We start from the raw sequence: 128,289 nt of genomic DNA on the forward strand, positions 1-128,289 counted from the left end.
GAATGATTTAATATGTGGGAAACCTAACAGCCACTGGACCCTGCTCTAGTTGATGATTCAGAGCCATCTTGTGTTACAGTAGAGTAGAAATTATTACAGGTAATACAGACTACATGAAAAAGGCTTGGGTCTTGGCCCAAGCCTAGTGAGCAAAGAACTCCACTGTATGCAAGCCATGATTAACCTTAGCTTGCACATTTCAGTGGGAAGGCATGGTTAAATGCAAACCTAAAAGTACAAACTCCTGTCTCTTCTCTCTGTGTGGCTGCTGGATGTCACAACCATGAAATATAATTCACAGTGTGTATTAAGAGTCCTCCTCTCTGCCTGGTCCACAGGTAATGTATGTCTCTCTTTGATTTCTGCCACAGAACTCAGCTCAGGCTGCAGACACTGGTGCTTTTCTCTTGGGACCCCCCAATGCATTCACCAGCAAGGCGGCTTTGCCACCGGTGTTGAGTCTGGGCTTGGCTTCCTGACTGTCACCCTGCATCTTGTATCAGCACTGAGAAGCTCTGTGTTATTTTTATTTGACACTTTTTTTTTTTTTTTTTTTTTTTTTAATTGCCACAAAGCAGAATTTCATTAATATGGGGAGCAGTGGATAGCAGGGTATTAGGAAGGAATGGAGACAGCTCCAGTTGCAAGTAGAGCGTGGCTTCAGTGGCTCTACCAGTATTCCAACCCCTTTCCCTGTCCCTCTTTCTCACACACACAGAGGCAGTTGAGCAGTGGCAGATGGGGAAAGAAAATAGATAAATAAAAGTGTCAGCAGGATGGATTGATTAGCACTTGGTCTCCTCTCATCTCTCTGCATATGTCTGCTGGTATGTAAAGATCACACAAGCAAGGGACTTAGCACTGACCTGGAAAATTTATATCACTGAACATAAAAATGAATCAAGAAGAAAAATGTAGGAAGAAGGTGGTCAGGGAAGAGAAAAAAAAAGGAGATTAATTGTTTTTCCCTTGTACATCAGGATTTCATTGGGACAGTGATTTTACAGGATCACATGGTGACAGTGCTACTGCAGGTGCAGCTCTGCTTCAGATAAAAGAGACCTCGTGGGCAGTATCCTGTGCTGAGATCCCTTGAGGTTTTGATCCTTTGCTGCCTAAATGAGCAAATTTTGGGTTCCCCAAATGGCATCAGAGCCAGTCAGGGGTAGGCTCAGCAGCAGAGTCCCAACACATGATGGCTTTAGATAAAAAAGACTCCATCTCTGTCAGCACGTTCTCCTAATACCCAGGAGGCTCTAACAGTATCTCCACATACCCAAACAACTTCAGGGAGAGCAGGAGAATACATCTCAGTGTACTCTTGGCCAATCCTCCTGCGATTTACCAGTTTTTCATTAAGTCTTGATGCTTAGCATGGAAGTCATACCCAGGATCACAGGCAGGCCCAACAGTGGAATGAGGTTCAAATTTGGCCCGTGTTTTATGCACAAAAACCTTCATTTTTAGAAAATGCTGGAAATGTTTTTCCTAAGGCACCATTCTCCAGGGCATCCTTGCCTCCTTTTCATTGCTAGTTTCTACACAAATGCAGGATCTCTGGTGCTTAGTCACTCTACTGTTCCTGCTGTTTACTGCCTCCAAAGGGCATAATTCTCTGCTTAGGAGACCTTTGCAAGTTGCTGCGGAGGAGCCATGAGCTGTTGTCATCCTGTTTCCAGGGGGCAATAAACAGCAGCATTCAAGCTTCCATGGAAGAAAAATTGTGTGATTACTCAGTCATAAAAAGAAGGAAGAAAAACAGAGATATATTGCATGAGTTCTTGCTTGCACATCACACAAGGATGTACAAATTGCTCTTGAAGAGAGCCATGCTATGAGGTAAAATAGTTCCCTACACAGCACTTTGCTGCTGACTCCAAGGGGGAATTCTTTTGCCTGTGCCTCAGTTTCCCAATATAAATCAAAGGGGTTGTAGCTCTTCCCATCTAGCTTAAGTGCTTTCAGGACTGGAATCAATTTATGTCCTTACAGGGCAGGTCAGGAAGGCAGGGCTGTGAGTCTGGGGATGATGCAGGGAGAGAAGTGTTTCCTGGGGTTGACAGCTTGTGTTTCCCTCCTCTTCTTGAATGAGAGCACATTTGTCTGGGAGGAAGATCCAGAGAGACCACGCTAGTCTTAAGATGGAAAGGGCTGATATTAGAACCCATCAACACAGTAATCTGCATTATGACCTGAGGGTTAAAAAACATCACCAGAGAGAGCCCAAGCCTGTTAGGAAGAAAAAGACCCTTTAGCAGCATGGAAGTGCTGCCCAGGCAGACACTAGCTCAGAAGCCAGTGCTTTTGAGGGGTTTTTTTTCAGGGTCTGTGAGACTGAATATTTCAGTCTACTGGGGCCAAGTCATTAGGAGCTGCATGACCCCACAGACTAGAGATTTCCAGCTCATCAGCACTGAGGGTTCATCCCACAGGGAAACTCACCTCCTTTATGGAGATGTTCAGCTTGTGGCAGCATCCATCCCTAAAACGCTCCCCCACAATAAAATGTAATTACAAAACTCTTTAACTACATAAGCTTCTAAATTAATTATCTTGGCAAGAAATTGTGTATGGTTTTGAAATCTCACTTTAATTAACATAAAGTGCATTAGGAAGCAGTAGATCTGGGCCATCACTTGGATGTAACAGTCTCTCATTTTATGTGCTCCTGAGGCCCTGGGAGAGTGTCAATGTGATGTTTAAGCTCCCTTTCAAATACTGTGTCTGGGCCACATGCAAGGCCAAGACCTCCTTTTCAGAACAAAGTTTCCATTCTGAGGTGCTATTGGGGGATGCTCCTTTGAAATGCAATGGTCAAAATTCAATTCCTGTTTCCATGAGAGTAAATCCACTACCTTTTTCCACTCACCACTCTTCTATTTCCCTCTGCTTTCATTGTCTGCACCACGCCACCTCCAACAGCCCTGCCTTTAAATCCACACTCCTCTCTTCCTGATGGAGCCTTCAGTTCATTCATTGACAGACACTGCACTTGTCCCTTGTGCAAAGGTGCAGGGAGAGGTCACCAAGGAGAGTGATACCTGCCAGTGGAACCTTTGTGCCCTTATTAGTGACAGTTGTGAGCTTTCCTGTGTTTCTGAAGTGCGTTGGAGCATATTCAGGGCAAGAGAGAGAGACAACACAGTATCTTAACAGGCTGTGGGTCAGCCCAGTGTTTTATGCCTGACATTTCCAGGCAGATGGGGAAGCCTACTGCTGCCTTCTGTGAAAATGATGTGGAGCTGGTGCATGTCTTCAGCGCAGGGGGACACTAGGATGTCCTCCTGCAATGTACTTCAGTGTAACTTTCTCTGATCTCCAGTGTCCCTGCTCTTCTCAAGACCCACTTTATGCAATGAAGATTGCTTAGGAGACACCTAAAAAGGTCTTCTTCTCATTGTCTGGGTCTTGGCCTCTGCCAACATGGAAACTCACCTACAGCTGATGAAACTGAGCAGATTATCTGGCTTGTAAGCACCTGCACTGTACTTATACAGCATGTGTATATCTGCCTGCTGATCCAGAAACAAGCTGCTGTAGATGGGGAAGTTATCTGGGCAGCCTAAGATGTTAAATCCTAAGATAGAAATTGGTAAGAATTTGGGGAAACAGTTTTAAATATCCAAATGTTCATTATACTGAAGGAGAACTGTAGCTCAAGAAAGATCTTAGCACACGATTCACTGGATTCATAGGATTTATCTCCTGGATGTCCTGGTGTGGTGTCTCCATGCACTACCCTTAACGTCAGGTATGGATCCTCCTGAGGACAGACATTCAATCTTCCCATACAAAACTGTTGCCTTTTTCTTGAGTATGGCAGTGATGTGCCAGATGATGGTCCTAGGGGGAATATCCTCAGTGCTACTGCATCTGCTGATGAATCCTGGTAACTAAACAAATGCTGGGTGACATGCTAGATCCTTTCTGTTCACCTGGATTTGGAGAGCATGGAATGTCTCTCAGGATCAGCCCCTAATGGGCTTGTTTAACAACACTGTTTTTTCTCTAAATCCCGTCAGAAAAGTGTAAGCTAGGACTGTTGTGTGTCACTAAAATAACATACATCTGAGCATGCAATTAGACACTTGAAACAAATTTGACTTCACTTAGGAGAATAGTGGAAATATCCAAGGGACCTTTGATTATATACTTTCTTTCTTTTTTTTAATGTCTGTTTTTCAGGTCCTTTTAGGCTTGGGATTTCATGACAATTACTACATTCCTGGATAGTTAAATCCACTCAGCATTTGGCTGAATGCCTTCTGAAGATATCCGGAAACACACCATCTATTGCAGCTGCTCTATTCCAGTCACAGTTCTGACTAGTCATCCAAGGGGACAAGGAATTCCTTTTGTAGGAGGTAGTGTAGGACTTGTTACCAGGAAAGCACCATGTTTGAAGTTGTCTAGTCCTGAAGAGAAGTGCTGTGGCATTGCAAGTTTGAATTTTAAATCCAGAGCCTAAAGGAGGAAAGGTGGGGGCTGTCCTCATCAGCAATAGTATCTTCTCACCCACATTCTCCTGCACATTGACTGGCCTCAAGCCTGCTTGTAGAGAAAGCTCAATAAAACAAAGACATGGATTTTTTCCTGAACCCAGGGAAAAAGATATGCAGTTGTACTTTGCTTTGCTTGGGGTCCTGTTGCTGGACATGCCTGATTTTTCAAAAAGGAACCAATCCTTTTCTCTCCCCTTTGTAGAGAGCAAGGTGCCATGGAAATAGAAAAATTTGCTCTGTATGAACTCAGAGACACACCATGATTTTTGCAGGAAGAGAGCAAGTGGGAGTTCAGTCTCTGCCTGGGGAGAAAGGAATAAATAGCACAGGAACTCCCCGTGTGCAGAGTGCGATGACTTTTGCTCCAGTCCAAGACAGCAGATACACCAAGGCACAAACTCCAGAAATTATTTGTGATCTCCTCTGAGAAGATTATTCCAATCAATACATGGATTATTTCTGAATGTTTAGATGATGTATAACTCCTACCTGCTCAGCCCAGCTTTCCAACAGCAACATCCTTTGCATCAGCACATTTGCAACTGCCCAGAAAGAAGGAAAGACAAAAAAAAAAAAAAAAGTGACGGAGCTCCGTCTGGCCCCTGGCTGCATCTGCCCACAAGCTTCCCCAACTGAGTTATGGTAATTACATCACTTGAGATTTATTTAATATCTCCGTCTGGGAAAAGGAACTAGGAAGTCTGGCTGTGACAAGCAATCAGAGGGTACTCAGCTGATGAGCAGCTCCCCATCACTGAGAGAGCAGTAGGACACTTCAGTGTATTGGATTTAAGTAATGGTTTGCCAGAGGGATGGGGCCCACGCCACGGCAATCAAAGCTCCTCTGCACCATTAAGGAGCTGTAAGTGGAGCAGGAGGCGCAGTGCAGCTATTGACCGAGTAGGTGGGCATGAAAATGGGTTTAGGTAACTGTTTACTTCCTGAGAGATGGAAAACACAAAGGAATGTTTCCCTGGCAGCTTTCTGGCTCCCTGATCCTCTCTGTCCACATCAGCATTTATATTGTCTGTCTCTCACATGCTTGTGCACAATGACCAGTGTGCTGAGTTCAAGCCGTTGAGCTGCAGTCCACATAATGTTTCCTGCTTGCATTTGCCCTCTCACTATCTCTGCCATTTTTTAAAAATCCCTGAACTAACAACATAAAAAAAAAATTAAAATTTTGCTGATATGATTTTCTATCAGGCTGCCACACAGGCAGATCAAGTATTGATGCAGCTCTAGCCACTCTTTTTCTTCCTTCCTCCACCCCCTCTGCACTGAGCGGTGGCTTGCACAGAGAGGTGAAGAGGAGGCACATGAATAGCTATACTTTTTTTGTCCTTGTTGAGGGAGTAGCTAAGGGCAAATGGGCCCACACTATGCTTTAGATAACCAGTGTTAGAGTGTCTGCTGTGAGACCAACCTGCAGCCTGACACCTGAATCCTTCTATCACAAACAGGTCTGCAGGTCTGCATCAAGATGCCTGGACAGCTCCCCAGTCTAATTTCCCAGTCAGTAGCTTGGATGTAAGCAACCAAGAGGAACCAGTTCTCCACTCTTAGCTGATTGAGTCATGTGTTTTCTTCCTCTTTCTGTACCTGAGGAGGGCAGAGAAAGAGTCTGCCAGAGCTGATGCCTCCCATACTTATCCTCCCTATATTAACCCCTTGCCTGTTAGTGGACTCAAGAGACAGTGGATCAAAAGTCCTAGAAACAGGCCCTTCTGCAAAAGAAGGTGTTCCCCATCCTTTGCTGCATGTTGCTTCCTAAGCAAAATTAGGAAGGCTGAACTGGCCTCCTGACAGCTCCTGACTCTCACTGGGATCTCACCACAGTGTCTTGAGCCAGCTCTTTCCAGTGCAAGCATTTTAAACAAGGCATTTTGATCCATACCAAGGGGCCTGAGTGCAGCATCCAAGTGTGAAAACATTGGCAGCTGTCCCATTTACCAAAACAGGAATAATAGTACCCACTCACCTCTGGGAAGCATATGGAGCACCTCTGATTTATTATTTGTTTTATTTATTTTGTCACATTTATCAGCCATTCAGCTCTCTGGGCACACAGCCCATACATTAAAACCCAGAGTATAACACAAAGATCTCCTCTACCATGAGAATATCCTTTCTGTAAAACCAGGCATGGGCAGGAGGAAAGGATGAAAGATGCTTTACACAAGCAAAGGATGATGACGATATATTTTTCTCCAATTCTGTTATTGATGGAGCCATTCTGAAAATGTTGGTGACATCAAGACAAGAAGATGGGAGCAATAAAAATCATGGGAGGTGGTGGTAGAAAGCCATCCTAGAGCATGCATACAGAGACTCAACCTCTAGCCAGCCTGTCTCACACACAGGAAGTCTCTAAAATGCTCTTTCCATTATTATTTCTCTAATGACCCCATTAGACATGTATGAAATTCTGAGAAGCCTTAAATGTGTTGTAGACAGCCACACTGGCAAATCTGCCCAGCTTTTCTGAGGAATGACAGGTTGCATTGATGAATGTTTTAAAGCATCCCAATGTGTAATTTATTTCCTGGAAATTAATTGCATGTGCTGGTTTCATTTTCCTGTAGCAAATAATCAGCTCCTTTTTAATTAGGTAACAACATAGATTCCTCTTCTAATCATGACATGGTGGTTTATGTGCATAATGTCTTTTTCTCTGTGAAACAATTTCAAATAATTGTCTAGGGTTCAGTACAACTTTTAAGAGACATGAGATTATTTATCAGTGGTATTGCTTAGGTCACTGCCAATGAAGACCTTGTACACCAGACCAGCTAGAGAACCCACACTGGGCATTGGTGCGTGCAATGGCCTCCTGAAGGAAAAATTAAGGTGCCTGAAATTTCAATGGCATTGACATGATGTCACACCAAGGTGCCAAGAGGTGTGTCCCATCTTGCAGGTATGCACCGGTCCCTGAGCTGAGACATTGCACTGACATTAGTCGTTATTGCATATACTGTATCAGTAATACTTTTGGTCCACATAAAACTCAGCACCTTTGTCAGCTGTTCCAGCTGGAATGGCAAATACCAAGTCCCAGTGGAGACCTGAGTTTCCCTTTGCATTCAGAGGCTGCATGGGTCTGCATGGACACACAGAGCAGGACTGGGTGGGGAAAGCCACTTCTGCTGACGATTGCAGAGAAAAGCTAATGGCCTCCAGCAGCTGCTACTTAAAATTTTCAAACAGGCTGAGAGAGTAAAAACTATTGGCCTTGGCATCCATTCATTATTTGCAGCAAAACTCTAATTAAGCAATAGTGTTCAGTCATATTTACTGTCCACTGGGCTACAAGGAACCCATATTTCTACTGAAATACATGCTACTGAAACAAAACAAATCTATCAGCAAAAAACGCTGCTGGAGTAAAATGTAATAATAATATCATAGCTATCAGACCGTGAAATTCTCTGCAACAAATTAATCTGCTAGGGAAAAGTTTGTTGGTGGGATTTCAGCTTCCTGCTGGGAATCTGTAAAAGCCGCACCACTGCCCGAGACATCGCCGCACTCGCGGCCTCTGCCTCCTGCCCCTGGAAGTTCCCGTGTCTCACAGGTCCCCGAGCGGCCGGTGGGAGGCGGAAACCCGCCTGGACCTCTCCGGGGCGCACAGGCATCCTCCGTTCCGGGTGCCCTGGGCAGGGCCGGGCTGGGCAGGGCCGGGCAGGGCAGGGCCGGGCAGGGCAGGGCAGGGCAGGGCAGGGCAGGGCTGGGCAGGGCCGGGCTGGGCAGGGCCGGGCAGGGCAGGGCAGGGCAGGGCAGGGCAGGGCAGGGCAGGGCAGGGCTGGGCAGGGCAGGGCTGGGCAGGGCTGGGCAGGGCCGGGCTGGGCAGGGCCGGGCAGGGCCGGGGGCGCAGCGCGGGCGGAGCCTCCGCGCCCCGCCCCGCCCCGCCCCGCCGGCGGAGCTGTCCGCGCCCCGTGGTGCTGAAGCCGCAGCGCCCGCCCAGCCCCGTCCCCGCCCCTCCTCCCTTCCTCCCCGGCGTGGGCTCTCGCAGGCAGCCGCCAGCCCGGGGCATCAAAGGTTGGGAAGGGCTCCATTCCTCACTTTGATTCTCCCCCTCGCACCGCGCCTTTTTGCTGCTTCTTTATCTCTTTCTTTTTTTTTTTTTTTCCTTTTTTTTTTTTTCTCCCCAAGCCGGGGGAGGGAGAAGAGCGCGGCCACGTCCCACCCCTCCCTTCCTGCAAATCCCCGCTCGCACTGCAAACAATCTGCCTTCCCCATTGCATCCAAGGGAGATAGCAACAGCAACATCATCGCGGCAAGCAGGATGGAGGAGCGGAGAGGAGGCTGCTGCTGAAGGAGGAAGGCACACAGCACACACCAGCTCGATGTTGCCAAAGCGGTAGGAACCGCACGAAAAATAAGCCATGCTGCCCCGTGTGTCTGGCGCATTGTGCTCCATCCGAGCCTTTTAGGAGGAAGAAGAGAATTATCTGCTCCGATTTTTTTCCCTGCCAGCTAGAGTGCGACAGACTTGCGATGGTTGAATGTCAATGCCTGTGAGAGAGAGCAACAGTCAGAGCAGGAGGAGGACAGAAGGGGAGGAAAATGAAGGTGGAGACGGTGGTGGAGAGAAAGAAGGAGCCTCGTCCAATGCATCAAAAGGAGGTCCCTGCAATTGCTGATAGAGCCCTGACCGCCTCGCCATCCACAATGGTCTGTACAAGCTGCCAATGCGTTTGATGACGTTCCTGTTTTGTGAAAGGAGAAAAGGAAACGTGACCATGTAAGATCCACGTTTCCCCGGTCAATTACATGCGAAGAATAGATCCGATTTCGACGTGGGTTTTTGGTCCAGGATGGTAACAGCTTAGGGAATAATACAGCCGCCTTCCCTCATCAATTTCGCTCTGATTTTTTTCTGGTGTGGTCCAGACAGCTGCTGGAATAGAGAAGGTCAGAATATATAAATATATATAAAATATATATGATATATATATTATATATATAAAAATATATTTGTCTCAGTACATCTGGGATTAAGCTAATTGCTAATTATTTCTTTCTGGACTTTTAATATTTACAATGAAATCTTTTAAAGGCAACGGTAAAATCTGAAGCCACCTGGGAGTACAGTGTTGAAAACGTAGGGTGTTTTCCCACAAACAATGTGAAGGTCTTTTTTGTCAAAGAGGCAATTTTGATAATAACAACAGCTACCAATTTTGCATTTTGATAGCCAGACCAGCTGCTATTTTGTCTGGATGCACACCGGGATTCGTGTGATCGGGGTTTATTTTTTAATTGAAAAAAATTATTATAGAAGAAAAAGGAAAATTACTTGAGATGCCAAATACTGTCGAGAGAACCATATTCTCCCTCCTCCCCACACCCACCGGAGACGTGGACCCTTCTTTTTTACAGGCTTAGGAGTTGCGAGAGCTGATCGGGGGCTTTCTCCCGAGACCGCCGCCTGCGCCCCTGGACCCTCGGGCGTGGGAGATTTATTTCCTCCTCCCGCTGATTTCTAAGCAAACTTGTGGAGGGGGGGAAAGGATTCCTCGGCAGCACAGAGTCGGGGTTTTTTTTCTGGTGTGGATTTTTTTTTTTTTTTTCCAATTGCCGTCCCCGCCGGGTTGCAGCGGGCTGCCGGGGACTTCGCCCCCTCCTCGCCCTCCGGCTCTGCTTCTGTGCGTTCCCCGGCGGCCAGCGCAGCCCCCCCGGCACTGCGGCCGCCGCGGAGCCCCCCCCGGCCGCGGGGCGCCCGGCTGCTGCCCTTTTCTTTCCCCCGTGCCCGCCTGCCAAGGAAAGGCACATGTTAATACCACCCGGCGCGGGCATTTTCTGCTACTGCTGCTGCGGGCTCCTCCGTCCGAGACAGATGTTGCGAAACCAAGGCCTCCTCAAGTGCCGCTGCCGCATGCTCTTCAATGACCTGAAGGTCTTCCTGCTGCGGAGACCCCCCGCGCCGCCGCCGCCCTCCCCGCCGCCGCCGCTCCCCATGCCCGGCGGCGCAGAGGCGGCGGCGGGGGCCGCACCGCCCGGGGGGCGCGGGCCCGGCTGGCGGGCGGCGGGCGGCGGCGGCGGCGGCGGCGGGGGCAGCCCGGCCGCCGAGGAGTGGGGCAGCCCCGCCGGGGAGCCGCCCGCCTCCCTGCCCAGCAGCACCTCCTCGGATGACTTCGGCAAGGGCAAGGCCGAGGACCGCTACTCGCTGGGCAGCAGCGTCGACAGCGGCATCCGCACCCCGCTCTGCAGGATCTGCTTCCAGGGGCCCGAGCAGGTGAGCGGCCGCGGGCGGTGGGCGCTGCGGTGGGGACTGCTCCAGCCTGAGGGACCGGGGCCTGCTACTTGAGGGGTGTCCCTGTGGCCCGGAACAGGACCCCAGACCCAGAGGGGTTCTGCCTTCTGCCCAGGCCCCGGGCTCCAGATTTTGCATCTCGGTAGCGTTTCGCAGGGAAGTGTGGGGTGGGGGCGTGCTCCATCATTTTCGGCTTCCCGGCAGCGTTGCCCCGGGCACTCTTGCCCAGCCTCAGAGCCGTGCAGCTGTGGCAGGGGAGGAGGGACGTGCTGACACCTTCATGGAGCGGAGCACATCTCAGCAAGGGAGGCTGTTCGGTGCTTTGTGGGTAACCAGTTGAGATGGTTCCAAAAGTGATGCAAAGGAGGAGTTTAATGTGCTCCTTGCTTTTAAAAATACAACTTCAGTCTGCACAAAACACGTGGTAGGAGACAACCCCACTTCAGTGTTTCCCAGGGGATGGTTAGTGGGAACTGTGCAGGTGCTCCACTGCTCCCATGCTCCCAGTTGCACTCTCTGCAGGAGAAACACGGCTGGCTACAATTGTACCTGCTGAAGCTGCAGCCTTGAGATGCTCTGTGGTACAGGCTGAGGCTAGGCCAGTGAAGTTTCCCTCCACCTCAAAGGAGAATGAAACAAATGCAACCATGCTAGAATATAAGATGCGACCCTGGAGCATTATTCTCCATATTTAATGACAATTAAAAGCATCTCATGTATTTTCAGGCTGACAACTTCCTTGCAGCAACATTTGTACCTAACATGACAACAGCTTGCAGGTGCAAGGAAGGCTGCAGACCTCTGCTTGTGGGATCAAGCTCATATGTGCAGATAACCATTATTACTCAGGATAATTCCATTACCTGTCATAATAGGGGTTCCTTGTATGAGAAAGGGTTGCAAAGTTCAACTTGACTATTTCTGTTTTGGGCACAGATTCTGGCATGTAAGCTGGTATGTTGAAATCTCATGCAAAATGGGTTTTACCCCAGGTGTTCTTTCCCCTTCATGGACCTGTGTGTTCTGCTAAGGAGAAAACCAGTCCTCATTTGAACGTGGCCATGCTCTGGCACACGTCCTGCCTTTCCCAAAGTTGCCCACATCTGTAATGCAGTGATTGTGCCTTCCCTTACACTGGTTTGGGGATGGTGATGATGGGTGCTGGAAAGTGGAGAACAGGCTTCCATTCTTCCTTGGGAGAGGTGGGGTCTGCCACCAACTGATCCCAACATCCACAGCCCTGCTGGATGTGTCATACCAAGGGTTCCATAGGTCACAGCTCAGTGCTCAATGGACTGTAGCCTTCTCTAATGGTTTATGCAGCTGGCAGATAGCTGTGAAACAGTTTTCACCATAGGCTTTCAGATGTGGAGGGAATAATTCTTTTTTGCAGATCCTGTATACCTTCTTCTCTTTGATTGTCTTGTTTCTGTCTCTTCTAAAAGTTAGAAGCCATGCAATTCACTTCCTGGGAATTTGCATTATTCCACATTTCTAGTACTCCTCCCTGGCTTGCCATTCTGCCTGTGTACACAAGACGTAGCACCTGCGAGATTGGCTTACGTGTCAGAGCAAATAGAGCCTAAGCAGAATTAAAATAGAGGTAGCTTGCTTCCTTGGAGAACATAAATGCTTGAAAATAATTGGATGTTAATTTTCACACTGCAAACCAGTGTAGGTTGCATTGTAAAAGTGAGACTATTTGCTGACCATCTGCCAGCCTACCTGAGCAAGGAGCTGAGCAAACATGACTGGCATCTCATAAGACTTTCAGCAGGATTTCTCTTTTTTGATTCTCACAGTTTCTGACCAATACAATAAGATATTTTCAGCTGGATTCCGCTACTTGTCCTTGAGCAGTACCTTATTCCACAAAAAATTTTTTGTTCACTGGCATGGCTTGAGGAGTATTTGAAACCTTTTGCCCCGGCAGCAGCTGGGAAGCACAAGTCATTATGGGGGCCCAAACTGTGGGGTTTTAAAGCACAGCCAGATCCTGACACAGCTTCCTGGAAATACAGTTCAGAATAACTGAGCACTGAATTTGGTGCAGCTGATGCCAAGACCTGCAGTTTGGTTTATTTGGCGTTTATGTCAATAAAACTCCAATAGACCTAAATCCCATATTCCTTGTTCCTTTTTGTTAAGGTGTTTATTACTGGTTTAGTCTTTATTTCCCATTTGTTTTACAACTCAACAGATGACCAAAGAATCTTCATGTTTTGGACCTTCACAGCTGTAAAAGCCAAAGATGCACATTATTCTATACCACTCCTGCCAAGATTAGAATAAAAAAATTTCTGCTTGGCAACAAAGTATAATTGCTAGTTCTTTACTCTGCAGATTAATAACAATGACAGATTTAAACAGTATTTTATTTACCTGTCAAAACCATCTGAATTTGCTGCAGCTGTGGGCAAATCTGCAGGGCTGCATCACAGTAACAAGAACAAAAACCTTCATTATAAATTGACTGTTAGGCGCTCTAAGCTTATTTACTCAGATAAAATGACAGTGAGTCTCCAAAAGATGTTTTAATCCTGTTTTGATGTAAAAAACATCCCAACCAAAACAACAGCCAGAAAGGTTTCTTAGTAATCTGGCTTTGCAAGTAGGTTTTATTTAATATCCAATGCAAAATAAAATTGGTAGGGATTTTTGCTTTAAATTTATGATTACCCAAGATGCACACTACTTTAGGGTACTGAATTGCATATATCTTAAGCTCCTCATATTGCTTTGTGGCTCTTATGGGTAAGCTCATTCTTTCATTTAAAAATGTGCTGAGGACCATAGGAAGGAGGAAAGCTCATTATTGTGAAACTGTTCTGATCCTTGAGTGTTAGTCAAGAAAACTGGGGATCCGGGCAAGAAAAGAGTGGATCTGATGACCAGGGGATCACAACATCTGGGCTCGTGTTTTGAGGGCATGAAAAGCAAACTCTGCTCAGGCCTGACAGTTGAAAAAGGCAGCTGCTTTCATTGAAAATGAGAGCTAAACATCGTTGAAGCTGAGGGACTGAACTCAGCTCTTGGCAATGGCATTTCCTTTCAGGGACTTGCTAGGCATTTTCAAAGGTTTCAATGACTGAACATCCTGCACCATTGTGTCAGCAAATTCTGAGACCCTGGATTGAGCAGCAAAGCTCTGGGGAGAATGTGAGGAAGAAAAATGCTGGAGTATTTTCTTCTGTTTTGGTTAATGCTTAGTGTTTGCAGAATTTTGTCTGCTTTCCTGGATCCCTGACAATGTTCTGCAAGAGCAAGAAACTAAGATGAGCTCCTCTCTCACAAATGTTTTACAGTATTTGGTATGGTTCCAAGCTGAAAGCAAGTCATGGGGTTTAGCAGAAAAAGACATGGGTGAAAAGTCCCTTTGCATCGGGATAAACTGTTTGCCCACGTCACAGGGAGTTAGCAGTACTGTGGAGGCTCTCAGAAGTGGTGCTAGCTGTGCTGAAAATAAATAGAAAAACATTCTTAAATGAAACTGAGATAATTTGGAAAGCCATATGTTTCAAGGTTTGCTTGTTATATTGTCAGTTAGAGTATGTGTGCATCTTTTCTTACCTATCATTTTCAGTCTGCGTCTCTTTCTCTTTTTTGGGGAAAGATGGTGGAAAGATGAGGATTTGAAAAGTCAGTAGTTGTAGATTTGGTTGGCTATGGAGGATCATAGAGAGAGAACAGATTGTGGACTTTTACCTCCAGGCTGATAGCTTGGCCACAGGTTCTCCTGTGGCCTCTGTACCATCAATAAAAATGCTTGGATGAAGACTATTCTTCCCACCAAATTTCCTGCTAGACTTTTGAGACACCAGCTCCTTAATAGACCTTCAAGAAAATTGTTTTCAAACATGTTGAATCACATGACAGTGCAGGCTTCCCATCCATGTCCTTTTCATAGGTGTCTTCCCACAGGATTCATTTACTTGGTGTTAGAAGGAGAATCATTCATTAGAAAACATCCAGTCCTGATAAAACTGAATAATAAGAGATGCTGGAATGCAGCTGTTTAGATTTCAATCTGTATATTGTAATTTATACAGGAATAGAAGATGCTTCTTGTGATATTCAGTCCATCTCTCTGCCTTCCCATCTTTGAATCTTAACACCTCTATAGCTACGTCTCCTGTTTCACCTCTCCTAGGATGAAATCTCTGTCTCTCCTGTTTCATCCACCTAGGATGAAATCTGTACTGTGCGGGCAGAGCATTCTTGGCTTTGGCAAAAGCTTTGCTTGAGCCATCAACCGAATGGAGCCCAGGATGTCATCTATTTTAGATTTAGTTGCTGTTGCCACAGAGTTGATTGGCAAAGCTCCCATTAACTTCAACAGCAAAAGTGTAGGCATCCAGTAGCAGGGACCTGACCCCTGTATTTCAATAATGTTGTGCACACAGCGGGGTTTCTATAAATAATAGTGAAAGCCACTAATCCCATTGACTTTTAATTGCTCCAGAAGACAAGGTTTTCACCTTTTGTGCCTGATGAAACTCTGATGCCTGACCCATTTATTTCAGTGCCACTAGCTAGCCTGAGCAGCAGTTTTTCTTTTCTTTCACTTTTCCTTATAAAAGGCTTCATGAAGGAACCTGTCTACGTTTGTGTCACTGTTTCTTAAATATACATTTCAGGCCATGATTAACAGTGGCTGATGTCAGTTAGTGACAGAACAAGCAATGCAAAAGCATGTAGCTCCATTGTTTGCATCTGTAGAGTCACTGTTATTTCCACAAAGGCAACACTTGCCTCTGGAAGGGCGGCTCTGTTCATACAAAACTGAATTGCATTCAGGTTGTCTTTCAAACAAAAATTCATTCCCAGCAAGGGCCTCCTCTGTGGCAGCCTTTTGCTCATGTTGGTGTTTTTTCATTCAAGGCTGGCCCAGTCCAGAAGTCAGAAATGCTTGTACCAAAAATCTGTGATACTGTGTGTCCTATGTGCCTGCTGCACATCTCCATTCCTCCTAGGCCTGTAGTAAGATGTACTGTAGTTGTTAGTGGTCCATATCTGTGATCATCCCATCCTTCTATTGTCTGGTTGCTAAAGGAATAAAGCCATGTGAAGGTGTTCGCTGTTACAGGTTATGCTCATCAGCCCTCCTCTAAACCTGCTGGGTAATGTCAGCCACATCTGGCAGAGAGTGGAGATCTGAAAGGCATTAAATTCCTGTACGCTTCATGAAAACTAGCTGGATGAAGAAGAGCAAAGCTAGAAATGTCCTGCTGAGGGAGAGATTATAGCACTGTCTGTGCTAGACACTGTACAGTCCATGGAGGACAGAGCTTCAGATGGAACAGCAGCTGTAATAGGAATGTGTATCCCATTAGACAAAAAAAGAATAACCCTATTATGGTATGGTTTCCATGGGAAACCAGACTTACAGAATAGCTTGTTAACTTTTTATCTTTCTCCTTTTCCTTTGTTAATCAGAATTGCTTACCTAAATTGAATTGCTTGATGCTGAAGACTTTCTTATCTTCCCCCATCTTTTCACAACCTACCTTTTATCCTCTTCTGATTTATCATTGGTTACAGTAGAACAGATTACACTGTTGGCAGTGGAGAGTGATGAGTGATGACTTTCTTCTGGTGAAGAAAGTAACAGCAGGACCTGGAAACCTATGTAGATAATAAATGGACTGTCCCCTCTGTGAAAAGTGATGAAATAAGGCAAAATCATGGTGGGCAGACTGGTTCCAATGACAAGGCCCCTATACTGAAATTCTCACACATCTTCTGTCATGTCATTCCTTGTTCTTTACACTCTTGGGTGGTTTTCTCTCACCTCCTCTACCTCCTTTTCTTCTTGGCCAAAGCCAATTGACACATCATAGCTTGGTCCCATCCATCCTATCTGGCTCTATCTGCACAGGTTCTCCTGTGGCCTATGTACCATCACATCCAAGCCTCCTCTCTATGCAGTTTGGAACACTGGTGACATCACTTCCAACAGTCACACAAGCTTAACTGGCTTTCCTGGATGGGGAGTGAGGGATGGGATGGTACAGAATGGGACAGACAATGATTTTTTAAAAAAAGGGGTTTACATGTTTCCTACATCTAATACCTTGTGTTTGTTGTAGGAACCAGGCTGTGCTTGGGGAAAACTGTGTAAACCCCATGGAGGATGGGGTAGTTCTGTCTTGAAGGGAACCCTGAGAAAGTTTTGTCTCCTCTGTAGAATAACTTTGTAGGGAACATCCATTTTGGTTGGAGAACTGTATGTACTTTTTTTTACACACATGGAGTCACAGACATATGCAAAACAACTTTGCAGAAAATAAACTTGGTGTTCAACCAGTTTAGAGGTCAAGGACTGCTGTGGTCTTTGTGATCCCTTTGCCATGTTGCTCTTAGCAGAAGGTTACCAAGGACTGCTTGATTGACAATGTGTTCATGTTTAAGATAAGGCCATGAGGTCACCTTCCCATGCAAAAAGTATGTGCCATTAGCCAAGAGGTCAGTCCTAGGGGCACCTCTAAGGTCTGTACTGCACTAAGCATTTGGAGGTGTTTGCCCTCACCATTTGCAGACAGTCCTGTGGCTGCAGCCTCTGTCAAGTCATTGTCCGGGACTGCCATTGTAACATCTGGTACTGTGCAGGCTTGCGTTTATTGATGTGTGCATTGATCATGCCCAAGCATGGGGCAGTGCCCAGTCCTCAAGAGATCTATCTGTCCAAAATCCTGACAGAGGCTGATCTAACCAGTTCTTAAGGATGGGCATAGTTGGAGAACCCATCTTTCCTGCTGACACTCATTTATTTCTTCTTGCTCTTTCATTTTTCCCCAAGAAGTAAGTAAATGAAGGTATTTTCCAGTAGTTGCATGTAAATATAGTGAAAATTCATCCTTTCAGGATTTTACAAGTTTAAGTGACAACTGAAGCCATAACACTCCTTCTTCTTCTTCTCTATGCTGAACAATCCCAATTCTGCCTTTGCTTTATGATGTGTTTTCTAGACTACTAATCATCCTTGGTGTTAGTGGTCCTTGGACTTCGGACCTTGCCAAATGGTCCATATTTTGCTATAAATGCACTGGAAACAATTATCCAGCTGAATCCTTGTCAGTGCCAAGCAGGCAGAAAGGTTTTGAATCCTATTTAACAGGTAGCAGAAGTCATTCATTCCAGCTAATATTCACCCTCTTTATTTATTCATTTATTTAGGGAACAGCAGATGATTATTGATTGTTACTCAACTCATGATCTCCATGTCCTTCAGAGCTGTTTCTTGGCCAGTCCTCCACCCTGGCTTTGTGCAGTTGGTGTTACTGCACTAGAGGAGGAGCTGCATTTGGCCTTACTGAATTGCATCCATTTTTCCCCAGTAGCAGCCCCTTACAGGAGGGCCTGCAGATGCAGTAAGCATTAACTCTGTTAAATCTTCAGATCATTAATGGCTTGACCTCTTCTGCCTTGCCTCCTGAGGAGAGCTGGAAGGAAAAGAATGGAGGAGCAGTTGTGCTTTTCTTTAAAGATCTTTTAAAGGATCTGACTGCCATAGGTAAGACTTATGGCTGGGGTTGGTCCTGTCACTGCCCACTTATAACCATGTGGAGGAAGAGCAAGTGGATCCTTATTACTTCAGTTCAGGTGTCTGCTCTGCCCCAATTAAAGCCACTCTCAACAAGGCTGAATATGATTTTCCTGACAGATTCAGGCCTCTAGCCAGTCCTACTTGAAATGTTGCCCACACCACCCACTTCTCTCCTGCTTCTTCAATCGCTTTATGGATGCGGTGGCTCACATTTCCTCCTAGCACCTTCTTGTGCTAGCGCTGTCACTTGGGGCATTAACCCTGTGCTCAGCTTGAGCTTATTTTCTCCCATATCCCAGCTGAGTACTCATGTTGTGTTCATTTCCTTTCTCTAGGGTTGCATAGACTTGCTCAGATCCTCATTTCTTGCTTTCATTACTGTGATCCCTTCCTCTCCAATTTCCCAGCACAGCAATTGTCCTGCTTCAGTGCAGTCAAAACCAAGAAGCTCACTTCTTTGACTGGTATCTTGATGAAAGAAGTGGTTTTCCAACAACTTCCATGTGCCTCTCCACATGCTTCAGTGTTCCCTGTCCTTACTCAGATAGATCCTGTGTAGTTTTTTACTCCAATTCTCAGTGTTTGGGAGAGCTAAAAAAAGCCATGTGGAAGGATCTGTTGAAGACATAACACACAGCATCAGCGTGCAGGAATCCTGCTGGCACTTCACCCACATCACATCAGCACCTACCCTGGCAATTTCCTCCAAGTGCTGTACTAAAGCTCAATGGATGGTTTGCACTTCCTGCAAGTACAGGGCCATGGGCTAAACCTGCCCCTCCAAACATCCCAGTGCTTTTAGTTTTATCAGAAGAAGGTGGTCTTCTCTGTCTGATGTCTTGCATGACCTTGCACTGTGTGATGAATTAAGCACTTCCCTTTTCTTTTTCTCCTTGTTAAGCACACTAGGACCTTTCAGGGCTTAAGGTACCAGAGAAGTACAAGAATATTATTACCCCATTCCAAGTGATATTAAAAGAACATTAAGACGGATCAGTTGAACATTCAAGAAAAGCAGGTAATAATAAAATACTCTATCAGGGAGAAATAGCAGTTAAGTAATTAAAGAGAGGGTTTCCACAAGAGGAGAAGGAGTTATGGGTGCTTCTGGTCTCCCGACCATTCTTTATTTTAATACTATGGTAACCTTTACAGGATGTCAATATGTCAAGTATCACACCAAGAAGTGAAGCCAAGGCTTTTCTTGCCCTACAGAGTTCACATTTTAGGACATAAAACCCCAGCATTTTCTTAACATTGAAAAGGCAGGCATTCTTACAAGATTTAAGGCCAGAGGGAGTTATTGGGTTAGTCTAGTCTGAACCTCTCTGTAATAGCAGTGAAATAAGTTCCCTCAATGAAATTCCTGCTTGAAGCTTAATAGCTGTGCAAGGACTGGAGAAGAAATATCCTTTCTTGATTTTCAGATTTACAACAATGGGAAATTGTTGCAGTGCCCAAGGAGAAAATCTGGGGGAAACAGAGAACTGAAACTGTCTTTGCATATCAACTTTTGTCTTGTCTGTCACAGAAAGAGCTGTGTACTGTGCACATCTTTAGAAACCAGCTTCAAAAAACCCTTGGGTTAGCTGGCAGAGAAGATTTTCCTCATGGAAAAAGTTCTGTGTTTGAAGGCAGTTTTATTCCACATCAGATTAAAAGCAAGAAACTTTCAGCCTGGAAAAACACTCATGGGATTCAGCTAGTTAGGAAAAAACCAGTTCATAGCCTTCTCTGACATATGAGAGCAGAAGTGCTGTCACCTACATTTAACCCACATCTAGAAAATTTTCTTCATAGAGAGGATGCCTACATAATTTCCAAGAAAAACATTTTTAGAGCCCCTATAGCCCGAAGTGAGGACTCCTTCATAAAGTCCAGCTTGCTAAACTGTCATGACCTGGCCCAGCTGCCATTGTTATTCCCTTTCCCACTCCTTATGATTTATTTCTTGCCCTTATCGCAGACATGTGAAACCTGCAGGAGAGTTCTTGGCCTTCCCATCCTGCAGCTATTAATGAGATTTCCTCTCTCATCTTTTTCTTGGTGATGGCAGGCAGGAGCTTCATCTCTTTGAAGGTGTGCTTAGCCATTCAGTGCAAATGTCAGGTGATGGTGACAAATCTGAGTTATAAGTCAGGTCAAACAAAATCACACAACCTCAGAATATTTTAGGATTTTTGGGAACCTCAGGAGATCATCTTGTTCAGCTTCTACTCAAGCAGGTCTGACCAAATCAGATTTACAGATATCCAGACCTGGATAGCTCCAAGGACAGTTATTCCATTCATGTCTCTGGACACCAGATTTAATATGTTATCTCCCTTATGGTAAAAATGTTGGAGGGTTATTTTTGATTTATAATCATAATTTCTTGTGTTTCAAATGGTATCTGTTTCCTCTTGTAACCATACACCTTTGAGAAGAGTCTGGCTTTCTTGCTGTACCATGAGGTGACTGAAGACAGCAGTAAGATCTCCCCTTAGCTTTTATAGTGATTTTAGGAGGAGCTGTGCAAAAGAAAGGATTAAATGTCTGCTCTAACTCCCCAGTGTGGATTTGGAAAAGGGCTGAGATTTGTGTAATGGTAGTCAGATAAATACCAAGGGAAAATACCTGCCTGTCTGTAGCTTGAAGAATGAGAACAAGCATTGCTAATAATAGCAAAAAACTCAGTTATGTCTCTTTTTCATAGCCAGGAAACTTCTTGATCCAATAATCACTAAACCTCAAGGAGGTGATTCTATTTCAAATCTGAGTCTTATAGAAAATACTGGTTGTAGAAAGCCTTGATTGAGCAAGAACCATTTTTGTTTAAAGTGAACAAAAAGATGAGCAAAAAGAGACCTGTAACTAAGGTTTTCAACTTTACAGAAGTGGATTTTGAAAAAATTAGGAATCTCAAAGAATACACAATATAGCAGAAATTTATTAGACGTTGTCTTATTACTACCAAAACAGCCATTAGTCTCTTTATAACAAACAAAAGCATTCTGTTACAATTGCTGCTTTCTGGAATCTTATAGTAATTCTCCCTTCTCTAGGCCGTTTTTGCTTTCTGCCTTCAATTTGTTTGCCTGGAAAGCTGTTCAAAACCTGTCTCAATATATGTTTTAATACAAATGAAAAATATTCTCTCTTTCTTACTTGCTTCCCTAAGCATCAGTACTTATCTAAGTTGGTTCTGTTTATAAGTTCATGAGACACATTCAGTGACATTTAAACTTCTCTGCCAAACCCAGCCAGCTTTAATAAATAAAAGCTGCAGAACCCTTAAGCTCTTATGAGTTGCCTGAAAATGTGCGGCCAAGTGGGGCATACTCTCCACACTGGGTTTGTGATGCCATGGAGGGGAACTGTCATAAGAGGCCCACCCCTACTAGGCATCAAAAAAGCCACCTTACTACCAGGTACAATTCAGGGGGAACATATACACTGGCTCCATTGCTCTGAGATCATCTGGTTCTGCTGTTGTCTTTGCTTTTAAGTCTCTTTACAAAAAGGCAAGAAAAAGATTCATCTGCCAGCAGAAGTGGAACTAGCAAGTTTGAAGTCAATACTGGAGTATTTCAGAAAACTGTACATTTAGGAAACCTAGGGAACTGTATAGTAAAAGTTATAGAGGCTTCTCCACTGACCCCAGTCCAGGATCTGTTATTTCAGTTGGCTTCTTCCAAGGGCACTTCACAACAGGGTGGTCACACCAAATGGTGGGACTTGCCCTTCAGACAGCACAAAAAGGGAGGATGTTGATGCAGGGACTGATTGAACCCAGGGCTGATTGAAAACTTGAAGAAACACCTTTGGTAGATGGCTGATGGCAGCAGCTCTTCCTCAAGCCTCCAGAACTCTGTGTCACTGTAGAAAACTCAGCTGAAGTGGAGAGCCAGGTGATCAGGTAACTACAATCAGCCAGGTGATTGTAGTTAAGTGATCGTGAATGGCAGGGAGAATATCAGAAATAATTTTGTGCAACTTAAGAAGAGGAAGAGCTTTGATCAGAGGCATCCAAAGTGCATCTGTCAGTAGGAAAGCAAACTAAGCTGCAGGGACTCTTCAGAAGTTCTTACTGCTACAGTAAGCCAAAGGGGATACAGAAGCTGCTACAGGCTTATGGATTTCCACGAAGCACTCCAAGAAGCTCCACATCAGAGATTACTTGCAAATGCAAGGCATACAAACGCGTGTGTGTGTGTGTGTGTGTGTGTGTGTGTGTGTGTGTGTGTGTGTAACTGAGCTGCTTTGCTTGTGTTTAGGAGGATCAGAACCATAGGGGTTAAATGTTGTGATCCCTGAAGTGGCGGGAGGTTTTCTACCATAGCATGGCTCTGCTTTCTGTTTGTGTTGGATCTAGTTATTTTTCCCTATAATGGATATGAGAAGGCCTCTGAGATTGGGTTTCTGTGATGAAACAGAAGATGGAGGGGGGTGATCTTAGGACAGATGAAAGCTGGAAAACGTGCTCTGCTTCTCTGATCAGCACAAGGTTCTGTTGCACCTGATGGAGCCTCATTCATTCATTCATCCATTCATTCTTGCAATCCCACTGCCACCAAGAAAGCCTAATGGCATTCATCAGCTCCTTGCTGCTTTGCACCCCAGTTCTGCATTGCCCCATTTGTGTGTTTCCTTCCATAGGATTTATAACTTCATCCCTCTCCAGGTGGTGTCTCTCCAACAGGGCAATGTACCACTATCTTTTCTTACCAGATAATCTTTTGCCCTTAAGCACTGAGACTAGAGCAGCAGTACCAGCCCTCCTAGGCTACAGGGGAGATTTTCACCTTTTCTGACTACATCCTGAATGTTCCCAGTTTTCAGCATGCTCTGCATTTTGGCCTGATTAGGCTATTTGTTCTGTTGTATTGCAGGGACGAGGAGTGGTGCTTAGGCACAAGAGAGTATGTTCTCTCCGTATCCTGTAAAATAAGAGAAAATTTGCTCATCTGGAAATGAAACAACTTTGAGTTCAAAACTCACTTTGACTGACAATTGTTTTGCATTTTTGTGCAACCATCAGTACAGGCAAGGTCTTTACCCCTACGTAGATGCTCCCAAGGCTGTTAGCTATTTGTATCCCAGAGATACTGATGAGTGAAAAAGAGGCTGTACAAATCCATGGAGATAGGGAAAACCATCAAGATTTCCCCCATTTGGGATGCCCTATACATGTTTGGAACAAATATTCAGCCCGAGTCCCCTTTCTCAGACTGCCCTGTCCACCTGGTCAGTACTGTTTGGTACCCTCTGACACAGCTTTACCTGTCATGGGTGGGTTGCAGCATGAATAACAGCCCTTCCTGTGATTTATAATCTCTCAAGGGAGAGAGAGGGAGTTTTGCCAGATATCCATCTACCTATAAATGCATATGGCATAACTGTTGGAACACAGCTGCACTCACGTGACTGTCTTTAATCTGTTTCCCTTTAAATCACCGTGTCTACATTGCCTTGAGCTGTTTTTCTTCCCTCCTGAACTGTGCACAGCAGCATGGGCATTGGTATCTCCAGTGCACTGCTCTGCTTCTGGACTGCACAGCCTCTGGGGCTCTCCTGAGATGGTCAGAGGGCCATGGGGGTCAGGGACCTGGGTCCCCACTAGCACACTCCATGACCTCTCTGTCCTCAGAGGTTGTGTGTGGTTCCCAGGCAGCAGCCAGCCCGCCAGCCCTGCTGCAGCGTGTGCTGCTCCCAGTGCTCACCACTGAGCAGGGACTGGCTGTACGTGTGTGTTTGTGGCCGTGTGGGAGAAGGCAGATGCCACGTGGCTGAGCCTAATTGGATTGAGAAGGAGATTAAATGGTCATTTGTGGGTCACGTTTCCTGCAGAGGGCAGATTGATGCTATGATGCACATCTGGGCTGTGGAGCAGATGCAGCAGTTTCAGCTGCTATGGGGCACGTTCCTGGAGGACTCTGCTGAATGTGCTACAGGGCTGGGAACACAACACACCAGCCAAGAGCACTCCCAGCTGGGGAGAGCTGCTCTCTGCTGTTCCTGGTACATTTGTAGTGAGAGATCTGCCCTTTGCCTGTTTTTCCAGCAGTGTGTGCTTTGCATGGCCCATGCAGTGTGGTGATTTGAAGTGTATCACAACTGTGCTAAGTCACAATGGCTCACTGATCAGGCCTCTGTGTCTTGTGTTTTTTCAATCCACTTACCAGTGTTCTATGTCCATCCACTGAAAAAGATCTTTCCATCTGACTGGTCAGCTCTAAGTTCACCAGGTCATGAAAGCAGGCTGACCTAGAAAGATCCAAGATATGAAGATGGTTCATAACTTGATTTAGGCTTGAGTACTTTCTGACACTGGGGTGTCAGGGCTGTGACTGTGAAACAGTAGTGAGCCCTTGCTGGATAATACAAGTGGTAAAGAAAACTTCGTGGCCATGTCAGAAGATCTCTAAGCAAATGGCACACTGTGATATGGAGGAAAACCACATGGCCTGCCTGCCTCCATGGGTGCTTGGAGAGGGCACTTCTGCTTTCTGCAGAGCTAGAGTTTGCCTTTCTGCTAAAGAAAAAGAAGTAGACTAAAAGGTGTGAGGAACTGAACAGCTAACACAGTCCTCTCAGATGAGAGTTACCCTAGGAAATCAGAATTAGCAAACCCCAGATGTTAGAGTCAGGGTGGCAGCTGGGTCACTGGATAACAGGTCTCAGCCCAGGTAGAGGGTTGGTTTCTGGCTCTGAGAGGACACATTTAGAATATTTCCACCATTGGGATGGCTTGACTAGAGGAAGTTCCTCTTCCAGTTCAAGTGAATGAAAGTGGATGAGCAGCAACCATGGATCTCAGCTTCTCCTCTGAGCTTTGTAAACAAGCTGTGATTCTGGGCACATCACCAAGGTGGGACACAGCTCTGAATTGCAGACACCTCAATATGAGTGTCACAATGTAGGTGTCTGGATGTGGACGGGGTGTCTAGGCAGTGAAAAATCAAGAGCTCAAGTCGTGCCCACGCAATGATTTCTTAGTGGAAAACATCTTGAGATAGGTAATTGTGCCCCTAGTGAATGCAGGCAGTGGAGCTGGAGAGCCAGACACCTACATTTGCTCAGCTGACTCACTCCCAGGGCTCTGCTGTCAACACTGACAAGACCTCTATAGATTATACAGGAACAAGGGCATCCAGTGCACACAGAGCTGCTACATCTGCATAGAGTACATAGGACCCTTTCATGCCTCCATAAAGCAGACTGGAAACCTTCACTTCTAGGAATGCTTTAAGGGATCCTTGCTCATCTACAAAACACTGAAACCTCTTCAACCTAGGTGCTCTGCAAATGCTGAGTGTTCACGTTATTATAAGTAAACAGCAATTCAGAAATGCATGCACAATATTGAAGAGAAGTAAACAGATGGGAGAAGTTGCCAAGTAAGGCCATGCTGAAGTGATGAGCAAAAATAAGTGTTAGAGACAGTCTGACATTTTTATAGCAAGACAGACGCAGCCAGGATTTGAGGCATATAGCGATGAAATGGGGTCAGGAAGGTGAGCTGCCTTTCCTTGGCCAAACTCTTCTTTTGTTGGGCAGTCCCTCTTGTGCTCAAGCAGCAAGTGCTCCTCATTGTTGGCCTGGCTAATCAGGATAATCATGGTGCTAAATGGCTCCAGTGGACAAGGCAGGAAAAGTGATATTGTTTGTGGTGAGCTGTTGTGTGGGAGAAAAGAGATTTTAAATGCAGCCTTGAAATCACTGAGTGACACCAGCACTGGGCTGACTTGAACTGACAACTGCTAATTACTGAGAGAAAAATGACTCACTAAAAAACAATAATTGTCTTATATCTAATGGATGACTTACAGTGAAATAGAAAGCTACAGTCTTGGCATGGGGGACATGCATAATGTGACAAACAGCCTGCAGCCTCACATATCTTTTACAGAAACAGAGTTCAAAAGTTGTGCAAGACGTGCTGTATTTTAATTAACCAAAGCCCAAAAAAGCTGCTCTGCAAACCCAGGCAGAAATTGCATGAGGACACCCTTCTCTTGGCAAAACACTGAAAATCCAGTCTGATGTTGCTAACAGCAAAAATCCTCTGGCTCCTGAAAAGTCACTATTTTCTCTTTTATGGTATCCAACTGGAATTGCTGCTGGAAACTCTCCTATGAGGAGGGAAGAGCATCAGCAGGAGTGTCCACAGAGAAACAGTGAAAGGGAGCAGTTCTTGGGGAATGATGCAGTAAACGCGTGACAGGCACTTCTGAAAATTCATGTGTCTGTCAGAATTGATGAAAATATTCCTGTTGGTGTGATAAGAATGTATTAAATATTTGTCTGGGTTTACACAAGCATGGATTATAAGGAAAGCTCTTGTATATTAAGGGATTACATACTTTATTACAGTATATGCTACCTAAGTAGTACTGGGAACAGTTCTCACATGCCTGTGATACAGGGGAACAGTAAGCAAAAGGCAAATGGTTTATGGTGGTCTTAGGAGTAATTTGGATGAACCAACATGGTTTTCCTATTTTTGGAATCCAAAATTATCTTTTTACCTTCATAAAGGGGCCTAAGTCAGTCTGAAATCTGATGGTGCTGAGGCTCTCATCATTTGGGAGTAAGTGGCTCTGCCACTTCTTGGGCATGGGGGCACAGGGGATCTGTCTCTGGTCCTCAGATCACTTTTTATCCTTCAGCAGGTCATTTCCCCTCTCTGTTTTGGGAGGGACAGTTCAGCACACCTTGGCCCTGAATTTCAGGCTGCTGGGCCTATTCAGCAGATAAAGATGTCTGATGGGAAGCAAGGCACTCAGTATCTCTGCAAACAGCACCATCACTGCAATGTCATCTTTATTTTTTAAAGAAAAAACTTGGCTTGGTTGGCCCTTGAGTTACTGTTCATTATTTTCCCATGTGCATGTTGATAATTCCTTGTTATTGGGTCATTTTTCTTTGTAAAGCACTTTAAGTACAGTTCAACACCAGTGTGGGACATCCAATTCCCTAAGAGGGTGGTGGCCTCCTGTTCACTTCTGCTCTTTTTGTCACTCTCCTGCAATCACTTGAAAGTTCCCTTGAGCCCTTGCTTAGCTGGCTCACCCTTGACTCTAAATAGTAACAGCTTAATCCAGGGGACTTCTCTAATCCTGGGGTCAGAATGGGAAGCATGAGTGATTGCTCTGAGCTGCAAACCCATTTATGTAAAGTGTTTCACTCTCTGAGCAGCATGGTTGAGGAAGGATGAGATTAGAAGGATATCACTGGCAAAGTGACTAAGAGATTTATCTTATTCATAGGCTTGGCTTGTACTTAAGGAATTTACATTATTGGGATTTTTTAAAATCTGAGCTGGCTGAATCTATCAGTCTTCCAGCTGTGTCATAGATATCAAAGGCTTGTTGTTTCCTTCCTGGTTCCTACCTTGCAGCACCTACACATTGCTCCCACTGCTTTCTCTTATTGCTTTTCTACACCTGTTTCCATATGCCAGGAGTACCACAGCCTCCCCCAAGTCCCTAAGACATTATCATAAGACAACTCAGTGTCAAGACACTTTCCCAGGTATTCAGTCTGTTTTTTCTTTTGCTTAATTAATTTCTTAATTATTTGTCTAGTTAATAGTGTTGGGAATGATTAAGAGAGATGCGTCTCCCTGTGACACTGATATGTCTGAATATTTATAATAAAGAAGAGCTAATGTCCTTGAAGCTTCTAAATCAGTGATCCCGCTCCAGAGCAGGAGCTGGGACAGACTGTAGTATGTACATCGGTATTTCTGTGCATCTATCCTGAAAGAAAATTCTCAGGAGCTCAGACCTCAGGGAACAACCCCTACCCCAGCTTAGATTGGCAATGCCAGCACAAGTGCTCCAGCTCACAACAGTGAGCAAAGGCCTGGAGTACCTTTGCTCCACTACAGCTGTGTATTTAGACAGACTATTTGGGAAACTATATCAGCAAAACCCCACACTCCTTTGCTAATGAAGACTGACACCTTGCTGAGGGATGGATGAGGAGGGGGATGGTTGGCACAAGGGAGTTGTGCTGGGTAAAAAGACATGCAAGGCTGGAAGGCAGAACATCCACAGCGAGCACAGTCAGGCTAAAGTCAGTTTAGAACCTGTATCTTCCCAACATGGTGTCTCCCTGCACAGCAGTTCAGACAGGAGCAGCAGGGACATTCCCAAGGGAAAGAAAGAGGTGTCACTGAAGTTGAAAGAGAAGTCAGTGTCAATGAAAGAAGGTAAAGTCTTATCTACAGGTCTTTCTTCAGGGTAAGGGTGACTGTCCAGTGTCTTGGTGATGTGTGTTCATGAACAGCTGAGCCAATCCAAACCCTTGCAGCTATAATGAGCAGCAACCTCAGCTTTCCATTTCCACCTTTTCCAAGCTCTAGCACCAGTGACCATGCAGCCAGGGACTTGATCCCAAATAAATATTTAAATTCTGATTAGTTTTTTGTTGAATCAGTTCCCCTATCTGACCACCTGGTCACCAGCACAGCACTGGGGCAGGACAGTACACTTGTGAGGGGAGTGGGAAGGGGGAGGTGGCAGCACAGACTTAGGCATAAACTCTGCCTAGAATTGCATCTCAATACCAAGAACTTAGCAGCTCCCTTCTAGCAACAATGAAGTATAAGGCATTTGAAGATACTCTGCAGCAGTTTCAAGGGGATTATTCTATATTCAGCCCAGAGATAAAGCAAAATTCAAGCTCATCTTTTCAAAAAAACAAGCTCCTTGCCTGGCCTGACATCTGAATATCTGTCCCAGGAGGGAGTCCCTTTTGCCTCTGTAAAAGGAAAAAGAAAGCCAATGACACTTTTAGGCGTGGAGCCTTGCCATTTTTGTTCTTACACACTTTGCAGTTTTTCCCAAGTGACACTGAAGTTGTTCCCAGCTCAGGGAGGCAATGTCTTCTGGCCATCCTTGGAAGAAGAGCTGTATGAGGTGGTTGCAAGCCACAGTTTCAGGGATATCTTTCTTAGTGCCCAAATACTCCCCCAGCACAAAAGAGAGATTGACAATCTGGGCTAGTCCAGTGAGGGATGCTAAATGCTAAAGGGAAAGAAGCACATTATGTGTGAGGAGAGGTAGAGGGATTTGGACTTGTTCAGTCTGGAAGCAAGAAGATGAAAGGGGAGATCTGCTGCTTTCTTCTACTTGAACTCAGAGGAGCATAAAGACCACAGAGCCAGAGGGGCAAAGCAAAGGTCTAGAGGCAATGGCAGCAAGGGAGGTGCTCATTGGATATATGGAGACAGACTTTCACAGTGAGAGCAGAGCAGGGCTGAGACAAGAACCTAGACACGTGGTAGGATCTCAGTCCTCTGACATCTTGACAATTCAGCAAAATGAAGCCTTGAGCAATCTTGAAGCTAGCCCAGGTTTGAGCAGAAGATTGTACAAAAGAATTCCAGGGGCCTCCCAACCTAAATTCTGTGACCTTAAAGAAAACACGGGCTGAGGGGACTGAGAAGTGGCTGCAATGTCACTAGTCATAGGTTTTTGCCTTCTTGTTCTGGAGAACGGTGTTAAGGGGAGAAGATTCTTAAGCATGCAGAGATGTGAGCCCACCCACTTCCCTGCCTTCAGACATGACTGTGCCTGCAGCCATCTCAGTGTGTCCCAGCTTCTGTCTAAATGACCTTTGAACAAATGAGCTGGCCCAGCACGAGAGCCTTTCCTAATGAGCACAACAAACCTATGGCCTCTGCTGGCAGCAGTCAGTCCATGACTGATGTCTAGGAGGTGCCTGTGCTCCCCACTCATGTTGTGGGGGCTGCTACTGCCATCCTTTGATGCACTTTCAGTTCAAATGAATGCGTAACTAGTGAAAATTTGGTGCTGGAAAAGACTGGATAGATGTGCTGTCTATGCCCACCACCTGCATAACCTCCAACCTCCCATATCATCAACACAGTTCACTGTAGATTGTGTCAGGCCCTCCAGTGTAACATCAGACTCCTGCTCCCCAGATATCAACCTCTTTGCTTTAAATATTATTCTCCACCCATCTTGCTGAGCCATCCCAGTAACATATTCCCAGTGACTATCACCTCATAGCAGCACCTCTCTTATGCCTCCACTTCCCCAGAACCTTCCCAAGCTCAGTACTGCAAAGTCATCACACTTGTGACCATCTTCACACAAGGCTCTTTCTCCTATGGCACATCCCCACTTCCCTCTGTCCCAGCCCAGCTCCCAGAAATGGTCCTTCCAGGTGCCCTCCTTTCCTCTTCACCTTCCTCCCTGGCAGGAGTTGTGGGAGGAGAAGGCAGGCAAAACCTCTCCCTTGGAGTGGGCGTGCTTAATTTGGTGTTTGTTTTCAGTGCCGTCTGCTCATTCCTCCTTAATGGATTTCATTTATGACGTTCAAAGAAAGAAAAAAAAAAAAAAAAAAGAAAAATATCTCTGCCTCACTACAGCACCTTCTTTCAAGGGAAAATACCTTCTCTGTTTGCCTCTGGATGCTTGTTTCTGTCTGTGGGATTCAGCTATCAAAAGGCACAGTCACCTTTTCATAGTGTGGTCACCTGACATGTGCATTGAAATGCTGCTCATTTTCTCCCTCAAGTAAGTAGATGAACTGTTTAAATCTGGTGCTGTCCTGCCAAGGGAGAAACTGATGACAAAATGCAGCCTGCCCCATTGGAGGAGCTGGGCAAAGAGGGAGCTCTGGACAGGTAGATGGCTTCAGCTGGCCAGGTGTGGCTGCCCTGTGTCCCTGAGCATACCCAGCACCAGCAGGAAGGGACTTTCTTCTCTACCTGCTTTTGCTGGGGACTGACTCAGAGAGTCCCTGCATGGGGATGGCCAGGAAATCTTGGCCAATTTCTAGCCTTCCCACAAGTCCAGGCTATTTGAGACCTGTTTGGTTTTGTGTCCACAAAGTTCTTTATTTAACCAAAATCAGGCCTCCAAAAATGTGAAATAATTGATTAATATTCCTTTAAATAGTTAATAATTTCCTCTTTTAAAAATTACTCTCCTGTTATCCTACAATGAGTTAGGATTAGGTGCCACAACTGGGCAGGGTAGGCTTTCCCTGGGCAAAGGGCTGGGTGCCACATTGGTGGTTTGCAGAGGAGCCATTTTCCTGATTGTGGCACTGGCTCTGACTCTTATTTAAGCTGCTGTGAAAGGAGAGGCATTAGGGAACAGCTATCAGGTCTCCAGAGAGCCAGACCCCAGCAGAAGTGTGAAACGACACTGTGCCTTGGGTGAGAAGGAAGAAAGTGTGTTAATGCTTTCGAGAAGCACCATCAGGCCACAGACTTTATTTCTCAGCCATCCACCTCACAGTCCTCTTAGCAAACCGCAAATAGTAACACCTCCCTCCATCCATCCCTCCCTCCCTCCCTCCTGGGAGCTCGGGAGGCAGAATTAACTATTGCAAAGCCTTCTGGGCGCATGAAGCAGAGTCCAAAAGGTCTATGAAAAAGCCTTTCCACAATGCAGATTCTCACTTGTGACGTACTTTAGGTTTTTCATGGGATTAAAAATAAAGCAAGACGAGCCTCCTCCCAGCGCTCAGAGCTGGGGATGTGTGCAGGGAGGATTTGGGCTCAATGCAGACGCTGCTTTCCCCAGCAGGAGTGACTTGAAGGAGCGAGCCCAGCCTCGCATTGTGCTTTTAGCACAAAAGGATGGATTTTGAGGCTCAGTGCAAAGAAGTAGCGCTGCCTTTCCCTGCCACCCTGCTCCCACCTTCATTATGGCAGAGTGCGCTGCCAGGAGCAATTAAGCAGAACGAGTTTTGTTCTCCCAAAGAGCAGGAGCTCTCTCATAGAGCAGTCGCTTCTCACTGCTCTAACGTGGCTTCGCTCAGGAATGTGCCGTGGCTTTTGAAGGGGTGTTGCCAGGCAGGGTAGGACCAGCTGGTTTCGTTAGAAAGGGGCTGAATGAAAATCCAGGGAGGGGCATACAGGCTGGTTTAAGGAAGGATGGTGCCAATAAGAAACCTCACCTGGCATTTGGAAGCCTGTGGCATGGATCTCTGCTCTGCCAGTGTGTCCCCCACACACCAGCTCCTGCCTGGGCACAGGGGACACTGAGCTGTCCCTTTTCCCCAGGGAGACCATCAGGGGAAAGGCATCAACAATTATACACCCTCAGACAGTATGAAAGAAGGAGACACAGGCTCACATGCCCAAGATAACCACTATTAACCTTGCCTCATTTTATATATTTTTACAGCTGCCGCAGATGTCTCGGTGTCTCCCTGGAGGGATGTTAGGTACTTACAGCCCTTTCAGCTCAGACAGAGCTGCCTAGAGGAGCTGATGGCTTTGGCCTTGGATCCATGAGGCTCCCTCCTTGCAAGGAGGCTGGTTGAAATCAGTGAAATTGTCCCTGCTCTGAAAGGGACTTCACAAGAAGTGCCACCCCCTTGGCAGCTGTGTCAGTGCTGGCAGCCACTCACCCAGATCTGATTGTAAGCTCAGGATGGAAATAAGACAGGATAAATAAGCAAGGATGTACTGGGAAGCCCTACAGGAGGAAATAAGGACATTATTATTGATTAATAAAGATAATAACAGTAGTAGTTAGCCACTAAATCTTGCAGCATCAACCAGCCATGTTGTGCTATTGCAGAGAAGAGAGAGGTGCAGAACCCCTGCATGCCAGTCACACAGCTCATTTGCTCTCACCCAGCAGAGCCAGAGAGAACACGTTTGTAAAATGTAGCCTGAATATCATAAGCTAAAGTGACCTGTAGGATTTTCACACTACAGTCAACTGGGGAGCTGTTGGCAGCAGTAAGCCAGAAGTATTTTTCCATGGCATCAGCCCAGAGGGTGGTGGCATTGCTGGGAAATGTGCTAAATTTTGGGAGCTTTGGAGCCGCTTGGAAATACATTGCAGGAGATGGTGAGGAATTGGTGTTTGGACTTAGGTAGTGCTGGCTCCCAGTCCCAGGCTCTGTAGCAAAATGGTCTCCCCTGTTAAGCTATCCCTGGACTCACTGTAGCTCACCGGGCTCAGGACTGGCACAGCCATCTATGGAAATGGTGCACAATGGAATGTATCCATCCTGGACCAGCTCAGCTCAGCCTTACTGCCAAGGCAGGGGATGCTCTACATGGAGCTAAACACTAAACATATTTGCTGTCCTCCAGTTACCTCTCCGCCTGGCCCCTTTGCAAGGCAGGTAGCTTTTAACTGGGGAAGGAACTACCAGGACACTGCTGCATTCCAAGTGGGACGATGCAGAGCTCAGGTGACCATAACCCACTGTGCTGCGGGATGGATACAACCCTGACTCAGGTAAGAGACTTATGTTATGGAGGGCATGTGCCACTCTCCCCAAGAATATTTGCTTTGTCCTCTCACCCCCTAAATCTGATTTAGGGTGGCCTTGTCTCTGAGGCCTCCAATTCCTTTAGTCTGTTTCCAGTCACCCTCCTGGCCACCCTGCTAGTGTGCAGATGTATGTGTGTGTAGTGGGGTGTTAAGCGCTTTAGAGCATGAAATGTGATAGCTGTCCCTGCACGCAGTGAACTGGGGCTGCAAAGGGAGATGGAATTAATTGCACCAGCAGTAGCAGTTGATTGGCAGTCAGCATCGTGGCAGCGGGGAAGTGAGTGTGCAAAGGGGGAGCTTTATCAAAAAGCTGGGAATCAGCTTAATCAGGAGGAGTTCTTTAGCTGGTAGTTGGACAGAAAACACATCTGTTGGCATTAGTGCCTGAAGGCATTCAGGCACTCCTCCACCAGGTTGGAGTAGCCACTTACTTGTGTGTCGGCCCAGGTTCCCCTGGGGTGTGGAGAAGGGCTCACAGGACAGCAGTTGGGATGTGCTGCATGAGAAGCCTGGTTTGATGTGATCATAGGAAATCAGCCACAGACAAATACCTGGGATGTGGGCTCTAAGTGAGGGCTTGGGACTGACCTGAAATACCAGATTTAAAAGTGAATTTTGGAGCTAGCAATTTTCAGAGGTAGCTGTCCCTGGCAACTAAGTCAGAATATAAGAGACATTTAGCTGCTCATCCTGCATAAGATTCAGCCTGGTATTTCTGCTCCCCAATTGGAGCTACCATGCACCTGCTGTGCCATGGCAGGGTAAAGCACAGTGCCAGTCAAAGTTGGTTTTACTGTGTTTAGGCAACACTGACGGCTAATTTCCAGCCCCACAGCTCATCTTCATAATCTCAAACCCGCTTTGTACAATTCAGAGTCTCCACTAGGGCCAGATCCTCAGTGACTCCAGCTTGGTGTCTTTCCCTCCCTGGTGCCATGGAGAGGTTTTACTGCAGGCATCAGAGGTGTGAGCACCCAGGCTGATCAGTCCAAGGCTGGTCATCACCATAATGACAAATTACCCCATGGCTCTGCCTTTTGTTACAGGGCTATTGCTACCATGTCCGTGACAGAGAGATGAATCATTCTGCCCAGCGGTAGTGCACAGCCTCCTCCGGAATGGCTGCTGGTTACTCATGCACAGCAGGAATACGTGCTGGCTTACTGCTCCAGGAGGGTCATCTCCAGCTGCCTCTTCAAAATGCAGGAAGGGGGTGATTTGGCCCTTGCTGTGGCTGAGTGGGGCTGATACCCTAGATGGGCAAAAAGAGGGGCAGCACATTGTGCTTGTCCCACTCTGGGGAGCACAGTTGTGCAGAGTCTTTTCTTAGCATCATGAAGAAACAGAATTTCCACCTTTCCATAGAGTCATTTGAGCTGATTTCAGTAGGAAGCAGGGCTGGGTAGCAGGGCTCTGTGTTCAGCTTGTAGCTGATTCCCTGCCTGACATGAGAGAATGAACTAGGGCTTGTCTGCACCAGAGAATTTCCCCCCTGCACTAATCTGGTCTGGCAGAGGAGGCAGAGCAAGGTGCCAAAATGTTTTTTTTTTCCTTTTCCTTTTCATCCTCTTTTTAAATAGCAGTTCAGCTGATGGGCAAAACACGGTCTAGAGGAGCATTACAGGCAGCAGAAAATTAGTTCAGCTTTTACCCTCATTAGCTGATTGCCAGTAATTAACATTTTGTCATTAACTACAGATGTTTATGGCCTGGAAGAGAAGTTTGGGTGTCTCCATGTTAGCTCTCAGAAATGCACTGATTATCTCAATTTAATTGGCTGCCTGTGCCTCAGTTTCCTTATCTCCTGCGGGGAAAAAAGGTCACCCCTATCCTCTGCTTTACATCCCAGCCTATAAGGGCTGTCAAAGGAAGATGTGCTACCTTCAGATATAGGTCTTTTTAGGAAGTTCGGCTTCAGGAAACACAGTTTTTCACTCTTTCTAGCTTGCCATCTCTTCCCTTTAATGGGCCTCGCTGTCCAATAGATCATAATCTTCTTGGCATTGACTTTTTATTGTGTCCAGGAGCTTTTTTCCACCTATTATCTTCAAATAAGCATGGATGCCCACAAGTTCATTCATGCCTGTTTTTTGACAGCACCTGGTTACAGTAAGGTATGTAATAGAACCAGAGCTGGAAACCAGGAGGAACAACCCTGAAGACCCAGCTCCTGGTCTGAAAAAGCAGGCAGAGCCCAGCAGCTGGGTCTCAAACCCATTGGCAAGTGGGGTTGGATAGCACTCATTCATGGCATGCCTCTTTGACAAGCTCCTGTATGTCCCTGCATTTCAGAACAAATCCTTTCATAGCATTTGGTTTCTCATTGAAATAAATGCATTTCTGCAGCACCCTCTTCAGAGGAGTAGCCAGCCCCACAGTAGCAAATTCATGTGTGCAGCCTTGCATTTCAGAGGAACAATGTAATGGGAAAAAAAAACAGCTGGAGTTTAATCAGGAGAACCAAAAGAAACCTCTCTCCCCACTGCTTGTGCCTGGGGCACTGAGCAGGGCCCAGCACTGACCTGGTTGTGGCTCTCCTTCCCTCCTGTTCCTACTGCAGCTGCCACGGCCCTGGGAAACATGAAAGGCAGCAGCACTCTGTGCAAAAATGTCTTTCCAGGAGACTGCTTTAAGTGTCACTGAGTGAACAGGGAGAGGTAAGAAAAACTGGAAAGTCATGCACAATACCCTGCCACTTTTCCTTTGAGAGTCATTGCTGTTTATGTCCCCAGCATCCCCCTCCCTATTCCTCCTGCTGTGCTGGGAGCCTCAGCACTCTCTGCTTCTCAGCCTTTCCTCCTCCTCTGCCTACATAGCTATCTACACCTTCTGATGCTCTTTCTGTGAGCAGGAGGACGCAGAGCAGGGATTGACAATGGAGTTCAAAGGCCCTGGGGATCAAGCAGTGACGTTTTCTTGCTGCCGCAGTGACTCTGAGTCTCTGTCTGGTGGTTCCACGCACTGGGTTGTACACCAGTGCCTCTCCCAGACACTGCTGCGGTCTCTGCAGGTTGAGACAAAGGCTCTGGCTGTATCTGGAGTCAGTGGCAGTCTTTAACAGAAGGGAACATAGGTTTTCAGCAGAGCTGAAGGCAGCTGGATGATTTCTGGTTCATGCACCAGGCCCAGTGCTCAGCTGCTCTCTGCATGGTCAGGGAGTTTGCCTGTGCCAGCAAAATGCACATGGATGCAGCCTCACACACCAACCCCTCCCACGCAGCAGTGCTGACTGCCAATGCATTCCCATCACTGGATTTATATCCCAGCAGTGCCCCAGCCGTGCTATTGCTGTTAATAGGTGTCAGCACCAGCAGATTTGATAGCCCCCAGGCAGAGCTCATCTGAAGGATAGGGACACTGCAGTATCAAGGCTGGTGTTGCTCCAGCACAGGATGGGAATATTGGTGAGGGAGTCCCTGGACAGGCTGTCACACTGAGGGGAGGAGGCAGCAGAAGTGGGCTTTATGCAGCAATGTCCAGGGCTTCCAGCACTTCCATTTTCTTGCTCTCACACATTTATTTTCCTCTCCTCCTCAATGGGTGTCACCTGCAGAGTCTTTGGCACTGCTTTTCTGTTTGGCATGCCCCAGCTTTGCATAGATTAAATGCCAGTGTGGCTGACAACTGCTGGAGTAGCACTGGGAAAGCATGACAGCACAGAGCACACCATCCCAGGAGCAGCCAAGACAAGTGAATTACTGGACATCTGGATAAATCCAAGGGGGAGTCCAAGGATTGTCCTCAAGCAGGGGCAGAAGCTGTGTCACAGCCACACATAACACCAGGTCATTAGGAAGGAGCAGGACCCCCGAGGCTGCCCAAGCTGTGCAGAGCACATTTGCACTCAGCAGGAGCTGTGTCTCAGAGCACTCGGTGCTCTTGGCATCCCACTGAGGCTCGGGGCATGGGACAGTCACAACTGATCTAGTGCCAGAGCAGTGATCCTCTTGGCATGACTTCTAGGTCCCAGTGGCTCTATTAGCTTATTGCTGGACCCATTGCTCAGCTCTCCAGCTCTGCCCTGAGAGTGCTGGAGTGCAAGTGTCCTTGCTTCGTGCAATCCCCAGTCCTGGATTTCTCTCTGCTCTTGGCAGCTGGACTTTCCTCATACAGTAGAACCACCAAATATCTATTGGTTCCCTGGAGAGGGAAAATTCCCAGTCCATTTTTGGTGAAGTCTCTGCTTTCTCCACTCCTCAGCACATCACCCTGTCACACCAAGTGACATAGCTGTTTGCAGGCAGAGAGAGAACTCCAGAGAAGCCTGGAAAATGTGGTCTTCCTGCCTGTTAGATGTCTTGAGAATGGGAGGATCCTCCACCAACAGCCTTGGCAAACACTGTATCCCATGCTGGCAGCTGGTCCTAGCTCAGGTTTCCAGGAGTAAAGATCTGGGATCTTAAGGAATGTCTTGAAGAAGAGGTGGATGAACACTGATGAAGACTTCTTTCCTCTATGCTTTGCACTCGAATTCCCTGGTGCCTAACCATGTGAATTAAAGCAATTTCCAGGATATCAAGGCATTTCTGACCCTGTCTTTGCATCCTCTCCATTTTGTGTGGATACTCCAGAATCTAGTAAGGAATTCAGCTCAGTGCATTGATTTTCCTGTGCTGACAGTTTGTAATAAGGTTTCTCTCTTCTATGCATTCCTTTATTTTCAAGACACATAAACAATTTATCTTAGAACCCTCTTATCCTTGCCAAGTGTAGCTGAAAGTGGCCAACGACTAAAAAATTGTTTACTGGGGGTTTTACTCAGGTCTGTGTATTACCAACTGTGCAGTCTTGCAAGCATCATTCCCATTACAAACCATGCTAAAAAGGGGAAGAGCAAAACCTGGTGTGACTAGTCATGATGGAGGAGGATGCAACACTATGAAGATAGCAGTGATGGCAGAGGTGAGGTAGCTCTGTCTGCAGGAGAGAGGAAAGAAGTACACTCAGCAGTGCTGCTGAAGCAATTGGATGTATTTGACATGTGCTGGGATGATACAAAAAGCTGCAGTTCTGGACAAAGGTTGGTACTTCAGGTGTGGCTGAGTTTTGAATGCCTGCATGCTACATGCTTGTATATTTCACAGTTTGAGCTGGAGAACTGGACAGACTGTTGGGGTTTCCTGGGAAGTCTGGGGCAGCTACAAACTGGTGTGAGCATTTCTGCCAGTGTTAGAGCACAAGCACATTGTGCCCCAGGAAAGGGCTTCAGGGCTGGACTGCCAAACTGTTTGGATGAGAAGGTCTCTGGCAAGAGCTCCGTGTGCCCATGAGAATGGAAAAAGCCCATGGGACAGGTCATTGCCATGACTGCAGTAACTAGGAGAGAAAGTCCTCGATTTTCTTGACAGTGCCCGTGTGGCCTTTTGGTTTCCAGATGGTTAGCAAGACCTTTTAGCATGTGGAACTTTTTCTGTCATTCAGAGTGTAGCTGCCTGGCCAGAAAAACTGCATCCAGGTGGGGGATGGAGAGGCATCTGGGACTCTGTGAGCCTGAGCAACACAGAGATCCTCCTCATGTCCCAGCAAGCACAAAACCAGGGAGTAACATATTCCAAACTGGGAGCCAGATGTTCTGGCTGAGATGAGAGGCATTTGTGGCCTCTGAGAACATCCAGGGGAGAGACTGGGAATTCTTGTGCCCCAGAGATTCAGGGAGAAAACAGTAGAAGAAGAAAACAGGTAAGTGGGCTGCAAGAGGAGGCAGGTTATTCTGGTCACATATAGTCATGGAGCTGTGGTCATGGGTACCTTAGAACACTTGGAAATGGAAGTGGGAGAGAAGGGATCAAGGAATCAAGAGCCTGATTTACATTCTCTGTGGAGAATGTGTGTAACTGCTCAATGCACAACTCGTGGCTGAAAGGTGACAGTTATTAAACAGACATGCAGAAGTCTTTAGGAAACAAAGGTAAATTAATGGATTTCTTTAAGCAGTTTTTTAATAAAACAACACTCCTGGTTTCTCTGTGGTGTGGAATTCTGTCAGGTTTCCCTCATTTCAGACCCAGTGACACTTACAATTTCAAACATAACTAGGTTTTGTTTAAGACTTCGGGAGTTTGGGGACTTAGCGCATCTCTCTGTAAATTCTTTAAGAGCTAATTGCTTTCACTGCTTCAAAAAAATGCATTTTGTTTCTAGATTGTATCTGTTCACCTTCATCTTCCATCTACTGGATCTCATTCTGCCTGTCTACTGGATTAAAAAGCCCTCCACTGTTAAAAGCCTTCTCCCAGTTGTAGTACTTAACAGATTACAGTCACATCACGTCTTCACCTTCTCTTCATTAAGCTAAGCAGATTAAGCTTCTCTCTCTACTCACAAGAGAGACAGGTTTTCCCAAACACAGACTCACAGTTCTGCTTTTCACCTCTGAAATTGTAGGATGTTTGTGCAGAGTCAGGGTACGCTCCAGATGGTTCGGATGACCAGACTAACCTCAAGACATGAGGATAAGGTGTAGGCTGTGTTTGAGAGGCTGAACTCACTGAGAGGTGCTGATTTGCCAGACTGTGGTCCATGGAGATGAAGCACAGTGCTGTATAGTCTTGGAGACCTCTCCACTCTGTATCTTCTTCCAGGATGTATTTAGAGGAATTGGAAGTAAAAGAACATTTCTCAACTTCCTCAACTTAGAACAGCTCCTCTCTGCATCTGGCAGTCTTTGAGTTAATCTTGCACTTAGAAGTTTACCAATTTGCAGAAATTTCCCATTTACTTCTTGTGTGCACTTCGTTAAGGGTAGGCCCATATGTCCTGTCTGCTTATCTAGTATGAAGAGGATTGACACAAACGAATGGTGCCATCCACAGCCTGATCATATTTGGCATCCTTGAATTTGGCAGAGGCTGTGGAGCTAGCTTAAAAAAGAAGAAAGAAGAAAAAACTGTAAGATGCTGTCAACTCTGCTTTCCTAAACGGTTTATTAGAAAGTACGCTGTAAGAATCTGCTCAGCATTTTTGTGATTTGATCAAGAGTACCCAGGAGGGATGAGTGAAGCAATCTGGAAGGAATAAGAATTGATCCAAAGCTCAGTCTGAAATTTACTGGAAGTTTGAAAGTTTGAGCAGCTTCACATAACTTTTCCCACTGCTGTTTTCATGATCTCTTACCTTGCTAACACTGACACCTGGGTTCCACATGACAGAACTGCTCTAAAGCCAGGACGTCATGCCTGACCAGACTTGCCAAGTCTTGAAGAGGGTTTCTGCCTCTGGATTTCTGGCCAAGCCACACTCCTCAATCATAGGTTTCTCCCTCAGTGTAAATGCACAGTTTCTCTTCTTGGCAGTCTGAGGACATTCCATCATTGCTGTCACCCAAGAGCAGTGGGTGGGATAGGCCTCCGAGTTGGGGACTGAAAGATGTTCAATCGTGTGTCTTTGCATGATGTTTTGTCATGTTGTGTGTGAAACATGAATTCCTTAGTGGCTGATTTGGTTTAATGTGCTCAGATTGTTTTGCATCAGATCCCCAAAGCCTTTCCTGTCCTCTTTTTTCTGGTTTGTGGAATAAGGAAAGGGATGTCCAGCTTTGCCAAGGACTGAAGAGTCCTCAAGACTCAGAAATCCGTAATGGGGCACAGAAAGATGTAGTGTGCAGCAGGACTAAGCAGAAAAGAGCTCTAAGCTTTAGGGGAAGCAGAAAGAAAAGTAATCATTAGAAATAACCCCAGTGTCACCACAGTTTTCCTGCTGCTTGGGGACTCTTCCAGTTCAGAACCAACAGACTGCCTGGAGCAGTATTACTGAGTTAAGGACCTCTGGTCACCAGAGTGATGGAAAAGCTTGTGTTTATCTCAAGAAGCTTGCTTTCAGTCAGAATGGCAGTGACTGTTCCCAGTGGTGGGATTTTGGAAAGGGCATCCAAACAAGTCCTGGTGAAGAGTCATCCAAACAAATATCCCTGGCACTCGCTAGGCTGGGGAAATCACTGCTTCTGTCATCTGCCTAGGTCTCTCCTCAGAATTATGAAATTGTGGTAGGCCTGACAACACCAGTGGCACTGATGGTAAATTACTACTTTTAGTGGCAGTCTAATGCCTCCCTGCTCTGGACTCTAATCTCCCACATTTCCAGTTACCTATACAGACACATCCACTCCATGTGGAGTGGTTAGTTGGGCATTGAGCAGTTCAATTGATACCTTTATGTGGCACCAGACTTTCCACAGCAACAGGACTTCTGAGAAAGAATCTGATTTCCTAGGAAGATGGTATGGAGGTGGTCAGGCAGATGAAGCTTAGTAGATAAGGGTGCATATTAATTGTGAAATTGGCAAGTAACGGGGACCCAGTTCCCTTTCTGTCCTGTGAAAGGTCTTACATAGCAGATACGCTTAGTTACAATGCTCAGACTAAAAATAATTAATCCTTATGAATGCTGAAAAGGAGTTTAAGGAGACTCTTGTTCCATGCAGAGACAGGAGAATCATGACCATGGCATTGGCAAGCTCTCCTGTGCAGGCCTAGGCAGAGGAGGATTTCTGGCATGGTCACAAGCATGGAGACTCATTGGGCGAGAAGAAGACAACAGCCATGTGTTTAGCTTAGGAAAGCAAAGTCTGAAGGAGGGATGATGGGCTATTATTCTAGCTCTTCTAGATGGGATATGGAAGACCACATCATGAAGGAGCAACATCCACTAGCAGTCACCATTGTTCTCAAAGGAAAAAAAAAATCAGAAACAGCCTCAAGGGAAATGACACAAAGAGAAAAACTACTTTTAAAAGCCTGGGTCCTTTACTTGGGATTGATGCTTGCCTTGGGATGCAGCTTGCTCTATCCAAGTTAAAAGTCTCCCCCATAAAAATAGTCACTTCAGAAAAGTTTTGTGTAAATCAACCACTGTTTTATATCCCTGAATCTGTAACCCTGCTATCCTTCACACACCCAAAACTTATTTGCCAAAAATAAAAAATTAGGTTGCTCAGGTAAGAATAAGGTGGCATGAAATTTTAGCTGGAGGAAGAGGACTTGAGATTCCAACAGTACATATACAATTCTATATGTACAGTTTGTTAATCCCAGCTGGATTTGTTTGTTCTAGTCATTTGAGACTCATTCACTAGCAAACTAAAAATAACTTTGAACTTATGACTATTTCATCATCTCTAGTTTCTTCTCCATGCTCAAAAACTAGAACTAGAAATCAGACAGTTCATCTTTTAATCTACATCTGGTTGATGAAGTGGGTCTTAGAGTAAAGCCTCTTGTGAACTCAGAGTATCCAATTTGGGCAAGGTCTAGACCTCCAAACACACTCTTCATCCCACCTAAGTATCCAGGTCAGCTGTCAGGAGGCAGAGACAGGAGATTTGTTCTGGTCCAGCTCCTGCTGTCATAAGCTGCAAGCACAGACATCCTGACCTTGTCTTGGCTTTGTCTCATCTCCCATGGCTGTGTGGCAAGAGGAGAAAGAAGATGTCAGTCATTCAGGTCAGTATTCAAACTTCCACTCACTGTCCAACTGGTGGCTGTCCAACGTGGCTGTGTGAGGACAAGTCCACCTGGTCAGCAGGCAGCTGGGATTGGCTCTGGCTGTAGATCATCCTCTGTAGCCAGCACAGGCTGCCCAGAGGTTCTGACAGTCCCATCATACCTGTGCCATCTGTGCCAGGCACTGCAACCTCTCCAGCACCAAGATACCTAATTCCTCTGCTAGGAAAAGGCTCTTCCCAGCAAGTGCAGCTGCCAGCCCAGGGACAGTAGGCTTTCCAGCTGGTGCTCAAAGGACTTGGAGCAATTGTATTTTCCCACTGAGAAGTTGCAAGGTCCACTTCAAATGGACAATTTTAGCTTTCCTGAAATCTCATGAAAACATGGAAAGTAAAAGGCAAGACAGTCATTGGGGTGAGTGGTCTCTATGAAAAACTGTTGCCCCACACTATTTGTCAGACCTCTCCACTCAGAAGTGTCTTCAGCCCCAAAAATCAGGGTCTGAAAAAGACAGTAGGAGGGGAGCTGAGCAAGGAGAAGTCTGTCAGTGCTTGCTGGTCCATCCCAGAGTGACTGCTTCGCATTTCTCCTTCACTCAGAAGGGGCTGCTGCCCTTCATCAGCTCCAAAGCAAATTCTGTACACAATTATTCCTTCAGCCTTCACCTGTGGTAGGACTCTTCAAATGCTCCCACTCACTATTCTTGTGTGACATCCCTTCTCCTGGTCATAAGAGACTGTGCTTAAGACTTCCAGCTCCTGCTGAGGCTCTCCAGCCTGCTCCTGCCCTGCTGGCACTGCCTTCCTGGGTAGCAGCAGACCTCATGCACAAGTTGCTTTGTTCCACATCAAAAACCAGTTCCCAACCTGATTTGCATGGTCCCAGTGCAGATAGAAAATCTTCCTCCAGTCTGAGTGAGCCCAGGAAAGGGCCTTTAGTTCTTCAGAGCCAAAAACATAGTGGGTTTGAACACACCCTCCCTAAGTGATCTGCCCCAAGACCGTGCTGTGAAGAAGCATAAATTACCCAGCCATTAATGCACAGACAGCAATAAATGATTCACTGGGATTTTCTGCCAATTTTTGGGGAGTTTTAAAATGTTTTTACTATTATTTATGTTCCAAAAGTGTTTTTCATATCCTCTTATCTGCTTTTAATGGATTGCATTTAGTTTTCTTTTTTCTTTTTTTTTTAACCCAGTATTAAGGCATTTTCAGTTTTTAAATAGGCTGTTGATTAGCTTTGTCAAAGTTTTTGGTATGTCTGGGCTTTCTTTTCCACATGTGTTAGGGAGAGCAGGACGTGAAGCAAGAATAGATGTCTTACATTTATTCACTGTGCCTGCCATGAAAACCATTCCTGTTTGAAATGAAGTCTTGTTATCTCAAACATGCCTCTTACGTCTGTGGTGGCAGCTGCCAGAGAAAATGCAGTACTCTTCCAGCTTGTGCAGTGAGGTTGTGGCTCTGTGTGTGGGAAGGGAGGAGAGTGTTTTTTCTGGAAGGACCCTTTACCCAAGTGCAGATGCCTTTTCATCACAAAAATTCTGCTTCTGGGATGAGGGACATCAGGAGAAGAGAAGATGGGGGTCTGTTCCTCAGGAAAACATGGGGAAGAGCAATTGAGATAAATGGTGTGAGCATGTTGCATTTTTAGGCAGAGTCTGCTGTCACTCAGCTCTGGTGAAGGCTAACGTGCTTTTCTGGTGGAGCAGAGGGCCTCCAAGAGGAGCAGCACTGCCTGCACTGCTCACCTACACAACAGCACATCAAGGTCTCAATCCCATCCTTTCCCAAAGTCTTCGTCAGCTCTGGAGATGGAGGCGTGTGTGGATGAGACGGCGCCTCTCAGAACAGCTCTCCAAATTGCATCTTGAGAGAAAAACAAGGAATACAGGCAGGACAGAGGGAAGAGGGAGGCAGGCAGACTGGAAGGGTGAGCCCCGAGGCAGACAGGGGACAGGAGAGTGGTAGGATCCTAGAAGCAGAGGCAAAAAGACAGTTTGATGCTGTCATCAAGCCAGGAGGATCAGGGGAAGAGCATGGACATCCCAAGAACTGTGTGTGGCTGTGCTGGAATGTGTGGGTGTTTTTGCTATCTGACAGAGATTGCACAGCATCTTCATCATCCCTATCTAATATATTGATAGTGATTAATGCCATTACATGGCGTATCTGATTAATTAACAATGGCTTCCCACTTGCGACTGCTCCTCGCCCAGCAAGTGTGTCAGCTCTTACCCAGCAGATGCTGGCACTGGCATTGCTGATCCCCACACTGGGCTCCCCACTGCCCACCACAGCAGCACAGGGGCCAGGGTACAAACAAGAGGCTGGAGGGGATGCACAAAACCACTGCCACCCTCTTGGTGGCAAACCAAGCTTTGTCACACGGAGGCCAGGGTGGCTCATGACAGCAGAAATTATAGCAAAGGGGAGGATGTTCCTCTGGTCAGATAGAGCAAGAGGCTTGGAGAAGTCAGAGTTGCCCATATGCAGGGCCTCGCAGCCCCAGTTGCCATCTCTCCTTGTGACATTTCTCTCATGGATGGTTTTTGATAGCTGATAACCTGTTTCCATGACAACCAGCCACTGTTGTGACATCGGTCTTGAAACAAGCTCAGGCTGATGTTTTCAAAGTTCCTGCATGTCTCAGGCAGTCAGAGGGCTGCCTTTGTGCCCTCCATTCACTGCTGGCAGGCCTTAGAGGCTGAGATGAGGAGGGTAAAGTTTCCCTCTAATGAGGGCAGTGGGTGCCTGGCTACATTTTTATGCATTAGTGAACCAGAGAGAGATTAAAGGGTAGAGGCTCCACTAAAGGATTAGCAGATTTGGTTATTCAACTATCTCTTTAAATTATTATCCCTAATTATAAATATGATGAAAGTCCACTTGGTGAGGGATTAGAAAAGAGCCAGATGCAGCTCTTGGGGCTCTTGTGCTAGAGCCTGGCTCTGAGGAAGATCTCCATGTTGTGCTTTTGTGTGCTCCACTCGGCTCTTCTTGTTTGGTTGGAGAATAACTCCCTTAAAGGGGAGCTGGGGCCCTGGTGCTCCCTTTTCTCCCCTCTGAACCCAGTGAGATGTCCCATGTGTAGGAGAAGCCAAAGGCAAGCAGGATCCCTGTCTCCTTTTTTGGCTCTTCACCATCTCCATTTGCTTTCATTTCTGACTGCACGTGGTTTCTTTGCCTTCCCACATCACAACATGATCAGAATCTCACCATTTCTTCCAAAACCCTTTGAGGTCCCCACATATGCTCCAGACAGAAAAAGTGTTAGCATTTTAAATCCACACAGTCTTTGCTGCATACAGATCTTTTCCTTTCTGCGACATTATTTTCACTTAAAGGGCTCCAAAGTGGTGTGCAGAGGCAAAGTCTAGGATCCTGGTGCTGGAACTCGTGGTGGGAGGGGAAGAAAGTCACTGCCACCAAAGGTGCAGCAGCTTACATGGGGCCAGATATTCAGAGTGCTCTGGAAAAGGCTCAGCTGAAGGACAGGGACTTCTTCCTAGGAACAAAGCTGAAATTTGGGCAGGAAACAGGAACTAACCCACCTATGCCTGTAAAGTTCACATAGACAGGTTTTAGGCTATTTTGGGTGTTACTGTGTGGATGTTGAACCCCAGTTTTCCTGTCAAGCTAGCTTACTCTTTCCTGGCAGCCTGCAGAGTCTGGATTGAGAGTCTGCCATGATGTAGAGCTGAGCATTTGAGACCAGAAAAGGGTCTAAGATCAAGGGGTTGAACTAATTAAGCTCAAACATCCTCTTGGGGAGTGGGAGAAGCAGCTGACATCCATGAGCCTGGGTCATACCAGGGTCTTGGAGGTACTAATCCCATGGGAAGGGCAGACCTTCCCAGCAGCTGTGAGAGGGACCTTACAGCCCCATGTGAACCATGTCTCAGGACAGCTCTTAGGGAGCCCCAAATCCAGCTATAGCAGGCTGGGTTCTCTTGTAGCTGTGATGTTGTGCTACAGATTTGATTGAATAATTTCTTTTTTGGGGGTTGGGTCTTTGGGGGTGGGGGAGAGTAAATTGCTGGCAAGAATTCAAAACATGGCAATTAATAGGCTTAAAGTGTCATGTTTTACAAGACTGTGTGCACAACTTATAATAATGGGAATTGTAATTATAAGTTCTCCCAGCTGACGGGGAAGGCACAGCTTTGAGAGTTGGAGTGCCTTATCCAGCCCACCCCACAGCATCTCTTTGGGATGAGGAAGAAATGAGCTACAGAGCTTGGGAATAGCATGGAACAGTTGTTACTTGGGCTCCTATAAGAAACCTGAGTAGTTCCAGGTGGGGATTGGAATCCACGACCAAAATGGACATCACTGTCACTGTGAAGGTCAGAGGGCTTCAAGTTATGTGCTGGTAACCACCTTGGTATTTACCCCCAAACTGGGGGGGTAACTGTGATAACTGTGGCTTTGCTGAGCTTCTTGATGAGGACAGAGGAGAATGAGATCAGAGGAGAGATGAGAAGCTCAGTGGAGCTGTGTGCTCTGCCAGTTTGTGCATCTGGTGGAATAAGATTGTGTGACATGCAAAAAGCTCTGCAGAGCAGGTACAGCAGTGTGGTGAATTGAAAGGGCTCCCTGCAAAGGGCCGGCCCCAGACATCTCCCCACCTCTACCACTGCCCTGTCCAGAAGGCATGGTGACTCCATGGTCCATGTGTCAAATCCACTTTAGGAGAGAATTTTGTCTTTGTTGACTCTGAAACTCATAGCAAGGACAGCCAACACAAAGGCCTCACAAGAAAAACAAAAACAACACAGGTGAGCAGTTCATCACTGGGGATTTATTCCCTATTGTCAAGAAAAGTTGGGAAGCAAACCTCCAGCTCCTGATGTGCCCACCTTCCTGCTAGGCTGCTCATAAAATCTCTGCCCACAGCCAGGACTGGTCTGTGCAGTTGTTGCTCCTTCACCATTCCAGCCTCGACCTCTTATGTCAGGTTTACGAGGTGCTGGCAGAAGCCTGATTCATGGCTCTCAGCTAAAGGGCTGGGACTGCACTTAGTGAAAAGCAAGAGCTAGGAGCCAGTGTTGCCTTGGATGAGTTGGTCAGAGCTTGATGTTGATAACGCCAAAGTTGTGAATTTGATCCCCATATGGGCCGTTCACTTAAGGGTTGGACTTGATCCTTGTGGGTCACCTCTGACTCAGAATATTCTGTGATTCTGAGATCAGTTGTTACAGTTTTATGTGGGCTTTTTCATCTAGATTTATACTGCTGTCCAGTCTTATTCGGTATCTGGGGGTTAGTGCTGCAAATAATTAATAAATAAGTGGAAATGTAGGCTGGGATCCCTGCATTTAAACAGAAATCCCTTTTGGACTAATTTTCTGATAGCTGGAAAGGAACAGGACATCTCCAAACTCCCTGACCCTTAAGCTGAAGGGTTTTTAACCATGTTTCAGTAACAGTATTCAAAGTCACTCTCTTGCTGCTTTAAATGGTTCACAGCTTGCAAGGGCCTTAAATGAGTTGTGTATTGTGAAGAATAAATTACACCACAGTGTGTGTAATTGGCTCCAGCCGAAACATGAGCCCTCCTTTCCCTGAGTCAGCGAGTTCTCCCAACTACCTTTTAAGGGCATTAATGTTTAAATGTCAGCTGCACAGGGGACCTGGGACCCTCTCTTTTGAATGCTGAGGTTAATCACTGCCTGTAGAATGCCCACAGAGCAATAAGGATTTTAGTTATTCACATACCCTCCTTTTACAGGGAGATTATTGCTTTGTTCACAGGAGTATGGTTGGGGGTCTAACTGGGAAATGCAAAGTATGCCAGGAAGATGCAATGTGTGATGGCTGGAGCCCTGTAGTGGGTCCTGAGTCCTGGGTTTAACTCTTAAGCTCACATTTAGTCCCCTGAACCATTTGCCCTTCCTGGGCCTTGGTTTCTCCAGCAGTAAATTGGAGACAGTGGTCTCCCTACCTATGAATCCTGAAAAACAGCTCATATGAGAGGGGTTATACTCTCAATGTGTTGCTAATAAATACTGCAATACAAATCATTTGGTAGCCTTACATATAATTATATACTCTCCTTAATTATTGAAGAGCTGCTTTAATAAAACATGCAACAAATAATTCAAAATCTATTCAAATAAAAAGATGTGCAAAAATTCTTCCTGTAAATATGTGCAAAAAATAATTTGCGTATTATTTAAAAATCTGAGCAGTCCTTTGCTCTATCTATAGAGAATAATTGAATAGAAAAATATTGAAGTCAGTAAACAGCAAATTAATAATTCACATAGTATTTACAGTCACAGTACACTATGTTTTCCACCAAGTGCGTGTTCTCTTTTCGCCAGTTGACCAAAGAGATCTTCTGCAATCTAAGACACTGTGTCTGAGCACTTCTGTGACCTCTTTGGTGACAAGGGGTTGCTGCTGTGAATGAATTGTCAAGTCCAGCTGACACTGGGGTCTATGAAAACCTGCCAAGATGGAAAACCAACCCCTGTCTAGAGATCTGCAACATTTCAGCTCCAGATCCATGCAGTGACCTCATTTGCATCATCTGCATCCTGGTCCTGTTATCACAGACTGAATCCAGTTTATGGCACACAAATAAATTGATTTTGTATTATTTTTCTTGCTTCTAGCTCTGCAATGGTCAGTTTTGGAGGTGATTATCCTATGTTAACACTAATTCTTTTCTGGGATTGTCTGAAAATTTGTTGACTGGCCCATACCAAAATCTATGTGTTGCTCAGGAAAAATAAGATGTCATTCTTTCAGGATTCTCTTTTAAAGGGGAAATGGGAGTAGAACCCAGATTTTGCCAGAGACCTCCTGCAGGATTTTGGTGAATCACCCAGAGCCAGCCTGAACTGTCACTACAGTGTGCAAATTTGGGGGAAAAAGGAAAAAAATTGATCGCCTGCTTTCCTGAGCCACCTGTCTATTTCTGTGGGGAGCAGTGCTGAGGTGAGCACCCTCAATACTCACTTACTGGGTACACAGACTTCAGTCAGCACTGCTGCAGGAGGCATTTGAAAGCAACTGCTCAGTGCAAAAACATGAGATGGTGTTTCTGGAGTAGCTTCATGGACCACCAGGTTGCGCTCCCAAAGACAGCCCCATCCAGCAGTGTGCCATCCCCACTTCATCCTTGTCCCCAGCTGTGACAGGGAGAAGGTGTCCTCACATGTCACACACACAGTGGTGCAGGAGGGGACATCCCAAGGCCAGCGATGGATCAACCTTTGTAGGCAGCTGGGACCAGGCTGGGGACGTCACAGGGTCATAGAATAGATTGGATTGGAAGGAACCTTTAAAGGTCATTTAGTCCAAGCCCTCTGCAACAAGCAAGGACATCTTCACCTTCATTGTGTTGTTCAGCCTCATCTCACCTGACCTTGAACATTTCCAGGGATGGAGCATCCATCACCTCTCTGGGCAGCTTTTACCACCCTCACCATAAAAACTGCTTCCTTACATCTAGTATAAATTGTCCCTTCTTTAGTTTAAAACCATTAGCCTTTCTTCTGTCACAATAGGTCCTGCTAAGAAGTCTCAATTTTTCTTGAAGTCTTCCTTCAAGTACTGGAAGGCTGCAGTCTGGTCTTTCTGGAGCCTTCTCTTCTCCAGCAACCTCAGCTTTCAGCCCATCTTAATAGGAGTGGTGCTCCAGCCCTCTGATCATCCTCAGGGAACTCCCCTAGACTTGTTAACAGTACATCCATATCCTTCCTGTGCTGGGGACCCCAGAGCTGGATACAGTACTCCAGGTGGAATCTCAACTTCTTGTACCTATCTGCATCTCCACAAGAGACTGAAGTCCGAGAGTCAGACTAATCTAATGAGGGCAACCCTCCAGGGGAGGTTTTAGACCTGAATTCAGCAGCTTTTGGGTCGCTTCAGTTGAGATCAGCTGCAATCTTCCACTTTTTATAATGGCACTGCCCAGGGCACATCTCTAGAGTTCAGTGCATTTAAAAGTGCTAACTAAATCTTGGGGGAGAGGGCCTTTTCAGAGGCTCTTTAAAAGGTTTTTCTAAGATCTAGATTTATATTGTGTCCCTCCTCTTTCTTCAGATCTGAAGCTTCAGTGCTGCCTGACTTCTCTGGGAGTTTATCCCCAGTGTGGTCAGGTATTGCTTCCTTTCTGAAAAACCAGAGCACTCACAGCATCCGAGTGCTCAGGGGATTGGAATCAGGAAAAAAAAAGGTGCTTTTTCCTTTCTAGCTCACTGATCTAAATCCTGGTCAGTGAATGCCCATGTAAGGTGGTCCTGTCAGGAAAACAGCTGAACTTTGTTTCTGGGCCATAGTCCCAAATGACGTGGTTTTGCAGGAGCGAGATGTTGAGATGTCCTCGCAACTGTGTGTTAGTAGTGCTGGGTTGGAGTCAGGGAGTTTTGGTTAAAGGGAAACAAGGGGTAGGTGGCTCTCCAGCATGGGCCATATGCTCAAGGAAAGGCCAGGAGCAAGGGAACTAGTCTTCAACGAGGAGTTTGGAGTGATAAAGCCAAAAGGATGGATGTGTCAGTGCTGAGCAGGGAAGAAGGAGCCGAATTGACACAACTCAGACATCAGCCCTCAGGGTTGCATCTGGATCCTCTGATGAGGGTGGAGAGTTAGTCACTGGAGATTTGCATCAGGGGTTATTTCTTCCATCTGGATCCTCCCATTTCCTCACTCTTTCCTCCCAGGAGCCCCTGACTGACAGCTCTCCAGCAGGGATCCATGCAGTGCTGCCAGTCATTCATCTCTGCCAGGGATGTTACGTGCTCACTGCAGCCGCCAATGGGGCTGCAAAGGAGCAGGGGGTGTCTGAGGGGCAGGAGGTAAATTCTACTCCATCCATCATTTCCCTTCCTTGCTGGGGCTTGCGTGACTTCATATCTGACAAAAACAGGGGTATTATCTCCAGCTCTGTGACCAGATTTTAATGAGGCAATTCTTTTATTTCTGCTTTACATTTATTGAATGCCTGGATGCAGAAAGGAGACACTGCATGAGGATTAAACCATTATCAAACCTGCCAGCAGTGGCAAACTGGAGCTACTTCTGTGTTTCCTGTCTCAAATCTCCTACTGACAGCCATCTTCCCTGACCCACAGTCATGAATTTCAGCAGCAGATGGTCCGGTGGTTTGGATTGAATGTTGCTCATGGAGACCAACTTCCTACCCTTGAGGGGTAAGACTAGAAGACCACAGAGCATAACAGACAGCCATGATTTCACAGATACTGTCTTGCCATCCCATCAGCTGAAGGGTCTGGATACAGTATGACTCAAGACTCCACTGGAGGATCTTACATGGTGAGGGCTGGTGGGGCTGAGTGTAGAGCTGTGCTCAAGCGCCCACTGATGCCAGCAGGAACTGGCCTCATACTGCCTCAGATGGAAGCAGGGAACGTGGGTTATCCTGATGGTGCAGCATGGATGTGTCATGTCCGTCCTGGCCAAAACAGCTCTTTTGATTCATCTCTGTTCATGCATTTTTCTTTGACATTCACATTAAGGAACACAGAGGCAAGGGAAAGGGTGGGATCCACAAGGCAACACCTGTTATTTTCACTCCTCCATGCTGTCCCACATTTTTAGTTCCCATCATTCCTTAAGTGCCTGCTCAGGTGAGGTCTCAGTCATGGCCTTGCCTTGGTTACAGGGCAATGCCTGGAGGGAGGTACTGCAGGCTTCGTTTCTCCTGGTGCCCCTGCAGTTCTGCACTCATGGGTACAGTCCTGATATTGTCCCATTCTTTAGGTCACATACTCTCTAAAGTTAGGGCCTGACTGTTCTTAGAAGCCTTAGCTGTTTTACCACCTAGGTGGAACTTTCCCTTTTTTCAAGGGAATGCTCTAATGCTCTATAGTTTTATTTACATCTTTATGTGTAGTAATTATCTCTACTCCTTTATATTTTTTTCAGAGAGAGACTCCATTGCTACCATGAGTAAGGACTCTTTTCTAGATCTTTGGCATGTATTTATATATATTTAGCATCTACTTCATGCTAATGCTGCTGCTTTCTTTGCTCATGAGGACACTAAAAGAGCTGAAGTGACATATAGGTTTTTCTTTTTTTTGTTCTCTAAAAAATATGACGTGCATTGTTCACAGTAAAGATATATTTCAATCAACCAAAATAGAAAAGACTGTCTCCCCTCTATATACATATAATGCAATTTCAACTACAATTTAAAAATAAAGAGTTATTTCTGTAAAAGCTAAATCTATTAGTGTAAACGAGACATCAACTGATCAAAAACATGTTTGCATTTATAAAAAATTTAAATTCTAGTCAGCGTGATTGTGCAGCAAAAAGACTAAAAATACCACATCTAAGATTTTCTGAGGCATAATTTCTGCCTTTGAGATCAGAAATTTCCAGGTGTTCAAGGGAAGGTGAGCACACTGCACCCCAAATACCTTCAGAAACATCTAGAAACTAAGCACTGTTCTTGTGGATCAATAACAGATGTGGCCCAGCGAGGAAGTGTCAAGACTAATTCATGTGCTGTGGATGGTTAATGGTCCTCTCTTACCTGTTTTGACTTGTCCCTAAACCAGGAGCTCAGGGAGCCAAGCTCAGATGGAGGGTCTGCACAGGAGCACTGCACACTAGATGTGATAAATCCCACACTCTGTCTCTCAGTCAAACTGTTTCTCTTGCTGTCACTGCCTCTCTCAATGTTCCTCTTCATTTCAGGTTTTTAAAAAGGCTGATGTTGCTACTATCTATAGGTTATGCAAATGAGACATTTTTCCCCCCAAAAATACACCACCTTCCTTCGTTGTGTTTCTAGAAAGCAAGAAGCTAAATAACTAGTTCACCTTGCCTCAGCAATTGAATGGTAGTGGAGATTTCAGGGTAGAAAGCTATAAAATCCAGCATTAAGAACAAGGAACAGTTAATTACTTATCACTTCTTCCAGTACAAGAGCCAGTGCCCAGTTACCAGATTGAAAAGCAGCACAAGGAAGCACAATGCACCAGCTGGGCAGCTCACTTCCTTGGGATGTTGCAGGAGAAAAAAGAATAAAACACCTGAAAGAGGGATTAGGAATTATTAAACTCAGTCCAGAATCAGCTTCTTTCAATGATCTCTGGTCTGACCCTGTTCCTATGAAGGCTGTGGCTGGGAAACATTAACCCCAACCACTGCTGCAGCCCCAAGAGGAGCACTAATTAAAACACTTGTCCAGTGCAGGACAAACAGTGCCCAGGAGTGATGGGAGGTGATTCAACAGATATTGGTGGCCTTAGAGGCAATATCATCTTCTGTCAGCAAAGGGGCCCAGCTGGACTCTAGGAAATGGGAAGCTGCTCTGCTCCACAGCCTCAGGAAAACCGTTTCCTTGGTATTGCTCATGACTCGGCTGTCTCAGTAATATGATTGTCACCTCTGCAGGGCAGGCACAATTTTTACTATCTATCTATTCCATTCTTAGGAGGAATCAGCCCATCTCTAAGGCAGTGCCTCTCATTGTGCTTGCTATTGAGACGCAAATGGGCAATAATTATGTCTATTCTGGAAAAAAATATAATCCATTCCACTGTGTATTTTACTCTGCATATTTGAAGCTGTTCCATTTACAGACACCCTCCATGTGTCACTCCACTTACAGACTCTGATGCAGATGGTCCAATTATTTATTAATCTGGTTTTAAAATATCCTCAGTATGTTTCAGCAGGAGACACTTTCAAGGTCCCAATTTCAGCAGAGTCAAAAAGAGGTTTCCTGTTGAATTTGCTGGAGAACAAGATTGAGTCTTCTTTTGTCCTTTCTGACCTTCTCTTTCACGTACTACTAACATCTCTTAGACTTGGGAGAAGTAGTTACTCTCGTGGTACATTTATATTTTTTAAATGTCTGAAATTGAAGGGATTATGTCTTAAATCTTTGCCTGCATCCCTAGAGTGCCTTCATACTCTCACAAGCCATAGACACATGGATAAGAAAAAGCATAAAAATTCATGTGAATTAAGTGTTAAAGAGCTGAGTTGTTTTTTTTGTTTTGTTTTTATCCTTTCTGCCACACCTCCCAGAAGATTCAGAACATCTGGAATGTTGGCTGCAGGCCTGAATGAACTAGTTTTAGTGGCAGCCTCTTGGATTTTTCCCTCCCTCTTTACAATTGTGTGAAGCTGAACAGGTTATTAATCCAGTCCAGACATCTGAGCTGAATGAGGCATCACCATGACTCAGGGTTTTCCCTTGCTGGGACATAGAAGATGTCTCACTGCAGAATATGCCATCAAACTGGCCACCAGCCACATTCATGGGCTACACTGAAACCCAAAGGCCAAACTCACCAATTCATGGGGGATTTGAAACATCAGCTGGGGGACTGTGCCGTTCCTCTGCAAAAACAGCAGAGGAAAGGTGCTAGGAAATGCATCCACCACCTCATTGCTTTTCTAACATTATTATTTGAGCACTGTTGCTCATGTGCTCAGGGGGGTGATACACCACAGGGGTCCAGAAAGCACTTCAGGATCTCTGTCTGCAACCTCCCACTGGCTTCATAGGATGAAGTCTGAAAATAGCCATAAACTTCAAAAGATGACAAGCAGGAAATAACACATTCCAGACTTCCCTCTTGTGCATCCTGTGAACCTGAGGTCATAGTATGACACTGCCATTGCCACAGCCTGCCTGAGCACACCTGGGAGAAGGGCTGCCTTGTACTGAATGGCACTGAGGGTATTTTAAAGGTCTGAACCTTTCCCTCCAGTTCAGTGCTCTGCTCCACAGGCAGGACCAGCTGGAGGCACAGAGGAACAGAGCAGCAGATTTCCCCAGGACAGCTCTTTATTCGACCTTATATCCTGACCTGGCTCTCAAAGGTACCCATCATTCAAATCACTTCATTGCAAGATGAAGCTCCCTTTTGTTGCACCGAGTAAATTTAGAAACAGTTAATCAGTATATTTGTCTTATACTCATTAAATTATTATGCAGCAAACAAGGTTTCCCGGGAATAAAACTATTATTGTGGAAAATGAAAGGAGATGTTTGTTTAATTCCCTTTCATAATGAATTGTTTGGACAATGCAGCATTTAAGCTGATGAGCAGGAAGCATAGGAATTCTGCCCTTAAAGAGAAGTGGAAATCTCCCCAGCTCTCCCCCATGCCAGCCTTGTGGCTCAGAGCATCACTTTGTGCCTTGGGCCTGGGAGGGAAACACAGACAAGAGGGACACTGAGGGCTCTGCTTTGCTGAAGGAAATCTTCAGCTCATCTGGGCTTTTGCTGCTGTGCTCCTTCATGTTTTTCTTTCATATTTTTGGCTTTCTGTAGCTAGAGGTTTCCATCATTTAAAGATCCTTTGGCTTTAGGAGTAACTTGTGAGGCTTCCACCTCAAACAGGCTGGTCTCACAAGGCTCCAGTATATGCCTTCTGGTACAAATAATATTCCTGCACTTGCTGCTGTAAAGTCCTTCACACATCAAAAGCAGAAAAAGAATGGTTCCTTGTGTCTGATATCTCTACCCCTGGAAAAGAGAGAAGGTAACTGAGCTCCTTGAGGAAGTCTGGGATCGTTGATTTTGAGTGACCAGAGTGCTTCTGGGCTGAAACAGACAAATGTGATCCTGCAACACCGTGGAAAACAGGGTCTCCCTACTGTTCTCTGCAGTATTGATACCTGTGTCTGGCTGCAGGCAAGGCTGGGCCAGGGTAGCAGAGGGAGCACACTGTGCTTGGGGGGCTGTTTCAATCCAGCACCAGTGCAGAAATTGGCTGCACACAAATCCAAGGTGGCCTCCTGAGCAGGAGCTTGGGAACGCAGGGAAAAAGAAACTGCTGACCTGGTTTGTCACTACAAATACACAGAAGAGAAAATATTTGTTCACTTTCTCCCATTGCTGTTCAAGCCCACCAAATTATTCTGCAACAGGACTATTTAATATAGATAGAGCTTGAATGAATTTAGGGCGAAACTTGCATGTTTCCAACTGACCAAGTAGGGAGCTATTGGAGGAATATTCCAGAAGGAGCTGGGTCATTAAACTGAACTGATTTTATAATGAAGCTTAGCACGTTTGAGAGCAAATTTATGACATGCAATAACAGGAGGCTGGAGCTAGTGGCTGAAGTGATCTCTTCAATCTTAAATCTTTCTGCTCAAAGCAGGCTCCAGTTTCTGAATACAAAAGCAATCATTTCAGTCAGCAAGGGCAGACGTGTGGGTGGCCACCACCACCAGGGCCTCTCCCCACAGCTGCTTGCCATGGTCTGCTCTCCCTAAGGAGACACTGTCAGGCTACTGTGCAAGGCAACAAAATCTCAGCACCAAAAACTTCTTGTCTGAAGTCAGATCCAACTGGGCTCTGTTTCTGGAAGAGCCTCCTTTGAATACATTTAGCTTTTTTTTTTCTCTGACTGCAAGAGTAAAGGTGTGTTATTCCTAATACACACAGAAACAGTAGAAGCATCATGGTTCACGGCACATGGAGGCTGGATCAGAGTCAGTGTGAGGGGAAAACCCTTCCCAGCCCAGAAGATCATCATCCTGGCTAAGGTGGACCCTTTCCACATAGGGGATTTTTGTTCACTTTCTCCCATTGCTTCTCTTTGAACTTTGCTAATAATCACTCTCCCTCCTTGACCTTGCAGCTTCCATCAGGCCACACTCACAGCAGGGGTAGCCTGTGCTTCTCCAACCTTTTTTTGCTGTTTCTGGCATGGATATTCCCCTGTGCCAAACCCCCGCTGGGTGTTGCAAATCTAAATCAGGAAAAACAATTCTGAAACCAGCCATGATCACTGAAAGCCACCAGCTCACACACACATGAGAGAACAAATAAACCTCAAATTAGTAAACAGCTTATCACTGATTTAACATTGTCAGTCAAAGCTCCCAGTTTGCTAATACACCTGGGTGATCTTTTTACAATTACTGTAGTATTGCAGAGGAGCATCCTTCAAAATAATTCCAGGTAGAGAGAGCTTGCCTGGTACACAGCTCTGAGTATCTCCCAAGTGAAATAAGTACTGTTTCCACCTAAATAGGATCTAATGAGCCATTCAGTAGAATAGAGGGAAAAAAAAAAGTTTTTGCCCTGAGGAAAAGCATCCCAAAGAACTCAACAGCATCTCCAGTCTGCTGCTGGCAGTGCTTGTCTCTCAGAAAATACAAGCTACAATAGTTTTCTTAAAGTACAAATGAAAACACAGAATTGCAAGAAGGAAATAAGCGTCTTTAGGATATGGGTTTCATAATTGTTCCCAAGAGTCTCAGTCTTCAATTTCACAGTACCTTATCCTGTCACAGTTGCAAAAATTATTGTTAAAGACATACTATAGTGGATGGATTATTGCTCCCTGCATTTGCAAGGAGCCCGAGACAACAGATCAGAGGTGAGTGATGCCTGATCACAGGTTCACACCAACACAAGGAGCAGTAACAGCACTCCCAACAACCACTTCACAACTCACAAACCACAGAATTACAGCAAAATCACAGAAATAAGTAAATGCCTACCTGAAAGGCTGTTGGGTTGCAATGGCATGTTTCTGTGAGCCCAGGGATAGGGCAGGGGGGTATAGGTGCAGTCCCATAGTCCACGGCAAGATTTGCAGGGACATTTCATCAGCTGACCTGATAAAAGTGAAAAACTGGCCTGACCCACAGGAAAAATAAAAAACAAAATAACAAAAAACTATGTGAGCAGACCCATTGTTCCAGTCCTTAAACATGAAAGAAACAGTGGTTTGTGGACAGAAAACTTATTTTTAGCCCCAAGACCATATCAAACTCTTGAGATTCAAGAAAGGAAAAAAAAAAATCTGAACTGGATCAGATTTCTGGTGAAAAACATTCCTTCCCCATTGGCTGAGGGTGTGTATTCAGGTTCAGGGAAGAGGAAACAAGTCTGAAGCATAAAACGCAGCAAGGATTTGGTATGTTAGACATAACCTACAATCTTTACAGCAGTCTCATTTTCTAGTCCTGCACTCTGTAGAGCTGAAAATCTTCTCTAAGGACTGGAGTACTGTTAGGGGCTTTTGAACCATAGATGCTTAAAGATGAAGTGTATTTAGCATTAGGATAAAAAGCCCATGTCAGCTCCCTACTCACATTCAGCCATTAATCTGCACTTGAGAAATTCTGTACATGAGAAACATCCAGAGTAAATAAAGGTGGATGCAGGAGGAATCCCAGTCAGCTCAGTTCAGAGCTCACAGTTTCATTTGTACCTGGCTGCACTGAGGACAGATGGGTCCCCTAGGGGCTGCCCAGACTGGGGCAGGGAAAACTCCTTGATGAGAGGTGGGTTTATGTATTTTCTGGTCACCACAGGCTGCCAGAGGATTTTTTTTTTTTCATTGTTTTTGTCTTTTTTTTACTTCTACATGAAAATAGTTGTGTTTTAGTAATAAAACTAGATTGCATTTAATTGTCAAACACTTCCAATCCATGCCTGGGAATGAGTTCACAGAGCACATGCAGGCATTGCATGGCCATGGAGACAAGGAGAGGAGTGTGCACAGTACACTCAGGTGTGTTTGATAATGCCCTCAGGACTGTGGAAATGAGCCAAATGGGCTTTCTCCTGGGTCAGTCTTGGCGAGGTGGAATGCTGCAGCAGCTGCAGGTGGGCTGTGAAGATGCTGTGTGGTCCTTGCAGGAGAGGTCTGAGCTGGGGAAGCCCTGGGGTCTCCTTGGACTGTATTTTTGGAAGTTAGGCGCCTGGAAATAATTTCTTCTTTAGACAGGATGCTTTTAGGGTTGTATTAATACTTAAAGACTGTAGTAGGACTGTTTCACGTTCTAGGGCACTTTAGGATCCTCCCTCTGTTGCCTGGTGGGAACTGGGAAGCTTTTCTATGTGTGACAATATCCATAACTGACTACCAATGTGTAAAAAGCCTGACTACACCCACACCAATGATGAATTATGGCATTTCCCTTGTAGGGCCTCATTTCCTGTGTCTGTCCCAAGGTATTGTCCCATCATCTTTCACAGCTGTAATATGTGATGTTCCTCCTGAGTCAACACTGCAGCTGGACATGACATAGGATAAGCAGCTGTCTGTTGCCATCTCCTCCTGACAGTTCTGGAATGGAAAAGAAGTAATTCATGCCTGTAGAGAGGTGATGTAAAGCACAGACAGGGAGGAAAGGGAAGGCTGTGGCAGAGTGAGGCAGGTTTGAGTGACTGCCTGTGCATATCTAGTTTGCTTCTTAGTTAATGCAGGGAATACACTTGGTTTGCTTCTGGAAAACAATGTGCAAGGATCTGTGCAAAGCTGGGGACAGTACAAAGCCTGGGGCAGCCCTTCTCTGAAAGGCTTGTGACCTGGGACGATGAACAGATAATCAACCCTGAGATCCCTCTGCCCCAATCCCAAGGCCCGAAGCAGAAAAGCGAAGCATCACCCAGGCTAAGGCAGGGCTGGATCTGCCGCCAGTCTCGAGGTGCCGTGACTTTAACACGTCCGGTCCTGGCAGCGGTTTGTCCCTGCCCCATAGGGACAAGCAAATAACAAATCTGGGAGGCTCCTGCTCGGCTCTTTGTGCTCGGCCGGCCGCTCTGGATGCCGGGGACATGGGCCGGGCTCCAGCCCGGGGTCACTGCCCGCAGCGCCGCTCCCGCCGCTGTCTCCCTGCACTTTCACACCTCGCTCCCTTCCGTCACATTACTCCGAGGTGACCGCTCCCGCTCCGCCTTCCCTCCTCCTGTGCTCCAGCCCGAACACTGAGCCTTGCCTCCCCGTGCCCAAGGTACCTGCAGGCTGTGCAAATAAAACCCTTCCTGTGGTGGCAAACATGCCCGTGTTTTTGGCTCGCCTTGGGGAAACTCTCATTCAGCTTCTGTCCCCGTTTCCTTGAAATGTAATCAGGTAAGGAGGGAGGCAAGCTCCCCTCTGTAACGATGGGCAAGTCTAATAGCTGCAGGCTTGCATTATTACTTTTTTTTCCTATTAAGCAATGAATTTAACCAGAAAACAAAGCGGTCAGGAGGAACCTGGACACCCTGCTTTCAGTTCCTCATACAGCCAGCCCTAAAACACGTGGCAGTGCAGCAGAGCACGTTTCAAGACCTGCCCCCTGTGTGCTTGTGTTCCTCAGCACTGTTACCAGGCAGACTTTCATCTCCGTTATCTCCAAAGAAATAAAGAGAAGGAATTAAATTAAAAATTCAAAACCCGTTGCTCTCCTCCCAGCAGCAGAAGGACAGAATAGCTGGAGATCCTGAACAGTGAAGCCCAGGATTCAGGTCCCACCCAGAGATCTTGTTCAGCTTCTGTGGCAGGTACCAGAGACCAGGAATGTGCCCAAGCACAAGGAAAGGGTCTGGAGGACATGGAGTGTTTTTACCCTCCAGGTCTTGGGGCTGTCAGAAGTCTTCCAGCTTCTTGGGATGATTGCTGTACCCTTGCCAGGAGGCACCACTGCTTTCATTTCATACTTGCTGCCCCTCAAAACGAAAACCTCGAAATGTATTTACTACCTGTGGAAATGTGTGGATACAAGAGATGAAGGCAGACATGGCTTGGGCAAGAGCTTTGAATGCAGATGTTTTATCTCTGTCAGGGCACCTCGACCCTGCTCTGCCATCCCTGCAGCAAAGGACCCCTGAGCCCTCGCCCTCTCAAAAACACTGACTGGCAGGGCCTCTGAAAAACAGCTTCCACTTAAGCACCTCTGCAGGTGACCAGGGCTGCTGCAGGGGTGGGACCTGCCTGCAGAGCAAAACTGGCTGCCCCAGTGCTTCAGGCTGGACATGTTCCGACTGCCAGAGCAGCAAAGACACCCCAGTGAAGATCGATGTCCACGCAAACATGTGGCCAGCCATGCTTAATGATTTTCTCTTCAATAGCCTTGTTTTTTCAAGATCTTTACACACTGTGGACACATGTAGATAAATGAAGTCTACAGTTGTCCCTGGGTGGTGAAGAGTCCAGTACACAGAGCAAAGATCACAACATGGGGGACTTCCCCAAACCCAGCAGCAGGACATCAGCAGAGCTGTGGGAGGGAGAGCTGGGGCCAGGACCCACTCTGCCCATGCCATCCCCAGACAGCTGTGCTCCCATCACACTGCAGCCCATGAGGAGCATCTCTGGCTGCTGCAGGTATTTCCCATTCCTGGAGCATCACCGTGGAGGGTGATAGCTGGGTAATGAGTTTCTTTAGTCTTGCTTGAATGCTCTCGGCTCTGCAGACACAATTTCTCAGCGTTTGACACCAAAGAGCAGATGAGTAGCTGATTACACACTACCCTGCCCTGAACAGTTAGTGGGACTCCTTCCAGGTAATACACAGGTGTGGATAGTGATCATTTCTGTGCTCATCTCTCTACCCACCCCAGTTCTGCAAAGGCAAGAAAAACACCCTACGAGCTTTCAAAAATCTCTTAAAAATATTTCTGGCATGACAAAGCCCAGGAGTGTTGTACTAAAAGAACTCATGAGGCTCTTGGGACTTTCAGCCCTGTCCCCTTTGTACTCTTCACATCCAGGGCAAAGCAATGAGAACAGCTTCCCTATTTCCTCTTCTCTGTCCAGTGATCTTCCATCCCAGCTGCTTGCAGTGTGAACAATAGTGAAGGAGTGATGGAACTTGCCAGAACACAGCAGGTCACTGTCAGGGAAGTGGGCTGGACATTTTCATGTTGTTCCTGGCTTGGTGCACCAGAAAGTAGAGTAGAGCAGCTGGATGGATGTAAAGGACAATCCCATCCTAAAAGCTGAGTGCAGGTTAGACGGACAATAAAATCTCCACCACTGGAACTCAGGAACAGGTATTTGACCCTTCCTGTGTGGAAAGACAACTTGCTGAGAGAACTGTAAGTTGTTACAGAGGAGATGTGTTGTTTTGGAGAAAGGCAGCCTAACCTGTAGCTGAGGGCCACAGCCCAGTTTGACTGGATGTAGTTCACTGAGCTAAACTAATCCATGTGTGGTAAGAGGAATCTTGCTTGGCACAAACAGGTTCTGCATCTAATACAGCCTATCCCATGGGGAAAGGGCAGGAGAAGCAATTTGACAAAGCACTACAAAGACCAGTAACAGAGAGATAATTCATATTTCAATAGGGCATCTTTCATGCTGAGAGTTACAAATGATATGGTCACTGTTTGAAATTCATCTATCTCTGGAGTGGAGCATAGCTGTGCATAGCATCTGACATTGCCTCAGTGTTGATGTATTTGTTAGTATGTAAATTGCCAATCAGGATATCTTCAAAAGGTTATTGCAGAATCAGATGATAAGTCAACCCTATGTAATGCTTAATATCTGTGTACTGATAGTGCTGAAACCTCAAAGCCCTGGTGCTGTTTATATATGCACATCTGCGTGTGTGTGTATTTCACTTTTACTCACACCAGTAAATCTGGTCTTCAACTTGTGCAAAAGACTGATTAAAAAAAAAAAAGAAAACTGCCTCTATAGCCTACTTGACTAATGTTACAGCTATTCTTACATTTATTTCTACTTTCTCTACTTTCTGTTTCATACTCTGCCTGTGAAAGGGAAAGCTGGATTCCCCAGCTGAAGCAGGAAAACCCAAGAAGGCTTTCCAGGAGATGTATGCAGGCAAAGACTGAAACACATGGATTTATGCAGCTTCATATACAGGAGGCCTTTTGCCAGGGCAACACTGAAAAAAATCATATTTAATGTTGTGCAGCTTTCCCTGAGGACAGTGCAGCCAGTGCCACTGGTACCTCTGCCTCTATCCCATTGGGCCGCTCTTGACTGGAAAGTTGTCACACTAGGCAAAAGGATTTAGGGATTAAGCTGCCTGTTCTCTTTTCACACAGTGTATTTTTGCTGCACTTCAGCTAAGTGGGCCTGTGGGTTTATGAGCTCCGGAGCAGCTCCTGTGGTGGTGGGGAGGATGGTTCTGACAGGCAGCAAGAGTGTGTTCCCCCGCCTCCTAATTCCAGCCTTTCCCCAAGGGACATCACCTACTATCCCAAGATGCCTTGAAAATAGAAAGCAAATGAAAGGGCAATGTGACCACTCTTGCAATGACCAAATGGTGCCAGACCCCCTGCTTTTATCCTCTCCCTTATCCCATTACTTACTCAGGCTGCTCCATGTTGCCGCTTGCTCTTCCATCGGACTTGCAGCCCCCTGAGTCACCCAGGGTGACCCTGAGCTGCCAGCCCTGCAGACACCCCCCACCACAGTCCCATGAGTACTTCCCTGGATCCCACTGGAGAGGTGCTGCTGGCAGTTTTGCCTGTTGGGATCCTGAGTGGCATCCATCGTCATGGCACAAGTGCATCCTGCAGGCAGCTGCTTTGCTGTTGCTGCTGCTGGCAGAACCTGCACAAGAAACCCTTTATATTTATGGCTGGGTTTTAGCTCACTGCCAGTAAAGGCAGTTTAGCTTCACTCCGTAGCTGCATCATTTCAAAAGGAGATGCTTCTGCCACCAGTGCACATTTGTGCCAGCAAGCATTTTGACTTTCTGCCAAACATTTAAGTGACCTTATGGCAGGATTGGAAGGCAAGGCTCTGGAGCTCCATCACCCTGTGGGCCTCTATTCTCCCCTCTGCTGACTCCTTCATGTATTTTTGTTCAGCATCTCTGCTTGCAGGGTTGCCTGAGACATTAAAAAGAAACGCCTTCACCACTAAGATGATAAGGAACTTGATCTCACATAAATTGGGATGTTCTGAGAACCATTTTAATTTCTGCTAATCAGCAGATGAAAAATGAATTACTTCAGATGTCATGTCCTATTGCACGAGTCTTGTAACGTTTGGAAAAGCCATAACAGAGTTACCCAGTAATTGAAGGGCTCTACATGAGTGAACTTTGTAATTGCATATTCTTCTCCTTGAGTCTGGGAGGCAGAAAGGAAAAACGGATCAGGACACGTCTTAATGAAACAGCTCAGTCCCGCAGTGCTAGTGAAGCCAAAGTAAACAAACCACGCTCATTATTTTATATCACAGCTCCCTGGCTCCTGCAGCAGCCATGTCTATGTTGTCTCCCACCTCACTTCTGCTTTCAGCCCCCTGCTAGGCTGTCCTCAGCCTTCACCCCACCCAAGGCCAGCAGCCCACATTTGAACTCTACCTCATGGCACAGGAGACACAAACAGCTTTGGAGACAGACAGAGCTTTGGTGGGTTTCCTTCTCTGAGCTGCCAGTCTTGACCATCCCAAATGGAGCAGGAAAAAGCTCCTGCGTAACCATTCCCCATCCAGACCTGTTGGGACAGTCTCTCCTGTCATGTCCTCATCTCCACTCCCAGCTGGGAAACACCTCCTTTGAGTACTGGAGATTTGCTCTGTACTTCTGTTTGCACCTTTTTATTGGCTTCCACTGACTGAATATGCACATGACCCCCTAGTTCCCCACCATCCTGCCCTCAGTCCTGACTGGAGGTCACTTGAGGGTATTATGGCAAATGACACTCCCCAAGTCATGGCTGCCATCTGCTCCCATCCACTGATGAGCTGCTGGTACCAGGGTGAAGCACCTCTTAAGCAGTTGCCGCACTTTTGGAAGGAGCATCTCATTGCTGTACGGCTGCCAGTAGCACCTGGCCATTTTCTCATTCCTGAAGAACCTGGGAAGATTAGGCAAATATTACAGAGTAAAGATTTTCTCAGCTCTAATGTTGAAGGGTTTTTCAGCTTTCTCTGAGAGAGGAAAAAAAAAAGGCAAAAAGCCTATTGGTCTGTTTGTTTCACTGTCTTTAAAAGTGGGTTCTATCGTCTGGAGAGTCAAACCAGCATCCATTTCTATGGATTTTCCATGGCTGCTCCTCAGCAGTTGATGGCATAATGTTTCCTGAAATGGCCATTAGCTGAATATCTTTATGAACAGCTTCCCAGGGAAGTAGCTGCAAAGTTCAATTTGCTGAATTATGAGCACATCTCAGATAAGAATTGCATTGTATGGTACTTGCATTCTGAAAGCATTATTTTTATACTTTCAACTTAGAGATAATAAGGAATAATTGCTATCTTTTTTTCATGAAAAAAGAAGTATATGTAGAAAAAAATTATTTCTATGAGGCTTCCTCTACTAAAAAGCCATTTGTAAAAAAAAAAAAAAAAAAAAAAAAAAAAGAAAACCTCTTTAATTGGCTGAAGATTTATTACAAGAAGCTGTAACTTAAGGATACTTGATTTGTACTGAAGAGTTGTTTGACTTCATGGTATCACATCAGATTTATCCCAGCACCACATACTAGGGAGCAAAATTGAGTTCACTCTTATATCTCGCGCAGAATAAATCTAAGTATTGTCTGAAATACTTTAAATTTCATTAAGAAGAGCCAGAGTGAAACAACAGTGGATTTGCTTTTTCAGAAGTAACTGGAGTGTTCTAGCTCACAAAAGGGTTGGGGTCTACAGTAAATTTCCAGAAGCTTAAAGCCCTCAGCACTTTGGGTGAAAGCCCAGGAGCTACAGACTACGACTTTTCTTCTCTGGGATGCTGAAACAATTCCACTCTGTATTCATGACAAGTGTGGAGCTGAACTCGCTGCAAGACCCAAGTGCTCAGGGGTGTTCAGGTATCTTGATTTCATATGTGCAGCACTGTGATTCCCATGCACTGAAGGCTCTTCACTTAATCGGTGCTATTATCACACCTGATGAGGCACAGCAGGTGATATTTGAGACACTTGCCTTTTGATTCCTTGCAACCAAGCAACATTTAGTAAGAATTACTTAAATCAGCTAATCAAAAACATGTTCAATGACATTAGGATGAAGTGGGCTGTAGAACACATAAGTCAAGTAATTTTTCTTGTGAAAATCCTTCTGTAAAGAGAAAAGCAAATAAATACCATATATAGTAACCTCTCTGCTCCTTGGGCTATTGATAATTAATTCCTGATTCCTTTTTCCATATTTCAGGTAAGGTTTGACTTTGTTTGAGTGGAACAGTTTTTCAGGATCAGTTTCAGCTACTTTGTCATGGGTTCACTGGTGGCAACAACAACATGGCAGGAGTGCTTGCAGGTCCCTGTGTTTGCTGAGGAACTGATTTGCTCTGAGGACTGACTTGTTCTGGTTTGCTCTCATTTGCTCTGAGGAAAACTGATGGGTCAGGATTCCTGTTCAGAGGAATCTCCTCTGAGAGGGACCTGTCTGTTGGCAAGATGTGCACACAGAGATGGAGTTCAGCATGTTTCCTCTCAGTTAAGGGGACCCTTAGGGACTGTTCTTCCCTCTCACTTCCCCTGCAGCGGTTGACTCAGGTGAGAACCAATCCCCAGCATCCCTTTCCACGCTGTCTCCCTTCCCTGGCCAAGCAAGACTTAAATGGAATGACTCTCTGCCCTTCACCTTCCACTGGCCTGAAACAAGGTGTAAAAGTATTCCATAGCTCATTGCACATAAAATGCCCTGTGATTCTCTGTTTCTCACAAAAATGCCTTTTTTCTGCTCCTTTAGAGGAAATTGGTGTTGAGCCATGAGACACCCAGCCCTTCCTGAACCAACTCCCTTTGGCCTTTAGCAGTGGTGGCAAAGAGCTGTTGGATAGTACCAGGCCATGGGCAAACAAATGACCAAGTTGGTGTCAGATAAATACTGAAACGGCCCTAGTCTAGATTAAGTTCTTTTTTCGTTTTTTCTTGTGAAAAAGGATTGGGTCATGTCCAAATATTTTATATTAAACTCTGCAACATTCCTGTTGTCTCTTCTGTTACCAAGGCAAATGTGCCCCAGCTCCCTGACAGTTCACATTTAACTCAGTGGAGCTGTGTTCAATCACCTTCCCCTGGAAATCAGTGAAGGAGTGAGGGCAGAGCCACCACTCCAGACTGCTCCCAGGATGAGTCACCACAGCAAAGGCTCCTGTCTGAGGGAGCCAGAGCCGCCTCTCTAATGTGCTGGGCTTTCTGCACCCAGGACTTCTCAAGCCTCTTCCTCCTTCTTTCTTTTCTTCAGGAGATTTTATTCCTTGTCTTTCTATCTCTCTCTCACCCTCCTGCCCTACAGAGCTCTTTAAAGTTTTAGCAATTAAGGGAGGAAAAGACATCCTCTTTCCTGCTCCTTGGCAGAGCTGCGAGATGATCCGTGTGCAGAGGAAACCCATCCAGGCTTCTGCCTGGCTGAGTCTGGCACCATTCCTTGCCCTGTGGGAAGGTGGAGTATGGAGGTTGCTCTCAGGCCTCTCTGATGTGGCACCCATCCCTGCTAATAAGCAGTGGGGATCTCCTGGGGGCACACAGACAGTGCCATGAAGGGTCTTGCCTTGGAACATCCTGCTCAGAAGTGGCTGAGCAGGAGCAGGACAATCAGGTAAAGAGGGCAGCCAGTGCAATTGTGCAGCTCAGGGCCCTCTTGGACTTCCCTGTTCTCTGCTGAACAGCCTTAAGAAGGGACCAGTCAGATGCCTCTCCCCCACATCCCTGCACTGTTGTTGGGCATGAGGGTACAGGGATTTGACCCACTGTCTACCTCCAGCACAGCTGAGGCTCTTGAGTCATCTTCTTCAACCAAAAAAAAACATGTTTTGACTTAAAACATGGGCAAGCTTTGTTCCTACCCTGATGAGCAGCCAGATGAAGTGATGGCCCCTCAGCTCTGCAGTGACAAAAGAGTCCCTAAGGGGAATGGTAATGCTCAGAAAATGGAAAGTCTCCCTTCCCACTTCTCCATCCCACTCCCAAATTCTGAGCTGACACCTCTGTCATTGTCTGTCTCAGCAGTGGTGACAGGCACAAAACGCTGCAGACGGGAAAGTGCAGAGAAAACTTAAAATTTCTCTGGTCCATGGTAAAGCCAGAGGCTGTGGGTATCAGCTGCTCAGCTGGGAAGTCATGCCTCTTGTGATAGTGGTGGGATGAGTTTTCGAGCAGGAGGAGGATGTGAAGCAGGTCCCACCCTGCCCTCCTCGCAGCTGTGGCTGCAGCCTTCCATGTTTTTATCAGAGAGGTGTAGAAAAAGCCTGAGCAGCGTGGCAGCCCCAGCAGTCCTCACAGGTGCTGCAGCAGCAGCCTCTGTGGGTGGAAAGACAATTTGTGTTGTTTTTTGGAGCATCGGGAGCTCTGCAGACATGATGGCTTTTCAGACAAGACTCACTGTGGAACAAATGTTGGGTTTCAGCCCAAGACCTTGTGAGACACATCCCTTTCCCAACTGGCACCCACACTCACAGACATCACCAAAACACTCCTGATGGTCCCAGAGCAGTGTATGATGGTTTTGCTGGGTGCACTAAAGCTGAGATCCCTGTCTGCTCACACCCAGCCTGTAGGCAGAGATGCCTGAAGCTTGTTGCTGGATTTCTCATCGCCCTGTGAAAGATAAGTGCCCCATTCACCGGGCTGCCAAACAGCTAATACCCACTGAAAATTGCAGAAAACCATGAAAAAGCAGAGCTATGCCCCCACCACACCCATCTCAGAGCCCCCAGCCTGACATACCCAGCTGTGGCTGTTCCATACTACCGACAGGCTGAGGAATCCAAGAGAGGGGTCCACACCTCTACCACAGCTGAGCCCTGCAGAGACATGATCCTGACCCAGGGAGCTGCCAGGCCAAGAGCACATGCCAGAGGCTTCAGCCAGACAGTCACAGACTTAAAATCACAGCTAGCAACAGAAACAGTTGTCCAGAGCTGTATTTTTCTCCTTTATGGGGCTGCATTTTCTCTTGCTCTTGGGAAGGGGGTACTCATAGCAGCCCAGGGCACACAGATCTTGCCTGCCATGGGCAGTGCTGTCTCTGTGTGCCACAGGGATATCAGGTATTGTGGGGGAGCTGTGGGATGAGCCAATTCTGGTCACAGAGATGGCAGTCTGGATGATTACTTTTCCTAATCACTTGCATAGATTTTCCTGTAGGCTCTCCAGATTTTAGGGAAGTGCCCCGTTGGGGTATTCCCCCAGCTGGGTCAAGAAAAGTCTCTCAGCAGATTTCTGCTAGGATGGAGATTGGGATCAGCACCCAGCTGAGGTGGAAATGCCTGGGGAAATGCCATTTCACCAGAGCCCCATAAATAACCACATCCTGTGCTGTCCTGACACCACAGGAGATCTAGGCCCACTCCTGTCTGGGTCCACACTCTGTGTCAATTTCCCCCAGTGCTGGAGAATTTCATGCGAGATAATACATGTACACATAGATACCTGTTCCTTGTCCTTGTTGCCTGTCGCTGGCTGGCACAGTGCTTGCATGCTTGGGAAACATTTGAGATGCTGTTAATAACGTGTGTTTAGTTCAGAAGGGTAGAAGGGCAACTCTTGTAAGTATGTGAAGACAGAGTGGTCATTAGTACATATTTATTGAAGTTTACCAGCTCTGTAACAATGGGCTTCTCTTTGCAATTGGAGTTAATTTGTTTGTAATTATGTTCCTAATATAGAAATCATTTGGCATTTATTTGCCATAGTAAAACTTCCCATTGCATTTAAACTCAGTGTGAAGATTTAAGTGTATTTAGGAGATGCAGCTGAAGACCTGAAATTAAATGACCCTGGCTTCCTTGTTTTGCAAACAGGACAAATTCAGATAAATGCTAGCAGTCAGATGCATGCATGCAGATCTGTGAGCAGCAGCAGCTGCATGTATACCCTCAGAGAGAGATGGCAGGCCTTGTGATGGGACAACTCTTTCAGCATCTTCTCATTGACCTGCTCTGGCCCAGGGCATTGCACATGGCTCTTTCTATCTGAACTGGTGCTCAGGAGCAGCCCAGGCACCAGACATCGCGGCCAACCCAGAAGACCAGCCACATCCTGGCCCAGTGACACCATCATCCCTAGCCCTGCCCTGTTAAAGGAGACTGGGTGGGCAAATTTGCTGTGCTTAATTTGCAGTTAAAAGAACAGGCCTGGGAAGCACATCCCGTGTCTGCCTGCTGGTGGGTGAGCAGCTGCAGCTGTGGTAGCAATGTGTGGATGGGCTCCCAGCACTGATAAATGACAGATAAAAGCCAGGCAAAACACTGCCACCAACACTCAACAGGAGTGACGCTGCTCCTGACATGGTTATTTTCTCCCTGCACACACCGAGCACCACAAGCATGCACCAGCAATAATTCTTTTTTTTCCCCCATCCTTTCTCAGCACTCCTCCCAGAAGGCTTTAAATAGCAGGGGCCAGATAATCATTAACCACTTTGACGTATTGCAGTGGGTACAGATTGGGAATCTGGGCAGAGAGGACAGAGCTGAAGCAGACCTGCACTAGTGCTTCATCTCCAGCAGTACTGTCCTCCTCAGGGTAAAGTCAGTTCAATCTGGCCTTGCCCTTGCTGCTCCTCAAGACAAGCTCCTATCACAGTGAGAAATAGGGAAGAATATCATATATAATTGCTTAGTATTTTACTCTTTCCAAAAGTAGGGAAGAGTATTTCATGCATATGTTGAAATGGTTGCAGCTGAGCCAGAGCACCCTTCCCTTTCTGTTAACTCTGTTTTGTTCTAATTTAGACTTGGATAACAGCAAAACAAAAGGGCAGGTGCCCTGACTTCAAAGCACACTCGAGTGTTTCAAATAAACAAGACAGTAGTGAGAAAGCTGAGGAGGAAGCTTGCAACTGGGGAGCATTTCTCCACTAGTTACTGGCAAAGGAAAAATGATGCTTAGACTCATCCCAGTGATGGGATATGACTCTACAGTGGGAAGCTGCAAAAATAAATGTTGTGAAGTAGGGAAATAGACCCTTAAAAGGGTTTTTGAAGAACAGTCCCCAAATGGAACTGGGGGGAATGCTGCTATTTGAGCACTGGAGAATATGTTGTGCAGACCCATCTTCTACAAACTTGCAAAAATGGGTATTAAGGATTTGATTTCCATCTCTGATTGTTGTGATTTGTGTCTCAGTCTGGGTTTGCTTTTGTGTTCCTGTAGCTCTTAGCAGCAGAGGACTCTTACAGCAAAACCTTCCTGTGTATCACGGGCAGTGGTCTGTTCCTGAGCTCTCTGTACAGCCAGCAATGACACTCCTTCTCCTTTGCTGTATTATTAAAGGAATAAAGGATTTATTCCTTTAATATGCCCCTGGTGTTTGTTTTTCTGCTGGTACAGGAGTGCATGTGCGCGTGTGTGCATGTGGCAGTGTTTTACAAATGCCTGCTGTGGACAGAATTGGGCTTCACAGTATGCAAAAATAGCTGTGTGCCACATACAAGGATGTAATATTTCAGACGGCTGGAGAAAATGTGATAAATTGAGTTTTTGCTAGATTTGCTAAAATCAAGTTACAGGGGATTCATCTCCACAGTTGAATCCTGAGGTTGTAGGAGCTGGCAGGACTCTGTGTTTGAGCATCCCAGTTTGGGAGGGAGACTGGGTCCCCATGGTGCTGTAGGACATCTCTGAACTCCATCTCTTGGCTCTGAAGAGAGAAGCTCAGATTTCACAGACTCATTTATTACAGAACCCCAGAAGCCAACACGAGTCCAGGCTGCAGCTACAGCTTTTCCCCTCTGCCTTTGCCTGGAGGTTGTTGCTCTTAGTTCCTGCTCCATTCTGCTGCATTCCTGATCCCTCATCATCGATGCCTCCAGCTGCTCGTTAGACAGAGCCTGGGTCCTGCACTCACCATTTTGAGCCCTGCAAGAGACCCTGGTGTGCAGTGAGGTGGAAAGGCAGGGATGCTGCAGATCTGGGAGGTTTCTGTGTGACCTCCTTAGTGCTGGGGCCACACTTGTGTGCTGAGGAGTGAAGCTGTTGAGAAAATAAGTTACCAGGGACTGAGATGAGAGGGGCAGACCAGAGGCACAGAGCAGTGGTCCTGGCTCTTGGTGTGGAGGAGGTTTGGCAAGACAGGGAAGCAAAGGAGTTGCACCAAGTTCTGGTCCCTCCCCTTTTGCATCCTGTCTGGCAGTATCTGCCCTTCTGGGTTCCTTATGACACTGTCTCATCTCAGTCTCAGCCAAGGGCACAAACATGCACAGCCAAACCTGAGCCCCTCAAACTGGACCTCACATGGGGAGTGTGAGTGCCAAATGTCAGTACTCACTCCCACGTGCACCTTTCTCCCATCCAATCCTTCCCTGCTTCCCTTCTGGTTTGTCATGTCACCCCTTTCCCGGTGGAAAAGGTTCGTGAAGCCTGCAAGTCTCCTTGCTCCCCCTCTTCCTTTGTATCCCCTCCAATATGTGATGAAAACAAGTAACAAGCAGAGCCAAGGCTGGGTTTGTAACATAAACAGTTATTTACAGTTTTGCTAAAATTTCATGAAAGATGACATTTTTAGGTCACCTAGCTGAAACAAATGAAACGATTAACATGTTTGCATTAGGTTTTGTAAAAAGGACTATCACTCTTGCCCAGTGTTGTCCTCAGTTCCTTGGGTCCTGAGACCTGATGTAGTGACCTAGAAGCTGCTAACCCACCAGGGTTAGCAAGAGCAGGATTTGGTTCATAACCTGAGGCAGTTGGAATGGATGTCTTTTACCATATCCAGCAGTGATATCTGTTATGCTGGTGCTCCATCAGGCTAGTGATGAGGCTGATCTGGGCTGTAAGAGCAATATCTTCTCTCCAATGCTGAAAGTATGCTCCAACCTTCCCTGTCCCATAGATATTCTTATACTGCCTTTAAAAGCTTTTTAATCTTGGAGCTCAGCTAAATACACTACTGGAATCTATACTATGCCTTTTAAACACAAAACAGTGAGGAGTAAAATGTAATGGCTCTCTCCTAACATAAATAAGCAATGGCAAACAACTGTAAGGAGTTTCTGAGCTTGTGTGCAGAGGGGAGTTTAGTTCCATGGTGAATAGGATGATAGCAGATGGATCAGAATAATATGGGGGATTTGTGGATACCCTGTTAAAAGCTACACCAGAAACAAGGGAGCAAGGCAGGAGGTTCAGTGTTTCAGCCACCACTCATAACTGTTTGGGTCACAAGCCAGGACACAATTTGTTCTCCATCTTTCTTGCTTCTAGGGTACAAATAGCCAGACCTGTAGTTCACCAGTATGCCTGTCTGGGGAAAGTGGGTGGTTTTGGGGAGAAATTTGAAGACCTTTTGCCTGCCTGGGCTTGAGGAAGGTGCCCTGGTCTGAGCAGGACATCAATCTGCAGCAGAAGCTGTCTCACCACCACAAACCTCACTTTCTAAATAGGTAGCAGAGAGACAAAAAACCTGAGCAATGAACCAGTGGCATCTGCTTGCCAACAGAGGTGTGTCCACTGGTTGGGGTCAGTGTGGGTCCTCTGGAGTCTGGTAAGAGTTGTGCTCATTTAGCTTTTCCTTCAGTGGTGACAAGGCATGTAAGACCCCAGTATTTGAGACCATTACATCCCTGAGAGTCTCAGTTCACATCAGCCAAGCATTATTAGAGGGAAGAGGGATGGAAGCAGCACGATTGCCTGAGCCAAACCAGGTAAAAAGGAGAAGCTCAAATGATGGATGTGGAAGCTTCTGCCATGCCGTGCCATGTGTGCCATGCCTGTGGAAGGAGGAAAGCTGATGCTGTCTGTCTCTTTCAGGGGGAGTTGCTGAGCCCATGTCGATGTGATGGATCTGTGAAGTGCACGCACCAGCCATGTCTGATCAAATGGATTAGTGAGAGAGGCTGCTGGAGCTGTGAGCTGTGTTACTACAAGTATCACGTCATTGCCATAAGCACAAAGAACCCTCTGCAGGTAAAGGTACTAGAGACATTTCAAAGTCTATTTATTCTTGTTTCAGTTGTTGTTTCTGGAGCAAGTGGATTTTACCTGTGTGGGTTTTGCTTCCCTGTGCACAGGGATTCATGTGTCTGAGACACTTAGAAAGGATTGCCAGAGGCTGGTCCAAAGAGGCCCCATGTTCTGCTCAGTGGTTCTGGCAGCATCCCTCAGGAGTGTGCTCTTTCTGTCCTTGGCAATTCCTATATTCACTTGCCTCCTGCTGAAAATTCCACAGCAGTGCTATAACACCTCACAGCCATTCGAATGTGTTCATCCACTGGAGACCACAGGTGTGCCTGTCCCCAGGGCCAGGCAAGGACAGCGCCATTGTGGGATTTACTGCAGCAGAGCACACAGTCTGGGACTGAGCAGTTGAGACTCCATGTGTTTATGGTTGTGCCATTAATCCTGATCTCCTCCTGCTGAGACTCTGCTGTGCTGGCGTGAGGGATGGAGGAGGCAGATGGAGAGTTCTTAGAGCTCTTCTCTCTGATCTCACCTCCTTTTTCACTTTACTGCTCTCCCACAATCGTGGCATGGCACAAGAGGTGTTGACTCTGATACTTTGGTCTCTTCAAGACTGATTCTTGATGGACTTTTGCAGACACAACACAACAGGTAAAGCACATCTTGATGTGAGTGTCTGAAAGTTGTCCAAGGACCCACATTCTTTCTTATCTGAAAAAAATAATAGTTGAATAAGTCGCAGTACAGACTGGTGATTTAAAATCAGGATTCAGAATGGGAAACCTGTATGACTATTAAAAATGGGATAAATTATCCTTAATAGATATTGATTTATAGTGGATGCAATGCCTGAACATGCATTAATTGCTGCATGCCTTTGCTGAGCACCATTAGTGCCTTGGCCATAAGGAAGCACATTACATCCAGGCACTACTGCTTAATCAGCATAATCTGGACTGGAGAGGCATTACAGTGGTTTAGAGACCACAGTCATGTCTATAGGGATTTTGGTCTGTCCAATGCCTGTCCCTCTGCGGGTTGCTCTCTGCCAGGAAGCAAGGACAGTGCTGGTGATGGTGGCCAGTTATACAGGGCAGTGGGGGAGTGCAAACTCCTGCTGTCTCCTTCAAACTGCAGTCTCTGTATGATTTTTTCTAGGCCTGAGGTCATTTACCACATTGAGGAAAAAGAGGCAACCCTTTAGGACTCCAGACTTAAATGAAGTAGTGAAATTAGGGGGACATCATGGGGAAACTTTTTGCTGAGGGGAAGGAAAAACCTGCTTGCCCTCTGAGAGTCCCTACAGCTTCTGATTCCATTTTCCATGAGCCATGGGCTGGGCACATCAGTAGTTTCATCCCAAGCCTCAGACCCAGAATATTTTAATTTCTTGGCTCTAGTAACTCAGAGCAGATTGAAACACAGGAGGGGTGATGTGGACAAAGCAGCTTTTGTTTATTTCTGGAAAGCTGCTCCATGAGTGCCCTAATGCTTCCTGAGTCTCAGATTGAGGATGCAATGCTGAGCAGCATTGAAGGTTTGTGAGTACAAATTTGTGAGTATTTGTGTCTCCAGAACTGCCTTTAATGAATGACTTCCAATTGCTCTGCACTTTCAGGTGTCTCAGGGCAACGGTCAGTGACTTTCTTCCTGCTCCTGACTCAGCTAAAATTTGTTGGAGCTGCTCATGAACAAGCTCCCACCTCACACACACATTTCAGAGCCTGTGCAAAACTTCTCTCCCTCTGGGTTCTCTGTCAGAAAGTGGCCTGATCTACTGGCCTTTGCCATGAACACAGAAACTGAGTGGCAGAAACAACTGAGTTAGAGAGCTCAGGTCCAGGAGGAAGGGCCCTACAGGGCTGTGCAGATTTGGGGCTTGGAGCCTTCACATTGCTGGCTTAGACTTCACAGCACTTCTCACAGAAGCGCTGGGAAATTTGGAGGATGGGAAGAAGCAACTGGAGTGAAAAGCCACTTGGCCTGGAATAAATGCAATGTGTAGAGTTACAGCTGCGTGCCTGGGTGCCCTGTCTGGTGCCAGCACAAAGGCACTGCTGGGAAGCAGATGCTACACTGGCATTAATTTGCAAAATCTTGTGGGAAGTGGCTGATGCACCAGGCCAGGATTTCCTACCAGGGCTAAGGGCTCGGGCCCCCTATAACCCATCACTATGAATGCCTCATTTCTCAGTGGCTCTCATCATCTGGTAAGATGCTGGGAAAAGGAGGCAGAGAGGAGACAAGGAGTTACGATGCCCCAACACTGTATCCCATAACATCACGTTCATGTGCAGATGGGAGGAGCATCCTTTCTGCTTGGTCTGCATTCCACTTGTGGATAACAAGGGCCAGCTGGACATACAGACATTTCTCAAAGTCCCTGACTTTTCTTCTCAGGGTCTGCTGGAACTTGGGCCCAGCTTTGTTCTTACAAGAAATCTCTGAATTTCTCAAGCATAGTTTTTGGAGGCCAAATGCTGTAGGAAGTCAAGATCAACTGTTTTTTCCAGAACAGCCATAATACAGGACCACACAAGCCTCATGTCCTTGTCAAATATAGCCTATTTGGGTGATGCTCTGAGCCTAGCTACATTCTAACCATCAACATGGCCTACCTCTCTCCTGTGTCCTCTCATCTCATAGACTGCTGGGAAGCCAAATCCAGGCAGCTGGCAGACCCTGGGCTCCCTGAAGCATGTCCAATTGGTCCAAGCAGAGCAGCACATCCAACACCCACGTGTTCCTAGGACCTGCATGTTTCTCTGCCCGTTTTGACATCTGCTGCACATTTTTTGGAGTGCTTAGAAGCACAGCATGGGCCAGATGTGTCTGGAGACTCATGGTGTGGGCAGAGAAGTTACAGCCGGGTTCATGCATAATTAACACAGGCTCCTTCCAGCCTCGAGGCTATTATGATGTTTCATAGCAGACCTTTAGTCTGATATTTTGGCAGAATTATTCTCTATAAATTAACCCACCCTACTCTCCACTCCCTGGATTGTAGACATTTAAGAGCAAAGGTCTTAAGGCAGCCACACTGCTAACCTGCTGAGACTGGGGGATTAAAGTTGTTGGACAACATAGTAGGTGTCCTGCCAAGCAGCGGTCGGGCAGTGAATGAGCAAAAATATTCCATCAGCTGTGAACAGCCAGGAAATCCAGCCCTTTTGTCCGTCCGTCCATCCATCCATCCATCCATCTCATCCATCCATCCTCCTGCTCTCCAGTTTGCCAGTCATCAAGAGAAGAATCACAGGCTTGGAGGGTTTAAACCTCCCTCCACAACAATACTTGTGTAAAGCCCATGATTTTAAAAATAACCTGAAGACACAGGTTTAGAAGCACATGATAGTATTGCCTGCACCCTGGTGCTGATACACAGTGGAGTAGGTATCTGCCTCAATGGACCTCTGAAGTGTATTTAATCTATACAGCTCCTTTGTAGTCACTCCTGAGCCACATCCACTCTGATGCTCTGATTTTAGCAAAGAGAAAATCTGTTTGAACCAACCTTCCCAACAAATGTCTGCAGTCTTGAGGAGTTCAACTCTGATTTACTGTTATCTCTGACCCTTCCTGCATTGAGGGCTGTTTCAGCTCTAAAGATCCCCAGTTATCCAGTGCTGGGGTTGGGATCTGGTCTCTATTCTCCTCTGACTCCATTTTGTCCATGGTGATGATCTTTTAGGGGATGATGAGTGCTCTTACATGGCCTTTTCACCAGGACATTCACATCTGCAAGAATGGCTGAGCTCATGGGGTATTTGAACTTCAGCCGGAGATTCTGAGCTAAAAAGCTTGAGGCGAGTTAACTGATGTCTCCTGGTTGTCCCAGCCTGCTGAATCAGTTGTGTTGAGCATGAGCTTTGTTAGTCCCTGCTGAGCTTCAGCTGCAATGGGTGCAGTCACTGAAGGAGAGATTCCATGGCCTGTGTGTTACAATGGGAATTATCCAAGATGCCGGTGCTGTAGCCTGAGTCTTACCAGATGCTCTGGCACATGGAGGAGGGGAGTTTTCATCACTGCACATTTCCATTACATGGCCTCACTGGGCCCTCCCTCCTCCTAGCTGCTTTTCTAGTATCTGAATAAGCCACAGCATCTGTAAGCATACAGCAGGGAAGCTATGCCACAGCAGTGGCTTAATTTTGCTTGGTGAATTTATAAAAAAATAGCCATCCTCCAGAACATAATTGAGGAGGATGGCCAGAGTCTTGGGACAGCACCAAGGGGAAGCCACACCTAAGCAGTGCTGCAAATGATCCTCTCCAACCTTCTAGGAAAAAACTCCTCTTGCTTTGTGACCCTGGGTCTGAGAATTAAATTGCTGACTAGCACAGCTCAGGATGTTAATGATGTGTATTAAGGGGACGTGTCAGATACAGCAATAAAAATAAACTGAACTGCCTGAGGCAGGCATGGAGGAGCTCTCAGGGGAGTGCAGGAAGGCTTTTCCAGCAAGCAAGACTTCTTTGCAAGCTGCTGCAGTAAGACATAGACGTCTTCTGCAGGCAGTATCTGCCTTGGATATGCTTAATGCTCGTGCTTGAGAACCTTTGTAGACTGTAGGTGCCAAAGAAAGGGAAATAAAGATAGGGAATAAATACTATAGTAATGCCATTACTCATCTGTGTTACATTAGCAGGTTTTCACTTAAAAGCCTCTAAGCAGAAGCACTGAAGCAAACAGGAAAACAGGTTTGTGTCAAGCACAACCTGCAGGTTATGAAACAATGCAAGAGAACAAGTGACATGACTCAAAGGCACCAGTACCAGCTTGGACCCTGACTAAAGTCATCAAAAATGTCAGATCTGAGCTCCTAAGAAGCCCTTTTCTGAGGCATCTGGGTTGCAGGGCTTTGCAATTTGGGAAAAACGGGGAAACTTGTGGAAATTGGTCTGAGATAGTGTTTTGCACCTGCAGACGTGGGTGGTGTGCCCAAGCACTTGGCCCATGGGGGTGGTAGCAGAGGACAGACAGACACCTCCAGGCAGCTTCTCCAGAATGGTTTGGAGGGTTGGAGCGCTTTTCCAATGCAGGTGGCAGACCATCACAGAGAGCTGCTTGGGTGTGTTCTGAAGCCATTGTGAGTCTGGAGCGCACAAAGCTGATCCTGTTATCCTGTAGGAGCCTTTAAAGCTTTTTGGTACCACCAAGTCCTTAGTTCTGCCCTGTTCAGCACTGGCAGAGCATCTGTAGAGCTTTCTACCTGCCTAAAGGTCACATCCCTGACTGACAACCTGGCTGAGCTGAGTTGTTAGAGGTGCACTTCAGTGTAGCTTAGTGACTGCCAGGAGTTCAAGTCATTATCAGCTGAGGGAAGAAGGGCTCAGCTTTAGGTCTCTCCCCACAAGGTGGGTTTGCTTGACACTGTGATATTAACAGATCTTGAACATTTGAGCTGGAGATTTGGAGGGACGGGGCTGTATCTGCTGTCAGGCATTCAGACAAAGAGATTTGGGGGTTTCAGATGTGGCAGTAAAGGGACTCCAGAGTTGCTGAGACCTCTCTTTGCAGCTCTAGTGGTGACCCAAACATGATAGGGTCACCTGCCAAATCCCTGGTCTGATGGCCATAATGAGGGCGGAGAGGGCTTAGGAAGAGGAGTGATGTTGTAAGGGCTCTTATGAAATCTGAAAGACACAGTGCTGTGATTGAGGTGAGCTCCTAAGGCTACCAGTGCAGGGACACATCAAGCCCAGCTCCTGCAGCTGAAATTCATCAGCACATTCCACCTCTGAACGGCTCTTGGGCCTTTCTGTCTGAGCACTCATGGGGGTAAAAGGCTCTATCTTCTGTCTCATGCTAAGATCTTCTATCTCATACACTAAGATGTGTAGCAAAATGGAATTAAAAGATGAAAAATAATTACTCTAGTTATTAATGGCTCAAGCTAGATGTGGGATGCTAAATTGCAGCTCTCAGGGTTGCCAGAGAGAAAATACAACATTTATTACTTCTTTTTATTTTTTTTTTTAATTTTTTAGTTTTAACTGGAAAATATTAGATTCTCCTGCAAGCTGGCTGTTTTCCCCAATGTTCAGCTTTGACCCATTTACCTCCTTGCCAGAGGGTAATCACACCCCAGTGCCACCTTCTGAACATAGTCAGGACTGCTGCTGTGTGTCACTGTCACTTAGTGCCAGATGCAGGGGGAGAGGCTCCTACCCCCTGGCACAGCTGAACAGACTCCAGGCTCTTCAGTATCACCACATTGAACTTCCCAGCAGCTGCTGCCAGCTGAGCAGTGTTAAGCACTGTCCCTGCCAGTGTTTCAGCCTCTCTGTTTCCAGCCAAAGGGAGCAGGGTTTGAGATTTGCACTCAGGTGTAACTATTCTGTTCTCTGAGCCACATCCCCTTTAACAGTGTATTTAGTGCTACACCCTACTCCCTTTCTCTGCAAAGCCATGGTGTTGGTTGTACATGGCTTCTAGTTGTAGAAAACAGTTCCTTCTTCTCTTCCCTTCATCTCTAACTGCTACCTTGGAAGGACCTGTTGCTACCAGAGGCCTTGCAGTGTGCCAGGCAGATGGTGAGGAGCCAGTCCATTACCTCCTCAAGAGAGAGAAATGATGCAGAATGATTTGGCTGGCACAGGCGCATGCGGGTCAGTGTGAGGGGCCTGCAGTAAAGCCTTCACATGCAGCACCAGGCTGTGCTCCCAGCACTCCCATTCCCTCCGAGTCAGCCACAGGCAGTGGAAGGGGAGATGAGGTCTGAGGAAAGCTGCAGGGATAAAACTGCAATCCCATGCACATAGCTGAGCTCCTACCCCATCACATGAATTTAGTCCTGGAGCTCTGGGATAATGGCATTACTTGCAAATTTGTCCTGGATTGGCTTATGGCGCTGTTGAGAACAAAGCTGAAGAGCTGATGGGAGGATGGTAGAGCTGCTTATCACACTCTCAGAAGCCAGATTTGTCATGGGTGCTGGGTGGCCTTTGCTCTGCTTTATGTCAGGAGAGTGGTTGCACTATTGTGCCTCTCCTGTGGACTCCAGCACCCCTGCAGCATTGGGACTTCCAGGCTGTTCACTGTGTAACCTTCTCAGTGGCACAAAGGGCCAGGTGTGTGGCTGGATTTAGTGGAGGAATGGAGCAGGTCAGGCTGTGGGCAGAGTGGGAATGGGCTGTTGAAAAGATTACTGAGTGTCCCCAGTGTTTGCCTTTGGCTGGGTCAGCTGCTGGGGCAGATGGCAGGAAAAGGACAGGAGTAGTTGAGCCCAGGGAGAAAATAGGGTTTAGCTGAGCCCAGTCTTGCTTCAGGGGGGAACAAGTTCTCTCTCTGCTCAGCAGCTCTTGTGGCCATTTCTGTGGCCAACTACCAAATAAGCTGGTACCACCCACCTCACTGATGCTGCATATCCATGGCAGACAATTTGAGGGCTGTCTGCCCTTGCAGGATGTAAGCCAAAGAGCGAGGCTGGCAGAGCAATCTCATTCAGATGCAACCTGCAGACCTCAGCCTCTGGCTGAAGCTCTTCTTTGTTCCTCTCCAAATGCAGCCCTTTTCAGAGGAGTGCAGGTTCAGGGGTTTGGTCACTGGGCTGATCCTAGTGCCATGTGTGCCTGTACCAGCACAAGTCCCTTCTTGTCCTTCTCACCCTTCAGTCAGGCTTCAAAAGTCCTTGCAAAAAGCATTGCTAGCTCCTGGCTGCCCTGGGCATTAAAGAGGTATCCAGTACTTGAACTCCCTTCTTGCACTGCAGAAGGATGGGACAAGTCTTGCTGGGTGATCCTGCTGTCCTAGGATATGCTTGACAAGCATGCAGGGCCCTGAAATCTCACAGGACTGTCAGGTCGAAGTCCATCTTTGTTTATCCTCCTGTCAGTCCCATGTGATTTCAAGGGCATGTATCTCACAGCTAGAGGTGGCCTATATACTTCAATGCCAGGAGAGACTCTCTCCTCAGCCTGTTTACACACTTGATTTTTGATTTGCAGGAGATGCTATGGACCACGTCCCCAAGTCTTGTTAAAGGCACCCATTTCTGCTCTTGGTTTTATAGGACAGTTTTCTCAGCAGTGTAAATCTGAGTGGGGAGGTTTTATGCTGGATGACAGAGAGGAGTCCAGGCTTAGAATATTTATAGTGTAGGTTATACAAAGCTGTTTGACAAAGTGAATGAATTTGGAGGAATTATTTCTATTTTTTCTTTTTCTGAGGAAGAAGCATTGGTGTTTACCTTGGAACACAGCCTGAATATGTCATCATCTAAAGGCAGAGTGTCCTGACCACAACAACTTGTGTTGTTTGTAGCAAGCTATGTGCATTGCTTTTTTGAGATCCTACCTAGGGCTGTGATCATGTCAGATCTCAAAAAGTGGCACAGAGCCAGCTCATGTGAGGCCTTCAAAAGAAGGCTCGGTTCTTTGAGATACTTATTCTTATGGTACTGGGATGCCCTGGCTGAGGTTGTTGTCTGGCCTGTATTTGAGGGAGCAACTGAATTGGTTTGTGATGGCCATCACAGATCTGCTGTCATGGGGATGTTATTTTTGGTGTCTTGCCCTCATCCGTCCTGCCTTGCTCAGGTCACTGTGCTTTCCTGGTGAGATGCAGGATTCCTTTCCATTGCCTCTTCAGCAGTGTTCTCAAGAAACCCAAGGCACTATTGAACAACGACCATGCTTCATCCCAGATGTGGACAGGGTAAAAGCACCTGTGCTCACAGGTGCTCTTTGAGATCTCCAAAGCCACCACAATGGTGTAAAACAGTGATGTGCTCCAAGTAACTAATCTCTTCTCTTTTGTCCTCCCTCCCTCTCTCTTGTCCCCTCCCTGGACAGTGGCAGGCCATCTCTCTGACAGTCATTGAGAAGGTTCAGATAGCAGCGGCCATCCTGGGTTCCCTCTTCCTCATCGCCAGTATCTCGTGGCTCATCTGGTCGACCTTCAGTCCTTCAGCCAAGTGGCAGCGCCAGGACCTGCTCTTCCAGATCTGCTATGGAATGTACGGCTTCATGGACATTGTCTGTATAGGTGGGTGATCGCCTCGCGCACCGCGCACGGCTGCCTGCCCACTCACCTCTGGAGAGGAGAGGGGGATGGCGTGGAGAGCCAGCCAGGCAGTTGAGCTTGGGTGGAGTGTCCACAGCTTTTCCTCCTCTTTGCTTTTATGGCCCATTTTTCACTGCTCTCTCAGCTCATCTGGGTGGTGCCAGAGTGTTTCCTTGGCTGGGGTGGTAGAGGGACCTGCAAAAATGCCAGAGAGAAACAGATGTCTCTTCAGAGCAAGAAGTGGTGGGGAGGTCTGGGGGAGGCTGGAGAGTGTAAGGCTTTAGAGAAACCCCTTTCCTTCTGGAATAGCTAATTTAGGGACTGCCCCACACTGGGCATGGCAGGGTCTCTCCACACACAGCTCCTTGGCTCTCCAGCCCAGCCTCTCTGCCAGGCAGGAGAGGCTCTCCCTTCTTTGGCCACTTTGGAGCTGCAAGTCCCAACCAGGTCACGGGCCAGCCTGGGGTCTTTGTCAGGTAGCTGGTACAGAGCAGGTCTTTGAGGATGCAGCTGCCTCACTCCCACTGCACAAGTCGGGAGAGCACAGCAGCTGCTGGCAGCCTAACCCCAGTAGAGTCTCCCTGGGACCAGTGCAGTCTGCAGGATGGAGGGACATAGCTGCCAATACCTGCAGCAGCTCCTTAAACATTCTGGTGAGCACCAGGTACCTCCAAATGTACCCCTGAGCAGTGTCCACTCAAGCACAGGCCATGAGAAAACTTGTCAGTTCAAGTGACCCTGACAGGAAGCAAAAAGGAGCTCTTCATGTCTGGGTCCTGCCATCACTGTTATAAAGTTAAAAGAAGCCCTCCTAAACTCGATGGGGAAAGACAGTCCTCTTGACTTGGTGGATATGTGTATGTGTGGATAAAGCCATTCCAGAGGGAAGAACAGCCCCACTTCCAGCTCTCAGGAGAACCAAGACAGAGCAGCAGCTGGTGGAAATTGGGTGCAGAAGTAAAACAGACCCAGTGGCAGGGATAGAATGCTGGACTACACACCCTGGTATCCAGGTTCAAATGGCTCTTGGCCTCAGCAGCCTTCCAGCACAGGACTTGGGCCTGCCAAGATCAAGGACACTTCCTCTCACTGTTGCTACCACTGTGCCAGCAATGAGATGTGGGCTTGGTCTGTAGAGATCATCCTGCTCCTTCATGAGATGCTGGTGGAGCTACCACATCTCCCCAGGATCAAAGTGTGGCAATGGGGGTTAAAGAGAGATGGGCAGCACCCATATGTTGGCACAATAAGCAATGTCCTCTTGCTGGGAGGATTGAAAGTGGAAAAAAATTTTTCCTATGCATGTGTGGTGTACACATGTGTCGCCTTGTTGGCAGAGGACAGAAGTGGAGAGCTCTGGCCTGGGCAGACATCAGTAGCATGATTAACTGGCTTTGATAAAGCTTCAAGACCTGAGGGGAACTGATTAGCTCATCTGTTAATAGGAGCTAAATCTTCCCACATAGCAGAAAACAAACCATGCCAATCTTGAACTGAAGGGGAACTGGGCAGACAGATCAGATTTTAGGTTCTTTTTTTTGTTTGCATGTTTGTTTCTGTTAATTTTTCTAAGGATTTGGCCTCTATTTCATTTTTCCACCTTCTCTGAGGGAAAAATAAGTTTATTTGCATCTCCACTGATGTCACCATTAAGTATAATGCCCTAAGCTGGAAGCTTTGAACTTTTTTTTTTTTTTTTTTTTTTTTTTCAGCCAAAGAATAAGCAGACATCCCATTCCAGGAACATTTCTGTCGTGACTTAGGGCATCCCCCTGTCTCATGTTCCTCCCTGCACAGCTGGCAGTCCTGGGGTGCCAGGCACGCTGGCTTTCCCACAGACTCAGAAGCCAGTGGGAAGCATTACAGATGCAGTGAGTTAACATGTCTGTACGTGGGTTCTCTTGCCCAGCACTCAGCAATTACCCAGAGCTGGCTCCACTTGGGCTGTGTGCAGCACGTCTGCCTGTGCTGCCAGGCAGCCCACCCATGCTTATACAGGAGAGGGGATGTTCTGGAGTGCGTGAGCTCTGTCTCCATTCCTGTAGAAAAGCTCCTATGTGCATGCTGCCAGCCCTCTGCCCCTGCCATCCTGTGGAGTAAAACTTGATTGTGTAGTGCATTTTTGCTTTTTGCAATCCCAGCTGTTGCTACTGCTGCTGCTTCCAGCTCAGCAGTGGAGAGGAAAAAAGCTCTGAGCAGTACTAGCTGAGAGTGTATGTTCACTCTCCTCCCCACTTCCTCCTTCTCTGTACAGTTCAAACTCAGTGACAAATGAGATCTTCAGCAGGAGCTGTGACTCCCTGGCTGTTGATGTGGTCATCTCTCTTTTCTGAGTGACTTCTCAGCCCTGCAGATTTCAGGGGGCTGCACTAGCACCAGTCCAAAGGCTGGTCTGTCCCCACTGGGAGGCAAGGCCAGGTCAGCCCAGGGAAAGGGACTGATCAAAGGGAATTCTTTCCTATGAACACAAGCCAAGAGTGTTGATGTTGCTCAGCCTGGAGAAGAGAAGGGTCTAGGGAGACAGCTTTCCAGTAGGTAAAGGGGCCTATAAGAGAGCTGGAGAGAGACTTAGGGCAAGGGCATGTAGTGATGGGAAACAGATCATGGCTTTAATTTGAAAGAGAATAGGGTTAGATTTAGCAAGAAATACTTTACTGTGAGGGTGGTGAGGCACTGGAGCAAAGAAGTTTTGGGTGCCCAATCCCTGGAAGTGTGCAAGGCCACACTGGATGGGGCTCTGAGCAACCTGGAGTAGTGGGAGGTGTCCCTGCCAAAGGCAGACAGGTTGGAACGAGAGGATCTTTATGGTCCCTTTATGGTCCCTTTAACCCAACTCATTCTATAAACACCACAACTGAGATAAATTCCTCATTCATTATAACTTTGTGCAACTGTGATGGATGCAGCAATGTCTCCCTAGAAGGCCTGCAATGAGTTCCTCACTGTGGAACAGCTTTTCTCCCTCTCTTCGTTCTTCTTCCAATCCTTGCTGCCTCGTGCAGGGTGTTTTGATCACAAATGGTCAAAGGCAGATTGAAAGTTCTGCTCCTGTCTGCCAGCATGGGCCAAAGGCTCTTGTTATTCATCCCTGGGTTTTAGTTCCACTTCTGCAAGTTCAGGATAAAACCTCTCATGGATAATTAGAGTGGCAATGGATCTTGAAATACAGAAATGTCTGTGCAATTCAGTCTCCTCCTCTGTGATAGAGCCGTTTTCCTCTTTTGTTACTAGCCTGTGGGAGGGTAGGAAAGATTTAAGAAAGAAATTTAAGAAATTCTTGTGGGGAAAGGGCAGGACATCAGGTGCACTGAGTTCTACCACACTTGTTTTTTCCAGCTAATATAAGATGCTATCTGTACATTTTTTTGTAACAGGCTAGCCAGCCTTAGCGAGCAAAATGTGATACCATAGGTCCTACAGTAATTGTATGAATTTCAGTTCTTTCTTCCTCCAGCTTGACCCCCAAGTTTTTCTTTCACTAGCAGAGGAGAAGAGGTTTGAAAGACAAGGTACTTACTGAAGAGCAGATGTGCTGAAACAGAACTCCTCTGTAGTTCCTGCCAGTTTCCACTTCAATTGTACTTGGATGTCTCACATCCATTGGGTAGCCAGTGACTCTTGTCCATAGGCCAGTTTATGTACCCTGTCACTGGAGGTGCTCAGCAGGGCATTTCCTCTGGCACTGTGGAGTCTCAAAGCTGGAGGAGTCCCAACTCTGCAGATGCCTGACTAAAATCAGACAGACAGACAGCAACTGCCCAGCTATTCTGTGTGGTCTCCTCTCTACCAAGTCAGTAAGGGATTTAGGTAGCAATTTGCCAAGATAGAGATATCCATGGCAATTTGCATGGGCAATACCGTGGCAGCATTGAACTTTCCAGTGTGGAGTCAAAGGTGAGGGCATAAGTGCTTCTTTGCACATAAGCTCCCTCAGCATAGACCATTTGACTGTTCTTATCCTCATTTGTTCTTAAATGGCCAGATCATCTCCAAGCTGAACTCTCAAAGTATGTCTGTTTGCTCAGAGACTATTGATCAATGGAACAAAATCCAGGGGTCTGGATTTCACCCTCGGTCACTAACCTTCAGGAATATACTAGTATTCTTTGGACTGTTCTAGATCCTAGCACGCCCCATAAAAACAGCTGGAAGGGGCAGGAACCATTATCTACCTCCTCACCCACGATGAAGACACAAACCACAACCAAAGTAAAACCAGTCTGCTCCTCAGGACCAGTGGGACAGATGGTATGGCTCCAAGCACCAGAAGCTATGTCCATCTGGGCAAGATGTGCAAGATGACCTTTCAACACATTCTCCCCTTGCTCTCAGACATCTAACAGGAGGGCAAGAAGCACTGGAAAAGATTGCTTGGGATTTATGGGAACCTCCAGTACTGGATTTTTTTAAGAACCTGTTAGAAAACATATGTCAAGAACAGGTTGCAGAGAGATGATCCCAGTTTGTGAAGGAGGAACAAATTAAATGCTTCTTGGTATCCAGCCAGCTTCGATGTCTTTGATTCTGATCTCTCTTTCATCTGTGCTATCTCTGGTCATGTCTGTAGATATGAGAGTTGGATTAAAATAGGAACTGGTGATGGTGCCAGCATAGGTATTGCTCTGCTATGAAGTCATCTACAACACAGACATCTGATATCAGGAACCAGGAAGGGAATGAGTAGTGAGATGGGGACTGTTCATTTGATTAACTGCTCTCTCCATGGTCCATGAGAGGTAAATCCAGGAAGCTGGCATAGCGAGAGATTAGCAGAAATGCGGTTATCGAAATGCACAGATAAATGGAATGAGCCTTCACAGGCCTCAGTTACTGAGTAGAGGGAGTAGCAGCTTAGAGCTGGGCTGTGTATCTTGAGAGATACCTGCCTGTTAATTAAATGACAGTCCTTGTGGGGGAAAGGAGGGGTTTGCCTCTCTCTCAAAGTGCAATTAGAGGAAGTCGACATTTGCAGAATAAGGTGTCATTTGGGGTCAGGAGGACAGGAAAGCATCTCCTGTTAAAGAAGGAAGAACTCTGCCAGCTAATGAGAGCACGTCACAGAGTAGGCTCAGGCATCCCCAGATGGGCTCTGAGGGAGAAGTGTGTCCCAGGAGGGCCATTAGCAGGCTGTGTGAGCAGGGCTGTGGTGATATGGTTTGTGTGTGCTGGCCTGCTTGTGATCACAACACGGGGGTATCCCTGAGGTTGGCATGCTGAGGGTTACCCCAGCAATGCAAAAGTAATCTGATCTGCCTCTCCTGGATCCCTGCCTGATGGGCACTTTTGCTTTGTCCATGCCCACGTCCCTGCTCCCTGGCTCACCGTGCCTTGGTGCTGACAGCAGTGCACTTCTGCAAGCGCTAAATCCTTCTGCTTTTTGAAGCTTTTCCTGCTCTTTCCCTGGCTGGTCCCTGATGGTATTTGCCTTCAAAACTGCACTGCAGCTCAGCAGCATGAGATAGGCAGAGGACCATTCATCCAGCTGACGATTCTTGTTGGCACACCATGGCAATCCATTACAGATCAGGAAATGTCTGCCTGCTGTTTTTAATCCCAGCTGCCAGAAAGAATAATCAAAAGCATCCAGTACGTCTGACAGCATCTCAGCACAACCATAGGTAATAGCATAAGAAATCAATAGCCAATTAAAACTGATCCACAGCATTTGATCTTTCATAGTGCAGTGGGAACAGTAATTAATGGAGCTTCCTTGAAACAGTGACAATTCAAGCTTCCTGCCAAGACTAATGGGGTTTTGTTTTAAATGAGCTTTGCTTTCTAGAGGAAATGCCGGGCTGAGGTAGCCTTGGGGTGTTATCTAGCCAGGTCACTTGGGCCCTCAGCATTCAAAGGATTTAGGAGTCAAAGTCACAGCGAAATAAAAAGAAGATGAGAAATTAGGTGTCTTCAGGGTCTTGGTCTTCATCTGTATCAATCCCATTCTCAAAAGGCAAGCAGATGTTTTCATTCAGGTCTACACAGTCCCCCAAGGTACAAAACTGGAAGAATCACTATTGTGGTAGGGAATCAGTTTTGAGGAAGTACCAAACCTGCATGTTGGCTTGATGACACCCTAAAGGCAGAGCACAAGGCAGAGAAGTTCAGCAAATGTATTTGGAGGAGAGACCTGACAGCAGCCCACACAGCAAATGTGTGTGGCTTTGGCATACCTGGAAGAGATATGTGAGAATATACTGAAGTCTTCTGTGCCTTTCAGTTTGATGCACTGCTTGCCATGCTCTTCATGCACTTACCTGATTTGCATGTAAACTGGACCTATCAGGAGCTAATTGGAGTGGCCGTATCCAGATGCTACTTTCAGAGCAGGCAGCAGGGATAAAGCTAGGCAGCAAAGTTACCTTTTCTTCACCATGAGCCCCGGTTCGGACATACTCAGCCACAGTGTGCATGCTTTAAAAACCACTGAGCAAATAATTGATCTATCAGATGTACAGAGGCTGTGTAGACAGGAACAGTCCCCAAAGGGCATGTTATGGGGCTCTCAGTCCAGCTGGGCAAGGTCTCTTCTGGGGAACAATCATTGTGGGCCCTGTAGCTGGGCCAGCATCAGGAGAAGCAACGCTGCAAAGCTGATCTGACCACTGACTCCTTGGCTGTTATCCAGGAACAGCGGATGCTGGGCAAAATCGAGACAAGCCACCCCTCTGCCCCTGAAAGAAGGGACCTATTTTTATCCACTGTTGCATTGATTGTTCCATAAGAGAGCAGAGGGGCAGCCAGCACGTGTGCATTGTGTGCTGCCAGCAGCGGCAGGGTTGCAGGGGCTCCGTGTGCCCACAAGACTCCAGCAGAGCTCCAGCCACTCTCCACAGAGCCAGCACATTGCTGCTGAGCAAAGAGACACAGCTTTGGACCTAGCTCTGAACCCTCTCCCTCGTTGCAGAGAAGGAACTTGGCTTCCAGCACAATCTGAGCAGCACCTGGGCTTTCCCACGTGTGTGTTCAGCTCCTTGCTCCTTCCCCACATCCATCTCTAGCAGGGTCCCACTGTTACAACAGGGCTCCAGAGATGTATTTTATCGCGAATAACCATATGGTGTTCTCTGCTCCAGTGGATCAATGTGTTTAGCATTTAATGAGGGCAACATAATTAACATTTTTTGAGGGAAGAAAGAAATTCTTTTACCTTGTGAACTGTATCTTGTGCTTTCAAGTGTGATACATTACAATCAGAATGGTGCTTTCCTGTCACTAAACTCCTTGACAAAATCAGGTGTCTGGTGTTCCTGGGTTAAGTTTCCATACGTGGGCAGAGGCAGGAGCACTCACCTGCCTGTCACAACCTCTACACTATGGTGGGAAATTCCCTTGTAGGCAGCTGGTAGGATCTCCCATGCCAGCTGCACAAACTGTGCTATCTAGTAAGGGATGAAAAAAGTCCTCAGTTCTGTGCCAGGCTGTGTTTTTCCAACTGCCTTCTGTCCTGTCACTCCTCCTACTACAGCCTGCATCCCCACAGATATATTATTCCTGGAGGTGGAAGCTGTGGTCCATGGGAGGCTGCTGTGGCTGTAGCCAGAGAATTCAATTCCATGGTCAAAGATGAGACCATGTCACACCCTCATGCATAGTGGATGAGGCTGCTTCTGATGTGTCCCCAGCTCCGTGGGGAGCCAGAAGCAGAGGTAAGAAGACATTAATATGAAGCCACATTAATCAAGCTCTGGGATCACCTCTTAGAGACTAATTGATGACAGCTACCTACCAGCAGTCATCTTTCAGCCCAGATACAACAGGCTGTAATGAAGAATATTGCAAACAGGCCCATGGGCTAATTTGCTAAACTTAATTCTTCCTGAAAGTTACTCCCTGAAGCAGTGCTTTTCTTCTGCACCAAGACCCATGAATCACAGCCTGAGACCCTCTGCCCCATGGCAGGGCTGGATTCACAATATCCATACTATGCCAGGTGGGACAATTCACTCTGCTCAGCCACGGCCACATCAAGAACCTTTCTGTGCTCTCCAAAGCTCTTCTCCAGACCTTTGCTGCAGGTTTAGCCACACTAAGCTGCTTTCCCTGCTGTCATACTCGTGAGCTCAGCACATCCCATAGGTGCAAGCAAACCCTTACCTGACCCACAGGCTCTATCAGCATTCACTCATCTGGATATTCAGCTCTGGTGGAAGACCCTTTTATATGCAGAGAAGCAAGGAACATGTTTTGCCTTCCTAGAGATCCTAGTGAGAAACAGATCAGAAATAACAGACCCTTGTCCTCTTGGCTTCTACCACCTTTGTTAATTTTGAATAGTGCCTCTGGGAGAAGTGAAGACCTTTGTAGGGAAGAAGGTGGGGTGAGACCTATGGGGACATCATCAGGGAGCAGAGAGAGGCTGCAGCACCCAAGGTGAAAGGCTCTTGGAAATCTCACAAAATCCTGGGTTTGCAATGAAAGTTTTTTTTTCTCATGACTGTGGAGAACAAAGCAGCACAGTATATGGCTGCACAGGACATGCTGTTGTGTCCCAGGAATACATTTATCCCAACAAAAGACTGGCCAAATTGCACCATGAACACCTTCTGCCTCACATCCTTGGGATGCCTCCCTGCATGTTGAAGGGGAAAGATGCCCACATCTCACTCCACTGAGGCAGTAGAAGCAATCACAATGCACATGCCAACATGTGATATCAGAGGCATTTCAGGTCATGTGCCCTAAATTACCCTGGGGGATGGCAAGGGTGGTCTGTACTCACCTTTCTGTCTCTCCTAATTGGTTTGTATTTCTCTTAGTGAAAGAGCAGCTGGAAGGTAACTGGAAAAGTCTGTAGGAATTGGGCTCAGACAGGACCTGCATCCCTTAGAAAATGAAAAAATTGTGAAACTATTCTTATTTTTCCTTACAGAATTTCATTTGCTAATAAAAGCAGAGAGGGAGGCATTAGTTCTACTTTCAATAAGCAAATGTCATGTTTTGATCATTCTTGAACAAAGCATTTTGCTTTAACATTTAGAGATGACTGCTCATGCTGAGTATTTCAAATTCAGTGTCAGAATTTGGAATACAACATTTAAAAAAATTCAATTCCAAATGAAACATTTTAACCTGTCTGCAAATACACGTGTGTTCTTCCATTCTGGGGAACAATGTGACTTTTTCAGGTCTCACTCCAAGCAAGTGTGAAGGCAGATTCCCAAGCCCTGCACAGCACAGTGATGTTGTCCAGCTTTCCTTTTAAAGGAGTGTCCTGGAATGTCTGAGGATCAGCATGACTGCACAAGACAGTGCTTTGGTCAGAGTAACATTAGCTATGGCATAGGAAGGTTCAGGACCCAGACCTGGAGGAATGGTTTCCATTGTGCAAGCAGAATGAAGCGGAAGCCACATCGTTTTTCTCTTCTCATCATGAGTATACAACTCCAAGGACTTCTGTAGGGAATATCTGGGAATCTGAAGGTACAAAAGACCCATAAAATAACCTAGAGACAAGTGCTCTGTTCAACCTAGCTTCAAATTATTGTTTACTCCCTTCTTTTAAAGACCTTGCAGTATCTGTCATGCACACAATGAGTGTCTTTCACCTCCTGAACAAAGCCTTTTCTAGATGTGGGGTGTTGCTGTTGTATTCATTTTAAATTCAGAGGAAAAAAAGTTTCCAAGAGGATCTACCCAGTCCTAGCTACAAAGCAAGGAGGGGAAACTTTAAGAGACCAAGAGGGTATGTGAATACTGCCTCCAAGCCCTATCCCTTCTGTCTTGGCACAGCTATGGGTAGACACACAAGTGGGGAATGGTGCTGGAGAGGCATGATTCAGAAGCAAGGGGTTGTTCTGTGGGTGGAGCTCCCATCTCTATTTATTTACTTGCTTTTTCCAAGAAGAGTCTCATTTATGGCTACCTGTATAACTACAGACTGCCCTTTAATCCTCTGCTTTATCATACCCTGTGAAGTAAATACCACAGGAGTAACAAGAGCCCTTTAGAGCACAACATCCACTTTGCTGTAGCTGTCCACAGCCAGTTAAGTTTATAGGAGTACTTTGGTTTATACCAGTACTTTGCCTGAGCAAGGATTTCTTTGGGTATCCTTTTACCTATTTTCACTGTTATTTCTTGTTTTGGTTTAGGGTTGTTTTTGTCACTGTTTTGAGGCAAGGGGTAAAAAAGTACTGGTCTGGGCAGTGCAGGAGGAGGGAGTTGTGGTGGTTGGTAGCTTGTATGTTTACAGCTGGAAGTACTGTGGCATCTCCAGGGCCATGGTGTTGCTATGTGCAGCTCCAGCAGTCAGCCCAGCTCCTCTGTCACATCTCTGCAGGACAGCTGGTGTTATTTTCCCATTGCAAACAAACTATGTGGGAGTGCTGAACAAAATGAAATTTCGTTTCCATTGGACACCTCTTCTCAGCTCCTTAATTTTGCCAGTGTTTCCTCATTTTGACTCTTACCAGTTTGTCCCTACAGGGCGCAGCCCATGTGTTGTGGGAGAGCATGGCTGAGCAGGGCTGCCCTGGGATGCAGGCAGCACCTCACAGAGAAAGTGCATTACTTTGCAGCCATAAAAGCTCCCCAAATGCTCCTACAACACCCTGCCCCCAGCTCCCATGAGCTCCACAAGCCCCATGACAGGCAGTCCTACCTGTCAACTCAATTCATCCTGCTGGATAAAGCCTTCCTTCTCCCACAGCTACAAATGCCATGTCTGTGGGGTGGACTTGCTCCCGCTTCCAAGAGGAACCTGTGGCATCCTGTGCACACAGGAATCACTGCTGCATACTTGTGTCACATGAACTCGTGACATGCTGCAGTGTCACAATCTGGAAATTGTTTCTTTCCATGTAGCTCAGCTGCATCCTGCAAAATCACAGTGCTTCCTGGGGGAGGGATGCTGCCAGCTGCCACGCCAGGCAGTCCCAGCAGTAATAAAAGAGCTGCCTCCTCTCCCCAGCCCCCCACACTGCCCCAGGATCACTCACCTGGTGGAGCAGCAGCTGTGGGGACTCTCTGAGGTGCCAGCACACTGGATCCATGTCTCACCTGGCAGGGCTCTTGCTGGCTCTAGGGGTGGGTGTTAGCAACTGCAGAGAGCTTGGGATGCAACATAATAACCTGCCCAGATGGGATCTGCTGCTCCCGTGGCTCTGCCAGATGGACTGGGGGAAGCAGGGAAGAAGGGCTGTCACTGCACTTTGGGGGGTGGGGTGGAGGTCCTGATCCACCAGGGGCTGAGGAAGCTCTGAGGCACAGCCACCTTTGAACAAGAAGAAACAAGCTATAATAAACACAAGGTTTTCTGGTTAGTCAGCAGTTGAAGGTTATGGGCCAGCTTGTTTTTGCTGTAGTGACCCAAAATGAAAGAATCCAAACCTCCATAAAATACTTCCTCAAGACTGGGAACAGCTTCTCTGTGTACACTGGTGGGAGTTCTTCTCTGGACATGGAGGTACCAATCTGAGGGGCTCAGTTTCAGTTTTGCTGGAGTCATGGCCCTGTGGCCTAGGAGATCCAAGCATGGCATCCCACTGCTGGGAAAGCCATGTGACAGTGAAACTTCCCTACAGTCAATGCACTGTTTTGTCTTCCCCAGATCCATGGGTTCCATGATGGCCGTGTCATCCAGTGATAACAACACTCAGGGAGTCCAGCCATGCAGATATCCCAGTTCTGCTGAGCCAAAACACAGTTCTGATTCATACATAATCAGTTCTTTAGACATAAAAAAAAAAAAAAAAAAAAAAAAAAAAGTGCATTGAGAATGATTGATAAGAAAATGCCTGATTATAATCAGCTAATTATTTTCCATATGTTAAGCATTCAGTGAAGCTCTAATCATTATGAATACATTTTCAATTTATCTCATTCAATGCTGGCAATTGCTAAGTTTGCACACTCTCCAAGTACAGTTCCAGCATTATTCAGAGCAAATTTTTGCTAGAAGTCTTGTGGACTAGAGAAATCCTGATCACTGGTCCAGTGTCTTGCAGCTTCCAGAAATGTCTAAAGGACAGCACCATATGTTCCAGGCTAACCATTACGAACTACTCCTGTATGCATGATAGACTGTTCAGCTCTTGAAACATTCTGGTGACAAAAATTATATTTTGGAGAGTGGAGATGACAGTTATGAAGGAATCTATACTTCCTATTCGATTTCCCCAGAAAGCAAAGTCTCCCAGAAAATTTGACTGTACCAGTAGTTTGCATGGGAAGCAACTGTTTAATGAAAGCATTCCAGAACTGAAGAAAAGTAAGATGTGAGGATAATGGACTCCAGAAAAGCAGCGGCAGCAGCCCCAGGGGAGCAGAGCAGCGAGTGTCTCTTGGGAAGAGAATGTGAAGGATAAAAGAGCTGTGAACAGCTCACAGCTGCCAAAAGGGATGATACTAAAGGCACAGCAGCAAACTGTGCCTGTGCAGGGGGAAGCTCAGAAGCGTGGGAAGAGAGCACAGAGGCTGCATCAGGAACTCTTTGAGGACCCAAAATCAGAAGCTGCAATCACACAAAAGGCAGAAAGAATAACCTTCAACTAATGAAAAGTCTCTAGAAATCACACAGGCATGGGGAGCTGTCAGAGTTGAGCCCCAAGATGACTATCCCAAGATTCAAAAGGCAAAAACTGGGTCCATAAGCATACATGAAGAACAAGGCAAGTCTAGGAGCTCAAAAAGTATTTGATAACAAAGGGCCAAATAGTCAAATGCTGCCTTTGTTTCAGTCCTCAAAACTTAACTAAAATAATTTTAATGAGGAGAAAGGAGCCCAGGCAGAATCAGAAAAGAACAGCCTCAAAAATATTCAAATGAGTTAGCTCTGTCCTTGTTAGCATGTCCTAATGAACTTCAGAGAAAGCTGCAGGAACAGTGGCTGACCCATGAGCATTTCATCATCAGGAAGTTGAGGAGGATGCAGGAGGTGCCAGGCAGCTGGGGAAATGCAAGCAGAGTACCTAGCTTTAGATATAATCTCTATTGGATATTGAAGGTAGGCACTGAGGATCAAGGAAAGGAAGGGCAAATCAGCTTAACTGATTCACAGAAAGATACTGAATATTTTTTAGCTAACCAATTGGTGAGCACAGGAGTGTAACCAGATGTAATTTGGAAGGATAATTGTACTACTGGCTAAGGAGGAAGCCATTAGTTTAATATGCTGTGACTTGGGCCGTGCTCTTGGTGCTTTGCCTTTGGATTCTCCTACCAGAGAAGCATGCTCTAGATTAAATAACTATAAAGCAGGTGTACAGCCAATGGAGAAAGTGCTTTCTCAGTAGTTTTCAGTGGTGTGCTGTAAACTGGAAACACGTTTCAAGTAGAGAGTCTTTTGAACTCTGCTCTCTTCAATATTTTTATTAATGACTTAGATAATTAAATAGGATGTGCTGTTATAAAATTCACAGATGACACCAAGCTTGGAAAGGCTGCAAGCACTTTGGAGGATCAGATCAGCATTTGAAAATTAAAATTATCTTGGCAAATTGGAGGAATCAACAAGATGTAATTGAATAAAGAGAAGTGCAGAGCATTACCCTTAGGAATGAGAAATCAGAATCCCAAACCCAAGCTGGACCAGACAGTCACATTCTGAAGACAGTGACATACCAGTTTATTTCATCATGGAATCTAAAGGCAGGTGGGGTGTTACAATGCTGATTCTGCCCCTCTCTGCTCTGGGGACTGCACCCTGCTGGGGAGCTCACTCGCAGAAAAAGTGGGATGAAATGAAGAGGTTCTGGAGCTGATGAACAGAATTGAGAAGGGCATTACCCCATTCTCAGCCTGGTCAGCTCCGAGGTTCACAGTTCTCCAAATCAGCCCAAGTGCAGAGTCACAATGATGCCATTACATTGTTTACAAAACTCCTCTCCCAGTCCTTGGTTCGCCCTCTTCCTCATTTCCTGGAGAGCACAGCCCTGCAGCCTTGTGTGTCAGCCACAGGAGCATCTAAGTATGCCAGGCTGTTCAGAGAACTTGTCATATTCAGCTGGAACTGACCTGGGCACAATGGGGAGGAATGCCAGATAGTACATACCCCTTTCCAAGCCCATATTTCCTGGAACAGATCCTTCTGGCTCTCTTTCCATGGTTTATCATCAGCCACTTTCCTGTTCTTAGGTCAAGATAAAAGGCAACTAAGGATGGAGCAGATAGGATAAGATTAAGGCAAAAAGATAAGTGAGGGCTGAGCTGCTGGTGCTTTGGAAACAAAAGTGCAGAAATTTGAGATTGTCACAAAAGATTAAAGAATTCACAGAAAGAGAGGGAAGGGTTTGTGTATGCAATGATGTCAAGAGAGAGAAAGCCTGGCAAATAAAGTGTTATCTCCCAGAAAGCTTGGTTTACCTTGGCCTGAGTCATGACTGCTGTGGAGGCAAACATTAAGCTTTGATCACAGCTGCCATAATCTTCCCCTGACACCCAATAATGAAAGCAACAGAAACAGGCTGAAGCATGGCAGCTGTCTGGATGAGATGAAATGGCATTTGAAAAGGAAAACAAAAATGCAAAGTCCTGATGAAGGTGGAAACAAGAGGTGACAGGACAGGGCCTTTTTGAGAAGGTAACTGGCTGGAATGGACTGTGATTTTTCCTCCTGAAGATAATATGAGTGTCAGTGCAGAGGTGATGTGCCACCCACTGTCAGCAGAAGCCCTGTTCTGGTGGTTTTCTTTACTGGTAAACAGGTGAAACAGTTCCTGCCCCAAAAATTTACCTGCTTCTTTCAAGAAAATGTATAGGAAGTGTTGGAATAAGAGGAAGGTTAATTACAGGCTGAAAGTTCTGGGGAAAATATCACTTAGTGGCAGAGGCTGACCATGTTCAGGAGTTCACTGCATGTCATTTCTGGGAAGCTGCTGCTCCAAAGTTACTTTCAATTGGAGGCTCACAACCCCCTGGGTTAATCTCACAGGATACAGACCTGGTACAGCAACTGATCCCCGCTTCCTCATCCAGAGAACAAACACAATTCTCTTGCTATATCTGCCAGTGTTTTTCCAGCAGCCCTTTTGGCCCTTGGGCTGAGAACCTTTCTCTTGATCAGTTTTCTTACAAGCCCACTGACCCAATGCACTGACCCAATGTCTCCTCTAATCCCAGAGAGTCCAGCTTTCAGCAATTTTCAGATCAAGGAATTTCATCCAATGCTGGTCCAGCCAGGTCTCTACATGATAAAATGGGAATGAGAGCAGCACATCATGAGTGCCCACATTCCATGGGAGTTTCACTTCACCAGCACTACAAACTAGAGATTTCATGAAAGGCAACAATCTGGACTAACAAGTTTTGTGTACAACTCACAGAAATTTTCCTTCTGAAGAGGCTGGTTTTCACAGAGGATCCACTGAGAACAGATTTTGTGAAGCAGAAGAGGGCGAGATAAAATGGGGAGGAATAGAAAAGGACCAAGACACTCCCAGAATACATCTGAAACTCTGATATGGACATTTTTGTATTGAGGACTACACAAAGAGAGACGTTCACACCAACCTGCAATCTTACACACTCACACAGAAAATTCGGTTTATGGAATATTTGCTTCTAGATGGATGCCTCAAGTTGAATACAGTCCTTCCTAAAGGACTTCCCACTGAATTCTGGCCTTTAAATTGAATGTTTCACTCTGTCAGCAAGGATGATTATTGAGGGAGAGAAGTTTTTATTAAGGGATGCACAGAGCTCACTGTAGGAATTTCAATCCTAATTTATCAGACAAAGTTTGTTTCAATGAGAGCATTAAGCATCCTGCAGCTTGATATTAACTGACAGACTCTTGCTTACTCTTGGCACTTCCTCTTGTAAATGAATCACTGTTACTTCCGCTTCCATGCCCACCCCTCCACTTGATTTCTTCTTAATTTTACAGCTTCCTGAGCTTGACACTGGGAAATCGATAGGTAATTTAGAGCCCAGTAAATACAGATGAAAATAAGTTATTTTGTACTTTTATAAATATTTGGAAACCAAAACTATCTAAGAAAACAGCTGCTCAGTTGACTCAGCAACCCATCCATCAGCATCACACAGTTAATTGCATAAGATCATAAACATTTATAATTAGAAGGCAAACAAACAAGAATTTTATAAACAGCCCTCTTGAATCAGGCGGCGCATTAAATATTTGTGATAAGGTAATTAAGAATAGATTTACAATCCTGGCTTGGTGTTTAATACTTTGTAGAATGGATTTGATTCTGTGGAGAATGTTCTACAGCCAAAGAGAAAACATTTGATTTTGGGTCTTTTATCCCAGGCTTAAAGTGGTCTCTGAGAAACATTGATCAGAGTGGAATTTAATTCATTAGCGATCAGACAGCTCATTTAAATGTATGTCTAATGTCCCTTGTCATGGGCTGATCCACTTCATGCATGCTTCAAAGCTCTGTCTCCTTGGATGGATCTGCAGGCTTTCCCTAAGTCCTGCTTTTTATGGTTGATGCTTTGATCAGACCACGTCAGAATTCTGAACTGTGTTTCAAAACAGGGAGGAAACCCCACATTTTTTTATTATGACATCATGGAGTTTGGTTATGAAAAGCCAGCAGCACTGCAGGGTTGTGCAATCTCAGTGGCCTGTGGGAACCAGAGGGTAGAGCTCTCTCATACTGTAGTGCCCTACAGCATTCCCAGTCCCAAAATAATCAATCTGTATACAAGCTATCCAATGCAGTTACTTGTACAGCCAGTGAGCAGGCTCAGCATCCCATTTCAATGAATGTCAGTCCCCCTGAAACTAATCTGTGATCAAGTCAGCAGGACTCCTAGTTATGCTTAGAACCAAGGAGGCTGGAAACTCAGTCTGTACTGAAGCAGTGATTTAAACTCTGTAACATCAGATGGTGATCCTAAGAAACCAAGTGGCTGCATCCCACCAGTGAGTAATGGATAGATCAGCCCTAAGGGTAAGCTGACCTTCAAATATTTCAGGGTCTGATGTGGCAAAGGTTTTCTCCAGTAATTATCTGCCATCAGAAACTAGAACTATCTGGAAAAGGTAGGTAGTGGGTAAAGCTGTAACATTTGATTAATCAGGAATAGCTGTAAACCACTTTATTCTGTGGTGCCCATCGTCTGTCTACATATTGTTGGTCAAGTCAGCCCCTTTGTTTAGGCATGGGTTTGATTCCTGTGAGTCTTATTCTTGTATTTTTATGCTTGCAACAGGAAGGCAGGGGAGCTACTCTTCTTGGACAGTTTTTTAATAACCTTGATCCTGACCCAGAATGGTGAAGCCTTCATCATTAAGGACAATGAAGCCATTCATGTGCTAACTCAGCCAGTCCTGCCTGCTGGTCTGGCATCAGTTACATGGGACACAAAGGCACTTTCCCAAGAGACAGATGGCTGCAAAGCAGGGATACTCAGACTCCCTTGATTCCACATAGATCCCATTCTCTAGCAAAGCTTGTGAGATATATTACAGTGTGCCAGCTAAGCCAGACTACAGGAGGTGCTGCAGCTTCCTCCAGCCTCAGTGGAGAAGATGACCTGTGTTGCAGCCACTGCTAAACCTAGTGTTTCCACAGGGTCTAGCCAGAGTCTGGCAACTTCCATAATAATAGCAGAGCTTAATACTGAAATACTGTCATCACCCAAGCAACTAAAATTATTTAATTCCTTAGTCCTCATGCAAGGGTGGGCAGGATTATGGAGACGCCTGGGACGTGGGATTACTGCTGGGTTACTGAGGGGCCTGGGCTGCTGCTTCTCTAATGAACACAGAGACCATTAGCAGTGTGGTGTCCTGCAGCCCAGAGCTGTCCCCAGACATCAGCCCTGTGTGTGTGGGTGGGCAGCAGGACACAGGCACAGCCTTCATGCTCTGCACACACTGGGAGCTCCTCTGCCCTTTCTGTCAAGCGTGCTGAGCTCCCTCTTGAAATGAGGCAGTGATGTTCAATGAGGTGCAGGTCTGCAGATGAGCAAAACTTTGCCTTGGATAACAAACCACTTATGGGTATAGACAGACCTCTTTTTCCACTCAGTTGCTGCCTCTGGCCTCCACAGGTGTGTCTGCTCTGCTGCTGTGTGTGTGGGGAGAGACAGGGGCTGTGCACACACACGGCGCTGGTGCAGCAGCCGTCACTGACACGTCATCTGCAGTTACACCCCCTCCAAACACACGCCTGAGCTTGGTGAATCATGCCTATGCAGCATGCAAAATTAGCCCAGTGAGAGATAAACCTTGGGCATTTGTTGGTAAACAGATACTCTTTTGCTGTAAGAGCATAACTCACTGTGCTCCATTTACGATCCGTTTATCAATGGCTAAGATAAAACTGTAATCCCTTTAATTCAGGGGAAAAAGGGATCCAGCAGAGGAGGAGCACTGGTTGGTAATTAAAATACAGGATTTATCATTGAGAAAGCACTGGCTGGAGAGCTGAGCTTAACCAGCTGACTGGGGGAAGATGCTGGGGAAGGTTTATGGTTCTTTCTAAAGTTTTGTTTGTGTTTTATGTTTATTTTTTTCCCCCTTCCCTCCAGGTCTAATAATACACGAAGGGCCCTCGGTTTACCGGATTTTTAAACGGTGGCAGGCGGTCAATCAGCAGTGGAAAGTGCTGAACTATGACAAAACAAAGGACATGGAGGAGCAAAAAACAGGGACCAGGACAAATCAGCGCCCCTCCTCCCAAAACACCCACTCGTCCTCCACTGGTGGTACAGCCACTAACTCCGCTCCAGCCGACAGCGGGGCACGGGCTGCCGGCCATGCCACAGGCACCCTCTCTGACCACCACTGTGCTTATACCATCCTGCATATACTCAGCCACCTGAGGCCTCACGAACAGAGGAGTCAGTCTAGTAGTAACAGAGAGCTCGTCATGAGGGTCACGACGGTCTGAGCCAAGGAATTCAGGAGGCCTTAACACGAAGCGGAGGAGACAAAGAACTCATAAAGCAAAGGAGCATGGTGTGCCTTTTTCTTTCTCTTTCCTTTTATTTTTTCTTTTTTTTTTTTTTTCCTTCTCTCCTTTTCTTTTTTCAGTAACTGCACAAGATATAAGAGGCGGCACCTGGCCAGCTAAGGAAAAAAGCAGGTGGAGGGAGAGCTGCACACTCATGCTAAAGAGGTTAATGTTTTCCAGCCTGTTTAAAAAAAAAAGAAAAAAAAAAAAAAAAAGAAAAAAAAATAACAACACAAATCACAAAAAAACCAACAAAACAAGTGCAATACAGACTACAAACTGAGTAGGCAGAGTTCTGGGGAAGCAGAGGAACAGACAGTTCAGCATGTCTTACAAATCCTATTACCTGGAATAGGTGACGCTCTGTGCACAGCCCCCGTACACACACGCACGCGCACACAAACACACACGTAGTGTGAGATTTATAAAAACATGGAAGGGAACTAAATATTTGGAGTGGTTTTATTTTCCAGACTCCAGTTAACCAGGGCTATGAGTTGTTTTGTTTCATGGGTCACTGGAGCCTTCTTTGATTTACCATGGGGTACCTGAAGTGAAATGGCTGGGGATTTTTTAGTATTGATTTACAGAAGAGAGATTGAATCATCTCACTAAGAAAATCTTAACAAAATCCAGGCATACCCAAATTTCACCAAGAAGCCTGTTTTTTTCATAATGTTCCTGTCAAGGGGTTTGTGAGGGTAGAACTGGGAGGGGGGAGGGTGCTCCATGACCTTTATTTGACGTATAGGCATTTTTGGCAAATTTTGTACAAACGTTCCGCAGGTGTTTCAAGCACAAGTACTGGTGTGATTCATGCCTTCATAACCCCAAATCCAGCATCCAGACCTTGCCACCCACACACATCATTTTCCATGCAGACATTCCAGGTTAATTTCCTTCCATTTTACTCTAATCACAAGAAGCTGACCCATCTTTGGTGGGTTTCTGCTCCCTTGCTGATTCAGACACTCATGCATTAGAGATGTACTTTTTTTTTTTTGGTGTCTGTATCTCTGCTGCTCAATTTGCAACAGTCTCACTCAGTCTTGTAGGCTGATCCTTTCACATCCAGTCTGTTAGTTTATTACAGTCTATTCCATTCAATCATCCAAAAGAGAGTTAGTCTGAAGAGGGAGCACAGTTGCTGACTTGACTGTGTAGCACTTCTAATAAGTCTCCTTCTCTGGGATATATCCTCGAAGGTATCGTTTGCTCTTCAGGAACATTCTCTTTCAATGCACAATGGCTGAATCATTTGTGGATATTAAAGGGACACTGTCAAGTACTTTTTAAATAGTTTTTAGGGTTTGGGCTTTTTTTACTCTCCATTGTTTGTAATATTCTCTTACAAGCTTGAAAATAAAATTTCTTTCCCTAATGATTTTGTCCTTTTCCATTTGGGCATGTATGGTTCTCTCCACTCACCCCATTCCTTTCACCATCCCTGTCCTTCTCCTCCCCACCTTTCTTCTGCAACAGGAGGAAATCCATATTTCTGATTTCCTGCTGACTGTCCTCATTCTATGGGGGGTATGTCCCAACTCTACAGGATTGAGTTATTTTGCAGCTGCCACAGAGGAAGCATAAGAAAAGGAATCCTAAAAATATGGAGATTAGCTAATTAAGGAGCAAAAGCTATCACAAAACAAGGACCCTATAGTGATCAAGCCTGAACCCAGCTCCCTCCAAAATCAAGACAATGTCTTCAGCCAAACTGCATCCATTTAGCAGCAGTGCCAAGCAACGTTGCACGATGGCTGAATGCAGCTGCCCTCCATCATCATACCAGCACCTCTCACGCCTTCTGGGGAGACAGGGCAAACGTGGGCTACCAGCTCCTTTGGCAGCCAGGTTGTCACAGGACAGGTGTTTCTGGACTGGAGAAGGTGTCAGACTTCAGCCTCTGTGTTTGAACACAGCAGCCATTCTGCAACACTGGAGATGGAGGTTAGCAGCTTAAGGCAAGGTCCTATTTTTCACCTTGATTACTTGACAGTGTCCCTTTAAATATCAGAATGCAACAGAACAGGTACTTACTTCTCTGGCAGAGAATGTGGGAGGTGGTACACCATCCAAGAAAGCCAGCTTACTGAGGACCAGTGTGAAACAGCATGGTTTCTGAGGCCAGTGTACCTTTGTCTGACCAGATTTACTATCTACCAAAGAGTGCTTTTGGCAGAGGGGAGAAAAGAGATGATGGTGGGCAGAGGGAGAGGGAAGGGGTAATTCCAATCATCCCTGAAAGTAGCTATCCCCTAGAAGGAAGGTGTTGGAATGAATGATCTCTGGAAGAACTGCTTCAGTAGAGAGAAACCTGGCCAAAGCAAGCAAACACAGCAGCCTCTTACCCCTATGCCTGTTCTGGAAGCTGTCCTCATTCCAAGAGTTGAGTAATTATAGTGTTTTTGGGAAGGGGGAAGCATACACAGATGAAGGGACAGCTGTTACCCATGATGTCGTTTCCCTCCCTGCCCTCCACTCATTTAATATGGAGAAGTCAAATTCCTTTAATTTGGCTAAGAGATAAAATTTGATGAGGTCAGAAGCACAACTTGCTGTGAAAGAGTGGTGTACTCTGAGCACACAGGACTCTGCATACTCTCACTCCAGCTCTGCCACTGACTCTGTAGCCTTGGGCTGTTTGGCTCAGTCCCCCCTCCACGCAAAGGGGGAATAACAATACGTACCTACCTCACAGGGGTGTTGTGAGAATCCACGTTGGTAAAGCCTGTTGAAGTGCTAAGTCTACCCCCGGTAGTCACGAGGTGTGTGGTGGGGGTGAGCAGCGCTGCCCTTTTGCTGGTTACAGTCTGAACCACAGCGGGAGTCCCACCAGCCTTCTCCTGCTGGGAGACCCTCCTTGACCTGAAGCGGGGGCTGTCGTCCGAGTGCCCTCTCCTCCATTGCATGACATTTTAAGCGGCTGTGAGGTGCCAGGGTAGTGACAGACATGAAGTCCTACTTGACCAGGGATTTGCTACAACGTTTTCTATATCTGTGGGGTTTGTTGGTTTGTTTTTTTCCATATATTGTGCTTAGAAATAAACTTTCCACTTAGGGCTGGCGGTTTGGGGTCTATTCTGTTGCATGGCAATGTATACAAGTCTTATTGTCTGTCTTACTGTGCAAATGATCCCGCAGCCCAGTTTCAGAGATGGGCATGGTCTGAGCCTTTTCACAGCGGCATAAGACTCAAAAGCCTGTCTAGACTGTTTAATATTTAAACAACACTATGAATTTGTCAATTGTATGTGTTCTGTGCAATACGAAGCATGTCATTAGCTGGCTTGATGGGCAGAGGGGCTAAAGGAAGGTCAAAACTTGTTCAAAGAGCTTCATACATGTGCCAGCATGGAGCCGAAGGGCTGCCACCAGCAAAGCAAACTCGGGGGAAGCCATTGGAAACTGTTTTCAGAACAGTTTGCTCCAGAACAAGGTACTTCTGAGTTTACGAACTTCTAGGCTGCCAGCCTGAGAGAACAAGTGCAAATTTAGTGTGGGGGTTGGGGTTTTGAATTCCCTTTTTCTTTCCTCCTCAAAGTTTTGATGACAGAAATACTGATGAGGATCTCTTCCTTCCATAGCACAGTTCTCTCATCTCCCTTGTGCCGTCACCTTTGTGCTACTATGCAGGACTTTCAAAGGTGCAAATGGAGACAGTACGCTCCTGAGACATGAAAAATAAGTTGTGTATTGGGTGATTCTAGCAGCTAGATGAGATGGGACAGAGTTATGCTACTGAGGCATCTCTTCTTCCCCATGTCTTTCTTCTAGTCTTGTCTGCTGAATCCCTGAAGAGAAGTTTCCTGTACTTTGTTACAAAGCTATCAGATCACCTTCCACTGACAAACAAAGCTTGCAGAGTTTGGCAGCTGTTTCTCCCAATGGAGAAAATTCTGGGTCCTATCACTGTGGAGACCCCTCAGTTCTTGGGCTTTGTAGTCCTCCAGCATTGTTTGGGGATGGTCAGTGTGGAGGACTGTGTTCAGCCATCATCAGAAATTGTGTGTGTATGGTCCTGCTCAATCTTGTGATTTCTGCCAGTCCCATGATTTTCTTTCAGCTTTGACAGGTCTTTCTGGTAATGCTTTTCTGGTTATGCTCTTCGGAGTTGTTTCACTCTGTGTCAGTTGCCAATGCTGTTCTTGCCTACTGAAACATCAGTGCTGGCTTCCAGCTTCCACAGCTCTTCCATTCTTGCCATCCTATCTCTTGGTAAATACTGACTGCCAAGTTCAAACCCTCTTCCTCTGTGCCTGCAAGGAGTCAAGCACATGCACTAACCCAAGGGTCACCAGAGAACACAGGGACTGTTCAGAGTCTCTATCAATAAGTCAAGCTCTATAACCATCAGTCTTTGATATATATTTACTTTGCCAGTCTCAGTGCCTGCCTGTTAATTGGTTGCTACAAACAAACCACTAATGCTGGCAAAACCCATATACCTAGCTAACACTTGATTTCCAATTGAAAATGTAAAAAACTATGGGCTATTTTTCAGGCAAATCAGGTGTTGTTCCCTGTTGTAGTTTCCCAAGCAAGGTGGTGAAGAGGTGCTTGTTTTGCCTTACTATGATGAATGGGCAACCCAAGGAAAGAGGAAGTGAGCAGCTTAGATTTGAGTCAAGAGAAGTGTTGGCTGTCCTGTTTTCACTCAGGGAAACAGGAAGATATTACTAATACCTGCCAGATCCCTGGCCCTTCTCAAAGCCCTTGATCTGGCAGCAGTAAAACACTAGAGCCAATGGCTGTAGCTGGAGGGCCATTCTGAAGACTTTCCAGTTCTAAAGACCATCCTCTGTCCACATGTAATGGTCAGTCATTGAAGCATCCTCTCTTCAGTTTCCTTGAGAGAAAAAGGTTATTTTGACTAAGCAAAGCACTAATGCTCTTCAGGACAGGATAAGGTTGCACTATTAGCACTTCTAATCTGTGGTATATCTACCAGGATTCCTGCCCATCTCCTTGTGAGAATTCTTGGTAAGAAGAGCTGCTCCTTCCTCTTAACACTTTTATGTTGGTCAACCACTTGGAGGAAAACAGCCAGCAATGCAATTGCCTTAGTGATACTGGCTGAGCATCCTGATCTCCCCTCCTCTGTCACCTCCCCTGAGACTGCTCCTTCTTATTCCTGAGGCAGCAGATGCCTTGTCTCCTCTGCCATCCCTAGACGCTAGCCCTGAAGATCTCATAAGCAGACACAGAATTCCTCTTAGACTGGCTTTTAAGTCTTCTACATCCTTCATGTTTCCAGACAGGTAAATTCATTCAATTGATAAACAGTGACATTCGAATCCTGAGAGGACAAGCAAGTGTAGGAGCCTATTGCATTGACCTTCACCATTTCTTACATGCTGAAGGAGGTATGGTGAAAACACCAATTGGTTTCCTCCATTTGGCAGCTATGGACCAGTGGCTTTAGGAATATTTCCCTCAATAATGCAAGTCTGACATGCAGCAGTTGCTGCCAGCAGTCTTTGATCTCACATCTATCATGTTGGATAAAAAAAGAGCGGAATCTGACAGTTCTGTGGTGTTTACACAAACATCAAAACTATCTTAGTTCGTTATTAAAATTACCTCCAGGTCAGTGGGTGAATTTCTACTTTGATGAAAGAATGATGTTTTCTCTTCCAGAACTGGAATTGCAAGATTATATATATATATATATATATATATATATATGTAAACATATACATATATATTAATAAATATTATCCTGAAAACATAAGAGAAGAAAATCTAAATAAGCCTAAAACAATACTTGATTTTTGAATAAGTCTCGACAGGAGCTAGGGAGTTGCTGTGTGGAAAATGTGACATAGGATTTGACTTCAGGCAAAGAGAAGACAGAAGAGGGAAGTACTTTTATGATACTCTTGTCCTACCTGTGGTTCATGCTCATTATTGTATAGCATTTAATTAAGAAAAAATATATGGAAAACAGACACTCAGCTCCAGCATTATTTGAGCCATACTCAAACAAGCACAATGAGGCAAAAGCACAAACAGCTGCCATCACAACTGCTTGAAAAGAGATGGATTTCTAAATGGGACAAGAACTCAGACAGAAATTCTTTTCCAAGCCACATTTTCAGTATTTTTCCCATATTTCTTATTGAAAAAAGGGGTGAAAAAAAGAGATAAAATTAAAAGGAAGCCAAGTCTTAAAGAAGCAAGTAACATTAGAGAAGAGGTACTAAGAGAAGATGCTCCTTTATATGCTATGTTATGCATCAAGATGTGCTTTGCCAAACAGAATTAGGACATCACATTCCATTCCCTGATTGCTCAAAGAAAGTCTCAGTGACTGAGTTTGCTCAAGGAGACTTCCTAGAGTGTAGCCTTCTCCAGAGGACCAGAGCTCCCAGCTGGATGGGATAGGTGGCATCAGGCCTCCAGCTGCACCCTTCTGTGGCAAGATCACCACTTCTTGTTAGCAAGTCACTGTTGGGCAGCTTTGATCAGCTGATACAGGTTATGATATTAATAATCACAAAAGTTGCACATGCCCACCATGTCCCTGCAAGTGACCTGTCTCATCCTGTCACAGCTCAAGTTGGTGAGAGCTACTCTGCTCTTTGGTCTTCATCACAGGAGAGCTTTCCTTTAAAGTCCAGCCTGCCACACTTCTCTGGGAGCTTTTCTAGTACACTTTATAGAGATTCTTTTTCCTGTAAGGATGAACAGACTTCTAACCCATCTGATCTTATTTTCCAGCTAGAGAGACAAAATTAATGTTCTCTGACCAGCTTATCTCAGTACCTATGTTCTTATGAGATTATATTCCTCCTCCCCTTTCACTCACTACTCCATAATCTTCGCTTTCCTTTGGAAAGGGGTGATTTCTTTGCTACCAAATGGTAGAATATTTCTCTGAGATGGGTCTGGACAGCCCTTCTACTCCTTGCTAACAGGCACACAAACCTTCCTCCCATCCCTCTAGAGTAATGTGGCCAGCAGAACCCTTTTTCATGGAGTTTCGCTTCTTGATCCAGAAGAGCAACTGCTTTCAAGCATCTCCTTCACTGCTATCAAGCTGTGGGATAATGGCATGGGGAATCTTTTGTTTCTTAGCCTCAGGGTAACTACAGTGGATGATGTACCTGAGCCAAAAACAAAGGACAAAGCACTTGTATTTTAGCTGGTGGTAAACCTGGGTGAAGCTTGTTCTGATGACAGAGAGCAAGACTCTTTGTCACCTTTATATGGTAGCAAATTAAAATGGCCTTGTTCCCTCGTGTTTTTAGCTCATTTACATCAGCTCTCCATTATAAACAAACCCTTTTGTAGGCAATGCAGGCCAGGCCTGGGTGGGAAATCTTCCTCATTCCAGAAGCACAACCAGCCCATAGCTATGCATCAATCCTTTCAGGACTTTTGCCCCTGAGAGGCTGAGCGCAAGAATGGAGGTAGTTAGCAGGGCTGGCAAGAACACTTCCCTGGATCTTCATCCTCAGTGGGCAAATTTTGCATCTCTACATGTGAGTCCCCTTTGAAATCACTCCTAAGGCCTCCTTCACTGCTACAGGGTCTGCCCACGAGAGGAAGCAGTGTCTCTGCATGGATCCCCCAGGTCTGTTGCTGGGATCCTCATTCAGGCCTGCAAGAAATCACTATGTTCACTGAGGGTTGAGATCAGTCAGTGGTGTGTCCATGCAGAAATACTCTCTTTGACACTACTGCAGAGATGTCTGTGGGTTTGGGAGGGAGGGGGTGGTTTTGTCCAGGGCAGGAAGCACAGGGAAGGGAAGGCTGCAATGTAAGGAAAAATCAGCCACAAGGGAGGGGCTGACTAAGAGGAATGACCATGTCGACTGTGTTACTGTCCTGTCATTCTCCTGAACCCAGAATGGAAACTTCCAAGTGCTCTTCATGAGCTTACGTTTATTAGAAAACTATTCCTGGGTGTTCAAGATTGTTTTCTAATGAAAATATACATAATAAAAAAAGAAAATTAATGACTCTTGGTAATCTTTTCCTTTCCTCTCTTCACTTGTAACACATAGTGAAATTCACCTCCTTTCTCACTTGTTTACTATAATAAAAACTCTTTCTTTCTGGTCATAATCCACTCAGGGCCTTACACAGTAAACTTTTATCTTCTCTTTACACATCAGAGGCCAAGACTTCACACAAGGAGATTTGAACAAAGGGCCAGTGCTCAGCATGCATTGCACAATGTGTTAGCACTTTGACTTACCATTTATTTATGGCATTAAACAGCAAAAATTGTTTGCCAAACATCACTGTAAGGTTCCTGTGTAGTGTCTTCCCTAGGTTCGAGAGAGAAGCTTGAGGCAACCATGGTAAGTACATGCAGCTATTTTCAGAGTGCCCACTCTGATGTGCTGTGTCCTTCTCAGGAACTGTACAGCTCTGCCCTCAACAGAGAACATCTCCTGTCCAAGCAGTGCTGGAGTCAACCTCTATTCCAGGGCTGTATGTTCTACAGATTGCTGTGGAAACACCAAGACACAGGGAATGCTCAGAGCAAGCATGCACAGGGAAAGGGAGGATGGTGGAAGCAATCACCAATGACATGGTTGGAAGGGGATGGTAAAGAGCTGGGCTAGATCCACAGCTCCTCTCATGAGTGCACATGGCAGCCAAGCTGTACCCCAGGACATCTTCTGAGGTTGCCCCTTGTTCCTGAGGTGCCTGCTGAACGCCTATAGCATCACTTGTTAAGATGATGTGCCCAGAAGCCCAGTGCCATCACATCAGCCACAAGCCTTCCTATCTCAGGAGAAAAGCAAAGGCAGCGTTTCACCAGAAGATGGTCATAAGAAGCTCTGAAAACTCTACTTCTGCCAAATGATCACTGAACTTTCTCATGCTTGCACATGTGAGGATACTTCTCTGTAGATTTAGGCAGTCTGTTCCTCATCCATCCCCTGGAAGCAGATGAGTCCTTTTCTTCCCTTTTTTTTTTTTTTTTTTTTTTAATATAGGTCTATTCCAGTAAGTAATTGAAATGCAGAGAGAGACAGAGAAGGAGAAAGGAAAAAAATGTGAAAAGGAAATAGGCAGGACAAGGAGGTGCCTGTAAAGAAAAAGCTGTGCTAATCAGAAATGAGGGACAAAAAAGAAGAAGAAGGACTATGACATGGGAGCAGGGATAGGACAGAGAGATGGAAGACAGGTGAAGAGGCTGGTGGCAACTATTAAGTACTGCAGTGATAACACTGATGGTTTGGAATAAAGAGGATGAGACAGGTCCTAGAGGATCCTCAGGGAAATGAGGAAGATGCCATGAAACATGGACAAACTGGACTTCAAGGCGCCCTCTCCAACCAGCCTTTCTATAGGTCCAGTACCAAAACTGGTTCCTTCACAGACTGCAGCCTGACAAACAAACTTCTTGCTAGACCATATCTCCTGATTAACAAAAACCCACATCACCCAGGCTAGACAAACACAAATTACTGCACACATCATCTTACCTCTAACCCAATTATTCTTGATAGAATGTATTATTCCTAATTCAAGGAGGCCTCGAGGGCTAGTTTTATTCAGTGCACACAGCTCCATTGCTTAAAGTCATCATGTGCCCTGCACCTGCTCAGACCAAAAGTAATTTCCTACAGGAGCCAACCACATCTCTGCTGATTGTAGCAGCTGTAACACACTGTGGCCTTTGCCACTTCAATGGATTTCAAGAGAACAGGGATACTGAAACACAAGGTTGCTCTACAGAGATGTAAGGCAGTCTGTAAAACTAGGAGTTTTGAGTGATATTGTAGCCTGGATTCCCTCACATACAGAAAGGAGTGTTGCCAAAACATTGGGATCTGAGCTCAAGCTGCAAAATTCACAGCAGAATTGCAAAAATCACAGGCTCGAGAGTAAAAAGCTTTAGAGGCAAGGTGGTGGCAGGAAGATGTTTTAAACTCTGGAAACATGAAAGTATTTTGGTTTAGAAATGGGAGGAAATTTCAAATCCTAAACTACATGAATGTAGGTATAATCTGAATGGGAATATATTTACCTGAATTTTAAAGAGAATATAATCTGGTTTGAGAATTTCAAGCAGCAAGTCAGTGTCTCCCATCCAGAAGTTACTGGCCACTTCTAAAGGCAATGTAACAGCTGTCCACTCAATGGCTAGAGGATATCCTTCTCTAAAGAAGATGGCAAACAACTGTCTGCAATTACAGTGGTAAAATTCCCAATGTAATATAAGTCTATCAAGACAATAAGTTCATTAATTTTGAATGCAACCACCTAAGGAGCTGATATAAACCTGACTGAAATCAGCAGGAATTTTCCTCAGGCTTGAGTGGGCACATAAGATCAGGGCTGTGCCCTTGGGCCATTTTGTTCTCCCAGCTCCTTAGTACTTTTCTGATTTTGCAGTCCTTAAGCAAGAGCACAGGAGAGCAGTAAGTGGATCAGCTCTGCAAGGTCAACTGAGCCTGTCTTGCTACAGGATTTGAAAAAAATCACAGGCTGATATAGTAGATCGGCTGAAATATTCTGGGTTCTTACCAAGGTCAGTTACATTTGTAAACAAGGCCTCCCATCCTCAAAAGGAGGCAAAAGTAGCCCCATGCATCCAGGCAAGACACAGTCAGAGTTGCACACCTTACAGAGAATAATTAAAGTATTTCACTCACTCTCATTTCAGGTTTAGCTGAGAACAACAAGCACTGATTACTTAATGTAAACAGTACCCTGGTTGTTTAATGCATTAAATAACAACAGACATCTATAAACTCACTTATTTTATATACTTTTTTTAATGCCCAAGCCTTCTCTAATTTGTGAATGCTGTGAACTTTATTGCATCACTAAAGCCTTATCAAACTTTGGAGCAGTCTCAGGTAAGAGCTCTAACTGGTGTAGAGGAAGGCAAAATCATTTCACTTGAGTGCCACTTTCACACACAATCCATGTCTTTTCCATTCAGATAAGGTTTCTTGGTGGTCAAAGATGCCAGATCTGGAGCTGTCTCTGCACACAGCACGTGGAGTGACCCTTGAAGTCCTGTCTGTCTTCAACCTCCAGTAAACCACCTCTGCAATCTGAGCAATGCTTAAGGCCATCTATTTCCACCTGCCTTTGTACATATTTAATATAGTCATCTACAGCTACAGCTCACCCAAATTTATACATCTAAAGGCCACTTGTCAAATTCTAAGCTTCCTTAGTAATCGTCAGAGAAAAATAGGTGCCTCCCAGGAATTATTCATCTCAATTGTGTTCAGCACCAAACTGCCCACACAGTTGTCTAGTATGATTTGAGATGCTTGACTGGCCTCCATTGTCTCAATTTTAAATTGACACCTATCTGTAAAGTTAGGAAAAAAGCGCCCACCCCTCTTTTGCATGTACCACATATCCAGCAGTTGCATCAGTCATCTTTCCCTTGACTTTATTAATCAGAGAATGCAAATTTGGCTGCCCTGGCTAAATATAAGATGTGGTCTCTAAAGCAATTGTTTCTTCACTTACTGGAAAAGGGAGAAGGAACCTGTGGCAATGTAAGGTTCTCCACAGTCAGTATGAGACTTCAATTACCAAACCTCTCAGCCCTGCAGTTAATTGTGCTTAGGGTCTACAGATCATTACATCTGTTGCTTGAAACCTGCCTTCTATTCTCAACTTTGGTTCTGAATTTGCAAAAAAAATAAAGTAAAATGCTGTTCAACTTTTCCTAAAAGTAAAAGAACCACTTTCTAGGGCAATTTAGCACCTCAAATTACTGTTACCTCCTGAAAATTCAGGCTAGAATTTCTAAAGACTCAGGGGAAACCCAGGATTTTTTAAACAGCAAGTTCTTCAAGGCTGTGGATGAAACCTGGCAAAAAGTGGTTCTCTAAGCAGCAAGGCAGCCAGTCCTATGCCTATCACCATTTGTGACTCTCATCATTACAGCACATCCTGTAACAGAAGCATCTTTCAGAGCTTTGGGGAATAGTTTGTTTTCTTGTTTAAAGCCTGCAAAAAATCCAGAGAAAACAGAAAAGGAAAGGTAGAAAGAGGCTGAGTACCAGACAAAATGGAGCAAATAAAGCCACCATAGCCAACAAGCTGGCCTGATGGGAGGCACAGCCTCATGCTAAACCACAGCCTTGGGATTAGAAATCATGCCTGAAAATGTTCAGCTAAGGCATTTGTCTGACATCCAAAGCATACAAGAAGAGGCACATGGAGGTGTTTTGGGGCTTTAAAATACTGTTTGCATGGTTGAAGGAGATCAGAGGCTCAACAAGTCAAAGCTGCTAGTGCCCATTAAATTTTCCAAAGTAATAAATCTGTGAAAGGGAATCACTCATGATCTCACATAACATGGAACTGATGTTTTCAGGGAGAGCTCTGCACCCAAAAGACATTCCTTGGTCTGCCTTTCTCAGCCACCCAAACAGCAATGCTCCTCTCCCATCACTTGATCTGCAGCTTGTCTCAGCCTCCCATTCTGCAAAGTCAAGACATGCTGTTCTCCTGCAGGGCAGGAGCAGATGTCACTGGCTTCCCTGACCCCACCAAGTGGGCCTTGGGCTGAGCTCACAAGCACTGGTGGGATCAGCCCTGACCTGCACATGCACATCAAAGGGTACCAGCAACCCTGTTTCTTGCCATGGACTTGATTTGAGCACATCATATTCCATTAAAACTACAGCCCAGGAGGCATTTGAAACATTCATAGTACACTCTCAGCACTCTGCTTCTGAACACAAGTAAAAAAATCCCATTACTTTACCTCTCCAGAAAAAAAAAAAATCCACTGTTTCCTTTGGCATCTGTCTCCACACTTCTTCCACACTTTTCTCTGCCCTGTGGTGGTGGTAGTAATAGCTGCTGTTACTGAGATGCACAAGATTATGCAAGTGTCTAGCATTTTGATTTAATCAGCATGGGGAAAAACCTGCTCCAAATTCTATTAATAACTACCAGCCAGCTCCCTCCTTCTCTCTCTCCCCAAATTCCCATGGAAGGAGGATCACAGACAGATCCCTGCAAACACAAACCATCAGCCTGACTAGATCAATAACATCCATGGTGCCAGGAATCTGCAATGAATTCTGGGTAATTAATCTGCCAGGGAAAGACAATCTTAATTAAGAACAGCCAAGCTGTTCTTTTCCAAAACCTTGTGCTTAATAAAGTCACAGTATTGGTTTGGCTGAGGATTTTGATCTAAATTTTAATGGGTTTTTTTGTTTCTAACAAATGTTTTGAAAGCAACAATGCAGGAAGCAGTAAAATCTTCACACAACAGTCAGAGATATGAACTCTTTGCCTTCTTGATGCCACATTAAAACTGAATGATCTCACTAAGATGCCTCAGTGCTGGAGAGAAGCACTGGCTTCAGAGCTGGAATGGACAGTGCTGTGGAGTGGCTGCCTCCATCCTCATGTAAGTTGAGATAAAGCTGTGACCTCCCCTCCACTTCTTAGGAAGACCATCCAGGACAAACCTTTCCTCAGCAGGCCAAAGTCTCTGCTTTTTCACAACGTTTCAGGCAATCTGGGAAATACCATTTCAGCCCTATCAGGCTGCAAGCAGCCATTTGGATATGGGCAGTCGTGCAGGTCACTACAAAGTTTCTGAAGCAGTTCTGCCACAAGACAGACAGAAATCCTCCCAGGCATCACATGATGATTTAGGAGAAGTGCTGGTAATATTTCAGATACACAGAATTTAAGTTCTTTGTCCTTTTGCTTCTGGTTCTACTTCAAACTCTTCATTTCATGCATGATAAGCATATCTATAGCAACATTTACTCCACTGTGCTCAGGACCTTTTTCTGGTGCCAATGTCAATTGGTACAGACTCAGCCAAGTCCAAACTCTTACTCCTCAGGGCAAAAAAGGCCAAAGGGTGGCCACATCCAAACTGTCTATTGCTCCTGACCTGTGTCGACTCCTGAATTTTGCTGGGTACCCTAATGCTGACAGCTTGGGCCAAAAGCATGTCAAAAGCTGTGTTAGCAACTTACCAAGATGAGTGGGAGTTTTTCCTGGGCAGTATTTCCTGGGTATCCATTCATGACAAGGACATGTCTCAAATGGCCTTGGTAGGGCATATTCAAAAAGACCCAATAAACTTTTCCCAAACTGGCACTATATCCCAGCAAGGACTTGGTCAGCTGCAAACAAAACCCGCCTGAAGCAATTTGCACATCCAGTTTTGAGGGCCTGAAAAGGTGTATTCCAGAGACTTTCAAAGGGATCTCTGATTTCACCAGCCCTGCTCATCTTTGCAGGTCAAACTCTACTCACCTATCTGAAGCCAAGGGGGAGACTCCATATTTATTGGCAAAAATCAGCATTTTCCCTAATTGTATCCTGCACAGAGGGTAATTATGATAAAGACTGATGAAAATCATTTAACTCCTACTGTGGGGACAGCATCATGACAGCTAGATTAAAGATGTCCTTTATAAACCATCACAGAGCAAGAGAACATGATAATGAATGAGTTAATTACACCAGCATCTGAGGCTGATACTACCCATCTGCCGCTTTGATTAATTAAAACTCTGATGGACAACAATGAGGCCCTTCTCAGGTCTGAAAGCAATTAATTGCCAAAGTCCTCAATAAATCTAACAGCATCACTAACTGAACTGGCAGAAGGGTCCACTTGAACAGCCCCAGAACAGAGGCAGCAGAGCATATCATGGAGTTTAAAGCATCCCCAATATGATGCATTAATCTTTTGGTGTCACTGGGAGCTGGAGCCTAGTAATTTTAACTTCTTGTTTAATCACCTTTTCTTTCCTCTGAACACCAGAAGGGCCAGTCTCAGTAAAGGACATGAACTGCTGAGGAAATTAAGGGCTTTGGCCCTTTTTTTTCTTTTTCCAGATTCTCCAAGCTGTAATGAAATGGGTTACATTTTTGTTCTTGAGTGTCTGTTCTCCTTGGACTAGTTGTAACCAGTCCTGAAAAAGAGGGATTTTTGAAATGCAATGGGAAGCCAAACTCTTCCAATTCTTCCTGTATTCATCAATCAAAGAATATCAACAATCAGCAACAGTTGCTCAGAAAGTGGTGGTAAACTGAGCACCTGTGGGCAGGTCAAGGAAAGAATCTGAGAAACCAGACACAAACCATGTGTCCTGATTCTATCAAAGCAAAGACAGGGCATGACAGAACCACAGAATATCCTGAGGTGGAAGAGACCCACGAGGATCATTGAGTCCAACAGGAGGAAGCTGATCAAGGCACTTTCTACTGTGAGAAATCCTAGACTACAGAACCACTTTCCAAAGAAGGTAAAAGAGGAAAGCCCTAGAGCACAACCATTTAAACCCCAAAAATGTTGTCACTCTCTTGCAGAGAAAATGCCCTCATCCAGAGGGGAGGAATTAGAGCTTTTCACTTTTTGCCTTCTGTCTGTGCAGAAGTTTTACAAACTAAGCACAACTACAACACAATGGGATTTTGAGGGAACACCACAAAAGACCACTTGTGCAACAAACAGAGCTAGAGGGTACCACATCATCTTCAAAACCAGTACAGCTCACATATGTGGTTTGGAGACCTTGCAAAAGGTACTGCTTTTTCACAGAGATGGAGAGACAAAGTCTTTCCTTCCATTTTTATCCTACTTATGCATTGCTTTTCACCTAAAACAGTTCTTGCATTCACCTAAAAGTTCTTGCATTTCACCTAAAACAGTAACAATTGGGGAACTAAAGCCTCTTCATACTACAGATCCAAGACAATGCTTAATAACAATTATCAGCAGTGATTAGTTAATATGGCCATAATGCAACAATCCCACTGCCTGCCAGTCCATTGGAGGCATCAGTGCATTGGATCATGATAGCTGCTCTCATTAAACATTGCCTTGCTCCTGAGGACAAGAGAGTCCTCTGCAGCACCAGCTCAGCTCAGTGTGATGCAGCTGCAACTTCCCACAACTTCGCAGGCTGGAATGGAACAAGAAATAGCAAGTCTAGACATGCTGAAATAAATACAGAGACCATTGCTTTATGATCATAGAACAGTTTGATCATAGTTGAGTTTGATCTTTAAGGACCTTAAAGATCATCTTGTTTCAACCTCCCTGCCTTCCAAGCCCCATCCAACCTAGCTTGAACACAGGGGATGGGGCATCCACAACCAGCAACCTGTTCCAGTGACTCACCACCCCCCATTAGAGAGAGGGTGATTATACCCAGGGTGCGTGGCTCTTGCTTGTTGCCGGGTCTTTAGATCAGTAATTGAGAAGGAACCATGTATCAAGGGGTAAGACATAATCCGGTCAGCAGAGGACAACAAAGCAGGTTTACTCAAATTACAGTACCTGGCTTTTACAGTGTTTCAAAAGGCTTCAGTATAGAAAGGAACTTCTAACATACAAGTAAAGTAACAAGAGGCTCCTTTTCCAGTTACAGAAAAAGAGGAAAACAGTCAAGGAAAGAAACAGATATGGAATGGGGAAGACACTTTCCAACAGATGTGGTGGCCATTTGCAAAGACTAATAACTCTTTATCTCCCTCTAAGCAAAGGAGGGTGAGAGACAGATGCCACATACATACCTATATTTCTCAGGAGAAGAATGGAAGAGAAACTAGAACAGACCAGATGTTCAAGGATTAAAATTTTTGAGGAGTAACTGAAACACACAAGGAGCTATTATTGCTCAGGTGAGCCCCAGCTGCCTCAAGGTATGTCTGTACCATGCAGAACAGAAGGATGCAGAAGTGCCCTAGGCATCTCAGCTAGGTCAGAGCTATGCAAGTATTTCCTCAGAACACTGTGCTCCCTTGAGCCCAAAGGGCAGGAGAAGGTTAATCTTCCACGAGTGCATTTTAAGCCATCTTCAGGAGGCAGATAATGTGGCATGTCTCTGCAGATCAGCTGACGTGACAGATAGGTACAGACATGTGCAACCACCGTGGACTGAATCCATTACTCAACCTAAGATTTGGGTCAGATTTTCTGACTCCACCTGCAGCTCAGCTAAAGACCATTCCAAAAACTAGAGAGCAAGGATGGAGTAGGGACTTGGGTTTTTCACATCTTTTTCCTTTCTAACCCTTCCAAGTATTATATATTTAATTTAACTCACTGACTTTTCCAAGAGCTCTTTCCTTGTTGTCCAGTTCCAAAAGTCTGCACATTCAGGAAAAGTATGAAAAACCATGCTCAAAGGACAGTGATTAATTTTTTTCTTTGTCCCAGTTTTATGTTTAAGCCAACTTCACGTATTGACTTTCAATGTTAAAGTCTTAGCTGCCTCCAAAAAATCATGTTAAAAGAAACACTTTTTGTAACAACATTAAAACCTTACTGCATATTGCAAAGAGAACCATCGTTCCAGGGTCCCTGCAGCATTTGGCCATTACAAGGTAAGCTGGGGATGTGGGTATAACATTAGCTTCAAATTTCTTTCTTACCACTGCCAGTTTGAGGTAAGCCCCAATGTTATTTTTACCCACTGTATAGACCAGGTGCTACAGAAGAACTTGGTGTAACCTGCCACACTGCAAAACAAGTGTCATATTGAATTAGTGATTCTCTACTACACTTCTGTCTTGTTCTTCCACAAGCAGGCATGTAGTAGAAGAGTAATAAAAAAAATTAAAAATCACTTTCTAAATCCTGTTTTATAAATCAGTTCATACCACAGTTACATAGCATTGTGTCATGGACAGTCAAGAAAAGCACTAATTAGACTGGCACAATAGACACTTGTTAATTGCATTCTTAGTTCTCAGTGTCAGGAGAATGTCTCATTTGTACCTTTAGAAGCTGTGTGAGAAGGAAGAGGGGCAAACAAAACCAACTCTTCTCTGATGTAGTATAGTTCTTGACTAACCAGTTACTGCAGTGTAGCTGCCTTATTTTGTTATAGACCCATCTGGATATGCAGAGGGACTTATTTTATTCACAAGAATATACAAAATAAGCATCTCTCTGATGAAGTCATGAAACTGTATTAGTATGCAAACCAGAAAAAATAAAATCAAACTGCAAGACATCACTTCTAGCATTTTTATCTTGATCTGAGATCTGCAATCACAGATTATGTCTCAGACTATTCACACACAGCTGGAGTTGAGCAGTTTGGTCTGGTTCAGCTGATAAGAGCTCAGTTGAAGATACAAAAACACCATTTAGGTTTGAAGTAATTAAAGATAATAATTAATTCAAGCTCACCTCTAACTTTACCTGATTTTCCCCTTACTTATGTATATAATACAGCTTTTAATATCTTCTTCTCTAACAAAATGATCACACTTTTCTCATCCCTTTCCATCTCATGTATTTAACACTGCATTTTCACAGTTCCTTCACAGGATGCCTCTGAGCCAGGTATTCCTTCTGAGGCACAGAAAGGGGAACGATGGATGTCCAAGAAACTGTCAAAGATATATTCAATCTACCAAAGTGTTTGAGAACTGCCCAGTAAGTTGCTCTCAAACCAAAGTGCACTGAAAGTGCATTGTCCCTCTAGCACAAAAACTGAGCAAGGCAAAGGGTGTACCAGCACTGAAAGATGAGTTTATATGATGAGCAGCACTGAAAACTGATGTAAAAGTCCTGTTCAAAGCTCTACTCAGAGAATTGACCTAAATCACCTCCCCTGAGGGCAGAACTCAGCAAAATTACAACTAAATCCCATAAGCCCTAATCACAAGTATCACCAATTAGCCACCAGAACATAAAATATGTTTGCTAGCACATAAGATCTTTGAAATGCTTTTATATGCTTTGTTTTGCCAAGCAGAGAGCAACACCAACTCCAATGACACATTCCTGCATTGTCTCCTCCATCAGCCACACTGCAGCAGACAGCAAAGAGTGCATGAACAACCCCCTGCATTGAAACAACTGTGTCTGGAGCCCTCTTGCAAGCTCATAAGGAGTTAAGCATAAAGAGATTATTGAATTCCTTTGATAGTTTTGAAAATGTTTTTTTAGACATTTTAAAAAGCAATCAAGGGAGTGAAGGCCTAGTTGAAAGGGATTATGTTCCCTTTGGAGTGAGCATCTCAGGCAGCTGCATGAGACACCAAACACCTACATACTGGGCTACAGCAGTGTCCTGCTTTTGGCTGGGAGAGAGTTAACTTTCTTCTTAGTAGCTGGCACATTGCTCTGTTTTGGTTTTACTGTAAGAATAATGTTTAGAACCCACTGATGTCTTAGTTGTTGCTAAGTAGCACTTACCCTAAATCAAGGACTTTTTCGTTTCTGATGCTCTGCCAGTGAGCAGGTGCACAAGAAGCCAGGAGAAAGCATGGTCAGAACAGCTGACCCAAACTGACAGAACCTCATACCACATAACATACCACAGAACCTCATGCTCAGTATATAAACTGGGGGAATTGGCCAGAAGGTGCTGATCAGTGCTCAGGAGCTACTGGGCACTGAGGCACTGAGTAGTGCACAAGCCAACTTGGTGCCAATAAAGAAGAAAAATCCTACAATATGTTTTCTTAGGATACCTGACCAACACTTTGCTCATTGCTAGATCAACCAAGTGCAGCTGCTCTCTTAGTTGCACTAGACAAAACACAGCTCCTCCCAGGCAACAGTGACTCCAAAAGCTCCAGTGGCACAGACTCTGCTCCAGGCCATCTCTTTTGCAGAGTAGGTGGAGGAGTGTCATAAAAGCAGGTTGAAACTTTTGCTTTAGGATCACAGTTTTAAGTTGACATCTCTGCAGCCTGCACCAGCTTTTGGTCTTGAAAGCATATATGGGTGACGCTCTTTCCTTCCTCATGCCAATGTATAGATCAATATGAACCTCTTTATTCATCTAATTATAGCTGCAGGGGGGCTCTTTGCAGCTCAGGTTCATTTGTCTTCCTCTGATGTTAATACAATCAGGCACAAGGATCACTTCATTAAAAGATCATCTATGCTTGATCTTATTTAAGCTATAAAAATAACTCCTATGTCATACAAACTGTATGGTCAAAATTGCCATCAAGCTAGATGACTCACTGTAACTCAGGGAGCAGAGTTCAGCTCCAAAGAGCAGCTGGAAAAGGAGCTATCACTAAGTAAATACGGCACTTCCACCATGATTCAGATGGAGGATCTATCCCCTGCACAGATAAATGGGCACTCCACAATCAGGTACAGAGTGGAAATGAGGAGTACATTGACTGTAAGGTGCAGAGTATCTGTGGCAGAACCAAGAGCAGAGCCTAGTTCTCTCTTACTGTAAAATTATGTCCTGTTTTATTTAGTCTACCTCCCTCCACCTTCCTATTACATATCCCTCCTGAAGTGCAAACAGAGTTTTTTTATTTATAGTGTGGTCAGACACTGTCCTCAGAGCAAAGGGCCTCTTTTCTAAGCAGTTGGTGGCCCAGGGGGGATGAGGCCTGCAAAGGAGGCTGAGAGTGTCCCAGAAAATGCAGGTCTGGTTGGTACTTCATAGCCACCTCATAGCTTCCAGCTGGTCACCCTGTGAATACACCCTTATACAAGACCAGAACTTCAGTGATAAAGACACAGTCTAGAGATTAACAGCCAAGAGGAATCAGGTAGAGGAAGGATTTCAGTTTGAAACTCTGTTATTGGTAGAAAATACTTTAGCCTCTTGAGTAGAATGGACAATAAGGGGGTAAGGGAACAGCAAAACCAGACAGCTTCCACTGGATTTTTTCAGATCTAACCTATTTTTGCAGACATCATCTGAGGACACCTACCCTCAAGGCCTGTGGGTAAAGAACAACTTCTTTGTTAATTTTGCAAGGAAATCAATGCAGCCTTGGGACACTGTAACATGCACACAGAATATGCAGTCAGAGCACAGCCTTTGCCACTGACTGTGCCCCAGCCCAAAATGGGTATCTTCAAAATCCTCCACAGGAACAATCTTGCTCTGCCTACATCTGCATTTCTACCAATACTGACCTATCTGTGTGCATATTGCCTTTCCACATTACAAACCACTCAGCTGAAAAACAGGAGCAACACCTAATGTTCTTTTGAAAACCTCAGGATGAAAGTAAGCTGTTACAGCACTCTCTGTGCCACTAAGTTATTAATAAACACACAAAGTCCTGAAATCTTTTTAGCAGATTCTCACTGAAAAAACCCTACCACCTGTACATGCTAGAAATTCAGCAGCAGGGAAGCCAGAATCCTTGGTTCATTACTCATAGAAGTTTCTGGACATGAATTAAATACATATGCTTAGCGCCATAATTGCTCATATAGCAGCACCATAATGTGAGTTTTTCTCACCTTATCATCCAAAATGATTTTCAGGAAGTAGTGATCACAAGAAAACTCAGGGAGAGATAATTATAGGTCACTAGGTTGATACTGGCCTCAGAGAGCAGAGATCAGCTGTTCAGCAGGAACAAGATGAAAAACCATAATGGAGCAGCCTAGCACAACTCATTGGCAAGAGGTCTATCATGCAGCATTGGAGAAATAGTTTTGTTCCCAAAGAACGGTGCCTTGGTACCCTTTGGGAGAGGTGACTTTTGAAAAGCCATTAAGACAGAAGGATTTGAGGGGTCACATGCCAATCCCCAAGAGTCAGAATCAGATGGCAATTTCCTGCAATTAATGTTTTTTACTCCCAAACCTAGAAGTGCAGCACACATTGCTGATTTTATCTGAAGGCAAGAGCTGGGAATGAAGCACAGCTGCAAAACAGGCTGGAGGGGGAATCACACGGCTTGGAGCTGCAACCTAGCAGAACTGTTTTTTCAGCTAATATCTGACTTCAAGCTGTATATGCTTTTTGAGTTGCCTTTCCCTGCTCTTCCTCTCTCAGTTCCCTTGATGCCTTTAATTCATGCAGGGAACAATTCGTGCTCCATGAGCATGCTTGGCTTGTTGGGTACCAAACAAATCCCCAAAAGAGTGTAGAGGAAGAGCATTCACAGCAGTTGTGCAAGCTTCCCTGCACCCTGCCACCAGAGCATTTAGAACCTGATCAACCAGGCTGCAGTTCTAGATGTACCTGGGGATTTTGCCTCAGTATCATCTGTGCAGTCAATGCTACCCAGAGGAAAATTGTAGCGCAATGAAGATATCAACTTCTTGTTGTCCCATTGGCAGGTTTCATGCTATTGCTGAGAGCACACAGGAAATCCTCAGAGACTTTAGGAAATCTTTGTATGACAAAGACTAGAGCTAAGGGTACATTATCTTCAGATGCATTTGCTCTTCTAGGAATTGGAAAGTGGGGTTGATTGTTTCTTTAAAGAAACATTGTAGAGGGGCTGGACTAGATGACTTTTCAAGGCCCCTTCCAACCCAACCTATTCAATGATTTAAAGCCTAACAAAATATAGAATTACATCCCAGCAATTCCTGCCATTCTGCAGCTACTGAGTGAATGATAGAACTGTATTTTCTTAGTTTTGCTCATCCCATAGGATGAGTTTTTGTACCAGTTACAAAGCATTTGCAGCCTGGCCTAGAGTAATTTTTCAAGACCAGATAGTGGCAACCTAAAGACCAGATTCCATCAAAGGAAATTCCTGCACAGAAACTCCAGCAGTTAAACTTCAGAGAAGGAAATTATTTTGCTTTGGATAACATGTTTTCTCTATGTAGCTGCAACTTGGCTTTTCAATTCCCTTTACCTCAAATCTCTGAAACTGCCCACAGCTCTTCTGTGAAGAACGAGATTCTGCAGAATAATCTTCCCTTGAGGAGCACACAGCTTTCTAGAAGGAGAAGCTGGTCCTGCCTTCAAGTACACATTCAATCTGTAACATATATCCATAAAGTGGTTCCCTTGATTTCCAGTGGTCCCCTTGGATATGTGTCATTCTTGTATTTTAAGTTACAGTGACCTGTTGGCAGCAAAAGGTCATTCCTGCATGTTTTTCTCTCACTGTGTTTGTTCTCTTTCACTTGTCCTCTGTCTCATCACAGTTCTTACTTCTGAATCATCATCAGCTTTAGGTTAACAGGGATTATATGCAATCTGTGTAAACCTTGAGCTGTGAGTCATTCCAATGCTAAAGCCTATATGGCTCCTATTTCCTGAGGACTGCGGAGAAATCTCTTGCAGACAAGCTACAACCCAATTACACATTGTCTTGCTGGACTAACCCTATTCCTTCTACATTGATTTTGTCACTGCTGCCCGAAGGGAACTTCATGACCATTTGCATTTTTAAATAGGTCAGTGTGTGTGTGTCTGGGAGAACTGTAAGTAAATGCTCATTATGTAAAACAGATCATTCTTTCTGGAATGTGAAAAGAGATATAGAAAGGCTGTTCTTTCCAATAATAAGCTTTGAAATCTCATCTGTTTCCTCTCCTTGCCTTTCAAAGTCATTAAGTGGAATAACTGCTTCTCCATTTCTCCAGAATACCTCAGTCTTTGTCTGTTTAATGTCAGCCTCTCATATATTCCTGGTGCCTGTGGGACACTTAATGGAACTCCCACCATTCCATTTCTCCTCAAGACTAATGATCATGTTCTCCTCGTGCCCAGGGAACATCACAATAACTCGCTTTTTTTCCTTCATTTATTCCCATCCCCCCAGATCCTTTGTCTTAAAACTTTCGCACTGCCATACCCTCTGTAAAGGAGGTCTCATCCAACCAAAGTCCATCAGAAGTCTTTAATCTGCCTTCCCTGGGAAACACCATAAGTAAACGACTTTCTCCAGTTGCAGAGGGAGAATAATCAACAGGCAAAGATATTTTTGGCGAGAGCATGGTGCTAACAACACCAAGGTTGTGGGTTCAATGCCTGAATGGCCATTCACTTAAAAGCTGGACTTGATCATCCTTGTGTGTCCCCTCCAACTCAAGATATTCTGTGAAACTGTGAATAAATGGCTCCTAATGAGCATTCAACAGACCTAGGAATAAAACCCTACTGTTGCTGTCCTCAACTAGTGAACTATATTAGCTCTCTTACATTCTTAAAACAATGAGAAAATTTTAATGCAGCTCTGGAGGACACCACCTGTTTCTCTGAGTGTTTAATTTACAGGTTGATTTAGATGGAATCATTGAGGATTCACCTGTTATAGAACTCACCTCTTCCAGAGTACCTCCTTTATCTTCCAAGAAGCCTGACCACCAGATCTCACAGAGTTTTGAGCCACCCCTTGTGACAAAGCCAGACCCCTTACAAACAACATGCAACAAACTCACCCAGCTTAGCTATGCATATGGTCCCTGTAAGTGCAGGTGCTCCCCAGTTTTCCTTGTTTGTTAGCCAGCAAAAGTACTAAAGACAGAAACCTTCCCTATCTCTGCCTCTTCAAAGCATTTCTGCAGTAAGCGCATTGTCCAAAGGTAATGTTACTGTTGCTATTAAGCAATGGCTTAATAGCTACAGAACACACTGACCGTCCTGGTACTTTAAGTGACAGCACATAAATCAAAAGCAAGTTTATTAAACATATGTAATTTCCCCATCACCAAACCCACTTTCCTTCTCAAAATCCTTATTCCTCTTACTCAGGGAGAAAAAGGATATACTTGGTGGCTGATGTTATCTTTGATCAATTCCCCCCAGCCGGACCAAGAAAATGAAGTGAATCAGCAAGTTGAGCTGCTAGAAGATCAGATGTTAGTTAAAGGTGGGATGCAGATGATACACAAATTTGCACAGAACATAGCACAGTTCTGTGAAAGGTGGATTATTATCACTTATGCTATGCTTGGAGAGCATTCAGCTTCCTAAACTTGGTGTTAAACTGAAATGTAGAGATCCTACAGGTGGTAACTACTGAAATTCCCCAAGGAGTAATGGGGAGGAATCTACTCCACAATCACTAGACAAAGATCATGTGATTTCTCAACTCACCTTAGCTGAGCCATTTTTTATCCTTTGCAGGCAGAGAAATGACACCTTCTCAACATTCAGGACAACTGTGAACTAGGAGATCAAATTCACACAGGCACAGTATTAAGGCATCACAGAAAAATGCTCTTGGCTGGCTCTCACCCATTCAGGTCAGGGCCTTCAATGCTGGCCTGCTTGGGACCAAAGAAAAAAAAAACTCTCTCCACCCCACTCCCTCCTTTCTCAGTAAGTAAAGGGTCCCTAAGCATTCTGATACAGCTCCTGTACCTTTTGTGAAAAGTCAGCATAGGGGCTATTTCTTCACATTGTGGATGTAGTCACTCCACAGGGCAAGAACATTTGTCATTTGATATCTTGCATTAGCAGGCTGGAGAAGGCATTCTCATACATCCCAGTCATATATAATTCCAACAATCAGGTACTAACAGCTATTTTACCTTTCTTTTCCTAGCATTATGTCTGATCCACATGCTTCAGGCAAAAATATCTGCACCACAGTTGGTCTCCTCAGGGGCTTGTGCTCCCTTTATGCATTGTCTCAGACAGCAGACAGAAAATGTTTCTAGTTATACCCTACATTGGAGGTATTTCTGTTTTCTGTTAATATCTTGAAAGCTGCAAGATTCACTCCCTTCTGGAGGAAAAGAAAATGACAGTTATTACTGCCTATTATTGCACGTTAAAATAGGAAGAAAGGATGAGACAGAGTTGGAACTCAATGAGACCATGAAGAAAAACAATCCTTTGGTTTGATATATTTAAAGCAACAGTGAATATATTCCCATGGTCAGCCTACTAATTCCATTATAGATTCCCCAAACTTTCACAGCAGTCCATACAGCTGACTTGGTGCATATGGAGGGGTCCTAAGAATTAATACATCAGTAAATATATATGTGACCAAATCTGAGTACTTTTTAGTGCTGGAGAATAATTCATTATTTGGTAGCAGCAAAAAGTACTGCAAATATTTCAGGTTGCTGGCAAAAGAGGTGCTTTTGATGGTCAGCTGCTGAGACTTGTACTGGGGAGGCGTCACAAGGAACAGAATTAAATTTACTATATCTTAGTCATGCTGTCTTCACAAAGTTTATTGGGAAGAAGCAGATTAATTTCTATCCAGCTTAAGTCACTAAAGTACAGTATGTGCGGAGTCAGATGAGCAAA

At 45.6% G+C, this 128,289-nt stretch overlaps 1 protein-coding gene across 1 annotated transcript; it reads left to right on the forward strand.

The window, feature by feature from the left end:
• The first annotated feature begins 9,949 nt into the window (after positions 1–9,949).
• MARCHF4 (membrane associated ring-CH-type finger 4) lies at positions 9,950–102,791 on the forward strand. Its single transcript, XM_083865534.1, has 4 exons — positions 9,950–10,743; positions 74,373–74,528; positions 83,318–83,510; positions 101,973–102,791. The coding sequence occupies exons 1-4, from the start codon at positions 10,279–10,281 to the stop codon at positions 102,332–102,334; spliced, it is 1,176 nt and encodes a 391-aa protein (XP_083721660.1). The 5' UTR covers positions 9,950–10,278; the 3' UTR covers positions 102,335–102,791.
• The last annotated feature ends 25,498 nt before the right edge of the window (positions 102,792–128,289 follow it).

The sequence above is a fragment of the Zosterops lateralis genome, assembly GCF_965231275.1.
Source record: "Zosterops lateralis genome assembly, chromosome: 7".
Lineage (NCBI taxonomy): Eukaryota > Metazoa > Chordata > Aves > Passeriformes > Zosteropidae > Zosterops > Zosterops lateralis.

Coding starts and splice junctions, on each gene's coding strand:
- MARCHF4 (XM_083865534.1), top strand. CDS start 10,279: ATGTTAATACCACCCGGCGCGGGCATTTTCTGCTACTGCTGCTGCGGG. Junction 10,744..74,372: donor GCTTCCAGGGGCCCGAGCAG/GTGAGCGGCCGC, acceptor TGTCTCTTTCAG/GGGGAGTTGCTGAGCCCATG. Junction 74,529..83,317: donor GCACAAAGAACCCTCTGCAG/GTAAAGGTACTA, acceptor CTCCCTGGACAG/TGGCAGGCCATCTCTCTGAC.